This window comes from Dipteris shenzhenensis, chromosome 16, assembly GCF_047967505.1.
Source record: "Dipteris shenzhenensis isolate YYH24624 ecotype China chromosome 16, Dip_SZ_1.0, whole genome shotgun sequence".
NCBI classification, from domain to species: domain Eukaryota; kingdom Viridiplantae; phylum Streptophyta; class Polypodiopsida; order Gleicheniales; family Dipteridaceae; genus Dipteris; species Dipteris shenzhenensis.
Window position 1 is genome coordinate 32437552 of NC_141611.1, and position 144179 is coordinate 32581730.

At 43.6% G+C, this 144179-nt stretch overlaps 1 protein-coding gene and 1 pseudogene across 3 annotated transcripts; one reads left to right on the forward strand and one right to left on the reverse strand.

The window, feature by feature from the left end:
• Positions 1-29297: 29297 nt before the first annotated feature.
• On the reverse strand, positions 29298-112866 carry LOC147892854 (GDP-mannose transporter GONST1-like). Of its 3 annotated transcripts, none has more exons than XM_087386903.1 (9): positions 112709-112866; positions 99312-99528; positions 99030-99169; positions 98715-98844; positions 90411-90509; positions 89965-90119; positions 63792-63908; positions 29794-29891; positions 29298-29590 (listed from the first exon to the last, which is right to left on the reverse strand). In XM_087386903.1, exons 1-9 carry the CDS (start codon positions 112738-112740, stop codon positions 29547-29549), a joined length of 1032 nt encoding a protein of 343 aa, XP_087243029.1. In that variant the 5' UTR covers positions 112741-112866; the 3' UTR covers positions 29298-29546. The 3 variants fall into 3 exon arrangements, with proteins under 3 accessions (XP_087243029.1, XP_087243028.1, XP_087243030.1); XM_087386902.1 differs by lacking the exon at positions 112709-112866 and adding an exon at positions 112263-112698; XM_087386904.1 differs by lacking the exons at positions 63792-63908; positions 112709-112866 and adding an exon at positions 112263-112698.
• On the forward strand, positions 57226-59640 carry LOC147892855 (uncharacterized; annotated as a pseudogene).
• Positions 112867-144179: the final 31313 nt, after the last annotated feature.

Consider the following 144179-nt stretch of genomic DNA (forward strand, 5'->3'; position numbering starts at 1 on the left):
ATATGGTCACCATTACCGTCAGTAATAATGTGTCAGTTTTTCGATGGTACTATTAGCACTACCACGAGTACCTAGATACTATCGGTATTATTAATGTTACCGCCGGTATGTATCTGGTTTCTAGCTCTAGGCTACCTGATAGCTTAAAACTATGATTGTAACTGTGAATGCATGAAATATGTCATCATGACACGTAATCACAAGAAAATTCACATGATTACGTGAATATGCAATCCTTGAGTTTGATGTTTGAGCTCTGCATCTGAATAGGAGAGCTTATCGTCTCCAAGTTCAATCTAGCCAAACCTCCTCAAAACTTTGTAATCATTCCTTCATGTTTTGCACGATTCATCGACCTAAAATGACCGGTTTCATGCGGTGTATACAAACACGGCAAATATTCAAGTGTCCTTTTCTATTCTACCAAAGATGAATGTATGAGGAAATTGCTTTGGCCACTCCAAAGATGAGTACGCAGGGGCGATTTGAGATGTCCACAAAGCCAGGGCTGAAATATCGCTTGTGTAGTGTAAGAAAGCCATAGCAACACAAGAGGAAGGCCCATAAAGATCTTGTAAATCAAGAACCAATAATCCAAAAACAAAACGAGCATCCGGGCATCCGGAAGTACTGAACACTTGGGCATCCAAAAGTATCGAACAACTGGGTAGCCGGAGGTGACGAACATTTGGAAATACAACGACCATAAGCCACACACATATGAGAAGAGGCAAGATGGTGTGGATTAGGCACAGCTTACATAATCATAGCGAGAATGAAATAACAACCTCTTCGCATCTAGAAGTACTAAACAATCAGGAAGATGAGCATCCGAGATTACAAAGAAAATTCAGAAACAACCAAGAAAATGGGCATCCAAGAACACTAGGAGAAAAGAGAAGCAACAATCACGGTGATCACATCCAAATGAGTACTCAATAAGTAATCCATATGTGCCACGTCCAAATGAGTACTTAATAAATATTCCATATGTGCCATGTCCAAACGTTGAATACATGACGAGCAAGTCAAGCAAAATGTAAGCTTATAAGAGAGAAAGAAACATTAGATCCACATTTTCTTTTGCATATCAAGCACACTTACATGATTAACAAGCCATCCTAGGATGACAAGAAAGTATTTAGGATAAGAAACCTCCAAGAAGTAATAAATGAAAAGCTCAAATATCAAATCTTTACTCTAGTCCAGATCAAAATACAATGGATGGTTTATAGGCATGCTTGATTGACGAAAGATGAAGCTTTCAAAATCATAAAATAATCAAAAGTAACTCTCACCTTCAAAATAACACAAAACATTCAAGAAATTAGAAGTAAATGATAAGAAAATCGAAGAAAATCTAGCTTTCAAAACAATACAAAACATTTTGGAAGCTCCTTTGAATCAATCAGCTCATGCTGAAAGTAAAGCTTGATATAGAATACATGGCAAGTTTTTTAAACCAAAATTCATGGAAACTTGAAGCTGTAGCTAAACTTGTTAGCATAACATAATAATACATGAATTATCATCGTGAAATAAAACATCAAGCATATGAATGTAGTGGAATACAAATAACATAACCTTTCAGTAAAATATCAAGGACAAAGCATTGTATGAACTACGATGATATCATGGCTTCCAATCATGTACAACATTAAAGGAAGTTGGTTTATCTCTATAACAAAAGGCAAAGAAAACAAACCTTAAAAAATTATTACAATGATAAAATGTGCTTTTTGACTCTTACAATATTGTAAGTTCATTAAACAACATGATATTTTAAAAAATTCATATATTAAGGTACATAATTTGTGCTATAAGTAATGTGCTATGTGCTTTCATAAAGCATAAAAAGCATGTCACGTAACCATGCTTGGACCCCAAAACCTTGAACCATAATTTGTGATTATATACATTAAGATGATCAATGTGAAAGTCCATATGACACGTTCTCACGAGTTAAAAAGTGCAAGATAAAGAGTCGGAAAAAAGAAAAGAAACATCTAGATGAACATGGAACTTTACGTCCATATATAAAATTTCTATGCCCAAAAACATCGAAATGCACATCATATGGTTTATGGTTTAACCGTGCATCATGGTCTTGTTGAATAACATAGATTCTTGGATGGATTGTGAGTCCTTAAAAAATCAAAATGTTGACGCTCATAATTTAATTTGTGGATGTAGTCAAGGCATTGACGCTCTTCCTTTTTCAAGAATAAATAAGGATTAGGATTTTCTCACATATGTCAAATCATTTGTTAAACATATTAGCTCCATGATACTAGTTAGTCTTAATTTCCATGTGCAAGGCAAAAAACCCTTTGATGTAGAAACTGGGCCCTGGTCGCACGATGTCAGATTTAGGGCTTACAGGGGGGGTTTTACCCTATAAATCATGCACATGGAAATTAGGACCTCAATATCCTCATGGAGTTGATATTTTTAATAGATGATTTTCCCTATGTCAGAAAACCCTAATCCTAACTTTGTCCCCAATTGGTTGAATAAAAACCCTAATCTTGATTTTGTCTCCTATGTGAGAAAACCCTAAACATAACTTTGTCCCCAAGTGGAGTGTCAGGGGCAAGTGGGTGGGGGTGTGGGAGTGGAGAGCTCAATTTATTCAATTTCAACTGGTAGGGAATAAAAAATTCTAATTTGTCAAGGTCAATGAGGCTCGAGTCTGCATCATAGACTGGTACATAGCCTGTGGCAATAAATGGTCGAAGAAGGTTCTCTTTCCACTAGCGGATCTCGTTCGGAGTCATGACTAGTTTATCATCAACTGTGTGATGAGAATAACTCCATGCTGGAGGTGGTCTGGTGCTCTATGCAAGAGGCTTACCTGTGTATCGGTGAGAGTGTCTATCCATGAGAACACTATGTGAGATCTGCCACTATGGGGCTTACGCTAAACGGTCAAAACCAAGTCATGTGAGAATGTATGTGCCAAGGATCAACCCTATAGTAGGATGATGACAATTGTGTGTCGGGTGTAGCCAAGAGGCTGTACAAGGTTGATGTATGTGTGCAGAAACCAATGCCAAAAAATAGTCAACAAGCGTGATTGTACACGGGTGGCATGTGTGCGTGCAAAGGTGCAACAATCTTGAATCCAGGAGGAAGATCACTGCGAAGTGTCACACTAAGTGATGAAGTGCCAAATGTCAAGAGAACTGAACGAGTGTCAGATATGTATGTGCACACGAATTAGAGGCTAAGGTATGGTATAGGAAAGAATCAAAGTAGCCACCCTAGGATGTGGACTACATGATGTGGAGATGTGTATTGAGGATATCCACAAGGAGAGATGTGGATCAAAGGATCCCACAGATGTTGACTATTCAAAGGGCACTCTCTATAAGAGGCCTATCATGTATTGTTGAGAACACACATTGCAAGAGATATATATTTGCTATCTTCCTCTCATGTCTTATTTAGTGTGCTTTGAGCCTTGTGTACACTGATAATAGAACCGCATGGACTGACTGCATGGAGCGAGAGCATCCTTGAAGGCTTATGTAGACATATCGTCTGTGCTGAAGCAGTTGGGTGTGGAGGCCTACACCTTGTGCTATGCCTTGCTGCCGCCACTGTCGTTGATAGCCATTGAAGCCGCCTTGCTTGCTGGCTACTCGCTTGGAAGGTGCCATCCGTGGCTGAGCTACTAGTCGACCGTCAAGGCAATAGTCGATGAGCTGGTCATGGCTATGGCCATTTTGTGCACCCCAGCCCCCACAGTTCTCCAATCAATTGATGATAAATGAAGGTTGGAGCTTGTTGATATAGGAGCTCGTTGTAGGAGGCCGGATAGTTGAAAGTCTAGATCATGGCCTGGCTAGGTGGAAGCATTTCTTCATCATATGGAGTCCTTATCTCATTTTGCTAGTGGAGGAGCTGAGAGGCTAGAGGCGCCTCTACTGATTGCATTGTTTGCAAGTCTGCCTTCATAGAATGGACTCCTTGATGGTGGAGACTATTGGAGTAGGAGCTTTTGGAGTTGGTCTTTTTATGGAACAGTTTGTAAATCTATCTCTCAAGGAAATGAAACCTTACCAAGTCTCTTAGACTACAAGATCTCTCAAAGAAATCTTTGTAGCTTTGGAATAGCATAACTTGACCTCCATAAAGTCGAATGGAGAGATTTTTTATCCGGAACAGAGAGAAGGGGCTCTACAATGAGAGCTAGCCGAGAGATGAAGATGCCTCACGAAAGAGGGCTTGTTGCCTCGACTGAGCAAGGGCTTGCATGCCTTAATGGAATAAGGGTGTGGGCGAGTGTAGCCCAAACAATTTAAGAGCTTAAGATGTATGGAAAACCTTAATGGGAGTTAGTTGTGCAATCTCTCGCGTCTGCCAGTTAGCAAGAAACTACCATATGTAGTTAGTTAGTGTTTGAGACTCGTGGATATGTCATGCAGTATTCCGAATGCAGATAAGATGTTGATCGGACTCTATTTTGTCTAGTTCTATGCCTACTCTATATGCAGCTATTACAGAAGCATTTGCAATACAAGAAATATGCAATTTTTTACTTCAATCAACTATCTCTATTGCACTCATTCTTGAGTTCATGTGTTCTCTTTCAAAAGTTTTGAGTGCATTCATGAAGATACCATATTTCTACTAATAGGTAGATTTTGGGATCTAATCTCTACCTGTTACATTGGCGATCCTGCTAATAAATTGGGCATTTCGACCAAATGCAGCGAAGGAGTTGAAGGAGATAGTCAACATGTTGAAGCCGCAGGCGTTCTACCTACAACAAGGGGATGGACAATCAGAACGACTAAATAGAATCCTAAAATAGTTAATGATTAAAGAGATTAAGTCAACATAATCTGCACCTACAAGCAATTTGACGATGCAAAGCAATTAGCCATTTTGTGATTGTGAACATGAGAAGAGAGAGCATATGGCTCCTTCATGCAAATGCTATGGAAGCGGAGTACATGTGGTAGAACGAGCACACACAATGCCTAGTCTATGAAACGAGAACCTCCAACGCTTGCAAGGGAAAATCAATATTCTCTACCGTGTTCTCCAAACGCTAAGGAACCTCCAACAAACAACTGATGACTGGAAGCAGAAATCATGGATGAAAATGTCGGGGAGCATTGAGGCTGGCGCAGATATTTCAATATGAAGACTGAAGGAAGAAGGAGTCAAGCAATCTCACAGAATGTTCATGGAGAGAGTGGTAGCGGATGTCATGAAGGAAATAGAATCATCTCCTCGGCATATCAATCGTCTCTACTTTACAAGGGGGGGTTGTCTTGATGCAAATGAGGAAGGACCTAGCGAGTCAATCATAACGCAGGAAGAGATAGGAGAACCATCTGAAATCTAGTCAGAAGTAGATGAAACTGCTCAGAGTTCGGAAGATGAAGACTAGGTTCTGGGTAACACTGCGTCCGATGAAGACCCTTCCACTATTCTGGAGGAAGTTCAGAATACCAAGATGCAGTTAATGCCGAAAATCTCACATGGTCTCCATCGAAAACCTTCATTCGAGCAACTTTTGGGTACCACGCAACAGTTGGGCTATATGTAGGAGTGCAATGACAATTGTTTGATCTACTCTTGAGTAAACCCTACCCGAGGAGGAGAGCAAAACCAGTAGTTCCAATCAATCCAGCAAAGTCAACATGCAGAACCCCAGAGTTCACTCTGCTAAATTCAATGGCAAGACAAAACAAGACCTTGATAGTCACATTGGGCAATTTGAGACCCGATGGTTTGCAAGTGGTTTCAAAGGTCAACTTGGTGATATGGTTAAGAAGGAACAATTGGCAGCAACCTTGGTAGGCAAGGCCATGAGTTGGTTCATTCAATATGGTATGAATCACATTCTAGATTATGATGCTTTGAAACAAGCTTTTCTATCAAGATTTCGACAAGAGAAGACACCGGAAGCAATCCTCAAGAAACTTAGACAATTGATATAGAAGGATCTGTTGGTAGAAGACTATGCCCAAAAGTTCCAAATCTAAACCAAAGGCTAGCCACCGCTCAGAGACTGACTGAGGAACAATTGGGGGATTACTTCTGCAAAGGGTTAAATAAGGAATTGCAAAGTGCTGTGGCAGGAAGGGACACGTTGGCAGGAGCCAACAACTTTGACAACATGGTCGCAACTGCACAACGTGCAGAACAAAGATTTGGCATGACCAAAAGCAAATCAAAGAAGGGGAAAAAGAAGGATGCAGAGGATTTAGATTTGGATGAAGACTCTAATACCGATAGTGAAGAGGATGATGCAAAATCCGAGTCCAAGGAAGATGATTCGGATGCTTCATATGATGAGGACATGAAGCCCAAGAGACAAAGGAAAAAGGAATCCAAGAAAGGAAAGTCCAAGGGGAGCTCCAAGTCAAAGAAAAAGGCAAAAGCTTCCTTAGGGGATGAAAAGCTAGAGAAAAATATAAAAAAGCATTTGAAAAGTATGGGGCTATCAGAAGCCGGTTCATCTGAGAAAGCTCAATGTGAGTTTTGCCTCAAACGTAATCATGAAAGTGCCAATTGCTAGTACAATCCGAATTATAGGGGGTAGTTGCCTCCTCACATGGAAGGTACTGTAGCAGCGGCACAACCATCTACAGCCAATCAAGTAAGGGTAAATGAGAACGCTAACCAGATGAGAAGACCAGCATATCAAAATTGGAAAAATAATCCTCAGCAAGGCAATACAAGTAATGATGCACAGAATTGCACATATTGTGGAAAAGCTAGACACAAGCAAGGTCTAGGATGTGAACTCTAGTGCATCGCAATGAGAGGGGCATCCCGATTGTTCAATACCAGACACGATCACAAAATCAAAATCCACCTCATCCACCACCAGCTTGGGCCAATGCCATGATAATACAGTTCGAGCAGAATGGGGTAGAGGAAGGACCGGGAAAATTGAAGCAGACAAAAGCACAAAAGAAGAAGGGTATGGAGCCAGTATTGGCTATTTTATGTGATTGCTCAGGATGTCAGCAGGAGAGTGACATGTTGGAAGGACAAAATGATCCAGCAGCACTGGCTATAACAAGGTCTAAAGGACCAATCCTAAAGGAAGAAAAAGTGCCAGTGGCAGACAAACGCAAACACCCAATTGATTGGGATGAGTAAAAGAAAGTTCGACATGAAGTTCTTAAAGCCTTGGATAAGGTAAATGCAAATAAAAATGTTAAGTGGGCATTGATGGACACCACACAACCTATACCTGCCCAAGTGAAAATGGGTGAATTAGTATGACCAGGAGAGAACAAGTACAATCTCAATGTGCAAAATTAGCAATGAGTGAAGGGGAACCAAAAGAAGATCACGTTGATAGCAAAGGGAGCATAGTACAACCTGAGGTATCTGATATGCAAGATGAAATCCAGAAAGTAGACATTTTGAAAAAGAAAGAGGCTTGCAAAGAGGCTCAATCGAGGATTGGTGTGCTAAAGGTATCAGAAAAGGAGGTTACAGGGGAACAAGAAGAATTGTTTCACAGCTTGCTCAAGGCAAAGATTAATATCACATTGGATCAGCTTCTTAATCTTGTACCAGAATTCAAAACGCAGTTGTTGGCTAAGTTGTCAGTTGACATGAGGAGCCTAACGGATAAGGCGAAAAAGGAAGAGGGAGAGTCTTTCAAAGTTGACCTAGCTGTGAATGCAGCACAGATAGAGGATGTGGATTATACTATACCACTTATTCAGGTGGAATTAAGTCACAGATGATACCAAAAGTCCCACTAGATGGTAGGTCGAGTGTGAACATCTTGTCTGAAGACCTTTACAGGAAAATCTACCTCAATGAATTAGAACTAGCCCCTTTTCAGGTGAAGATGGCGGACCAAAGAAGGGTCTAGCCTCTGGGAATTCTGCGGAATCGTAGATTGGAGTTTGCGGATTGACGTTTATGGTCAGTTTTGTGGTCCTAAGATCGGAGGGAGATGAGCAGTCTTATTTGATGCTACTTGGTAGGCCATGGTTTCGGGTAGCCAAGATCAAGCAGGATTGGGGGGCTAATAGGGTGACTATCAGAAAAGAAAAGAAGATATTTAAGATGGCAATGGTTCCAACAAGGAATGTATCGAAAATGGTTCAGCCCTTGGCATAGCTGAAGGCATTAACATGGTGGCTGAAGTGGAAGATGATGAGGAGGAATGGTTTCTAAAAAGAAATCCATCTCTTGTGCCAATTTTTGAAGTGGATGTGCTGAGTATTCTTAATCAATACAAGAGTCTTTCAAGGCGCAGTTTTCTAGCAATGGAGATGTCCGTAGTTTCAATTTCGGACAGTCTCACTCCGAAGGAAGCCCAAGAAGAAGGCAAAGAAAAGAAGTTAGATGGAGTTTATGCAGACCAGTGGGATGTTGATGAGGAGAAGGAATAAGTTTATGTTAAAACTGACATTCAAGCAATCGTTGAAGCCGAAACAACATTTGAGGATCACTTAAGGAAGTGTGCTAGAGTCCAAGAGGATGATTTAACTAAGATGAACCTTGGAACATAACAAGATCCAAAGTTGGTGCATGTTAGTGCTTTGTTAGATGCAACTTTTTCTGAATCTTCGCATAAATTGTTATTGGAATTCAAGGATGTGTTTGCTTGGAATTACACGGATATGAAAGGAGTTGATCCATCTTTTTGCCAACATAGAATTAACTTGAAGAAAGATGTTGTCCCAGTGGTTTAACAAAGATATAGAATGAATCCAAACTATGCTCAGAGGGTGAAGTAGGAAATTGATAAGCTACTCAAGGTGGGGTTCATCTACCCAGTAGATAAGGTAACTTTGCTTTCACCTATAGTCATAGTACCCAAGAAAAATGGTAAGCTGAGAGTATGTCTTGATTACAGAAAATTAAATGCAACAACAATAACATACCCTTTTCCATTACCTTTTTGTGACACAATGCTTGATGCTGTAGCTAGTCATGAAATGTATAGTTTCTTGGATAGTTTTAGTGGCTAAAATCAGATAAGGATGGCTCCAAAGGATAGAGATAAGACAACTTTCATCACAGAGTGGGGAGTTTTTGCCAGTAATGTTATGACTTTTGATCTTAAGAATGCACCTCCCACATTTTAGAAATGGATCCAGGAAGTCTTTGCTCCTTACTTGACTACTTTCATCAAAGTTTTTCTGGATGATTTTTTGGTGTTCGGAAAAAAGAATGAGCATTTGTAGCATTTGAGGCTATGCCTTGAGAGATGCACAATTGTAAGACATAGTTTAAACCCAGAGAAATGTGCATTTGCTGTAAAAAGGGGTGTCTTGTTGGGACATATAATTTTAGAAGAAGGGATGATCATAGACCTACAAAAAGTGGAAGTCATTCAGAATGCCTGTACACCAAGAACCTTGAAGCAATTATCACACTTTGTTGGGCAAATCAAGTGGCACAGCAGATTTTTATAGTATCTATCTCATGTTTGTGTACCTCTAACAAAGCTTACCAAGAAGGGAGAATTGTTTACATGGGAAGAGCCACAATAGAAGGCTTTTATTCTGTTAAAGAAAATGTTAGTGGTAGCACCCATCCTTAAACCACCTAACTGGAAGTTGCCATTTTATATTTTTGTGGATGCTTCAGATGTGGCTATTGGAGCAGTGTTAATGCAACAATTTGTTAAAGGTTGGTTTCAGCCCATATACTATGCAAGCAGGAGAATGACAAAAGCAAAACAAAATTATAGTGTGACTTAGAGGGAAGCATTGGGGATGGTGTATGCTCTCCAAAAATTTTGACATTATTTGTTGGGAAATAAAGTGGTACTACATGTGGATCATTAGGCGCTTATTTATCTAGTGAATAAACCACAATTGTCTGGATGACTAGCTAGGTGGATACTATTACTTCAAAAATATGATTATGACATTGTGCATACACCAGGAAAACAGCATGTTGTAGATTATTTAAGTAGATTGCTGAGTGGTGAAGAACCTATGGGAATTCAAGATGATCTACCTGATGCTCATTTATTTTTTGTCAGTACTAAGGAAGGGCAGGATTGGTATGATCAGATGATATTGTTTTTGACAGGTGGGGTGGTACCTCAGTCATTGTCCCGAGATCAGAGGAAGAAATTTGTACTATAGAGTAAACCATTTCTGGTCATAGCTAGAGTGTTGTACAGGAGAGGCATTGATCAAGTGATCCAGAGGTGTGTCACAGATTATGAGAGAAAAGCTATGTTGATGGAAGCACATGCTAGAAGTTCGGGAGGGCACTATTCAGGTGACATCACTAGGAAAAAGATACTTCAGGCCGGTTTGTGGTGGCCCACAATCTTGAAGGATGCTCATGAATTTGCCAAGACTTGTTTACCTTGTCAGCAAGATGGAAGACCAACACAGATGCAGACAAAATGCCACACCAACCCATACTACCTCTAGGTCCTTTCCAAAAATGGGGGCTTGATTTTATGGGTCCTATCAAACCACCTGCCAAGTATATTGGAAATAAGTATATCCTAGTGGCTACGTACCACCTGTACAAAATGGGTGGAAGCAATTGCTTTGAGGGATAATATAGCTACAAGCACAGCTAAGTTTCTATATCATAATATCATGACTAGATTTGGCTGTCCAATCGAGATAGTATCTGATCAGGGAGTTCATTTTTTGAACAAAGTAATGAAAAAGCTAACAAGTTTACATATGATTGTGCATAAGAAATCAATGACCTATTATCCCACAAGCCAATGGTCAGGCTAAGAATTCAAATAAAACATTTAAGAAAATCCTCAGGAGAACAGTTTCAGAGAATAGAACTGATTGGGACCAAAAGTTACATTCGGCATTATGGGCATTCCAGACAGCATACAACATAACTATGGGAATGACACCGTTTCACCTGGTATATGGGTGTGAAGCTGTGGTTCCAATGGAGTTCATTGTACCAAGTCTTCGAATAGCGGCTGAATGTAGATTGTCTCCAGAAGAGTCAGTTCATCATAATATCTAGCAATTGCTGAAGTTTGAAGAGGATTGGGTTGTTAGCTCATACATTTCAGATGTGATCCAGAAGCGGAGACAAGCATGGGTCAATAGGAATATCAAATTTAAGGTGTTCCGGAAGGGGGATGTGGTGCTGATATAAACTAAAGTTGAGATATAATGGTCCCTACAAGATTGTTGAGGTCTTAGGAGAGGGAATATTCAAATTGGAGGATATGTATGGGAATGCAATTCCGAAACCATTCAATGGGTATTGATTGAAATCATATCATGCACTGACACTTTTTGTGGAGGTTGTGGTAGAGGTTTTGGTGGTCCAGTGCATGGTGGCAAAGTTATGTCTAGTGACTACTTGCAGGTTCAAAGATTTGAAGTTCCAAAGCGACGCGAGATTTGAATGTGGAGCTGTGATTCAAGATCCGAAGTTTCGAAGCGGTGTGAGATCCAAATGTAGAGCCGTAATTTAGGTTTTGAAGTTTTGCAGTTTGGAATGTGTCAGTAGTACTATCCGTACTATGGGCGATGTTTCATGCATGCCGATGATGATTCTTCATGCCCAAGGCAGGAGATTGATGCAACGGTCCGCATGGTCGGTTTGTCTAGTCCGATTATGACTGGTAATGTTTCGTCATTATAAAAATTCTCTTCAGTTTGAGTTGATGTGTGTGGGGTTCAGCTATTTTTGTCCCTTCTAGTATCAGTTTGCTATGACTTCTGTTCTAAGTTGTGTTCACGATAGTATTTCCTGGAGGTGTGAGTGTGGATATTCATAACAAAGGAGAGCTCCCGAGGTTGTGTCCAGAGCTTGATTTGCTATCAGCCGCAACAAGTTAATAGATGGCCCCAAAATCGAAAGTAGCACCTGTGTGACGTAGCAAGAGGGCAAAAATGGAGGTGAAGCTACTAGAGGAGGATTTGCGCAATGTTTTAGAAGATTCAGAAACAAAGTCAAATGTACCACCAAAAAGGCAAATGTGGAAGAAGCAGTAGCAAATAATTGAGAGTCCATCGATTTTCCAACAATCCAACGTATTTCTCAATTTGACATTGAACAAAGCATGCCTGGAGAAGATTAAGTTGTATGAGTTTGCATGCTTACCATGGGACTATGGTAGGATGACCCCGAAGTTTTGAATTGGTTCTAGACATTGCAATGCATAGTGGGAGAAATTTCTTTGGGAGTTAGAATAACACCAGAGTTGGTAGCTGCAGTTTTTCGTCTGCCATACTATGAAGAAGAGATTCAGCTAGACAAGTGTTCGGATGATGTGATGATGGCAGAGTTTGGGAATCCTTATTCTTCTAAGAATTCCTATATGATAAGCAAGGTAAGGGATCCTATCAGGAAACAACAGTTAGCCTAGTTCATAGAGCGAGTGGTTCTATTAGTTTGCAATGACTATATGGCAACGGAAAATTATGCCTACCTGGTGGCAGCAGAGTAAGGGGAGAAGGTGTCATGGGCTACACTGTTGTGCACAAAGCATTGCAAGAAATTTCTAGAAAGCAAGTTCGCACCCCGAATCAGTTTTCAAGAATTGCTCCTTATGTAACAGCATTATTCAATTATGTTACTCCTAAAAAGGAGAGGACTCTGTCTCACAAGGAGAAGGGCAAGCAGTTGTTTGGCGATGCAGATGATATTATCAGTAATACAATCGATGATTTAGTGCAAGCCAAATACACTTATCACAGCAATCAGATGGTGACTGGTAAATCACTATCTTCAGCTTTATGGAATACACCTATTGTGAGCAAGGAGAAGCTGCTGCATAAAGATCAACCTATTACGAAGTCAAAGATTTTGGTAAGAAAGGGAGCTATGATGGATTTAAAGAAAAGACTAGCCATGTCTCAGGACCAGAGTGTGGAGGATGTAGATGCAATGGATACACCACTCGTTAGTAAGAATTCGATGTCTGGTATTTCATATGAGCAATTCAATCATGCAGTTGAGATTGTACGTAGTTTTGGGAATCAGATGTAGGCAACTCAGCATCAAGCTGCTACTAATATTTTTTATCTACAAGAAGAAAATCGTAAATTGTTACAATAGGTCTAGGAAAGCACTGAGATGTAGAAGATCAAATAAGACTTGGCACACTTATAGAAAAATTTTCAAGTTTATAAAGAGCAGAAGAAAAGTGACCAGCAAAAGCTCATGCAACAGATAGAAAAATAGCAAGCATGTCTTCCTATTGTTACTAAATGGCTAAAGGAGTTTTTAAATGTTTTGGAGGTAGTGTCTAAATGCAATATAGAGCTACAAACCAATAACTTATGGTTGCAAGAAAGATTGGATGCATTGCAAAATTTGGAGCAGTAGCTGAAAGACATTTTAGAGGAGACTGAGTTCGATGGGGTATTTGTGGCAGCGGATGCTGTGGACAATCTTAAAAATTAGTTGGTAGTTATATCTCAGGGAGTGTGGGATAATTTAAAAGAGAGGCTATTTATTTTGGCTCAGAGGCCTTATGAAGCTTTTGCTTTTGAGGAATATACAACAAATATCTTGAAGGATAAGGTTCAAGAACATGAAAAGCAGATTCAAGAAGTACAGCAACAACTGTTACAGTTCCAGCAATAGTCCCAGGTGACATCAGCAACACTTCATGATACTAATTCGGCCGAAAGTTTTTCTCAGCTTTTGTCTGTGCAGGTACTTGAAGATATAGCACCAGGTCCAAGTAATCAAAGTAGCGATCATGTCGAGATGAAGGAAAACTTTCAAGAGGAGTCGATACAACCAGAAGAAATACTTCAAGCTTTTAAAGTTGTTCATGCATTGACTGGAGGAAATCCGGATACATTGATGTTCAATCACCATTCGGAGGATATATTCAATGTAGTGCAAAAGAAAGATGAGGATATGACCACTATTGATCCAAAGAAACAGGTACAGGATGAACAGGAACAGTTTGAATATCAAGTGGAAGACTGGTATGAAAAGCATTTTATGGGAGTTCAGCATGAAGATCATGATGTGGATCATGAATTAATTCCAACTAGTTCAGTCTCAGTAGGCCATTGTACTGGATCCACTATGGCAGGATAAATGAGTGGGTTCGACTCTCAATAATTTTGTGGCACAAAACCGATTGTTCCACCGGCTGTGCCAGTGTGGGCTAGTGTAGCCCAAACACATTTAAGAACTATTTATCTTTAACAATGATATAAGATGTATGGAAAACCTTAATGGGAGTTAGTTGTGCAACCATTGATGAGGCACGTCTGCAAGTTAGCAAGCTAATTACCATATGTAGTTAGTTAGTTATTCGACTAGTGGATCTGTCATGTAGTAGTCTGAATGCATATAAGATGTTGATCGGACTCTCTTTTGTCTAGTTCTATGCCTACTTTATATGCTACTGTTACATAAGAATTTGCAATACAAGAAATGTGTAGTTGTTTGCTTCAATCGACTATCTCTATTGCACTTAATCTTGAGTTGATGTGTTCTCTTTTGAAAGTTCTGAGTGCATTCATGAAGATACCATATTTCTACTAATAGGTAGATTTTGGGATCTAATCTCTGCATGTTACAAAGGACTTACGTTCTCTCTGACAGAAATCTCTCTCAATGGAAGATGCCTCACACAAGGAGGGCTTGACACTCATAAAGTGAGCGGAGCACCATTGGCTCTAATACCATGATAGCAGAAGAGAGAGAGAGGAGTGCACATGATACAGCTACCTATACACTAAGTGTATTGACAATGAACATGAAGATATACATGTGAACCCCTTAGGGTTAGGGTTAGGGTTTGCCCCTATGCCCTATGTGGATAGTGCAATTTACAGTATCCTTAACACAATTTAACATAGTCCATAAGGCCGTTGTCTAAACACAAGTTCTGCCAAAATTTGGACTCAACCCCCCCAGTCCCTTACCTAAATGACATTGGGCTGCATTGAATTAAGTCATATTCCAGTCACCCTCTAGAATCCAATCACTACCAAATATATGTTCATTCAGTTCCTTCTAGCACATCCTACATTTGAGGATCATTAGGGACATACAAGTAAGCTACATTGAATTAGAGTCAGGATACTATGACCAAGATGGCCAACACATGAACTTCAACATCTCTAAACATATCTTTACCTTGAATATGCCATTTGACTAACACTGTAACTCCTCCTCTCCACCTGAATGTGGTGAATTCACAAACACATCATATCCAACCTACAATGTAGCCAACCAAATGCCCTCATCCAAGCCACATCTAACTTCCTACAAAAATAGCACTACCACGTTCCATCTCTATAAGGCCATAATGCATCCCTTCTATTTTCTTTTAACACAACAACCTCTAGATCAGCTCTGCATCTAGCTTGGCCTAGCCATTCTTATTGCTACATAAGCACTTTATAATAAGCATATCATAAAAAGTTGAATTGATTTTGTTTTCCGGCCACCTACCACCCTAGCCATATTTTTAATCCTCTTTGACATACCTTTGTAACTCATCTTACCTTACACAAACGTTTCCTGCACTTGAATAGTTAAATCCCTCTCCTCTATCAAGCACTTCTTGTTGTAAGCATCAAGCAACTTCTCCCTTGTTTCATCCTTTGAACACACCACCATTGGCTCACGTTTATCTGACTCTCCTTGCTTTGGATTTGAACAAATACTAGTAACATGTGGAGACTCCAACAAGCATGCCATTCTCTTGGCCTTCTTTAGGAGGCTTCCCTCTTCTATGGACCAATTTCCAATCTATCTCTTTCATAGAGTCATTATCCTTTCCCCTGATAAGGCGAATCCACCACTATAAGGGAGCCTAATATATTTTGCATTGGCATGCATGCTATCATTCCTGACCTCAGCAACTCCTCCCAAGCCTTTTGTCTAGCCTTCGTCACCGTGCTACTGGTAGTAGCATGTTGCACATCAGTTCCCTTTTCATGATTGTTCTTTTTTCCCTAAGATCCCTTGGAATCTTTTGCATGCTTACTCTAATAGTCCTTCATGCATACCCTCTTCATGTACCAACTTCATCTGGCACGATCATGCCTAATGTCCCATTTTTCACCATAGGTGATAAGCATCTAGGAAAGGCCCAAAGGCAACCTTTTGATTGATACAACATTATTCAACATCTAAATCTCAATAAAGTCAATAATTTCTTAGCTATGATCCCACAGGAGCCAAGCTCTCTTCGGTCCAAAATCCTTCTTTGCATATGATCCCACAAGAGCCAAGCTCTCTTTGGTCCAAAATCCTTCTTTGCATATGGAGGCACCACCAAGGCCCTGCCCAAGGTATTTGCCACACTATCCATAGACTTCCCAAGCCATGCAGGCATACTTGGGAACTCAATCCATATGGGAAAATCCCTATACAAGAACTCATCCATGCTAAACACAGGGCTCGAAGGAATAACCAAGACAATAGCCTTAGCAATGAAAAAGAACTCCCCAAGGTACCATTTTGCATCTCTTCAAAACACAAGGCAAAAAAAATTCCTTTACCCATGAATCCAATAGAATAGCCCTCCTTAGGAATATCCCACTCATAAGAAATAAGCTCCCAAATCTCACCCATCATGGGGACTCTACCTATGAAGAAGAGGTAAATCCATCCACTTTCCAACTTCTCAACTTTAGTCTTGATGGCCTCAAATGCTAATCTATAGACCATGTGCTATTTGCATCTCATTTCTCATAGCCCCTGCATCTCACCAGACCACATCTACCCAAAGGATGCTCCATGCTTCTTCATCAAAAAGAGGTGAAAACCCCCCATACAACTTCTTTGACGTCTTAGCATATATATTGACCACCGGATCAGATCGTGCACCTTATGTGGGAGTAGTGTCACCTCCTTCCCTCACAACAGATGCATGTAATGTCGCATCATCCCTCGCTGCCATTGTATCCCTCTCCACCACCTTGCATACAACCTCACCCTACTCAACCAACCCTCCGTTCATTGAGAGGCCAAGCCCACCTCAGACATGGAGATATTAATACTTCAACGCCTTTTCCTATTCACTTTTGAGCTCTTTCCCCTAAGATCCTCCACACACATGCAAGGTGTACATCAGGTTCAAAGTTCAAGCTCTTCTCTCCCAAGCTCAAGAGACCTTTGTTTGGTCTTTTCCTAGATGTGAAGATTGACTAGCCTTCCCCTCACTCAAACTTACTCCCTCATAAGCCATGTACCTTAAGAATATTGAAAGGCTAGAAGGCATTTTCATGAGGTAGTTGTTCGTAAGTTTCTAGCAATTGTTGTTTCCAAAGAGTTTGTTAGATGTTATGGTGTATCTCTTTAATTTAATTTAAAAGAGAATTCATGCCCTAGATCCTACATTGTCGATAAATATATTCGAATTTTTTGTTGAGAAGGTGCATGATGTAAAGTGCTTGAAATGTACGAGTTCCAAGATCAAAGTGAGCACTAAGCAAACCATTCATGTTGTTCATCAATGAGTTGTATGAATGTCATGAGAGCCTCTCTTTTTAGATGAAATCCATTTGGTTTTATAACTAAATCACACTTGTTAAGATGGGAAAAATGTTGGCCAAGCTATCTTAATTTCGACAAGGTTGTAACTGAATGAGAACACTTCTCCAACCGTGCTCTCACATCCTTGGGGGAAGCCATGAAAGAGTGGACACTTTTTTATTGCCTGCAACTAGCCAAAGTGTGGAACTATGCTATGAGTTCTCGTAGAAATGCCATGAGAATGGCCTTGATGATTGTCAAGATCATTGAGAAGTCGCATTTCATAGGCATGCCCATTTTACCAATGCATTCTTTATGCTTTGGATTATGACCCTCACCATTGGAAATACCCATTTATCAACTAAAAGAGACTTAAATGCTCGAAGACACTGAAAGCAAGCTATGGAAGGTTGAAGCAAGAATGCATGAGAGGGAGATGTAGCTAGATAGATACCTCCACACTCTTCTTCTATTTTCCTATCCATGGCTGAATGCACAAAGAAGCTACAGCTAGCGTGCCTCCACTTGAAGAGCCAAGAGGGTGGAATGCACTGCTAGGGGAATATGCTCTTCATATGATTATGAGCCATGAATGGTAGAGAAGCTGCTGGTGCTAATATGTGGCAGCACGCAAATGGTATAGAAGAGCTTAGATGGTTGAGCCTCTGATGTTCTTGTAGGGATAGCCCTTATCAATATGTATAACAAGTGTGGGAGCTTGGAAGATTCTAAGGTTGTGTTTGCAAGGATCCCACTATGGGATTAAGCCATGATCGGAGTGTCTGTTCAGAATGGGCATGCCAAAGAGGCCCTTCAACTATCTAACCAAATGCATTGTGCAACTCTGATGTGAGAGCCTCATTACAGTTCCACCCCTGATCTGCACTCAAATGTCCCACTTCCCTTCCCTTTCACCTCCATTGTGACACCCTTTTATGCTGGAGCTGCATGCGTGTCATGACTATGAGAGAATAGATCAAGTCTATAGCCCACTGAAGCTCACTCGAGAGCATGTAGGCTGACAGAGATTGAAGGTGTTAAGAGGAGGTAGAAGACAACATTTTGGAGGACACAAGGGTCCACATCAATACATCATCCTAATTTTTACACTAAGATCTCATTTTTATATTAACAGAGACCATTGTTGCAAGGGTACAAACCCTCCAGTTTATTGAAATCAAAGGGATGAGGGCTGCCTTTCCCTCATTTGTATAAAGGGAAGCTTTGGCACCTTGTGGTCCCATTAAGCATCCACAATGATCCAACACTCATCCAAGAGCAAACCTTGTGCAGATACGTTCAAATATGAAATTTGAACTGCCTTACCATTTGTAGCAGGGAGGGCGATAGCTTCAGCCCACTTAGTGACATATTGAGTGGCTACCAAAAGATACTTCTTTTTGTGGGCAGTCATGGGCAGGGGCCTAACAAAATCTATTCTCAAATTTTGAAATGGATGGATGGTCATCACTGGATGATGTTGCCCAAGACGCAAATCCTTCCTACCAAAGAATTGGCATGGTTCACAAGTTTTGCAATACATAATGACATTCTTAAACAAGGTCGGCCAATAGTACCCAGCATGTAAAATCTTCTTAGCTGTATAGTCACCGGCATAATGGCCTCCACAAAATCCATCATGATAATGCTTCAATACCTTAGGTACTTCATCTGCATCAATGGATCGTCTTAGTACCCCATCCATGCCTTGATGGTACAAGACCCCATCAAAGAGAGTATAGCGCCTACTATCTCTATGGATCTTCTTTCTCTCATAGCTATAGTACTTTCTGGAGGAAAGGAGAAAGCGGTCAGAAATATGTAGATACCACCATACCATAGATCCCCAACTTCTATGGCCGCTACAAGGGTTACATCGAGGCACTCCTCTAAATCAATCAAAGCATTCTTCAAGTTGGAACAACCCCCTTTTACAATTTTGAAAGAAAAATCATATTCTTGTAAAACTGCCAACCATTTGGCCAACCGGCCCATGGGATTTGGTGATTGAAGAACCTGCTTTGCAAAACCATTGCTAGAGATTATAATGAAGGACTTTCCAGCCACATAATGCTTAAATTTCTCAATGCAGAACACCAAAGACAAGGCATGCTTGTCAGCCTCAGAGTAGCGTCGTTCAGTTTTGAGCAATTGCCGAGAAGCAAATTGAATAGGATACATGAACCGATTCTCCCCTTGCTGGAGAAGAATACCCGCCAGAGTGTGCTCACCAACAAACGCAGGATTGATATAGGAAGTCTTTGACCAATCAGGATTGCATAGAATGGGTTTTGAAGCCAGAGCACTCTTGATTTGTACAAAGCCATGATCACAATCCTCATCCTAAGAGAAATCAACCCCATCTTTTGATAGCGTAGTCACGGGTCGTGTCAAAGCAACATATTGATCAATGAAGTGGCGATAGTATCCTGCTAGATTGACAAATGAGCATACCTGACGTTTGGTTATTGGCGGGGAGAGCTTGAGGATAGCTTCTACCTTCTCAAGGTCGGGCTTGATGCCCTCGGATGAGACTATATGTCCCAGTAATCTCCCTTGAGTGGCTCCAATGGTGCATTTATCAGGGTTGAGGCTGCCATTTGCATCATTGACCGTTTGGAAGGCCAACCTAACCTTCCTTCCGTGCCGAGAATATACAGAAATCATCTAAAAACACCTCCAAGAAAACCCCCAAATAAGGAGCAAACACCATCTGCATAAATCTTTGAAAGGTAGTAGGAGCATTGGTGAGGCCAAATACCATTACTTTGAATGCAAAAGTCCCCCAAATGTGGTTTTAAGCACATCCTCCTCGGCAATTCTAATTTGATAAAACCTGGAGTAACCATCACAGAAAGTATACATCTCATGACCACTTACCTTCTCAAGAATGAGGTCTTGAAAGGGTAGAGGATGATGGTCCCTCTTGGTGGCCACATTGAGTTTCTTATAATCGATGCAGACCCGCCACTTGTTTTTCTTTGGGGTGACTACCACTGGTGAAATCCATTCAGTATTGTGGACCAAAACAATAAACCCAGCTTCTATAAGCTTTCGCAACTCTGAGCGCAAAGTGTCGGTCTATAAGGGCCCTAACCTCCAATACTTATGAGCCACTGGCTTAGCATCAGGCTTCAGCTCTATCTTGTGTTCTATGGCAGTCACATGGCGAAGGTGGTGGTAGCTAGTTTGCGAAGAGGTCAGGGAAACCTTTGAACATTTCTAGGAACTCGTCTCTCTCGCTCGGAGTGAGGTCTGGAAAGAGCATAGATTCAAGTTGTTGAGGACTAGCTGTTACCTTTTAGCGAGTGGTGGGGTCGGAGACACCCCCATCATGTAAACTTCTTGCTCTGAGAACTCGTCCCCCCCGTCTGAATCTTCCATTGATTCAGACACCAAGGATGAGAGAGTATCACTGCCCTGCTCCTGTTCTTCTTCTAGTTCAGTGGCACCTAGTTGCACTGGGATCTTCTCCTTTGAGGCACCATGATATTACATGCAGCTCCCCCATCAACACACACACTTTTTACACGGCAATTATCTATGATGACATCTACTGTATGCGAGTGCTGATCAACTTCTTCAGAGATGGAAGAAATCTCTCGTACCTCTTTCTTTTTCTTGCTCCTTCTTATTGAGAGCCCTTGCTGCAGCTCACATCTCACCTTAAGGCTTAATGCTATTAGTTGAGGAAGCGTGATGCTCAAAGACCGATGAGCAAGGTCTTAAACGACCAAATAGTGTTCTTGCCCTGAGCCGATAGGAAAATCCGAGGGCGACCACTTACTCCTGTGAGATCTTTTAGTCTTCTCTGTTGATGGGTCTGCCATCTCAGCATCTGAGGGGTCTGAGAAGGACACCTTCTTCCTGGGGTGACCAGGTCCACGGTTTAGAGAGGGGTCCGAGGTGGTACGACTTCTCTTCCCGAGCTTAAGGACCTCTACGTCGAAATCCTTGGTGCATGATCCACTTAGAAGATTCACCCTTAAAATATTGGGACATTCGGTGCGATAATGACCCTTCTGGTGGCACTCGTAGCACACAACATTGGCACGTTCTCTTGGAGGGCGATTGGATTGATTTCTAATGCCTACCACCTCAAGCCAAAGATCGTTCAGGGCCTTGGCTAGGTCATTGACTTTGGGTTCTTTAGCAGGAGGGGCCGAGGGAGTAGGAAGGACGGGGGCTCGTGGGCGAGGCTGGAAAAATCTTCTAGGCGAGGGGTGAGAATATACACCTTGTTGAGGGTCAGCATCTAAGGGGAGACCATACATTTCAGGTGGAGGCAGTGGATACATCCCTGATGGGGGGTGGGGGTATGCCCCTGAGTTGGACCCCCCAGGTTGTTGCAAGAATCGAGGGGGTTGCAGAGGGACAACCGTCTTCTTTGAAGCGGGGTCAGACTGAACTTTATCAAACTTTTGAGCAATCATGTGCTAGCACCATGGTTTCTGGATTCTCCCATTTAAGCTTGAGGCAGAATTCATCACTTGCTCATGCTACGAGGTAGCCCAGCACATGCTGAGTCATTCTAGCTCGAAATCCGGCATTGTCCTCCTGCGTGGCAATTAAACGGTCCAGGAGCATGGTCGCTCGATCCACATATCGACGCGTTGTCTCACCTTCTGTGACTACTTCAGGTTTGCCACTTGTAGGTACACATTCTTCGGCTCCTCTTCTTTGCTGAAATACTCAATCATAGCTATTGTCAACCTCGGCCAACTTTGGCGAATGTCTTTGGCCTGCTTCTCATACCACACTTGAGCCAAACCCTCTAGAAATGTGGGAAGAACCAACAACGATCTTCAGTAAGAAAGTTAAGAGAAACACAACGGCACTTGAAGGCCACAAGATACTCATTTGGATTTTCTTCAACCCGACCACAGAACATGGGAATGTTAGCCATGCTTGGAAAATGAAAAAGAGAGAGGCGAAATGAGACTTATCTATTGGCAAACAATGGAAAGAGGTAACTTGAATTGAAAATTAGGTGAAGATACATTCACAAAGCACACATAGGTAGGATAGGGTGTGACTGGTGTATTGTGAAATGCTATACGGAAAGAATCTTCAGCATAGAATAGCTTATAGACGATCTTAAAAGGACCAACCCTTATTGGTCGAGGCATGATATTGCATCCATCTTACAGGCGAGGGTTAGAGACACGACATTACATAAGGTTGTTTATCAAGGCAAACAAGAATGCCATGACAAATGTTAACAGTTGGAGAGCTTACACATCACCTTCAGCTTCTTCCAGTTCTTATAGTTGCCATGCTATTTCTTCAAGGGGTGTGCGATTTGGCATCCTTCTTTTGAGCAATCCTTAAGGATCTTTCTGATGATGTTCTGAAGTCGGTAAACTCGTATCAAATATGCCCAATACTTAGTTTCATGATGACCATAACCTTTGCATTCTTTACAAATGATCACTCTCATTCATGACTTGCGGCTTTGTTGGAGCAGTGCTTCCACTCGTTTCATATGTGATTGAAGTACAAGCTTCACATGCCAAGAAATCAACAACTAAATTTTGAGCTCGGGGAATATGATGAATTTTTACCTCTTCAAATTGTTTGCAAAGTTCCAATGCTTGTTGATGTTGTGGAACCAAGCCTTCGCTCCACACCTTCCACCTTTTACGAACTTGTTCACACACAAGTTGAGAATCTCCTTGCACCTCAAGTTACTTTATGTGATGTTCTTGTGCCTTTTGTAGCCCAAAAATGAGTGCCGAGTACTCAACTTGGTTGCAAGTACTTGCAAGTACAGACTTGCTATAACAATACACCTCATCCCCCGGTGAAGTGAGCTTCACACCCACACTAGAAGCCTTGGTCGAAGATTTGTATGCTCCATCAAATTGAAGGATCCAAGATGTCATTATATCAAAACTAAAATCCAAACATCCCAGGTTTCTCGGTAGTCCAAGATAGGTAGAAGGAGAGGGTGGGGAGAATTCAATACTTGAGCAAGACGTTCAGCACCTAACAAACTCACTATCCTTTGTTGATAGTTTATCTTTCGACCAAAAAGAATGACAACATGAAGCTCAAAATGTGGCACAAAGAGTTGATTAAGTATAAAGGGATTCCTTGGTCGAAACATCACCAACCATAGCCGAGCCCTAGAAACCTTTGTAGTGAGGTCGAGAAGAAATCATTCAAGACGAGCTTATCCGGGAGCAGATGTCACAGATTGGAAGCGCAAGAACAGAGAACCGCGCGCAGAAGATGCCGTAGAACCGCGCATAGTCATAAAAGCAACAGATGTCGACGGACGACAGTCGTAGAAGTAACAGATGTCGACGGACGGATTGTATGTCACTAGCCGTGGAGACTTTGTATCCCAACAACCATACCACTTCTATTAACTAGAAAAGAAATCAAAGCATGAGGCTTGACGTTAGGCATGGCGATGCTCGAGGGCCATAGAGGAAAAGGGAACGTGAGGGGAGAAGCGCTAACATGGGTGGGGAAAAGGGATTAAGAGGGGTGGGAACGAAGAGAGAGACTATGGCACAAGGGGGAAGGGAGAGGGGGAAGAGAAGCATGTACATGATGGGAGGTGGAATGTAGAGATGGAGATATCAAGGGAAGAGAGTCATGCTTTATTTGAAAGGAAGGATGGGGGAAAATCAAAGTACTAGCTAGGTGGCTTTACAAGAATGAGTGTGTCCCATCAAGGAATAGCCCCCTCCTTTTATAGCCAAGAGAGGGGGTCTCTCCCAATAAATGCATCCTCCCATATGCATGGTGTGTATGGAGGAATCTTCCATGTAGGCTAGGAGGATACACATTCTGAATTGTATGCGATAACCCTTTGCCTCATTTTTCCACATAAATCAAACCCTATATCCTAAGTCTAAGATACTCCCTTGGTCTCTCCTCAATTTTATAATACGTTCAAACATCTAGGAGAACAAGTGGAGGGTTGGCACAAGGAGTCTTGCCACCTCATCCTACTTTCCCCATTATTTAACTTACACTCTTGGACTATCTACACCCCCCCCCCCCCACATGGGCCTATCCTACATGGAGGGAATAATCCAATATAATATCCATCTCCACCTATTTTATATTACTTCTCCCATGGTCCTTGGGCCATGTCTCACTAAATATAAGCGTGGGACTGCCTAGGTGGAGGGATGGCATATGAAGGAACCATGCCACCTTAACATTTTATAATACTACTACCATGGATTATGTACAACACACCTTATGGATCCTCTTATGTGGAAGGGTGGCACATGGTCAAGCCCTGCCACCTCAACCCTGGGCCCTATGCACCATATTGTATTATACTATTGCCACACATACAAGCACACACACATATTTATGCCTTTTACCTTGGTCAAAGTTATCCATTATAGTACCACAAAGTTGCAAAGTAGGATCTACATCAATTTTTCCACAGTTATACATCTTGGTCCACTACAAACCTTAAACATGGTAGCATGATTTTTGTAATTGCATCTGGCAATTTATCTACACAATTCTTTAATAGCTTCGAGCTAACTTGGCTCAAGCCTTGATGCTCTGAACTTTGCATGGGCCTATTGAGTAGCATTAATCGTCAAATAAACCTAAGATCTTGGCAATTTCTTTTCTCAAGGTTCCAAAATTGATGTGACAATAGGTACTTGCATGTTTTGTATGAAATTTCAATCATTATTATTAAGTGGGTGTTGGACATTTGACTTCGGCTTAGTTTTGACATTTAAAGCATTTCTAGGGCAAAACTTTTGCATCTTTTAATCTTATTGCCTTCAATAAAATTTTAAGTTTTGGGCTATTACTGGCTCTGTAGGTTCTAGTCCCTGAAATTTTGTTAGAAGATTCACATGAAAGGCATTGTGAATCCTCCAATGCTCTGGTAGTGCCAACATGTATGCAACCTCGTTAATCTCTTATGCAACCCTGAAAGAGCCATAGTATCTAGGAGATAACTTTGCACACACCTTTTGCTTGCCCTTATGTTGCTACTGGGTATTAAACACAACCTGAATTTTTGGCGTGACACCAGACCTGTACTTTCTTGAAGGGAGTGATTTGCAAAAATGCATCCCAAATTTTTTTTTAATAGGTCTCTATTGTATCTCCTGCATTCATATCCAATCTGTCCCAGGCAATAAGGACATGATCTTTAAACTACTTGGGCATAAACTGTTTGTAGAAGGCTTTCTTGAGCCCTTCCACTTTCTTGGAGGAGTGCCAGCCGTAGTCTGTGTGCTCCACCATGCACTAGCCATTGTTGCCAGGTGCAAACTAACCATGCACAGCTTCAAAGACTCTGAGAATCTCTCCTTGTCAAAAGTTGCATCAAATTATCTAATGAATTGCATGGCTTTTTCTGTTTGGCCATACGAGCCATTAAAGTTGCAAACCTGATAGATTTCCTCCTCTGAACTCCTTGATCTTTGCTCCTTGCCTGGCTTCTTGTTCTTCTTCTTATCCTTTGGCATCGATGATCTAGAAGAAGAAGACGATGATGAGGATGAAGAGGTAGAGCTAGAAGAAGAAGAGGAGCTTGAAGTACTATGATGATGCTTAGCCTTTTTATTCTACTCCCTTCCTGACTACCTGCTTTCCTCTTTTTGATGTCCACCTTTCGAGGTCTCTTGTTCTTCTTGGAAACATCATCCATAGGAAGAACAAGAACTGCATATAGGGATCTCCTTTGGGCTATCAACCTCTGGGTTGCCCCAAAAGAAACTCTTTACTGCTCTTCCTCTGCATGAGGATTTACAAGCTTGTGCAACAATGGCTCCCTTCTGGCCTCCATGAGATTTGCCAGTAAATGTCTGTAACTTGCCTCAGTCCTTTAACTCTGCTCTTGCATAGCTTGATCATTCCGGGCACTCTCCTCATGGGAGGGTATGGCATTCTATTGTGGAGCCATCACTGCACCTTATCTAAAGTTTTGCAAGCTCACACACACTGTATGCAACTAATGCACTCAGCCTTTGCTTTCCAAAAAGAAATACCTCAACAAGAGGTGTAATGCATTGACAACTTAGCCTCAAACTCATGCCAAAAGTGCCTATCAAAATGCAAGCCTTTTCTAGTTATCGCAAATGTTCTTTAGAATGCCCTTTTCTCTACTCAAAAGCATGCATCTCTTTATTTCTACAACCTCTGATTTTTTTTTCCTGATTTTCTGCTATTTTTTGACAAGAAATGTTGTATCTGCTATGTGCCCTTTTCTAGTTATTGCAAATGATCTTTAGAATGCCCTTTTCTAGCTATGTGCCCTTTTCTAACCTCAAGCTATGTGCCCCTTTCTAGTTATTGCAAATTATCTTTAGAATGCCCTTTTCTCTACTCAAAAGCATGCATCTCTTTATTTCTACAACCTTTGATTTTTTTTTTCTGATTTTCTACTATTTTTTGACAAGAAATGTTGTATCTGTTGACAGACAAACACGGAAAGATGATACCTTTTTTTTTTCCACTATAACTGGATGGGTAGCTGTCTGGTTATGCTAACCAGACCAATTGGCTCTGGTTCGGTTAGTCTGTGACTGAGCCTCTAACCAAAGTAACTAGGCTGGTTACAATCTAGTTACATTAACCAGACTGGTCTGGTTCAACACGCTAGTTAGTCTGTGACTAGACATTTAATCAAAGTCTCTAAGTGGTCAGTTTAGCTTAACCACAGGTCAACAGTTTGGCTGGCTACAACATCAGCTGTCTAGGATGCAGGGCCACGTCAGCATGCCATTTGTCTGCCACGTGCGTACCAAACCTGCACACGTCAGCGCCAACGTGCGTCAATGCAACGTCATCACGCGTGTGCGCCATGCCATCATGCAAGTGTAGAATGTTCACGGCGTTGTCGTCGCGGATTCGTCGCATTGCTCATGTTCTTTGTTCTGCGCAATCATCTCAGGAAACGACGATACTTGCCGTATGCATCCATCTACATAGTATCACAGGACACTGCTAATCCTTCCGTCAAATAGCTTCCGGTTAGCTATGCAAGATTAGGCTGATGCGATGATTCGCCCGACGTCTACACCCTCACGTGATCCATGACGCTTTACCATACAAGTGGAACTCGTTTCACTCGTTTCTCCTCTCCAACGCTTATCGCTCTCGTCAATTTCCCAAATTTCTTATTGGCGGACTGCGATAGAGATGTTTGCAGACCTAGATGCTCCCACAAGGTTCACGACGTCAATCCATTGACTACTCATCCCATTCACTGCTCAACGCAAAACTTTTGGCGTCAAGTTCGAATTTTGATCAACGGTGTCACAGACTGCGCCATGGCAACGTGATAACGTATGCGCTTATGCCTCCGTCACCTGCACGCAGCACTTAACTTCAACGCTACCCTCTCAACCCAACTTGCTTCTCCACTTTAATCGTTCTTAATCGTTACAGCTTAAGAAAACTATGAAGCACCAGCTCTGATACTAATGAAACCCTCGTAAAATCGACGTCGTTGAATTCGTTTTCTTGCTAGCTGAACAAAGCTATTGCTGGAAAATCTCTCTCTCTCTCTCTCTCTCTCTCTCTCTCTCTCTCTCTACACAGCACTAAGACCCAAGACAACATCTCGGACTGGACCCCCCCCAAGGTTTTATTATCAACAGAAATTCTGAGTACAAAAAGTTCAACATTCAAGATACTTACAGAAATTCATACGTGAATCCATATGCAAAGGAGCTCTCAGCTCATTTTCTTCGATAACATGCCAAGTGCCATATTTTATTTACTTTCCTAATTACATGCCACCTAAGAGCAACTCTGGAGTCTTTAAAGCACCTGATCACGCGGGCGATCTCCCAATCACTCGCTCAGCTCCATATTGCTTGGGTCTTTAATCCCTCTTAGTACTTGCAAGCATAAATTAAAGCACACAATCATGGCACCCATTAATGGTCAACGCTTTGCACACAAATAATAATCTGCAGACTAATCCTAGTCACTGTAGGTGTCCCCACCAAGCAAACATGTGCACATGACATAAAACAAATTCTCTGGTCGACCGAGGTCAACCCTCTCTCATAATTAAGAGACTTGACCATCAATCGAAGGGCCTTCATTATGACAAAGTCTGTCAAAGTCTCTCCAACCGAGGTTGGCACATCTTGGTTAACTGAAGTTAACCCTCTTAGCATAAGCCAAGTCTCGTTGACCGAAGTCCACACTCTGACCAAAGTCAGCTCTTTGGTTCTTTGGTTAACCATAGTTAACCATCTTGGCCAAAGCCAAGTCTTTCTAATTGAGGTTAAGTATCTTTGACCAAATAAATATATAACCTTCTGAACACAATTAAATAAATAAAGAACTCATTAAATATGATCAATAAATGGTCAACTAGAACTGACTTTAGAGTATTTACAGCTTGGTGACTCTCTCTCTCTCTCTCACACACACACACACACACACAAAGTCTATAACTGGTTTCTATGTCTCAAGAAAAGTTATATATATTGTGCTTGATGGATTTTATAATCCATACCAAACATTTTGTGCTCTTGAAAACTACTTCCCTTCAATGTCTTGCTACATTTTTTCTTTGGGTTTCTTTTGTGTGAGCGCGCGCGTACACACACACACACACAGTGGCAAAAGTTTAGATAGCTTGTTGTCCTAGTTTTCATAGCTTTGACAAAGTATAATACTATTTTCACATATTTTCTTTGAAGTTTTATTAGAAAACATGTAACGTTTAAAATATTAAGATGTTTCAATGAATCTTCTATGTTTAACAACATCAAATTTTCACTTCTTGATGAAACTAAACCAAAAACATGGTCCCCACATCCCTAATGGCAACACTATATATGTAAAGATATGGATCGACTTCCAAAATCTTGCTCTCCACACATCTCAAGTAACATGTTAAATCCAATAGAGTTTATTGGAATCTCTTCTTTGCATTGGGTGCAGTAGGTTTGCAATTGAAATGCATTTCATATTCATTGCCACATGCTACGTCAATTCGGGAGTCACTTCTGAAATTTCTTTATTACTTCCATTTGAATAATTATATTACACAACGAGTTTAAGGAAAATTTGCAAAAGTACATTGAATCAAAATGTTCTGAAATAAGAAAACATGACCACAAAAAGAGCATAGTGATACTATGTCATGCTAGAAAACATGCGCCTTGAAGACATAGTCATGACATTTTTGCTCTGGCAAACATAACACCTGCAAAGAGTCCTGGAATTAACAAATTAGAGAACTCAGTACAAAAAGATTGGAATCATCTAGCTTCAGAGGTCTCAACCATAACCATATGTGAAAAACTTAGACAATCGCAAAAGGCTTCACAAATCCATGCAACAGCACAATGTAAAACCATCAATTCTTCTCACACCATATTAACATTACACCTACTACTAAACAATAAGACCATAGCTTACCAAAAACTATGCTCATTACATTTGTAATACTGGTTGGCACTTTAAAAAGCATGGTGCCAGCAATTGAAATAGGAATTTTGTTTAACGATCCCACCAAGCTGCAAAAAAGCAGAAAACAAAGGATCAGCTTAGGGCCATTAGAAATGTTTCTGGGCTTTACAACAAGAAAAGTAAGAAGTGGTTTATACAAACCCTGCAACACATGGGAGCTATGACTATTTCTTGTCAGCATACAGGACTGCTTGCAAACAATTATTAGTCAATCGCCAAATGTAAGCCACCATCACGAAAAGGAGTCCTTTGGGTAGTCTAGAATTAAATTTTTATTTTCGGAAGTCTCTCTCTCTCTCTCTCAAACACACACACACACACACACACATTTTTTTTAAAGTGAAATCCATCGTCATTATATTACCTAAAACAGTCCCAAAAAAAAGGACAGCAAGCTACAAACATAAGAAGATATCATTATATGACAAGTAGGCTGAATAATCGAGAACCCGCCCATGTAGACAATCATAGAATGATTGCTGTATAGATGCTTGGAAAATTTGTTTCTTAGCCAAGGAGGGATCACCAAAGACCCGATGGTTGCAGTCCTTCCATAAGGTCCATAGTGCCCAATAACGGACCCAATTAAAAACAAGATCATATCCCTCGCTCACCGGATGAAAGCCAAACAGCCAGAATTGCTTGCCAAAGCAAGCACTGGGGAAATGAGCTTGAAGCCGTTCCTCTAGCAAAAGCAAGAAATCATGATATTTAGGGCAGTGCCAAAAGAGATGGGGCATAGACTCCTGCAAGGTTAGACATTGCTGACAATGTGGCAGGAGCAATCTGACGACAAGCAAAGATCTGTTCAAACGGAAGAGCCCCAAGCAAAAAATTACCATTTGCCAAAGAGGGAGCTTTAAAGCCCAACCATGCAGCAATCTTTGGCGCCACCATTGTTAGGTACACGTGGCATAAAACAAAGCACTAAGAGGACACCCTTGCCACACCGAATGAAAAAGGGTCCAGTGATCTGTGATATCACCAGCCAAAATGCCACCAGATTTACTACCTTGATGTAACCAATAAATAACATGCTGCATTTTTTTCCCAAATCCTAGAAATTTCATAGTTTGTGAGATGAATCCCATTGTACTATATCAAAGGCTTTAGCAATATCCACATGTAGCAAGAGAACATCTTGCTTAGTGTACTTTGCATATTCAATTCCCACAAAGGCATTGCAATATTATCTGCAGTATGTCTGCGGGGAATAAAACCATAGTGATTAGGGCACAACCCTTAATTCCAAAAACCCTTGATATGAGCCACAATCATCTTAGCCACCAGCTTATAGATGACAGGCATGAGAGTAATGGGTCTCCAAACTGCAAGAGACTCACATACAAGTTATTTGAGGAATACTTTAACCAATCCTTCCTTCCAACTAGCTGGCATCTGCTGAGTTTCCCACATATGGTTAACATATACAGTAATGCGGGTAAAATCGGCATCCCAATACTGTAGAAAAAATACCATTGTCAGACCATCCCAACCCAGACTTTTCCTTTTCCCACATGCTCACATGGCAACTTTCAATTCTCTCTCCTTGAAAGGAAGTCCAAGTTGCATAGCTTGTTGCAAGACAGAATTGAAGTAACATGCTGAAGAAGCTCCTGTTGAGCTAAACTCATAGCATATGGTGGAGAATCAGCCTGCCTAAAATGCCTAGCAAAGTGAGAAACACATGCCTTAGTGCGCTCTGGAATCGGTCCAACTACCATCCAAATTCTTTACCCGGCAAATATTTGTAGTTTGCTTCTTATAATGCAAGCCCTTAAAAAACTCCATTGAAGAGCAGCCCTTATCTGCGAAAGCCCTTTGCCTAGCTTAGCTTCTACAGAGACCACGGCCTGCGGATTCCAGCAGAGGGCTTCATTGATAGGCTAGGATATACACAAATCCACCTCCCCACTCCTTGAGGATATCAATCCAACAAACTTCCATTTCATCACTGCCTCCGTATTGGTCGAGTGGAGGGCATACCCAAAGAGTCGCATCTGCACTAAGCGATCATCAGGATATGGAGTCAGAGGAGCACTTCGCTTTCACATGCCCCATGTACTACAAGATCATAGGTCGCTATCACTACTTCTGCAAGTCTCTCGCCTACCCAGATCAGAGATGCTTGACACCTTCATTCATGAGAGCCTTCTAACACAGGGAGTTGTTGCTCCGAACACGTAGGTGCGATCAAGATACCTAGCCAGACTCCTCTCAGAGCATGATCACACTAATCACTCTAGAAAAATGAACAGGGGTGACAATGGCACTTGCTCACCGCAAAACCCCGTCTAGGAGACCACAGTGAGCCAAACATGCCGACAACCACCAATGCTCCATCACAAGTTTTATGCCACCACCACAACCTTACACAGCAGCACCCCCTTCTCAAGATTGACACCTTGCCTCAGAGAGCTTTCCTCTCTATGTATTGATGCCGTTATGATCATGATTATGGCCTTTCTCTTTCTTGTACTCATCATGGGTGTTCATGCCTACCTAGTGGCTCGACCCCTCATATCATTGTACTAGGTTTCTTTTAGTATAGAACCTTTGGTCTTCCAAAGACTTTAATAAATTTTCTCTTCTTTCTAGTCTCCCATTTCTCAATCTTTCTGTCATCATTGCATTATAGGATGTGAGTAGCCTGGCACAGGCAAGCAATCTCATCTTGAGATAATTCCCGAAGATGACTAACCTCTATTACTTCTTGAAGAGGTTACTTCTTGACAGAGGTTTTAGCTTTGGCAACATCCTCTCTGAGATTACGCATGAAATTATTGCCATAATCACAAATGACATGCTGCATGCGGGTAACAAAAGTTGTCTATGTGTAATCAACATCTATACGACAGTGTGCCCAAAGAGGAACAATGGCATCCCGCACCATATTTGTGTAAGCCTCATGCTGCAAATAACTATTATTTATCAAAAGCAACCTTTATAGCTGGCAATCTGTCCTATTGAATATCATAAAAAGATAGTTGCAACGAAAGAGGAGCATGATCTGAATTAGGAAAAGTATAATCAGCCCACATATTACAAGTGAAGGCATCATATTGATGCACATCAAACACAAACCAATTACCTGACTGGGCTCGATGGAAAAACTGCACATTATGCTGAAAAGTATAACCAAGAAGCAAAGGTTGTGTCTCTTTCCAGAGGTCAACAAGACCAAACTGAAAGAGCAATTGAGTCCATTGCACTCTCTAAGAGGCCAGCATATGCGTATGACCAGATGAGTCATCTCCTAGCTGTGGCACATTGTTGAAATCCTCACAGACAAAGGCATTTTGCATCCAAGGATATTGCTCCCACTAGATCAAAGCTCTGTGATGCAAAGATTGAGGAACATAGACCGAAGCAAACACAAATATCCCCCCTCGCATGAGGCATTGCATAATAGTCCAATGATCATCCCGCTCACTAAAAGCCACAACTGGCTGAAGAGCATGTTTCACAGGAAGTCATCATATCTTGCGAAATGCCCCATATGAATTGCATAACCATGCTGGTTATGCTCCTGTAAGGCAACTATCTCGCTGCAATCTCTAGAGATATGCCCATATAGTCTTCCATTTGTGCAAATCACACAACCCCTGTACATTATATGTCAAACACTGTAGTTTTGGCAACATCTTTACAGAAGTATGTACATACTACAACACCCCAAATGGAAATCAAGATTGCATATCCACCTCAGGATCCAAGCATGATCATGACAGTCAGGCAATGAGAGGGCGGTCTGGGAAGAGAGTTCTAACATGCAACGGTTATCTGATCGTGTAATCATAGCAAGACCTTCTTTAAACCTTTAGCGAGGAATTATAGTTATGCACCATAGAGAGAGAAAGGAGATGAGGGTAGAGAGAGAATAAAGACGACAACCGATTGGGTCCCCGTCCCCACTGAGGGACCCCTCCCCCAATCAAGGGAGAATTTGCTTTCATACTTAGAGAGCTGAGAGAAAAATAATACGGAAACATGCTTCTGAAGAGTACAATGTGCACATGTATTGCAAACCCAATGACCTAAGAGGCAACTCCTACTAATACCGAGACCTTGGTGCTGTCCACAACACTGATGATGTAGGGCACTTCTGCAAGGCAAGAGACTTGCGCTGTCCACCAGGATGCACAGTTCCTGCGTGAGTGAGAGAGTGAATGCTGGGAGTAATGGAAGCCAAGAGAATGACTCCGTTTGCTGGTCTGCATGTACTTCTCCCACAGATGGCTGAACTGATGGCCAAGAAACTGAGGCTGATCAGGGCCAGAATAGGGGAGGCACAGAGGCTGCTCTGAGGGCTGAAGGATGGCTAGAGGAGTGCTGAAGGCTGGAGGGCAACTGGATGAGGAATGAGGACTGCAGCCCCCCCTTTATATAGGGAGCTGCGGGGTGAGCCAACCAGCCCCAAACTAGTCAGCTGGTTTGGGCCCATAAATGGCAGCCTAGGGAGGGGCACAAGGCAGCCCCTCACCAAGCCCATTCTCCCTTGATGGGAGCTCATTGGCTCAGCCTCGAGGGGGCCCTTCCGGGCTCCTATCCTAGGCTAAGACCTAGACCTACCTAGAACCCTAAGACGGAAACACTAACCTACTTTCTCCAGTGAGTACTAGTGAACAAGGACTAACTATCTGACTTTACCTAACTCGTGCCTTACTGTCCCTACATAAGGGCTCACAATTGGGTCATGGCATACGACAAAATATCCTATCATAGGAACTACTTGCAATTTGTCGATGTAGCTAGTGTGTCACATTGCACCCAAGTGTAGGGGTGCATGTGGCATTCCCTCCTCCTTAACTTGGCAGTAGGTTCATTGCTTCCTAGTCCGCCAAAAAATCTTTCGGAAAAATCTTCGTCCAACCACCTTGCTTCATGGGTACCATGATCATAGAACTTGGTAAAAAACTCTCTCCTTACATTTGTGAAGAAGGATCTACTCTAGCTGCAAAACTTCAGCTTCATCAAGGATTTCACATTGTTGCTCGTCGAAAATCTCGGTAAGAAGAGGTCCATAATACGGCTTTAACCAAGCTACAATGGAAAACATTATGCATTGTCCAACTGTCTGGTAATCGTACCTTCATTAGGACATCATTGATCTCTTTTATAATGGGGAATGGCCCAAAGCTCCTGAAAGACAGCTTAGGGCATCACTTGTCCACCTGCTTCAATCTTTGCTTGATGATTCTTAAATACACCCATTGACCCTCTTTATACAGCACATCTCCTCTGGACTTGTTGGCGTACGATGCTTGAGCTTTGGTGATGCGGGTTTTAACTGACTCCATAATCTCTGCCACAAATTATGTGGTTTTGTTGGCTTTAAGAGATGGAGACACCACCTTGGTGAGGAGTGATGTAAACCGCCTTCCAATACGACTTCGTAAGGTGTGCAACCAATGCTCAAAGAATAGGGATCGTTCAAAATGGCATGCACAAGCGGAAGAAACTGCTCCCACTTTCCTTGATCATCATGACAATATGATTTTAAAATATCAAACGCCATACCATTGTATTTTTCTATGGAACGCACTGGACATCTGCAGCTTAGTACTAAAATTATCAAGCAAGGCTCGCCAAAAATTAGACGTGAATTTGAAATCCTTGTCGGATGTGATGGTCCTTGGCAACCCTCCAATGGGATACCAATACTTTATAAACAAACGAGCTACGTCTTCAATGCTGGCTATCTGCTTGCAGGAAATAAGCATACAAAATTTACTAAAGCAACAAACAATAGTAAGACGTTGAGTATTATGCTTACCTATAGATGCTGGAAGTGGTCCCACGAAGTCCATGCTTATGTCCTGGAAAGGACCGTCTAATACTGGCAATGGCATAAGTAAGCCAACCACCTTTTTGTGGGAAGCCTTGACCTTTTGGCATATTTGACTGTTCTGAACATAGTCATACAGGTCCTTCCGCATCATTGGCCAATAGAAATAGCGCTGCCATTGATACCTCTATGACCCCCTGTAAGAGCATCGTGGGCATCATGAAGAAGTAACTGCCGTTTGTCTTTGAGCACACAACCTTTTCTTATAAAAAGCCAACCGTCCTCTAATAAGTAAAGGCCTGGAGCAAGAGTCGTTGCTATTGGAACTTTGTGCCAAACTCTGCTGAATCCGTGTATTGTACCTTCATACTATCAAGATCTTTTCCTTGTATTTCGAGCACAGTGGCCTTCTCAATGGTCTGGATTGAACCTTTTTGACTTGTGGCATCAGCTACTAGGTTATTTTTGCCGAGAACGTACTCAATCATTCCCCCAAACTGCTGGAATATTTGGCTTCACCGTTGCTGTCGATCACTCCATTGTAAGCTAGGCATTGTCTGAAGCCACTTAAGGGCTTGGTGATCTGTTTTGACTGTGAAAGTCCGTCCGTAGAGGAAAGGCTTCCAATGCTTTAATGCCTGAATGACACCAAGTAAAACTCTATCATAAACTAAATATTTTTTCCCGGCATCATTGAGCTTTCTGCTACAGTACGCCACGGGCCTATCCTCTTGTTGTAAAACTATCCCGATGGCTGCATTGCTTGCATCTGTGATTACTAGAAATGGATCATCCCAAGATGCGATCTTCATGAGTGGTGTTGTTGTAGCCAACCGTTGCAAATCATGGAAGGCTTGCAAAGCTTTGCTAGTGACATGAACCTTTTGTTTGCATGTCTTTACCCCCTTTAGTAAATATGTAAGAGGGGCTGCGTATGTTGATGAGAACCCATCCATATGTGTAGGCTTAACATAAACCCACAAAGGACTGGATCTCTTGAGCCGTCGTGGGGACAACCCAACTGGTTATAGCTTGAATCTTCTCTGGATCTAATTGAATACCTTGAGCACTAATGATGTAGCCCAGATACTGGATTTCCATCAGCCCAAACTCACTCTTTTTTGCGTTGAGATATAGCCTGATTATCGCGCAATAACTCCAAGGCACTTCGCACATCCTGAATATGATGCTTTGCCATAGCTGAAAAGATAAGGATATCATCTAGAAAAATGAATAGGGACTTTCCAATATAATCTGTAAATACCCGAGACATCATCTTTTTTTAAAGTGGGTGGTGCATTCTTCAAACCAAATGGCATGACTACAAACTTGTAATGAGCTCATTCTGTCCGAAAAGTTGTCTTTTGAATATCAACTTCAAAAATCCGGACTTGATGGTAGCCACTCTTGAGATCGATTTTTGAGAAGTACTTTGCACCGTTGAGTCTTTCCAAGATATACTCAATGCAGGCATAGGTAACTTGTTACTTACTGTATGTTTGTTGAGTGCTTTGTAGTCAACACATAATCATGCGGACTAATCCTTCTTCTCAACAAAAAGAATAGGTGCAGTGAATGGCAAAGATGACAGTCTTATAAACCCTGCACGCAATAACTAAGACACCTACTATTCTAACTCCCTCTCCATAGACTTGGAAAGTTGTAAGGACAGTTACTTGAAGGTGTGGAATCCAAAATCAAATCGATGAGATGGTCTTCCGGTCTGGGTGGAGGTAGCTGGGGTGGTAGATCGTCCCGGAGCATAATGTCTTGGAACTCCTGGAGTAGATCAACCATTGCTTGCCCCATCAGAGGAGCGGCTTGTACTAAATTTATCTGACAATGGACATAAACAAGTGCACACACTGCACCCCTGCGGACGGCATGACCTACTTGGATATGAGATATTAAAGGAATCCCTGGTATGCTCCGATCACCGCGTATCACGGCTGGCTTAGGTAAACCTTCCACAATCGTGAAGGTATCATGCTGCCAATCACAAGTCGATACATGCTCACGGAACCACTCAATCCCAAGGATTATGTCGGACCCCATCAAAGGTGTCAGTATAAAGTCCCACATAAAAACGGCCTTCTGAACTAAAAAAGTAAATTTATGGCCTTATGCATAATGTGTGTGTGCAAGCCAAGTGTGAACCCATCCATTGCAAGCTCATGAGGCACCAAAGTGCACCTCACTGTCTTGGCAAGCTGAGGAGAGATGGCATCTTATGCACTCCCCATATCAAACAGTACAATAAACTAATGCCCTTTAGCTATGCCATACGCTCGAATAAGAGCCTTCTTTTGGTCTGAGAGATCGCCCTCCTTCTTACCTTGAAAGACCACCAAGAGAACGACGTTCAAAGCAGGCAAGACTGCATTTGGACCTGAGACTTGTGGCAGGACTGGAAGAGCCAATGCAGTGGTGACAGTTAGAAGTGGACGCTTTCACAACATTTTTGGGAAGCCACTTAGGACAATCCTTCTTGCCATGCCCAGCAATGTGGTGGCAATGAAAGCAACGATGTTCTTGGTGGTACCACTTCTATTTGTCGGGTTGTAAATAGCCTCCCGTAATGCCCGCTTTAGCCTTCTCATCTGAAGTCATCTTGGGCTTGGACTACTTTTGACCAAAAGACTGGCTGTTTTTCTTTTGCTCCTGGTTGTCCTTCTGATCCTTCTCCCCTGGATTGATTGACTGCTGCAGGGCTTTGGAATCCTTCTGGACCTACTTGGGCTTACCCCCGTTCAGCCTCATTTCTTGATTCTAAACTAGCCCGCTCGTAATCAGGCGGATCGAAGTTCCGAATGGGAAAACGAATGTTAGTATCTAATCCCCTAATGGATTGCTTCAACTTATCGCTTTCACACACACCCAATTGCTGCGCCAATGTGATGACCTTGTTACTGTAAGACAACACAGGCAACCCATTTTGGGAGAGACGAGAAAACTCATCCTCCAGGTTAATCATATATTGCGGCGGTAGAAAACGAGATTGAGATCGGTAACAAAGATTGCCCAAACGAAATTCGTCTTATAAGTTGTTGGGTCAGTATGCTTACTGGCCCAACCACCAGGTAGCCACCTCACCAGTAAGATGAGGGGCTGCTAGGTGGACTTTGTCTTGCTCATCTTGAATTCACGCCAACGGAAAGTGAGCGACGAACCGATGACTAACTAGGCGAAAGCATTCTTTTTTGTTGTCTTTCTCCTCTTCATAGTCTTCAAATCTGTCCTTTTTTCCCGAACCTTCCATGGCGCTTAATTGTGTGTCCTTTCCGGATCTCAACACAACCATACACTGGCGGCAGTCAAGCTAGATGTAGACCGAAGCTTTGATACCAATGTAACATGCAACAATTATCTGATCGTGTAATCCCAACAAGACCACCTCTAAACCTTTAGCGAGGAATTATAGTTATGCACCATAGAGAGAGAAAGGAGATGAGGGTAGAGAGAGAATAGAGATGACAACCGATTCGGTCTATGTACCCACTGAGGGCCCCCTCCCCTAATCACGAGAGAATTCGCCTTCATACTTGGAGAAATGAGAGATACAAATAACACTCTTCCAGAGAGCACGAAAATGCGCTTCTGAAGAGTACACTGTGCACACGTATTGCAGACCCAACGACCTGAGAGGCAACTCCATGTACCCACTGATTTGGTCTATGCACCCACTGAGGGCCCCCTCCCCCAATCAGGGGAGAATTCGCTTTCATGCCTAGAGAAATGAGACATACAAATAACACTCTTTGAGAGAGCACGAAAACGCGCTTCCGAAGAGTACACTGTGCACACGTATTGCAGACCCAACGACCTGAGAGGCAACTCCAACCAATACCGAGACCTTGATTATGTCTGTCACGAGGGCATGAATTTTGGCACCTGCATGTTGGCCTGCATGGGGGCAGGACCCTGGGAAAACAAAGAGCGTGGTCAAGGGTTGCTTGATGTGCTAGAACCCCTAGAAATTGTGCCTTGGGGGTGATTTTTGTGGTTTTGGACCAAAAAGGGGGCAAAATACCCTTAGTTTTGAAGTTGGTCTTTGGTGCGGTTTTAAAAAGGCCCCACTAGAGGGGGGGGCTAGGGGCAAATGAAAGCCCTTAGGGGCAACCTAAGGCATGGGCTGCCACGTGGCATGCCCATGCAAGTCCCTTTTGGAAAGGAACTCCATGGAAGGAGCTGGCTAGCGGACCAGTGCACGGAAGACCTTGGAGTAGAGGAAGAAGGGGGAGGAAAAGGAGAGTGCGCAGCCAAATCGTCATGAGGGCGGTGGATCACGGATATAGAAGAAGCTCGGGGGTTGTTGCTATGCACAGGAGCTTCACCTACAGCTCTTGCAACAAGGACGTACGGGCACGTGAGCGAGGACGAAGCGGGCTGTGTACGGGCGCTGGCTGATGTGGCCTTCCCAAGGTCACCCAAACCGTACGAAATCCTTGGTAGAAAGGTACGGAAGGCTTTGGGGCTGCTGCCCGTACGGGACTGTACGGACAACCATACTGTCAATTCTCCTACGCGCAGGTTGTCGCACACAGCAACAGTACCCGTACGGATGCAAAGCTGGCCAAGCAATCTTGATGTTGTACGGTATGGGTACAGGGAGACATTATCACTGGCCACTTGGTGGAGCTTGTGACAAGCTGAGTTTAGTCACCTTTTGCTTGACCATCGACTCTATGCTTACGCTCAAAAGGTCGCTACCCGTGAAGGGCACGCCCATCCCTTCTCGTGATTGCCCATGAGAATTGAGCTGTGCTTTTTGAGGGACTTGCTTGGCAAGTCGATTACAATGATCTTTGAAAAAAAAAAAAAAGTCGATTACAATGAATGCTTGCACAGGTTGTTCGTGCTTCTGAGCACCGTGGGCAATTCAGTTATGCTTACACCCATTGTTTGGGTATTCCAGTGAGTCAGGGGCACTTGTGATTTGTCTGGGGAGCGTGTGGCCTTGTGTGGGCTGCTAGTAAACGCTCTTGGATTAAATGCAGGTGTTTGCACTGAGTATGGATGCTTACGGTCACATGCGTGTGAGAGCAAAGCCCCGCAGGGCTAATGTTTCGAATATTGATGCCTACTGAGAGTGGAAAGAGCATTGAATGCAAGCGGGTTTGAATTCATATTTGCTAGCTTTGGTTGGTAACATGTCCCGTGTGGGAATATGTTTCCGGTTTCTCTACGAGATGGGTCACACGCACGCAGTGGTTGCTAGGCAGATGGCACATCTTGAGTACAGCCTGATTGCTGAGTAGATAGGGGTCGGGAATCCATGCTTGGAATGGAAAGTATCCCTTGAACCTCGAGAGGATGGTACAGGTGTGACTGCCATAGTGTTTCCTGTGTTGTGATGCCAGTTCTCTTATGGGAATCAAGTTGATGTATCAGGGGGAAAAAAAAAGTTGATGTATCAGGATATGTGCAACCCATAATGTGAGAGACTATTGGTCATGGCAGTCCTGATCAGAGGAGAAAGCTTGTGTATTCTTTCCCTTTCTGCTTTGAGCAGATAGAAGGCTAATTTGGCATTGGTAACAGCTATGGGGAACTGTATGGCCCAGTGTGGTTACTAGTGACTGTTCCGGGCTGTGTGCAAGCTTCCTAGACTAGGGATGGAGACCTACTTCTAGGAGTAGTGAGAGCAGAGAACAGTAAAGGCTTTGCAGGGTATGTGGATGCCCACTAGGATGCGGAATGCCCCAGCTGTTAAGAAGGAATGTATCCTTTATGTAGCCTGGAATTTTGGGCCTCCCTCTCACTTAAGTAAAGAAATATCGAAAGAGGCGCCAAGGTTTGGGGCCAAGCTTTGTCTTTGTCTTGGTGCAGGGGCACTCTAGCTCCCAATGTGCTGGTAATACGTAATACTTTTGCTGAATTGTAAATGTGACAGTGTTGACTGGTTACTTGTTAGCTTTACTGCCCTTTAATTTATTGAACGCCGGTTTCATGGTTCCGTTGCCGGGACATCACCATCTTCTTGAAGGAGGTGAGCCTGTGGTTGTCTCTGCTGCAAGTATTGCTTGCTGTAATTGTATTGCAGCAAGGAGAATTCAGCGAGTATGTCACATAGTGACGAGCATTGGGATAGGGAACAGGAGTCCTCCCAAGATGGGCAATCTTTGTTTGAGGGAGCTTCTATTGAAGATGATCAGAATGCTGATAGGCAGCCTTATGGACCTATGCCATTGAATGGACAGCCAATAGCTATGCCAAATGGACAGGATGCTTTTATTGCAACAATTTATTCGTAGTCCTAGTGTTGATTTGTATGGCCAAGGCAATGGTTTTCAACATGAAAATTAGGGACAGCAAGTCATTCTGCATCCCTTAGTGCATCCATGATATTTTCATGGTGGTTCTGTGTTTCAAGCAGTGGCTGGCCAATTTGGGAATGGTCAAAGAATGTTTGGAAATCACCCTGTTGGTTTTCAGCCTGGAATGCAAGGTATGCAAGGCACTACGCGGTTGGAATGCGGAGAGTTGTGAATGGAAACACTGGCGTGCAGCCAGGAATGCAAAGTGGAATGTATGGCATTATGGGAGCTCCTATAGGCATGCTTGGTATGCAGGGCACTGGGGCTGGTATAGCAAACCCTGCTATAGGTAATGGCAATGTTGGTCAGGCTTTTTCTGTCCACTATGATGTATGTGGAAACAGCATTGGTGCAATCCTCCTGCAGAATGGACGGGTTGTTGCCTTTGAGAGTAGAATGTTGTAGGATGCTGAAAGAAATTTGCAAGTATATGAGAAAGAGTTGTTGGCTGTGGCTCTTGCTCTCTCTACGTGGAAGCATTACTTGCTAGGGGCTGATTTCACTGTACAGACAGATCATTAGACCTTGAGATATTTTCCTCACTCATACTAGGTTGTCTGAGAAGCATATGCGTTGAGTCCTGAGTTGGATGCAATGAAGGAATAGTATGTAGAGGATGGCAAGCCTGCAAGGCTCTAGGATCACTTGTCTGATGGACAGCAGCATTCGCATTATACTTTCAGAGATGGATTCCTTCAGATGCATGGTCGTCTTTGGTGTTACAAGCAGGTTGGGCCTAGCGTGCAGGGCATCGACCTACTGATGCTTTATTGAAAGCAATTGAGACTTTCTTTGGCCAACTTTGTGACAAGAAATGGATGTTTTTGTAAGGATTTGCATCGTATGTTAGCAGATCGATGATGTAGCTTACTCCTTGAAGCTACCGGATGTTTGGAGGATTTAAAATGCTCAGAATGTGAATCTTCTCAAACCTTTTCAGGAGATGTGCCAGAGGATATGCCTTCTGTGTGTAGCCAGAAGTTGGGATATCTTAGTTCCAGAGCAAGTATTGGCACATACGGGAAGGAAAGTAAGAGGTAAAGTTTCTTTGGTTTGTATGCAAAGTGGCTGAAGATACACCTCAATTGTTTCAGCTTTACTTGGAAGCTTTTTAGCTTGAGCCAACTTTGGTTGTGGCTCTTTCAGGCTCAATAGAGCATAGGTCTGGAGCATTGCCTGATGCTCAAGAGAGGGGTAGTACCTCTGTCTCTTTGTTACAGACAGGCACAGATATCTGGAGGTCACTTGGTGACATTGTATGTTTCCCCGAGGTACTGCTTGCTCATAGTATATCTGCCTTGGGACTTCTATGATCAATGTACTAGTTACTATGAGGTTTTTGTAGTGTATATGGATTGCTACCCTAGGCTCTAAACAATCATATATGATGTGCTAGTTTGTCATACATGCTCTAATGATGGTATATTCACATGTATTTCCGAATGCAATCGAGGACGCTTGAAATGTTTCAAGAGGGGTATGTCACAAGGGCGTGATTTCTGGCGCCTGCATATGGGCAAGACCCTTGGAAAACAAAGAGCGCAGTCAAGGGTTGCTTGATGTGCTAGAACCCCTAGAAATTGTGCCTTGGGGGTGATTTTTGTGGTTGGGACCAGAAAGGGGGCAAAATACCCTTAGATTTGAAGTTGGTCTTTGCTGGGGTTTTAAAAAGGCCCCACTAGGAGGGGGGGGGGGGATTCGGGGCAAATGAAATCCCTTAGCGGCAACCTAAGGCATGGGCTGCCACATGGCATGCCCATGCAAGTCCCTTTTGGAAAGAATCCCCATGGAAGGAGCTAGCTGGCCAACGGGCGCATGGAAGACCTTGGAGCAAAGGAAGAAGGGAGAGGAAAAGGAGAGTGCGCAGCCAAATCGTTATGAGGGTGGTGGATCACAGGTATAGAAGAAGGTCGGGGGTTGTGGCTATGCACAGGACCTTCATGTGCAGCTCTTGCAACAAGGACGTACGGGCACGTGAGCCGGGACAAAGCAGGCTGTGTACAGGCGCGCGTTGGTTGATGTGGCCTTCTCAAGGTCACCCAAACCATACGAAATCCTTGGTACAAAGGTACGGAAGGCTTTGGGCTGCTGCCCATACGGGACTGTACGGACGGCCGTATTGTCAATTCTCCTACGTTCAGGTTGTCGTACACAGCAGTAGTACCCGTACGGATGCAAAGTTGGCCGGGCAATCTTGATGTTGTACGGTCTGGGTATGGGGAGACATTATCGCTGGCCACTTGTTGGAGCTTCTGACAAGCTGAGTCTAGTCACCTTTTGCTTGACCATCGACTCTATGCTTATGCTCAAAAGGTCACTACCCGTGAAAGGCATGCCCAACCCTTCTCGTGATTACCCATGAGAAATGGGCTGTGTTTTTAAGGGACTTGTTTGGTAGGACGATTACAATGGATGCTTGCAGAGGTTGTTCATGCTTCAAAGCACCGTGGGCAGTTCAGTTATGCTTACACCCGTTGTTTGGGTACTCCAATGAGTCAGGGGCACTTGTGATTTGTAAGGGGAGTGAGTGGCCTTGTGTGGGCTGCTAGTAAATGCTCTCGGGTTAAATGCAGGTGTTTACACTGTGCCAGTTCTCTTATGGGAATCAAGTTGATGTATCGAGATATGTGGGACCCGTAGGGTGAGAGATTATTGGTCATGGCAGTCCTGGTCAGAAAAGAAATCTTGTATATGCTTTCCCTTTCTGCTTTGCGCAAATAGATGGCTAATTGGGCACTGGTAATAGCTAAGGGGCACTGGTAATAGTGTGGTTACTAGTGACTGTTCCGGCCTGTGTGCAAGCTTCCTAGACTAGGGATGGAGACCTACTTCCAAGAGTAGTGAGAGCAAAGAACAGTAAAGGCTTTGCAAGGTATGTGGATGCCCACTGGTATGTGGAATACACCAGTTGTTAAGAAGGAATGTATCCTTTATGTAGCCTGGAATTCTGGGCCTCTCCCTTAAGTAAAGAAATACCAAAACGGGTACCAAGGTTTGGGGCCAATCTGTGTCTTTGTCTTGGTGCAGGGGCACTCTAGCTCCCACTCTGCTGGTAATACTTTTGCTGAATTGCAAATGTGACAGTGTTGACTGGTTACTTGTTAGCTTTACTTCCCTTAAATTTATTGAAGGCCGGTTTCAATCTACACTGATGATGTAGGGCACTTCTGCAAAGCAAGGAAGAGACTTGTGCTGTCCACCATAGTTGGCCCGAAACGTGTTTCGGGCCTCGCACTTGAAACGAACGTTTCGAGGACCCCTAAAAACCCCCCAATGTTGAAAAGCCCCAAAAATGCCCGTTTTTTCGTATGTTTGCCTCTGTGTCGATTTCTGCGCTCCGTGTCAATCCATCGTCGCCTACACCGTACACGCAGTACAAATCACCCAAGATCCGTACGCCCTCAACCCATCCACGCCCATACATCCGTATAGGACGTACGTCAAGCTTCGACGCTGCTGCACGCAGCAGCTGCTTGCTCAACTCAGCTCTACCTATCAGGTCCAATATCTCAAGTAAGTTAACGTGCATGAATCTTCTTGTTTGCAGGATGTTCATGTTAGAATTATTGTTATAATTTAGCAGTGACCAATGTAATGTAATAAGTAGGTTAGGGGCACTTTTCCCTCATTTTAGAGGTTTTTCCCCCTAACCACAGTTAGTTCACTAACTACGGTTAGTGAAGGATAAGGTTTTGTCATTTAGACAAAACCTATCCCACTCTTCAGTTGTATCACACTCTTCTATTGCAACTATTGCTTTCAGTTCTCACTCTCCTACTCTATTGCTCTCTTGCTCACACACTCTGCTCTCTCTTCCTTAGTACTCACATTTGGTATTAGAGCAGCAAGATCCTGCTCTTAACTTCCTTGCCCGCAAGCTGACTACCCAACTACCCTGCTCCCTGCTCGTCGTCCATACAGTCCGTCTGTACAATCTGTACGGACTGATTCGGTACATTCCCGTATAGCACCTGCTCTCCGTACATTTGCTTCAGCTCTTGAGTTGCGGTACAACGCCGTCAGGTCCGTACAGCCGTACAAGCTCACGGAGCTCCCACTGTCCGTACATCTGCGCCAGCCCGTCGCCGTACTGTCGTACAATTCCACCGTACACCAGCTATTCGTACCATCTGCGCCAGCCCGTACAGCTCGTCATCATCTGTACTTGCTATTTTGCGCTGCTGTCCGTACAACTCGTACGGACTGTTTCGTACAGTCGTACCTGTTTCATACAGCCGCCGTACAGATATGCGTCGACTGTTCCGTACGAAAATCCGTACAATCCGTACAGGAATCCGTACAGTCCGTGCATTGTACGGATTTCGTACTGACAGTTCCGTACGGTCAGTTCCACACAATCTGAAGAGGCTGTGCTTTCTGCATATTTTTTCTTTGTAGGTGGACTCTGGAAAGTGTTTCGTGATAGGCATTTGCGCAGAGAGCCATTGTTTGGCTAAGATTTTGCAATCACACTGCAATTTTGCAGTGAAATTTGGGGCTTTTACAAGCAAAGTGCAATTTGTGCAACAGTTGGGGCTTTTAGAGCATTTGCCCCTTTCTGGTTGCAATTTCAAGCCACAAATTGGGGCTTTTGTGTTGGGAGAGCAATTTTGCAGGTTTCAGTTCACACTGCCTTTTTGTAAGTGTTTTGAAGCACTTTTGGCAGGTTTTGGGAGAGATTGGATGCTCTAGCAAATTTCTGACAGAGACATTACAGAGATTTGAGTTGCATTTTCAGCCAGTGTTTGGCTGTATTTTTTTGGGAATTGTGCACTCCATTCCCAGCAAGGGAATTCAGATTTGCATTTGCTGTATTTTCTTTCTCAGACATGGCCCAGCAAAATCAGAATGATTTCCAGTTCAATGGTCTCTCACAAGAGGATAAGCTGGATGGTACCAACTACTCCCTCTGGAGTTTTATGGTACGCAACATTCTGATTTCCCATAATTTGTGGGACTATGTAAATGGGGATGAGATCCGGCCAGCAAATGTGGCACCTAATACCCCTCCCCAGCAAGGAGGGGGCAGAGGTCGTGCACAGGGTACAGCTGCAGGACAAGTTATTGGTGCATCTATAGCTACTACTCCAGAGCAAAAAAGATGGGATTCATGTGATGCTTTAGCTTTATCGTGTATTTCTCTTTCAGTGAAAAGATTCATCATTCCGCATATCCGGTCGTGTAAGACCTCAAAGGCAGCATGGGATATTTTGGAGAGCATGTATGCAGCTCGGAATGATGCCATGGTGTCTTTTTTTAAAAGAGAATTGTCTACATACACATATGGAAGAGGGTGACTCCATGTCAGTGCACCTCACAAAGCTACAGGATTTATGAGAGAAATTGCTGAATATTGATGAGATCATTCCTGATTCAGAGATGATTACCACTACTCTGAATTCTCTTCCTGAGTCTTATCTCAGCTTTCATACGTCACTAAATTTGTCATTAAGGGGGGGGGCAAATCCTCTCAATTTTCACGAGTTGATAGGACTTATGTTGCAGGAAGAGCAGACCAAGAAAAACATGGCTTCACGAGCAGGTGAACATGCCATGCTTTTAAAATTCAAGCCTAAAGGAAAGGGACAAGCAAAGACATCAGCAAATCAGCCTTCCAATGGTTCAGGACAGCCTTCTCAAAAGGCTAAGGATGATGCAGGTAAGCCCAAGAAGAAGGGTATATGTCATTACTGCAAAAAGCCAAGTCATTACATTGGAGAATGCAAGAAGAGGCTTGCAAAAGAAAAGAAAAACAGCTCCAGTATGGCTGTTTCAGATTCAGCTCCTCATGCATCTGACAATGAGCAAGCTACAACCAACTTTGTGGAACACGACTATGCCTTCTTGTCTTGCATTTCAGACTCTAGGTTGGCTGCTCCGGATATTACAGCCACTTGTTATGATGACTCTTATGCTTTTCTGACAACCAGTTATGATTCTTCCAAGGATGCATCAGCTTTCAGTGTCAATGAGACACTAAATACATGGTATTTTGATAGCGGTGCCTGAAAGCATATCACTTCCAGGAGGTATCTTTTCACATCTCTGCATCCACCTCCCGTTGGTAAAAAGGTCACATGTGCCAACAACTCCTCCTATTCAGTTCGTGGTACAGGAGAAGTTGAACTTACAGCCATTGATGGCTCAACATTCAAAATTTCTGATGTCTTGTATGTGCTTGGTATCACAAAAAATCTACTTTCAGTGTCCACTCTTAACAGAGCTGGATTTCAGGTCATTTTTGAAGATGACAAGTGTGCAGTCCATGACAGAGAGAATGACTGCCTTGAGATTGTCTGGCACTTTGTTACGTGGTCTTTTTCAGCTTGACATGTATGAGAAAAGACCAGCACATGCTCTTGCAGTTTCCACTCCTACTACTGCTATGCAGAATGCGGAGTTATGGCATGCCAGATATGGACACATGCATTATGGCAGCTTGATGACACTTCAAAAACATGCTATGGTTGATGCATTGCCTCCTCTTGAAACACCTCCTCCACATGCCTGTGAAGGGTGCATTCTTGGTAAAATGCACAGATTTCCTTTCAAGAAGGATGGATCAGTAAAAGCTGTTAAAAAATTACAGCTTATTCATAGTGATGTTTGTGGTCCCATGAGAACTCCATCATTGGGTGGTCATCTTTACTTTGCAGTTTCTCAGGTCAGCAAGTATAAGCACAGCCCAAAGACTATGCATTGGCAGGCTGTAAAACACATCTTCCGTTACTTGCAAGGTATAAAGTCTTTTGGCTTGATGTTTCCCAGGGGGGGTGACTTGCAGATGCATGCCTACAGTGACTCAAATTGGGCTGGAGACTATGACACTAGGCAGTCCACAAGTGGCAATTGTTTTTTTTTGGGCAAAGCTTGTATTTCTTGGTTGAGCAAGAAACAATCTACAGTGGCTACCTCCTCATGTGAAGCTGAGTACAGGGCAGCTTTCACAGCTACAGTTGAATGTGTTTGGCTGCGTCGCTTATTTGCTGATCTTCATCTTTCATTGGAGGGTCCTTCTCCAATTCTCACTGATAGTCAGAGTGCTATTGCAGTGGCAAAGAATCCTGTGCTTCATGCTCGCACGAAGCACATTGAGGTTTACTATCACTATGTCAAAGAGAAGTTGCATTCAGGAGAGATCAACATGATCTATGTGTCAACACATGACAATGTTGCAGACATTTTCACCAAAGCACTTTTCACGTGGAAGTGCTTTGGTGAAAATGTCTGCAACATTGTACATTTTCACCAAAGCACTTTTCACGTGGAAGTGCTTTGGTGAAAATGTCGCCTGCATACATTTTCACCAAAGCACTTTTCACGTGGAGTGCTTTGGTGAAAATGTCGCCCTGAACTTATCTCCTTTTGGTGATTGATCATTTCCTTGTACATGGCATTGGCACTGCAAGGGGGTGTTAGAATTATTGTTATAATTTAGCAGTGACCAATGTAATGTAATAAGTAGGTTAGGGGCACTTTTCCCTCATTTTAGAGGTTTTTCCCCCTAACCACAGTTAGTTCACTAACTACGGTTAGTGAAGGATAAGGTTTTGTCACTTAGACAAAACCTATCCCACTCTTCAATTGTATCACACTCTTCTATTGCAACTATTGCTTTCAGCTCTCACTCTCCTACTCTCTTGCTCTCTTGCTCACACCCTTCTCTCTCCCTTAGTACTCATAGTTCGAATTGCGGTGTTTTGTGACTTGGAAGTTTCTGCTTCCGCATTGTATTTTGTAGCTACAAACAGTGTAGCAAAGAAAGAAAGAAAGATAGAAAGATAGATAGATAGATTTTTTTTTTTGGCTGAAAAAACAGTGCTAATTATATTACTTCGAGAACAAGATACAAAAGGTCAGCTTGTAGCTGACGGGCTGCGTTCACAAATCGGACACAGCCCTAAAAGGTAACACAATAAATCACTCTCTCACGTCGGGATAAGGCGAGTGTGAATGAACAGCCATCGGGGTGGTGAGTAGCACCACCGAAGGCCCTGCGAGGTCTGCTCGAAGAAGAGGCCCTGAGTGTTCCAAGCCCGAAGGAAGCGTCTCCGCTTCTCTTGACCGGACCGGGAATCTCCCTGAATCTGGTCCCACTGGCCTCTGAGGGTATGAATAATCTCGCACCAAATATCAGTCATGACCTGGGCAGTCGATAAGGAGGTGCCACCGAGGATCTGCGCGCAACGCGAGGTCCAAATGTGCCACCCTGCTATGCTGCTGATAATCTCCCAGACTGGCTGCCTCTCCTGAACTCCTGTATCCGCCTCTACTAGGTGCTGCGGGATACCCTCGAGCAGCCCCCATGTACCCTGCGTGATAAGGAAAGTGGGGTCCTGCTGGCATGCCTCGAATAAGTGATGTAGACCAGGTGCGGTGCTGCGCCCCACGTGATCAAGCCTAGCTCTGGTGCTGCGCGAGTGAGAATCCCGAAAGTCCACCTCCACACTTCCTGGGCGCGAGTGCAGCTCCACAGGCAATGCTTTGGTGACTCCTCAACCACATGGCAGATCTGACAGCGTCCGTCCTGGCCTATCTGTCTCAACTAGCTCCCCACTGGAAGACCTTTGTGGGCGAGAAGCCACAGGAAGTAGGAGATCTTCCGCGGCCGCCAGCTCTCCCACAAGGCCTTCCAGAAGGCCTGCAAAAAGAATCTGGAAATACCCTCTGCATACCAACTGGGCCGCTGGGTGGGGGGGCGACTCTGCATCCTCCCAAGAACTCGCCTGCCCAAAGTCGTGCTGTAGGCGAAGAAGGATGTCGGCCCCTGTCCTGTCACAACCTCTGGCCAGCTCCACTCTCCTGGGTCCCACTCAAGCTCTGACAAGGCCCGCCCCTCCCAGAGCCAGAGTCGCCAAAGCTGCAGCTGATCTTGCTCAATGCTAGGGTCGGTACGCCAGACCTTCCCCAAAAGGCCTGCGATCCGAACCCTCTGCCATGGGAGTAGGGGGTCGATGAGTGCATCCTCTCTCCTGAGTCGTCCATCCCCCATAACCGCGAAGAAAGAAATAGAGGAGTCGACCATACGTCCTGCGACCACCAGTGGGATGCCACGGGGGGTGAACTGTCCCAGCCAACGGTCGTCACCAGGCATGAGGATCTGAGGCTCCGGTGGAACCAACCAATCAGCTGGGATCGCGCCGTCGATCTCCGTGCGTCTCGCCTGGGCTCCACGAACACCTCCAGCGGCGTCTGCGAGATCAGCCGTCTCCAAATATCTGTACGTGTCCCTCCAAACTCGAAGGGACCGGGCTAGCCCCCTCATCCAACCATCCCACCTGATGTGTGATCTCTCCCCCAACTGAAGGCCCTCGGCATCTCTGACCTGATCGTTCCAGATAAGCGGCTGGTGATCAATCTCCTCCTGACAGCGGGGAGGGGACTGAATGAGATTGAGGCGGAGCCGCCTCCAAACCATGAGGAGGCTACGAACGAGTGGGGAACGGGGTTGAGTAAGTGGGGCGGAAGTGAAGATCCACCTGAGGGACGGGAGCTACTCTCCACCTCGTCGCGGGACACAAGAACCGACCCCCTGCTGAAGTAGCATCTTCCACGTCTGCCCCCCCCAGGTCAAACCGCGGATGACTAACTTGCCTAGCAAGGCCTGACTCTACAGCTCTGGATCAATGACTCCCAGGCCTCCCTCAGCCTGCGGAAGAATAACTGTCTGCCAAGCAACCCTGGCTCTGGTATCTCTGAGGCCATCCTCCCCGGACCAAAGGAAGTTCCGAACCAGCCTCCTAAGCTGTGCCACACTGGATCTCGAGAAACACCAACAGGAAGCCACATACCAAGCCGTGGCAAGGAGGACTTGGTTGACTACCAAGGCACGACCTGCAAGGGAAAGCTTAGCAGTGCTCCAAAAAGCCAGCTTCCGTCGGATGGAATCTAGCACCGGGAGAAACTGCTGAGCTGGCGTGATGTCCAGGCCGACCTGAAAACCCAAGTATCTAGCTGTCTGTCCCCGCGGGATCCACCTGAAACCCAAAAACCTCCCCCACTGAGAACGCGCCCCGGGGTCTGTGAGGAAACCAACTGATTTGTTCCAGTTGATTTTCGCACCTGCAGCCGAATAGAAGACCTCCAGGGCCAACCTCACCCTCTCCAGCATCAACTCATCGTCCTGGACATACAGGGCTGTGTCATCCGCGTACTCCGAGTCCAAGAGCTCCGTGTCCTCCCGGAGGGGGAGGCGAACACCCCTGATCCCTGTAGACCTCGCCCAGAGATAGTAAGTCATAGCCTCGGCGAAGAAGAGAAACAGGTAAGGGGCAAGGGGGCAGCCCTGACGCACTGATCTCTCCAAGCTAAAACGCTCTCCCATCCTGCCTCCAATGATGACTCTGCTAGAGGCTGTCCTGTACAAAGCTGAAATGCCCTGAATCCAACCTGCTGGGAAACCTAGCCGCTCCAGAGTCCTCTCCAGAAAGGACCAGTCCACCCGATCGTAGGCCTTCTCAAAGTCGAGAAGTAGGATGGCAAGGTGTGATCCGCTGTGCTGAGCCCACTCTGCCGCCTCTGAAAAGGTGAAGACATTGTCCAGGATACTGCGATCCTGAACAAAGCCTGTCTGAGTGTCGTGAATGATGTCTGGAAGTAGAGGCCGAACTCTGGCGCTGATCATCTTGGCTGGGATTTTGTAGGCAGTGGTAAGGAGAGTGATCGGGCGCCACTGACGGATCTCCTGTCTATCTCCTCCCTTCGGGATGAGGCAAATCAATCCCGAGGAGAGGCTCTCTGGCATATAACCGCTGCTGAAAATCCACTGAAAAGCTGCTAAGAGGGGTTGATGGATCTGGTCCCAGAAGGAGGTGAAGAATGCCCGGGATAGCCCATCCTCACCTGGGCATTTCTGTCCATCGATGGCCATCAAGGCCTCCAGCATCTCATCCGTGGTAAACGGTGCCAAGGCGTCGCCTGCATGCTAGGCTGGACCAAGGAAGGAGTGTGTCTCCACACCTCCTCGCGGGCACGACGAGTGCGAGGAGCAAGTGGCTCCTGCTGAAAAAGGGTCCTGTAGAAGTCGGTGGCCAATCCCAAGACCTCTCCCGGATCCGTGACAATGTGTCCCGACGCTGTCCTGAGACTCCGAAGCTGATCACCTGCAGCTCTCTGGCCATGTGTCCTGAAGAACTCCCTGCACATCCGGTCACCCTTCCGAGCCCAGAAGGAGAGAGAGGCGTGATAGGAAAACTCTGAGCGACGCTGGAGTGTCTCCTCAAGAAGGGCTCTGGCTCGAAGGGCCTGGATCCGAAGCTCCTCCGAGCCCGGGGATGCCTGCTGGAGCCGCTGAATGGAGGCGAGGTCTCTCCGAAGGGCTCTCTCTCTACCCCACCACTCCTGTCGAACCTGTAGGGCTGCGAGCTGGCAGATCTGGCTGGACTCCTGCAACGCCTGCGCCACCGAATCAACCAAGTCCTCGCACTCACCCCAATCTCTGTCCCAAAGATCGCAAATACTGCTGCGCACATCCTCCCTCGAGAAAATGGAATCGGGAATCCGGCATGAGCGGGGGGGAAGGGTCTGAGCTGCCGAATCTAATGATAAGAGCACCGGCGCATGGTCGGAGAGTGTCGTCCCTGGAACTATACCGACCTGACCGCCTCTGCTGATGGCCCAATCACTAACATAGAATCTATCCAGCCTCTCCAAGAGTCTGCCTCCTTCCCTGCGGAAACCCCACGAGAAGTCCAAGCTCCCGTGCCAACGCCGGAAGGACGGGTCTCGCCAACAGTCCCTTCCTCCTGTCGCAAAGATAAAAGAGCCCCAAGCGGACTGCTCTGCCTGAGCCATACCTGTAAACTCCGGTCCTCTGCCCTGCTGGTCCTCCAAGGTCTCCAAATTGTTGAAGTCACCTCCAACAATCCAGGAATCCATGTCTGGGAGAATCCCTGTAAGTGTCCTCCAGAAGGTGGCTCTACAACGGAGATCTGTGGGGGCATAAATGTTGAGGATTCCAACTCTGGAGCCCTCTAAATCCAGGCCTACCCAAAGGGCACGACCTGGAATCAACGTGCCATGATCGAAAACTCCCTGGGCTAGCTGCTCTCCCACGGAAGTACAGACACCACCACTCCTCCCCAGTGCGCCGATCGAGGGCTCCCAATAAGTGTGAGAGCGACCAGTGAGGATCTTCCCACATCTACGGGAGTGAGCCGCCGAAAGCTTGTGTTCCTGTAGCAGCAGTACATCCACACGTCCTATCACTGCTGGCTGAAGTTCCTGTCTCAAAATGAGCTTCCTGGGACCACGGGTGCCAGAAGAGTGAAACCCGTTCACATTCCAAGATACGAGGTGTAGGCTCATGGTGAGGACTGGGAGGCAGCGAACAACTGTCTGCTCGCGGTCGAGGTCGAAGAAGAAGCTCACATTTCGGAGGAGAGGCGTTGGCGCTTATGGGAAGGTTTGGAGGGGGAGGCGGGGTCGTCCTACCCGTCCTTCAACACCTTCAGCAAAGGCGAGAGGCCTTTGGTACCATGAACGAATGCTTTCTCGAGCCAGCTCGAGATCTCTGAGATGGACATCCCGTAGAAGGCACAGAGTTTCTGAGGCGTCCAGTCTCTGACATCTTGGGGGAGGGGCCAAGACAAGGGGGCCTGAGGATCACAATCAGTCTGAATCGTTTGGCGGCGCAACGCCACCGCAGGCGCACATCACCCTCGGACCACTGAGTCTCGAGAAGCTGCCCACTGGACGGGCCTATCCAGGAACAAATCTGAGCATGCGTCTGCTCCCTGAGAGCCTCCCAAACCGAGTCGTCTGTCCAGGTCTCGGTGCCGTCATTGAGGAACGTGAAAGCAAAGCTAGGGCCATCCCTAGGGGCCAAGGCGGCTATCTTCCCATCCGCCCCTTTGCGGAGCAGGAAGATACTGATGTCGAGGCAAGCAGGGAAGGTCCCGAGGTCGGCCACATCCAAGTAGTCCCAGGGGCCAGATCTGTAAAAGTCGCGGGGGAGCTCTCTCTCCTGAGGCTGAGGCCCATCAGAGTCTGCCACTGAGGGGCTAGCGGACGGAGAAGCCTGCACCGGTGGTGGTGGAGACTCCGGGTGTCCTATCAGCAGAGGGGGAGGGGGAGGGGGAGGAGGCTGGGGAATAGGCAGCTCAGACTCCTCAGGGGCGACTAGCGGAGGAGAAGGAGGAGGGGGAGTGGGAGCTGCCCTCGGCTGGGGAACCGACGGAGCAGCTAGCTCTGCGGGAGAACTGAAAGAGGCGGGGGGGGGGAGGGATGGGGCTGCAACTGGAACTGGGGCTGAAAAGGAGGGGAAGAAGACTGAGGAGGACGCGGGGGCTGAAGCTGCGGGTCGGGAGGCAAGGGGTGCCGTTGGGGGACGAGCTGGGGCTGGAGGGGGGGAGGCTGGGGAGAGGGAGAGAGGGGGACCTGAGGCTGTGGAGGGCGGGCTACCGTCGAGGAAGATGCTCTCCCAAGTCCCTGGGGCGGCTGCCTATCGGGTCTCTGGGGTGCAGCTACAGGCGGGGTAACCTCTGCCTCCTTGCCTTTATCAGAAATCTTCTTGTTCTTTCCCTTTTTTCTTCTAACCTCAGTCCAGCCGCCAGCTAGCTCTGGTCCGGGCTCCGGCTGCCTCTGCTCCTCCTGGCGTGGCTGTCCGGAGGGGGGAGGAGGGGGCGGAGCGGGGGGAGGCGGGGAGGGCCGAGAAGAGCTGGCGAAACGTGGGCAGGCAGCAGCCGCCAGGTGTCCAAAGCCGTGACACCTCAGACACTGTCCTGGCTGTCCGGTGACTACCATGCTCTGGGTGATGCTGCCGGCACCTGTCACGATCTCGATCACTGCCGGGAGAGTCGCAGGATCCGCCACAGCCACACGGACTCGGGAGGCTCCTGCCGTAGTCACCGCATCGGCGAAGGTATCGTGCATAACCCAGCCGAAGTGGGAACCAAGGTCCCTAACAATCGGCCGCAGCTCAGCAGCAAGACCAGGAAAAACCAGCGTCACTGGATGGCGAGGTATACGGAATCGGGCATCAAAATCTGCTGCGTTGAATCCACGGTACCACGGGACTATCATGATAATCTTCCCGTCCACTGACGTGGGGGAGCCAGCAATCAGGTTGCTCGCAGCTTTCGCACTGGAGAGTTTGAGCCAGAAGATGCCCCTTCCCATAAGGGCCACCTCCACAATATGGCCGTCCTCTAACATGAGAGTGGACTGGAGCCAGTCCCTGATGGCTGATCTGGAGGGGGAATGTCCAATGACTCTGCCGTAGACTGATGTAAGAGCAAAGTCATTGGCCAACTCCTGAACCCGAGATGACTGCTGCTCAGTCAGGATGACGCGGTAGGCATCTGGAGAGGGAGGGACCGTCTGGGCCTCCGGTTCCGGGCAGGGAGCCGCCATACCGCCAAGACAAACTGCGAGGCTTTCGATGAGGAAGAGGATATCACCCAAAAACGGGGGGGGTAGAAGCGGGAGGGTGGAGCCTGGGTGTGGCGGGAACGGAGGTGGTGCACGAGGTGGCGGATGGGGGGTGGGGAGGAATGGAGAGGCGGAGGGGGCGGGGTGGGGCGAGTGAGCGGGGGGGGGGGGCGGGGGTGAGGGCGGGAGGGGAAGGCAGAGGTGAAAAAAAAAAAAAAAAAAAAAGACGACGGGGCGGGAGGCGAGGGGTGAGTGGACGGGCTGGCGGCGGGGGTGAGCGGAGTGGAGCGAGGGGGTGGCGGGCTGGGGTGGGGTGGGGCGGTAGTGGGGCGGGGGTAGCGGGGCGGGATGGGGCGGTAGCGGGCTAGGGCGGTAGGGCGGTAGCGGGGCGGGGGGTAGCGGACTAGGGCGGTAGGGCGTAGCGGGGCGGGGGGTAGCGGGTTGGGGCGGAGGGGGGTAGCGGGGCGGGGGTGAGCGGAGGGGGTAGCGGGGCGGGGTAGCGGGGCGGGATAGTGGGCGGGATAGCGGGGGTAGCGGGGCGGGATAGCGGGGGTGAACGGAGGGGGTAGCGGGGCGGGATAGCGGGGCGGGGGTGAGCGGAGGGGGTAGCGGGGGCGGGGGTGAGCGGAAGGAGTAACGGGCGGAGGGGGAGGTAGAGGTACGGCGGGGGAGGAAGGGAAGCTCACAGGAGCAGGAGCAGCTCGGCCAAAAAGGACAATGCTTTTGCTATGATAGATAGATAGATAGATAGATAGATTTGGTCATATGTTGCATGCATAAGAGTGATAAGACTCTTCTAAGGCTGAGGCTTGCGGCGTACAACAGTACGGCACAAGCCAAGACTTCTTGCAGCGCAATGTAAGGCTGAGGCTTTTTCTTTTTTTGGATAATTTTGCAAGCAGCAAGATGACTCGTGATTCACTATGGGATAATGTTTCTTTTGAGGCCAAGTATGGTGGCTCGGGTGCTCAAAAGTGGAAGTGCAAGTTATGTGGCCTTTCAAAAATTGGTAGTGGGACCAGGCTAAAGGCACATTTCTCTCACACCTCAGGTTTTGGTGTTGGTTCGTGTAAGCAGGTGCCTGAAGACATTTTCAACCAACCCAAAAGGTGGAAGTCCAAGGTAACAGGAATACCCATCAAATATCTCCCAAATTGGGAAGCCATTCGAGAAGATGTGGGTAATGCAGTTTCCAAGAGATCTCGCGCTGCAGAGGACTTGGAGGGGGAAGATGCTTGTGATGTTGATGTTGTCGGTGGTGGTTCTAGCTCAACACCTCGAGCGAAAAGAACTAGTTTGCATATGTATAAGCAAGGGCATTTGAAGACAAGGATGCAAAAGGCTACAATGAAGGAGGCAACTAGTCAGTTGATAAAGTTGTTCGTCTAGTGTGGGATGTCTTTCAGCATTGCGCACACACCTGCTTGGAAAAGTGCCATAAGATCCATCTCACGCATAGGTTGTGAGTGGGATGGTCCCTCTTATACAACCTTGCGCACGTCACACCTTTGCAAGGAGAAGGAGTCTTTGGAGAGGGAGCTGAAACCATTAAAGGCCACTTGGGAGAAGTATGGATGCACCTTGTTGTGTGATGGTTGGTCAGATGTGAGGAGGAGAAGTGTATATAATATACTCGTGTCGTAATGCAAAGGCACTATGTTCCTTCATGCCATTGATGCATCCATGGCAGGAACCGTGGTTATAGGACTATTTATTTGGTCTCATATCCGCCAAGATATCATTGAAATTGGACCTAAAAACGTTGTGCAGGTCATTACAGATAATGGCTACAATTGTGTGTCTATGGGACACATGCTTGAGGAGGAATTTCCTAAGATTGTTTGGTCACCTTGTGCAGCCCACAGCCTTGATCTCTTGATGGAAGACATAGGGAAGCTTGATTGGGTGAGCCATTTTTTCTCTACGGTGAAATTTGTCACCAAGAGGCCAAAGGTTTTGAGCATGTTCAGGGCAAATAGTAATTTGGAGCTCCTTAAGCCCGCCACCACATGCTTTTCATACATGTTTATTGTGTTGGAGAGGTTGTTAAGAGTGCGACTTGGCCTGTCACACATTCTGGTGTGTCGTGAGTGGTGTACCTAGAATGATAGGGATGAACCCAAGTCTATTGCATTTGCTCGGGCAGTTTTGCAAGACAGTTGGTGGCGAGATGTAGAGGCCTTGGTGAAGGCCCTAAACCCTCTATATACTCCATTTTGCTGTGATGTATGTGGCGGGGGTTTCTGCCTCTTGATCCCGTGACTTTTGCAGAAAGTGTCTTGAAACTCAAATATGGAGGGTAGCACAATTGGGCTTCTATATGAGTTCATGGACAAGATTGGGGAATCCTCGGATGCTTGCACTGTTCTAGAGCCCGAGAGGTTCTTCTCTGACTAGGAACCAAGCATATTTTGCCTTGCTGCCTGCATAATATTTATTTATTTTCCATTACACAAATTGCATTTCTTGCTAAGCTCGTGTTGCATCCTTAACCTTTGAACTCTTATCATTTATGTAGGGTTCAAGACATTAAGCAGATATGGAACACGCATTGGGATTGGTTTCATAGGCCAATCCACGCGGTCGCACATATATTGCATCCTCTATGGAGGAGTGAGAGCCAGGCATTGTGTGTGGAGCTTGAGGAGGGTTGGACAAAGTGCATTACTGCATTGGTGGATGGTAATCTAAATCTTGTGAGGAAGCTTCGAGGATCAGCATCTCATGTTCCGCAATAGTATCTCCATGTTTGGAAAACCGACTGCTTTGCTTCGTGACACACAGTTGCAGCCAGTTTCCTGGTGGGAGAAGTATGGCATTTCTACCCCAGAATTGGTAGGGCTGTTATCTCTTTTTGTAACATATTTTGTTGTTTGTATTATACTCTTTCTATGTCTCGTTCATCGAATATTTGCACGTCTTTGTAAATTGCAGACACATTGCCATGAACGTTTTGTCACAAGACTGTAGTTCTGGCCCATGTGAGAGAAATTGGAGTACTTGTGCTCTCTTTCACACAAAAAAGAGAAATAGGCTCTCCACTGCACAGTTGGAGAGACTTGTTTTTTGTCATTGCAATTGAGATTGCTGGAGCAAAAGGGGAATCCCATTGAGCCACAACAAGTCAATCCAGATAGAATTGACATCAACAAAACCAAGGACGTTCCAGACATTCCTGAGGAACAGAGAGACATTTACTCCATGCTGTATGAGGAGATTTCAGCTCCATCTCATGCGACACGATCTTCTGAGATGGCTCACCTTGCACAGTCCGAGACGCTGAAGCTTCGATCTCCTCCCTGGTTGCAGCTTCTTCCCTAGATCCAACAGTGCCAGATGCTCTTCTTGAGGCAGTAGAGGTCTCCGCGGCTGGGCAGACACAGGATAGAGAGCATTCCTCACTTCCTCCCTTGGATAGGGGGAAGGGGATGGTTTACACTATTGATCCTCTTTCCTCAAAAGGGATCCTTCGCACTCCGGTGTCTGGCTTGCTCCACAGGAACTCGTTTTCAGCCCTGGCAGATGGTTCAGATTTCCCAGAGGAGGAGTTTGTGCCCGCTACTTTTGGGGAGCCAGTGATTGGGTTTCCTATTGACAGGGCTTCTTCTTCAGGTGGCAGGGTTCTTTCCCCTGTTGATTTTCTGCCACTTGGTTCCATCCCTCCCTCCTCGAGCAAGAGGTCTTCCCCTCTTGAGGGGTTTGTTTCCGCCACTAGGTCGGGTAAGGTGTTCCACTCTACATCCTCCCGTCGATGAGGATTATTAGTTGGAACATACAGGGCCTAGGTGGCGTCCCACATCGCCGCTGTAGACAATTGATCCGGGATCAGCTTCATCCAGGTGTTACTAGGGGTTCCATTGATATCTTATTTATTCAAGAGCACAAGCTGGATTCTAGAGATTGTGCCAAGTCAGGCAAGTTGCTTTCTCGCCATACTTTTTGGTCGCCTGCCTTGGGCACCAGGGGGGGCACTTCTATTTCAGTTTCGCAGTCGGTTCTCCCCTTAGTTGTTGGACACGGAGTCATTATTCCCTCTAGAGCTCAGTGGATTATTCTTTTGATTGGAGGGCGTAAGGTTGGTTTCCTTAACCTGTATGCCTCCAACATTAGAGGGGAACGTGTCCTTATGTGGAAGACTTTGTGGATTCATGGGTGATTGGAGGTGACTTTAACATGGTCGAGTTACCATCAGACAAAAAAGAGGGTAGAGAAGGCGGACTTCACTCTTTGGAGAGAGCAGCTTGGGATGCCTTCCTTTTTCACTCCTGTGGCAGAGATACTTGGTGTGATGATGCCTTTCTTATTTAGCCACAGTCCCTCCTGTTCTCTTGGTCGAACAGGAGGCAGCAGATGCCTATTCATGCACGCATTGACAGATTCTATGTAGATGACTGGGCACTAGACAGAGGTGGATAGGTATGCATTGCTGCTGGGGTTTCCACTTCAGACCACTTTCCTGTTGTGCTGGCTATCTCAGAACCTCACTTGAGAGGCCGGTCTGCCAGCATCAGAATTCTAGATGCCTTTTACACAGAGGAGGACCTTACAGAGGCAGCCCTGCAGATATGGGTTGCTCATGTCCAAGGTGGGCAGCCATATCCATCACATGTAGCCGCTGCCCTTTCTGGTATTAGCAACTTCTACCGCTCAGTTGCTTGTACCAGGAGACGAGATATTCTCAGATGTGAGATTGGTGTTCGCCAGCAGTTGGCAGCTTTGCAGAGGAAAGAGCAAAAACGGCCTTCAGATGGTTGGATTCAGTAGCGCCTTGCTGCAGCAAGGGCTCATCTGCAGTTATTGCTTGATCAGAGAGCAGAGTATGCCTTTCATGCACGGGAGTCCTTCTGGATTCAGATGGGTGGTAGAGTCAATAAACACTTTTTCTCTACTCTTGGCCCTAGACATAGTAGAGAGAGTGTATCCCAGCTTATTGACTCGCATGGGGTTTTACAGACAGAGCCTGATGATGTCTTACGCATAGCTTTGTGGTCCAGGTGGGAGAGGGGACTTGCATCTTCTATGGGGTCTTGGAAAGCTTTCCGTAGGCTTCCAAAGGAGACCAAATCAAGGTTGACAGGACATCTCAGAGAGAGTGCAGGGAGGATCTTGCAGATTGAGGCAGCCCTTCCAGAGGTTTGGGTAGACACAGATGATATGCCACTCACTTCCTCCACTTGGACAGGTACTTTTTCGAGAGGCAGTGTTCCGCTTCAGGTTTTGGCCTTTCGAGATGCACAGGAGGATGCTTTGGTTTTTAGTGTCCAAGATGGTGGCAGATTGCTCAGGTCCACAGAGGACATCTTGCTTGAGTCTGCTTTTCAGCCTATCAGGGTTGTAGGTCTTTTGGTGCAAGGATCAGATTCAGAGTGGTTCCTAGACCCAGACCCCCGGCTACTCTCCACCGGGTCTTGGAGGCTCTGGCTCTATGGGGGAGTTTCCATCACGTATTTGCAGTGGGACCCCGGAGAGTGGGAGTGGATTGAGACAGGGCATCGAGAGAAGAGCATCCCCTTCTTTCGTTACACGGTTAGTAATGCCAGGAGATATCAGCTCAGTAGTAGAGGTTGGAGACCTTCCAGAGTTCCTCATTGGGAGACTTTTGATATCACTGCGGATCTGCAGAGGTGCTTCTGGAGGAGACTCTGGAAATCCCACAGGAATAGAAAGATCACTATCTTCTTTTGGCTTTCTATCCATGGTGGGATTGCAGTGAACCTTTGGAGGTCCAGCCGACCCTACATGCCCTCGACGCCTCTCTGCTTCGGAGTCTATTCAGCATTGCTTATAGGATTGCAGACAGGCGAGGATGATTTGGATGGGGGTAGCCAGGATTTTCACTCACTTTGCCCACTCCCCATTTTTTATGACATGGGGCTCAGTGGCTTAGCTTTCTCTTGCAGGACCTCAGGTTTTCTATGAGAGAGTTGACTCCTCTCAGGCCATTTCGGTTCGACGTCATTGGATTGAGTCCTGTTCGTTGGATGTGGTATCACACCTTTCTTTTACAGTTGTATATGCCTCTGTGGATACTTCTTGGGAGATTCTAGCGAGCATAGCATCCTGGCATATCTAGAGAGCCAGATGCACAGAGGCTTTGGAGGGTACTCAGGTTCATCCCTCGCACACATTGGCTAGTATCTGGACAAACACTGTACATACTTTGATGGCCGTATGGACGGGTATGCAGGGAGACTCCCGTGCAGCCTCAGCTAGGAGGGCTTCTTTCTTCAAGGAATGGAAGGATTCTCCTTTCTTCTCTAAGACTACTACAGGGTTGAGGTGGCACTTTCAGCCTCAGCGTTGGTTGTTTTCCACCTCACTTTGAGGGGGTTTTTTATTTATCCTTATGATTTCATGATGTATTCCACTTTGAGCTTGCTCTCGCGGGTTTTTTCTCTTACTTAATAGAAGTCTTTTTCTTGAAAAAAAAAAAACATACACGCAAAGAGACCCCATTTGAGGTTATAGAAAACCACCTGAGGAGGAGGCTTTCCGGTGTCTTCAAACCCCTCATCATACAAGACATGAGCAGAGTCATCCTCACCCATTGCATGCTTTTGCTTTTTCTTTTGAATCTATCTTTCTTCATTATAAATCTTATCAAACTGAGGATCAGCCTTTTGAACACAAGAAAATCCCCACAAGCTGACCTGAGAGCTGAAAACAGAGAAATAGGGCAACAGAAAGGGAGCTGGTGAAGTCGCACAGCAAGAGAAGCTGCTGTACAGGTTGTATGGGCTGTTGACAGTCTGCACACGGACCAAGAACAGGTCCTGGAGGGAGTACTGAACTATTCCCAGTGCTGCACGCAAACCAATAACAGGGGCAAGGGAGGGAATATGGCTGCACTGGAGCTGTAAACGGGGTAATCCCACAGAAGTGGTCGTACAGGATGCAGCAGCAGATGCGAACCAGCAGGGGGGCTTCACAGATGCAGAGAAAGGTCCTGACAAGGGTTAGGATCAGTGGGAGAACACCAGGAGGGGGTTGGAAGGCCGACCTACAGGCAGGGTAGAGCGAGCTCGCTCCTCTCACACACACACCACACATACACCACACCACACACACACATCTGCACCCATATTCAAAAGGCTACAGACCAGAATAGGAGTTATAACAGTCGGCAACAAACCAGCTTTTAAGAATTGAAGAGAGTAGATAGATTATGTTGGGTGCTCTCACTAGGCTTTGCTCCATGCAAATATTCCATGTACTAGGGCAGTAACCCTTATCAACACCTTATGAACAAGATAGATATTAGAACCAAATTAAATGGAATATTTCAATTTAAAGTGTAACTTAAAGCATTGAAGTTCAAGCGAAACCCCGAGTCCTGTAAAATCAAGTTTTCAGTCACTCATAGTCATGTGCATATTTTGCTTGAAAATTGTTTCCCGTGCTATTCTAAAGACTAAATGGGTTGACTCAAGTGCATTCTAAAATTAAAGTAGAAATCACCTTGATCGACCTACCTGTATGTCGTTGGACCTGTCTGATGTAAAAACCACATGGATGTGAAGCTGATGGCAAGCCCAACAAATCCACTGAGAGTTGACACCAACCAAAACATGGGAAGTCTGATAATGGGACTGCTTTTACATATCAAAATCCAGCAGTTAGACTCCTGTAATTCAAAGCTTCAACATAACAGATGCATCTTATTAGATCTTCTCCTTCACAGCAACAAGGAAGATTGGATCAAATGAGGAAACTTGTATCTCAGATTGGGCTGCATTCAGAGAGGAGGGAGGTCAAGCTTCCATAGCAAGCATTGCCTTATGAAGGGCTGTCCAGGAGGATCAGTCAAAAGATGTGATTGCGGGCCACGCTGATAAGGAAAAAAAGGAAAGACAACCAGGAATTATGTACTTCACCACGTCAGATAGCTGAGACTTCATAGGGATAAGCTGCAATGTGGGCTCGTACATGATGAGCTTATGAACCAGATTCCAGAGTATGTGTCTTTGTAATAGGCACCGAGACAAACCCCCATAAAAACTGACTGAACATAGATCACATAGACTCAGAGAGAACCAAAAGACTACACAGTCCGAAACAGAGAAACTTAAAACTGAACTTCCCCCCAAAACTCAGAGAACAGTCAGCCTCAGAATACTATGAACCCACAGCCCACACTCCTAAGCTTCCATCAAGGACAACAGCACGTAACTCTCCGCAAAGTTGCAGTCAACGACCCAAGAGTGAAAGGGACTGGCAAATCAGGTCGCATCAACCATCTCTGCATTACAAATCCACTTCCATCGTATGTGTTCTTCTCCTACCCACAGAGTACTCCACGCTCATACTTCACGTCGCCAACAGTCCTTCAGATGATTTAAACCAGCCCATACATTCCTCGTATCAGCTCACGTGCAAACGACAATGGTCCTGCTTGTAAGGTAGCCTTGCTCAGCCAACTACGAATAGATCGCTATCTCTGGAGATCTTCAGCGCCAAGGTCTCCTCAGCATCACTGGGCACTTCATAGCTTCACCTCGTCGTGAATCCTTCACACCATCAGCAGTACCTCTGACCAGCAGGCTCCTCCACGACTCTCCAACTTCCTTGTAGAGATCCCCCAGCCAGGTCCTGAAGCTCCCAGTCCGTGAGCTTCATGCCATCTCTCTCCACGCAGCCGCCCCCACCATCCCGAGCTCACTGTTGTGCCTGCCTTCACCAAGCTCCTTTGAGGATTACCACACTGTCGCGTACCCCCAGCCAAAGGCCTCTCCTTCTCTATCATCCAGAGCGTAGTAGTGACGACGTTTCTCTCCTACACAAAAGAGTTCCCCCACGCCTGCAATCGAGTCGCCACCCCTGCTCCTCCCAGAAGCCACCATCACGTTTTTTTCTTCCGATAACCACCGCGTTTCCCAGCTCCTAGCCGCCACCTCGCCTTCAGAAGCTTCTCCACATGCTTCTTTGATATATGCCACGTCGCCTTTGCCTTTTTTTACCACTCTCCCATTAAAAAAATGCAAATATCTCCCCAAGGCACATTAAATGCACATTTTGGACCTTTAGTCACACAATTCCCACACATTAGCATGCACATTAAAGCTTGCATGCACCCCTGTACACACACATGAAAAGCCCCTTGACATGGACACCTGAACATATCAAATTTCTGTAACATGCAAGTGCACATTGACTCAGGAAAATATTAAAAAACCCTTCATGACTTAACTTTACATGACCCCAAAAACATTTCACTTGACCACACACTGGACACCCTTGCTCTAGAAGTCTGGTACAACCACATTGCATTTCATCATTTCCCATGAAGGCAAAACATACTTTATTATCTACAAAAACTATACATCAGTCCATTATGCTTGTGAAAGAAAAATCCACAAATGCCAACAGCCCACACCTACCCTAGATGTGTACAACTATGTGCCTACCCACATCTATATACAGTGCTCAAAAACTTGATACAGATTTTGTCCTATCATTTTGCCCATCCCCAAGTCTGCAGACATTTATGTCTTGCAGATAGGTGTATATAAGATTTGCATTTCTTCAGAGATATCCTCATCCATGAGGTCTTCCAGCTTGTCTGGTTTCATCACAGTAGGTCCACAGCTGCCTATACTCATGATTCTATGAAAGTATTTCTTTAGTCTGAAGCCATTGACTCTATTCTTATGCTGCTGACCATCCAAATCCTCAAGTTGATATGATCCATTTTTGAATTTCTTCGTCACATGAAAAGGTCCATCCCATTTGGTCACAAATTTCTTCTTAAAGGTAGAATCCAGACTATTGCTGTATCTCAAAACTAAATCACTCTCCTTGATTTTCTTATCCCTGAATTTCCTATTTGCTCTCTTCTGATTCTCCTCTTGAATTAAAGCATAATGTTCCACCGCCTTTTGTCTCTCTAGTTGTGCTTCCTGCAAATCCAATAACCGGTTCTGGAAAGTAGAATTTGAATCCTCGTTTGTCTTCATTAACATCTATAATGCAGGAATTTCTACTTCCAAGGGTAATAGAGCTTCTTTCCCGTAAACAAGATGAAATGGTGAAAACTGGGTGCCTTCTTTTATTGCAACTCTGTAAGCCCATAAAGCGTAGTGCAAAGCAAGATCCCACTCCTTCTCATAGGTTCTCATGATCTTTCCCATGATATTAGTACACACCATTATATTTTTCATTCACCCCATTACATTGAGGGTAATAGGGACTTGCATATATGTGTTTAATCTTCAGCTTTCCACATAATAAATCCATCAATTCACTCCTAAAACCTGGACCTCTATCAGAAAGCAACTCCAATGGTACACCAAATCTACAGCAAATATCCTCATACACAAATTTACATACATATTTTGCATTGACAGCCCGTACTGCTCGTGCTTCAGCCCATCTCGTCAAATAATCCACAGCTGTCAGCATATAACAATTTCCCTTGGCTGTCATGGGTAGAGGACCGATGGCATCTATTCCCCATTTCTCGAAAATTTATAAGCAAGCATGATATTTCTGAGTTCTGGATATAAAATCCTCTTACTCATCTGCTAACACTGTAGGCATGACCTGCACCAATGTCTTATGTCTCTCTGGAGGGATGGCCACACATATCCTTCTGTAAGTATTTTCCTCAGCATGATTTTGAAAGCAAAATGTCCTCCACATACTCCCTCATGATTAGCTTGTAGGATGTGAAAAACTTCCTCATGCCAGGGAATTCTTCTGAGCACCAAATCAGCCCCTTTCATGTAAAGAACATCATCTATCAGACAATAATAAGTACAGCTTTTAATAAATGTGTATTTTCTTTGTTTCCGAACTTCTTCAGACACTTTACCAGTTAACAGGAAGCTTTCCCCACAAGCCAATGTCTCCCTTCCTTTGTATAAGGGCTCCTGCACTCCTATTGCATCAACATAAGCTGCTCTAATTTCCTGCGCAGCATCATGTGCATTTACATTCCTACCTCTTTCAATATGTTGCAGTGTCCAAGCATCCAATCGATTTGACAGTTTCTTCACTGTGCTTATCCATCTCTTCAAATGAACATGCTTAACCTTCCAAACACCTAAAATTTGCTTCACAACCAACAGAGCATCTCCCTTAATCATTAGTCTCTTTATACCCAGACTAATGCATACTTTCAAACCTTCGAAGAGGGCTGCATATTCAGCTTCATTATTACTGTTGGCTTCGAGCTGAATTCCCATTTTCCGAATCTCCTTTCCTCCAGGATCATAAATGACAATTTCTCCTGTACTTTTATTTAAACTTTTTTTGTAAGATCCATCAAAGTGTAAAACAAATGCATCCTCTAGTACTTTTTCTTCATTCATGTCACTGTTCTTCTCCACATCTTCAACTAAAATAGGTCCTTCCTTATAGGTGAGGAGATCAGCCAAGGAAGCTCTGGTAGAGTTCTCAACCAAGAAGGTAAAAGAGTACTCCTGTAACTCTACTATCCATTTAATCATGCTCCTGGAGATATTTGTACTATTCAACATATGAGGCAGTAGTGAACATGAGGTGAGAACCACAAAAGGCCTGGACAATAGATAAGACCGAAATCTCCTACAGGCATACAAGAGGCTAGCCAAGACCAATTCAGCCACTGAATACTTCCTTTCCACTTCACTCTTCACCCTGCTGGCATAACAGACTGGCCTCATATATCTGGAACCCTCTCCCTATTGCAAAAGAATAGCACCAATAGCATCTGGTCCCACAGACGGATTCACATAAAAAATCCTGGAATAATCTGGTGGCTTTACACTTGAAATATGAGTCAAGGATTCCTTAACTGCCTCAAACACCCCTTCACTCTCTGTCGTCCATTTCAGAGGCTCAGATTTTACCACCTGCTGAAGAGGATACAAAATCTGAGATAACATATGAATAAATCTCGACAGATACTTCACCTTCTAGAGAAAGGTATGCAACTGCTTGGTATTCTCAAGAGAGGACAGCATAACTAAAGCTTTTACTTTACCTGGATCTGGCTCAATCCCATTCTCAAATAGAATATGCCCAATATTTTAATGCTGGTCCGAGCTAACTGAGTCTTCTTAGGATTTAATTGACCACCATTATTATCAATCTCATAGAATACCTGATCCCAGCTTTCCACAGTGCTCCCTTCTTCCACTATACACACAGATGTCATCAATAAACACTTTACAAAATTTATCCAGCAAAGGTGAAAAAATCAGATCTGAATTCTCCTGATAGTGCGAGGGGTCGTTGGTAACTCCAAAAGGCATTTTCCTATAACAAAAACAGCCCCAAGGGGTAATGAAAGTAGTCTTGATTTGATCTTCCTGTTAGAATTATAGATATAATTCAGCAGTGACCAATGTCATATAATAAGCTAGTTAAGGGCACTTTTCCCTCTTTAAGAGGTTTTTCCCCCTAACCGCAGTTAGTTCACTAACTATGGTTAGTGACTACTAAGGTTTTGTCACTAGGACAAAACCTTATCTTTCATTCATTGTGTTGTACTCTCACACTCTTCTATTGCAACTAAGCTTTCAGCTTCCAAGCTTCCAGCTCTCACACTCTCTCTTGCTCTCTCTCACTCACTCTCTACTCACACTTCCTGGGCTATGGCTATCTGGAAGTACCCTGAATATCCGTCACACAAGCTGTACATTTCATGACCCGCCACTTTATCAAGAATATCATCCAGAAAAGGCAGAGGATAGTGGTTTCTCTTTGTCACTGCATTCAGAGGTTTGTAATCAACACAGACTCTCCATTTGTCTACACCTTTTAGCACTATGACCACGGGACTTATCCAATCAGAGTGAACTACAGGATAAATTATTCCTGCCTTGAGAAGCTTGTCTACCTCTTCCTTCAGCACATTCCTCTGTTCCGGGCTTAATCTCCTTATTTCTGAAAAATAGGTTTGGCACCTTCCTTCAGCTCACCTCAGAGGCTTCCCTTTAAATCCCCTGATCTCCTCATAAGAGGTGATAAACAAATTGGGGTATTTCTGCAGCATCTTCAAATATTCTTCTTTCTCCTCAACATTGAGATCAGGATTCAATGATTGTTCAATCAACACCTGGGTTGATTCTTGAGAACATTTGGGCTGCATCAAATCCTCGATAACCTCAAACCTATCCACCTCTTCCTCACTGAACCCTGCTGCCCCCACAAAATCTACCTGTGAATCATCATCTACCAAATTCACCAATGCTATTGTTCCTTCATCACTTTCTGAAGTCACCAAACTCTCATCCTCACTGCTGGTTTCACTTCTCTCTTCCTCTTCACTTATTGAATCTGCAACTTCAGCCCTGCTTACCATATCGAAATTCAATTTCTTCCCATTCGTATGTACAGAAAAGATTCCTTTCTGCCAATTCTGAATTGCACCTACCTTCCTCAACCACGGCCTTCCAAGAATCAAAGGATAGGCTCCCAACCCCGCAGGCATCACATGACAACCCACTCGACATGAAACACTGAATGCCTCAACCTCCAGACCAGGTACTATCCCTAAAGTCTTCACCTTGGAGTGGTTTGCCATTCTGATGTGATAACTAGAGGAGCGGGATATCTTCAATCCTAATCTTTCCACACAAGCCTAGGTAATCACACAAATCTGTGCACCTCCATCTATATAGGCCTCTCCAAAACCCTTTCCTTTATGCCAGGCTTCTACAGCAGGTAAAAGATCCGGCAACTCTGAGACAGACATAAGCTTAATTGTACCTTTATGAGAGTTCTTCTTTGCTGGATTTACAGCCCATCTCCATTCTTTTTTCAGCTTTGGGCATAGACCAATCATTTGAGCAAATGTAATGTCTGGTTTCCTCGCTGAAAGATCTTCCACCGAATCATAATCTCCCTACTCCTTCCCCATGGGATAATCTGCAGTTCTGTACTTCCTTATGGGCTTCCTGCTCTTCTTCTTTTGGTAGGTCATCATCTCCTCAGACTGCTTCCCCTTCTTTGCACTCGGACCAACCTCCTCTTCTCTATCTCTCTTCCCTAATGGCATAACATCTTTAACTTCCTCCAACTCCAACAAGCCAAATGTCACTGCCTTACCTTTCCCTTTCTCTCCTGTAGTGGCTTTACACATTCCATAGGTACTAGGCTGACCTGCATCTTTTACTTCTACACTATGATCATTCACCCTATTATTTAACCCTGTTGGCAATGGATAAACATCACCTCCAGCACGAGAAGGCTTATCACAGTGTGTGCTGTAATGTCCCCACTCTCCACAATTAAAGCACTGGACACAAGGTGCAAATGACCCTTGACCTCGTCCTACCTGCCACGGGCCTGAATTATTTGAAGAAGGCATTCTGCCTCTGCCATAACCACTCGATGATCTACCTCTTCCCCTACCGTTCATCCAGTTCAAACTCAAACTCTTCATAAGCTCTGACATTTCATGAATTTCTTCTTTTATATTCTCCTCCTTCTTGACTTCAGGCTTCTGTATTTCCGGCTTCACATGAGAGAATTTCAGGCACATGTTGAACCATTGGCATCTCTTGCATCATTTGTGACAATCTTATCTGCTTCCTCTCCTTCTCTTTTGCTACCCTGAGAGCATCCTCATAAGTGACCAGCTCTTTACATTCAATCTTTATCCTAATCTCTGGCTTCAGACCAGCAACAAACCTATCCTTTTTTATGACTATGGGAGGAACTTCAGGTAATAAGGCCACCTGCCATTTATTCCACAACACAGTGAACTTACCAACATACTCATCCACTAATTGAGTCAGCTGTTGCTGCAATAAACATAGCTCTCTCCCAATGCCATCACGATCTCTAACACACATAAACCTGTCCAAGAAAGCTATCCTCACCTCTGGATAAGTCGGGTTTTTGTGAGCACCCTGATCATCACGCATCCTTGTAGAGAAAGTCTGCAACCAAGTTCCCGCTTCTCCCAACAAACAAAAGGATAGAATCTGAAGAAGGACTTCTGGAGCATTCCTGTCTTTAATAAGAGATGTGAACTCCAAACACTCTAAAAAACTCTCTGGATCTTCATTGGGCAATCCGTGAAATCGAGGAAATTCATGAGCCATCTCTCCTCTTAACTAACTTATCTCAAACACACTTCCAACCAGAAATATCACCCAACCTCTTCTGGGAAGAAAACAAAAATAATCACTCTACTGAAGAAAACTTACCCTGCATCTGACTGGCATTCTTCTTCCTAAGACCAATCACTTTCAAAGCCTTTTGAACCTTAGCACGGAGACGTATCACCCGAAGTTCAACATCAAGGCATCTATCTCTCCTGTGTCCACATTCCCCACATAACTCACAATGAATCACTCTCATGCGAGGCTTTGTCTTCATAGTTTCAATCCCTAACCACACCAAAATTCAAGCAACATTTCCCAGCCAATTCTTCTGGGCCGTTTTGTCTTGAGTACCCAATCTCAATTCAAAACTCCTCCTGTCCCCAGCAGGATCGCCAAAAAGATAATAAGGAAAAAAAGGAAAGACAACCAGGAATTATGTACTTCACCACGTCAGATAGCTGAGACTTCATAGGGATCAGCTGCAATCTGGGCTCGTACATGATGAGCTTATGAACCAGATTCTAGAGTATGTGTCTTTGTAATAGGCACCGAGACAAACCCCCATAAAAACTGACTGAACATAGATCACACAGACTCAGAGAGAACCAAAAGACTACACAGTCCGAAACAGATAAACTTAAAACTGAACTTCCCCCCAAAACTCAGAGAACAGTTACCCTCAAAATACTATGAACCCACAGCCCACACTCCTAAGCTTCCATCAAGGACAACAGCACGTAACTCTCCCCAAAGCTGCAGTCAACGACCCAAGAGTGAAAGGGACTGGCAAATCAGGTCGCATCAACCATCTCTGCATTACAAATCCACTTCCAGCATATGTATTCTTCTCCTGCCCACAGAGTACTCCACGCTCATACTTCACATCACCAATAGTCCTTCAGATGATTTAAACCAGCCCATACATTCCTCATATCAGCTCACGTGCAAACGACGATGGTCCTGCCGGTAAGGTAGCCTTGCTCAGCCAACTACGAACAGATCGCTATCTCTGGAGATCTTCAGCGCCAAGGTCTCCTCAGCACCACCGGGCACTTCATAGCTTCACCTCGTCGTGAATCCTTCACACCATCAGCAGTACCTCTGACCAGCAGGCTCCTTCACGACTCTCCAACTTCCTTGTAGAGATCCCCTAGCCAGGTCCTGAAGCTCCCAGTCCGTGAGCTTCATGCCATCTCTCTCCACGCAGCCGCCCCCACCATCCCGAGCTCACGTCTTCCCTACGAGCTCACTGTTGCGCCCGCCTTCACCAAGCTCCTTTGAGAATTACCACACTATCGCGTACCCCCAGCCAAAGGCCTCTCCTTCTCTATCATCCAGAGCGTAGTAGTGACGACATTTCTCTCCTACACAAAAGAGTTCCCCCACGCCTGCAATCGAGTCACCTCCCCTACTCCTCCCAGAAGCCACCATCACGTTTTTTTCTTCCGATAACCACCACATTTCCCAGCTCCTAGCCGCCACCTCGCCTTTAAAAGCTTCTTCGTCATCCTCATGTAGCCACGTACATGCATGCTTCTTTGATATATGCCACGTCACCTTTGCCTTTTTTCACCACTCTCCCATTAAAAAAATGCAAATATCCCCCCAAGGCACATTAAATGCACATTTTGAACGTTTAGTCACACAATTCCCACACACATTAGCATGCACATTAAAGCTTGCACGCACCCCTATACACACACATGAAAAACCCCTTGACATGGACACCAGAACAAATCAAATTCCTGTAACATGCAAGTGCACATTGACTCAGGAAAATATATAAAAACCCTTCATGACTTAACTTTACATGACCCCAAAAACATTTCACTTGACCACACACTGGACACCCTTGCTCTGGAAGTCTGGTACAACCACATTGCATTTCATCATTTCCCATGAAGTCCCTACAAAACATACTTTATTATCTCAAAAAACTATACATCAGTCCATCTGCTTGTGAAAGACAAATCCACAAATGCCAACAACCCACACCTACCCTAGATGTGTACAGCTATGTGCCTACCCACAGCTATATACAATGCTCAGAAACTTGATACAGATTTTGTCCTATCAACGCTTACAAGGCCAACTCAAACTGGGCGTTTTGGAAGTACCACGGAGGTAGGAGAGCAGCCTTTTGTGTGTTAAGGGGTCCACATCTAGTCACCACTCAGTTGATAGAGGGAGGCAAACTGAACATAGCTTTTTGTGTTGTGTCCACATTGGACGGAAATATACATTGCTAGTTCTTGGGTAATCTTACTTGTGAAATACAGCAAAGCTACTCTCATTTACTCTCCCTCTCTCAACAAAGACACTAGGGCCCAAGACAACAGTCGGGCTGGACCCCCCCGAAGGATTTTATTCATCAGAGAGAAATCACCTACATAGTTCAACATGGAAGCTGTTCATGAGTTCAGCGTAGAAGCTGTCATGCCAAATTCAAACGTGAATAATTTCATTACATGAGCTCTCAGGCTCCCCTTCTTGGCAACAAGCCACTTGTCAATTTCTACTTTACTTTCCTAATTACATGCCACTAAGGGCAACTCTAGAGTCTTCAAAGCACTTGGTCGCGCAAACCGCCTCCGAGACTCTTGTTAGGCTCCCGTAGCGCTTAGGAAAATCACTCTTCCTAGTACCTGCAACAATTAATTAAAGCGCACCACCATGGCACCCATTAATTGTTAGCGCTTTGCATGCAAACAACACACTGTGGACTAATTCTAGTCACGGTGGGCATCCCCACTCAACACATGTGCACACATAACAATAAATTTTTTCTCTGGTTGACCGAAGTCAACGCTCTTGATCATAATTAAGGGGCTTTGACCAAGGGTCGAGGGGCCTTGATTATAGTCAAGTCTCTCCAACCAAAGTTGGCACAACTCTCCGACCGTAGTTAACCCTCTTGGCGCATGCCAAGTCTCGTTGATCGAAGTCAACACTCTCTGACCGTAGTCAGCTCTGTGGTTCTCTGGTTAACCATAGTTAGGTCTTCCTAACTGAAGTCAAGCTTACTTGACCAGAGTCAAGTATCTTTGACCGTAGTCAATTCTCTAACCATTAAAAGAACTCTTTGACCATAATTAATACATATGAAAACTCTTTAATTATGATCAAATAAATGGTCAACTGTACTTTGACTTAGGATATTTACATGATGGTGACATCCCCTCGGCTTCTATTCAATCGACCTCAACTGAAAAGCTTCCTTGTAAACATCCAAAAGCTATGGATGATCGGACAACATGTCTTCATCCATCCACTTGGCATCTAATGCCGTATAATTCTTGAATTTTACAAGATATCTGTAAAACTCCTTGCCTTGAGAGCCTTTGCGTACAGTATGGTACACAATTTGCTCTGGCTGAAGGACCTCCTCCAGCTCATCCACTTCTAGTGGATCCTCTGATACGGGCTCTATAGGTTCCGGCCCCTCGAATTTCTTCAGAAGACTCACATGGAATGCATTGTGAATCTTCCAATGCTCTGGCAATACCAACTTGTATGCAACCTCATTTATTCTTTCTGTAACCCTGAAAGGGCCATAGTACCTGGGAGATAACTTTGCATACACTTTCTGTTTGCCTTCAAACTTACGGAGCCTAGCTTTCTCGAACTTTAAAAGTACCCAATCCCCTTCCTTGAGATCTAGTTGTCTCCTATGCTTATCTGCAGCTCTTTTATGCTTCTCTTGAGACCTTTCAATTGCTGTCCCGGACTTGGCTGTAAGCTGTCTGGAGGTCTCTCACAAACTGATCAGCTGCAAATATTTCATCCTTGGTTCTGGCAAATCAAAAATGAAGTCCATTGTAATACTTTCCCACAATGCCTGAGGCACGGGAAGAGGCATAAGTAGGCCAGGTGCCTTCCGTCTATCATATTTCACTTTCTGACACGTAAGGCATTGAGTAACAAACTGATGTATATCTTTCTGCATCCCTGGCCAAAAGAAATACCCCTCTAGTGCTAGGGTTGTTGCTGTAATTCCTCTACGTCCAGCATAGGGAGGTACATGGCATTCCTCCAAAATCTTTTTCCTCATCTTCTGGGTGATGCATAGGCAGTCATCTTTCATTAAATACTTATCTTTCAGGAAATAGTGACTGGTGGACTGCCCCTCTTGCATTTGCTGTAAAATCTCACCAAAATCTGCATCATTAGCATATTGCTCCCTCATATCTTCCAGGTCCTGATGATAAACAATAGTCACATTATTGACCTAGGGTCTTGGGGACAATGCCACTCTGTTCTGAATTCCTCAGGTATGGACAATCTGAAAATGATACATTGACAGCATATTTGCCCATTTCATATGCTTCTCGGAAAGTTTTGTCTGAGTTAGAAAATATCTAAGACTTTGGTGATCTGTTTTAACAGTAAAATCTGCACCCAAAAGATGGTGCTTCCATGTATTCACAGCATGAACTACAGCCAATAACTCTTTCTCATAGATTCCTAGATATCTCTCTACATCCTGGAGTCTCCTGCTCTCATAGGCTACTACATGACTATTCTAATGCAATGCAGCCCCAACACACTCTCCACAGGCATCGCAATCAACATCAAAAGGTTGATAAAGATCCGGGACTACAAGAATAGGCTCTGTAGTCAACTTCTCCTTGAGTGTATTGAATGCTTTCTTCTGAGGAATTCCCCATCTGAAAGCTGCATTTTTCTTAGTAAGATCGTGGAGTGGAGCGGGTATATCCGCAAAATGCCTAATAAATCTTCTGTAGTAAGAACACAGGCCTAGGAAACTTCGAACTTCATGGATAGTTTTCAGCTTTGGCCATTTGTGAATGGCACGGATCTTTGTCGGATCCATCCGTATCCCATCTTTGGATATTATATGCCCCAAGTAATGGATTTCTTCCAGAAAGAATTCACTTTTCTTACTGTTTGCATAGAGCTGATGATTTCTCAACTCTTGAAACACTATAGCAAGATGTTCCTGCTCTTCTTCAGACTTAGAAAAGACAATTATGTCATCGAAGAAGGTACCAGTGAACTGTCTGTAGGGTCGGAAGATACGATCTATCATCCTATTGAAAGTAGCTGGGACATTTGTCAATCCAAAAGGCATCGCCAAATATTCATACAACCTAAAAGTAGTGCAGAACGCTGTCTTGTGCATCCTGAGGCTGTATCCTCACTTGATGATAGCCACTCTTTAAGTCTATCTTACTGAAAACTGAAGAATCGACGCACATACGGAATGAGCCATCTTTCTTCTATACTAGCAGTACAGGGGAACAAAAAGGAGAAGAACTCGGCTGAATCAACCCCTTGACAACAAGTCCTGCACTTGAGTCATAATCTCTTATCGCTGAGTTGTACTAACTCTGTATGGGGGCCTATTGGGTGGCTCGCTGCTAGGAATGAGTTCTATGCCATGATCCTCAGGTCTCTCAGGAGGTAGCTCCCCTGGCAAAGTGTCAGAAAAGCAATCTTTAAAATTTTCAAGGAATTGAAATTTATTCTAATGTGCCTCACTTATTTCAGCATGCATTTCCACATCTCTCTCTTTTACAAAAATCATGTAAGCTGAAACTGCAGACTTTATTTCTTTTCCAACACAACTATTTGATACAATGGGAATAGTTTTCCCTCTATTCCTTGCAACCACACAATGTACTTTGCCCCTATGTACAAACTCCAGCACTCTTTCAGGAAGAGTCAACTTCACTGCCTTGCGATGGAACCAAGGCATACCCAAGACTACATCATGATGTTTCAGTGGAGGAATGAAGAAGTCTTCCTGATCCACATAACTCTGTACATGAAGACGGAGCTTCCCTATCAAGGGAGTGACTGGCACAGGGTTTCCACAGAACATCTGATCAGCATCCAAAGCCCTGCCCAACTCCTCCGTCTTTATTCCCAGTCTCAGGGCTAGGTCCTCTGATATGAAATTATCAATAGCCCCTGGATCAAATAAAATCAACATTTGCTGGTCTCTAACTTTGCCCCATGATAGCAGCAATTCTCGTTCTTATGGGTTTGAAACATGACCCAGTATGTCAGGAATTCCTCCTGCCATTGGCTTTTGCGGTCCTCGTGACTTCTCTGCCTCTTTTCCCTTCGAAGTTGAAGGCTTTTCTGGGCACTAGGCAGCCACATGCCCCTCTTTCCCACACTTAAAGCATTTCCCATCTCTAAGGAATTCAGCTATTTGTTCAGGAGTGAATGGGGATTTGCCTTTATATGTCTTTGAAAACTGAGTACCCCTCGGCTTCTGAGGCTGAAACCCTTTCTTTTCAACCTTGGGATACTCTTTCTTTTCTGATTTTGAAAAATCAGTTTTCTTTCTTTCAGCACGTCTTGCATGCAAGGATAGTACTGTGGATGGATCTTGTAACGGCACAAGACTAGCTATTGAAGCTGAATGCATAAGGTCTTGAATGTTCTTTGCCCCCAAAGCATTCACTACTGCCTGGATTCTTGGACTGAGACCTGCTCTATACTTTCTCATTTGGGTTCCTTGAATTGACTATTCCATTTCTTATGTCATATAGAGTAGTAAACTTCTGAGTCAGAGGGAATTAGGCATAAACTATTGGTAGAAGGCTTTCTTGAGTCCTTCCACCTCTTTGGGGCTGACCCATCTGTGGTCTGTGCACTCCACCATGCACTAGCTGTAGCTGTCAAGTGCAAACTAACCATTCTTAACTTGGAGGATTCTAAAAACTTTTCTGTACCAAATGCAGCATCAAACTGCCTGATGAACTGCAATGCTTTGTCTGTATGACCATATTGTCCATTATAGGTCATAAACTTGACAGATTTGCCTCCCTCTTTAAATTCTTTGGTCTCTCTGGAAGACTTACTTTTCCTAGACTTCTTGTGTTTCCTTCTTTTCCTAGATGGTTTATCTGATAAAGAAGAAGATATGGAAGTCGAGCTCGAGGTAGACGGTGAAGGACTGGGAGATCGGTGATGATGTCTCGATCTCTTCCTGCTATGAGACCGTCCCTTATGAGATCTCTCTCTTTCTGGCTGTACACGAGAGTGTGCCTCTAGCATTGGCACATCATATGCTGCATTAGGCATAGCTTCTGCTTGGAACAAATGCTGAGCTCTTGGATCCCTTCTGAGATTTTCCATCTCTTGCATACGAGTGCGTACCATCTGCTCAAATTCTTGCTGAGTTTGTTGCACACTTCTCTGTCTTGGATGTGCATCCCTATCTTGTGAATCCCTCTGGATAGGTGATTGAGCCATTTTCCTTCAACTTGTCTAAAATCTGCAAGTTTCTCACACACACTGTGTATGCAACTGATGCACACTGCCTTTGCTTTTCAAGAGAAAAATTACCTCAACAAGAGGTGTCTTGCATTCACAATCTATGCCAGTACCAGGCTGTCAACTCAAGACATAAACTTAAAGCTGTATGCCCCTTTTCTGGCTACGGCAAATGACTTCAAAAAGTATCTGTTTTTCCCTCTTTTCACTGCTCAAAGGCATGCATACTCTTTTTCTGCAAATCTCTGATTTTTTTCTCTGTTTTCTGCTTTTTCTGACAGTAAATACTTTCTCAGATAGGTAAAAACTGCTAGTAGAAACAGTCTCTGCAACTTCTTTTCTTTTTTTGACAGTAACTGGATGGGTAACCAGCTGGTTACTCTAACCAGATCAATCCTGTTCTGGTCTGGTTAGATTGATAGACTAGTTGGTCTGTAACTAGGCCACCGACTGAATTGAACTAGGCATAGTCTGGTTACAATGACCAGACTAGTCTAGTTGAGTCAAGCTAACTAGACCTCTAACCAGTTCACTAACCAAGGTTAGGTTAGATGAACTCATGGTCTGCCACATCAGCAAATGTGTCCACCTCAACTGTCTGCCATGTCAGCATGTGCTCCCACTGCCACGTCAGCATCCACACGTGTCTGCCACGTCAGTTGGACCTGTCAAGACCTCTGCCACGTGGGCGCCACATCAGCTCACACGTGTGGCCGCCACGTCACCTGTGTGCCACGTGTGAGCACCACGTCAGCTCTGTGCATACCTGCCACGTCACCTACCTGCTGCTCACCTCCCTGAACCTTCACAACGTCGAGCGTGCGCCATGTCAAGGCCACGTATAAGCGCCATGTGTCAGCGTATCTGTCACCCGCGCCTTTGTGAAGATTTCAACCTTAGAAAGAAATTAGATGACAGACGAAATTGTCTGCTCACACGGCGGAATCCCTTCGCGTTTGAATTCCAGCTGAGTCTTCGTATCTAACATACAGATCTGCGTAAGAGTACCATAGCATCGCCAATCCAACCCTTGGTATTACGCTTCCGTCCGACGGCCTTACGCTACCAATGAAATCTATCTCTGTCAGCCCGACCGTTTCTAACAGTTCTTAGCAACGAAACCGCCTCAAGAACGTCTATACATTTCTTGTGTTGCCTCACCGACTGTACTTGCCTTCGCACTTCAAGCAAGCACCAACGTGAAAGCTTCAACGCACAAGAAGGCGCCTATTAGCAAGGAAATCACCGACTATGTCCTCCGTGGAATTGCTCTTCTACGCAAATGTCCCATGAAGCTTTTCATTTCTTTCAGCAACGAAGGACGAAAGCACCCATTCAGCACAAGCGCCTCTCAAACATAGCTTTGAGCGTCAATTTGGCGATGCAAACCTCCACCCGTGCACGCCCGTCTGCGACCTTTTGCATTAGACATTTGGTCGCTCATCCATTAGCATCTCGTCGATGACAACATTCCCTCTAAGCCTATTCCCCGTCAGGCATTCTTTCGTTGTTGCGTTAGAGATCCCAAGCCTACCAATCAATTCCTCTCCTTGGCTAGAATCGTCACAGCCTTAAAAGACTATGAGCCTAGGCTCTGATACCAATGTAATCTTACTCGTGAAATACAGCAAAGCTACTCTCATTTCAAAGCTACTCTCATTTACTCTCCCTCTCTCAACAGAGACACTAGGGCCCAGGACAACAGTCGGGCTGCACCCCCCCAAAGGATTTTATTCATCAGAGAGAAATCAAGTACATAGTTCAGCGTGGAAGCTGTTCATGAGTTCAGCGTAGAAGCTATCATGCCAAATTCAAATGTGAATAATTTCATTACATGAGCTCTCAGGCTCCCCTTCTTGGCAACAAGCCACTTGTCAATTTCTACTTTACTTTCCTAATTACATGCCACTAAGGGCAACTCTGGAGTCTTCAAAGCACTTGGTCACGCGAACTGCCTCCTAGACTCTTGTTAGGCTCCCGTAGCGCTTAGGAAAATCACTCTTCCTAGTACCTGCAACAATTAATTAAAGCGCACCACCATGGCACCCATTAATTGTTAGCGCTTTGCATGCAAACAACACACTATGGACTAATTCTAGTCACAGTGGGCATCCCCACTCAACACATGTGCACACATAACAAATATAACAAATATATTTATTCTCTGGTTGACCGAAGTCAACGCTCTTGATCATAATTAAGGAGCTTTGACCAAGGGTTGAGGCGCCTTAAATATAGTCAAGTCTCTCCAACCGAAGTTGGCACAGCTTGGTTAACGGTAGTTAACCCTCTTGGCACATGCCAAGTCTTGTTGACCGAAGTCAACACTTTCTGACCGTAGTCAGCTCTGTGGTTCTCTGGTTAACCGTAGTTAACCCTCTTGGTAATAAACCAAGTCTTCCTGACCGAAGTCAAGCTTACTTGACTAGAGTCAAGTATCTTTGACCGTAGTCAATTCTCTAACCATTAAAAGAACTCTTTGACCATAATTAATACATATGAAAACTCTTTAATTATGATCAAATAAATGGTCAACTGTACTTTGACTTAGGATATTTACATGATGGTGACATCTTGTGTGCATTTACTTCCTGCACATCGATGCACAGTACTCATTAATGTAAGAAGTTTTGGATTTGAATATTCCACTGTGTGAATTCGTGGGCTCCATTACCATAACTATGGGGTTAGCCTCTACTGTGCATATTCTTTGTTGTATTCTCTAACAATAGACAGATTCCCTGGATCTACTTCTATTTGTAAACCTTATTATAGACTTAGTCAAACCAAGGAACGTGAGGTAAGAAGAGAGGTAGCTGGGGTCAAATTCAACGAAGTAGCTCACCTCGGTCTTCACCAGTTTTACTGGTGAACAAAAATGATGATACTATGTGCTTATGCATAAATTATGAGCTTTAAATAAAATCACAACAAAAAATAAATATCCTATGTTGCACATTGAGGAGCTCTTTGATCGACTGTAAGAGACTAAATATTTTACCACAATTCAATTAAGATCTAGATATCACGTACAATTTAGAGAAAAAGATGTATCCAAAATATCTTTTCGTACTATATATGGACATTATCAATTGAAAGTAATGCCATTTGGTGCAACTAATGCTCCAACAATGTTTTCGCAGGTATTAATAGTGTCTTACGGTCATATCTAGAAATATCTATTGTATTATTCCTCATTATCTATAGAAAAACAAGAAAGAAGGATATGGAACATTTGAGAAAAAAGTGTTCTAATGGCTTAGCGATAACTCTCTTTTTGCTAAGGAATCAAAAATGTCAATTCTTTGTAAAAGTACAGTACTTTGGACATCTTATATCTCGAGAAAGGATTAGTATGGTTCCTTAGAAGGTAAGAGCCACATTAGAATGGCCATACCAGATAAACGTAGAGGGATTACAAACTTAGAGGAATTACAAATAATGTTAGGTGTATCTATATTTATAAAGACTCATTCAAGAATATATGAACATAGTTGTTCCAATGGCAGATAGCTTAAGGGAACTTAATCTGGGATGAACCTCAAAGAAAGAGTTTGCAGAACCAAAAATAGCTATATGTGCAGCTCCTATCTTAAAGGTAGTTGACCCCAACGATTGAAACGGATGCTAGGGATTTTATTGTTGGGGTAGTACTTCTACAAGAGATCTACTAGGAGCTTTTGAAAGTAAGATGTTCAGGCGCGCTTAAAGAAATTACTCAACATATGAGAAGGAATTGTATGCTATAGTCTATGTGCTCTTTATTTTGAAATATGGCAATTATTGAGAGAGATCTAGTAGGTCTAGAAGCTTTCATTGAGGAGTCACATGGTAATGGTGACACCATGGTAAGTAGTAGGAAAGCAATTATTTTGAAATATGAAAAGCAATTATTTTGAAATATGGAAAGCAATTATTGAGAGAGGTCTAATAGGTCTAGGAGCTTTCATTGAGGAGTTACATGGTAATGGTGACACACCACAATTTTGTGATATTGAAAATGGTTTCAAAGATAGACTGTGTGCGCCACATAATGACATAAGGTGTCAAATTCTTTTGAAGAGTCATGATAGTCCTTGTGCTAGACACCTAGGAATTCAAAAGACGTATACACTTCTAAAATGGCCGTTTTTTGGGCATGGAATAAATAAGGACATCCAAGATTATGTATTGAAGTGCCAAAAATGCATTCAATAAAGCTAAACATCTTAAGGTAGGCAGTCTATTGCATCCTTTGAAGGTCCCATTCCGCAAATGGGTAAGCATGTCCATGGCTTTTATTGTTGAATTACCTAATACACAGAGGGAGCATGCCTCTATGTGAATTATTATGGATTGCAATTGACTACGATGGTCAATTTATTCGACCAAAGAATAGGTTAGGACTCTTGAATTGAGTCCTGCAGTCAGCCACCCCCCTTTGCTCCACCAGATGCTCCTCTTGAGGCAAGCTGCCTGCTCCACAAATTGCACAACAAATGGATATGGAATGAGCCCAATAGGCCTCCTTTTATAAACCCCCAAGGGGCCCCAAAAAACAGCCGACCCAGCCAGTCTATAAACCACTGAGTCAGCTGTCTTTTGCAGACCTGCTAGCTTGCCAATGGCCCAGGCCCATCCGGCCTAGATCTTGGGTGATTCCATCCTTTTTCTAGGCCAGAAGTCCAAGCAAAACAGCCACCTGCCTGCTCCTACTGTTCCGCCTACTTCCTCCACATGCCATAGCTTTGCTCCATGGATCGATACTGATCCGTACAGATGTGCCACCTGGAAGTACATCCCCACAGCCTTACCAGCTCCCGTCGCACCTGCTAAAGGTCCTTCCAGGCCCACACAAGTGCTCCAGCAGCTGCAACAGGTCCACATGTCATCTGTGACTTTATGATGCGCATGGTTGCAGGGTGTTCCAGCTCAGCTTTGACCTCCAGATCAGCTCCAATGGACTCTGTTGTCTGTGCAACTCTTGATATTGATGGCAACCTTCAGTACAATCCAGTACCCTCTTGGATGCTGCCCACATGGCAGCGCCTATGTGCTGTCCCAAAGCTGCCTCTTGTCTATCCTCCTCCTCCCCACTCAAAGCCTACCTCTTGTCTTTCCACCTCCTCCCCATGTGGCAGCCTTGCTTTCTTAATTAGATCCGCCCATGTGGCAGTCTCTTCTCCTGCCCACATGACTACCCTGATCCACCTCACCCATGCTCTCCTCGTAACAAACGGGAAGGTGACCATCTATACTCCAACATATGTTTTAATATCTACTACTCTCTCTCCTCAAAAGAGAAACCATTCAGGTAAATCAAATGAAACAAATCTTTAAATTCAACTATTGAATCATTAAAAGAAACTTTATGCTTTTCAACAACATCAAATAAAGTTCATTTTCAAGTGAAAAAATAAATTAAATCAACAACAATAAAATCTCAAATATATATCTCGCGCTCTTAATGATGCAAGAGTCATTTATTGTTCCATCAAGCAAATAACTATAGAATTACACACTTCGTATCCCCCCTAAATCTAGAAATCCTGCCATGCTTTTCAAGTAAAATGGAATACTTTAAATAATGTTGTTGCAAGCTTTGCCCAAGACAATAAACCATTCTCGACCTAGAACATCAGCTGTTTTGCCAAGATGAATAATTAGAAATACCAAGGCATCTTTGTAGCCTTGAATGTCCATTTGTACACCATGTATCATGGGGTCCCAAACTCTCCTATCACTTCTCTTTGCAAGAGAGACTACATATTTGTGGGCACTAGGACTCCCAAGAAGCTTCAATTTCTTCACTAACAAGTAGTTGAAGTGTAGTGCGGTCATCAACCAATATCCTTACTTTTTCCCCCTTAATATTTCGATGCATACTTTCTATACCTTTCAGCAGGAATAATCAGATTGTGACATGGAGATGGAGGAAAGCCCCAAAGCCAACCAGATGTACATTCAGCTAGCGGGATCTTCTCAGAGGTCAATACCTGTTTTTTGTGTACATGATAATATCCTATCTAAGCCCACAACAACGGGATATACAGCTTTTAGCGATACGGAGTTAATTAAGATGAAAGGGCAAGTGGACAATCATGACATCAATGTGTTGTTTGACTCCGCTTCAACACACAATATAATTAACTCCAAGCTCGTAAAGAGGTTGAAAATAAAGACTAGTCCATCTGACTATGCATATACGGTCAGGATGGCAGATGGAAGTTCGACTAAAGTATGGGACCAACGGCTTACCCAGTTGGAACTTCGGATTCAAGACTATTCGGAGAAGCTGGATATGAGCCGAGGATGTGCATAAAACAACGTTTAGAAGCAAGTTGTAATGCCGTTGGGACTTACCAATGCTCCAACCACATTCGTCATGCTTTATGAACAATTTACTACGCCCGTATATCGGAAAGGTTGTTTACATTTTATTGATGATATCCTTGTTTTCAGCAAAAGTATTGCTGAGCATCATGAACACTTAAGATAGTGTTCGGTCCTTTGAGGAAAGCCAATCTATATGTAAATAAAAAGAAAATTGTGTTGTGCATGGTAAGACTTGAATATTTGGGATTCATTATTACTCCTAATGGGGTGAAAATGGATCCAAAGAAAGTGGTTGTGATACTAATTTGGCCTATTACTCAAAGTTTGACCGCTTTGCGATCATTCTTGGGATTTGTCCAATTTTTTCGAAGACATATTAAAGGATATTCTGAGATAGTATCGCCTTTGACTAACTTGATCTCAGATAAAGTACCTTTTGTATGGGAAAAAAATCAACAAGAAAGTTTTAATGCCATAACACAAGCTGTGGTCTCAGAGCCAATTTAAAAATTGTTGACCCACAGAAACCGTTTTTCATCGAAACTGATACAAGTAGAATTGCGGTATGAACAGTTCTCCTCCAAGAGAAAAGACTAGTAGCCTTTGAAAGCAAGAAGCTTTCTCCCTCTCAATGAAATTGGTCAACTCACGAATTAGAGTTGTATGCTGTTATCTATGCTTTGAAAACATATAGGCATTATTTATATGGTTCAGAGTTCTATGTAGATATAGATCATGATACATTGGAATATTTTGTAAACAACTTGACTTTGTCATGACAAGAGGAATGATTATTTAATTACTTAATAGTCATTAGAACCTTATTATTGTTAGGTGCCAATTTGATGGTGCAGTTATATGTTTGTGTTTATGATCGATCAAGCGGTGTAAATAGTACCGCTAAACTATGTAACATTGGCCACTGATTCGTGATAAAGATGTGCACACACGTGTTTAGGTCCTAGAGGCAATAGGATAGGGAAGGGTGCATTAGAGTGCATTAAGTGGTAGCTGCAAGAGTCATAGGCTAAGGGTAGGTCTAAATGAGAAGATGGAACTTGAGTGATCTCAAGGGGCATTAATGAAGGGGTACTTCCCTTCATTGTGATCATTCGTAGCATTCTCTCTACCACATTGCATTCATCTGCCTTCTCTCTCCCACCTTGCATGTAGGTCGAAAGAGAAACAAGTACTCTCACAAGGACACTCTTCCCCATTGGAGAGCCAATCGGCATTCAAATTCTGCATGCATTGCACACATTCACATTCTCGAGAAGGCTGGTTTTTCACTGACTTGAGAGGCCACCAAGCTAAGTGGGCAGAACTCATGCAGGAGTTTAACAAGACGATTCCATACCAAAGAGGGAAGGAAATTAAAGCTGTTGATCCGTCGTCACACATTAAGCATAATATGAGTTTCACAGTATTCGAGAGTGCTCTAACGAACGAGATTAGAGAAACTCAGAAAGTGGACGAGTCTGTCAAGAGCCTTTGGCTCAAGGCTTATGTGATTAAACCCGAGGAAAAGGATGACCTGGCATCCAAAAAAGGCCAAACCTATGCAAGATATACCATAGCGAATGGTATGCTGAAAGGAAATGGCAAGGTAGTAGCATCTAATCAGAATGATCTCAAGCAGAGGGTCATTCAACAGTGCCATAGCCCGTGTATTGGACATCCAGGTGTCGAGAAGACATATAATCTCGTGACGCCAGATTTCTTTTGGCAAAAAATGAAAAATCGTATTCATGAATATGTGACACGTCGTTTTTCGTGTCAAGTGAGTAAGGCAGAGCGAGGGAAGTCACCTGGCCTTTTACAGCCCTTGGAAATACCATTAGGTAGATGAGAGAAAATTTCCATGGACTTTATAGTTGGTCTACCTATGACACAAGGTCGATAAGATTCTATCTTCATGGTGGCTGATCGTCTTACCAAGATGGCTCACTTCATTCTAACTAGGGAGTCTGTTAGTGCCCCGCAAGTGGCAAATTTGTTTATTAAACATATATTTCGTCTGTATGAACTACCCAGATCCATAGTGTCAGACATTGATGTTAGATTTACCAATCATTTTTGGACTGCAGTGTTTGAGGCCCTAAGGACTCAGTTAGGAATGTGTAGTGGGATCATTTGGAACGGATGGTCAGACGAAAATAGTCAACCAGACTTTTATGTATATGCTTAGAGCATATTATTCATTGAGGCAACATACATGGGACAAGTGTTGCCACTATTGGACGTTGCCTACAATGATAGAAGACACTCATCTACATGAATGAGTCCATTCATAGTTGGTTCCGTACGCGTATGGTTAGCTGAACCATACACGTATGAAATAATCATTCCGTACGCGTATGGTACGGCCAATCATATTTGCTTTTTTTGGGGGGAGGGAAACAGGGCTCCCAGACCTTTATGAAAACATTTTTTAATCAATTTTTTCACTTTAAAATTAATACAAGTTTGAAGCTTGAAGTTTGAAGTTGAAATTTTTGTAGCTCTCTATCAATTAAATGTGTACAATGTATATTTTCCTTTTTTTTTTTTTTTGAAAATTAGTCACATATGATTCAGCCCCAGGGGTTGATTCATACTTCCGTACCCGTATGCCGTATGCATATGGTAACGTATGAAAAAAACTATGAGTCCATTTGAGCTGAACTATGGTCATTGACCAGCAAATCCAACTACAGTTGGAAAAGGTGCCTAGTGCCATGAACTATGTTGTTCAGACGCGGGAGATGCTAGCACTTGCAAATCCGCCAAGCTTTGGATAGAGCTCAAACCTATGCGAATGATTATAGATCTTTTAGAGAATTCAAGGAAGGAGAAAAAGTTTTTCTTAGAGTTCTTTCACACTCCAAGTCTTTGATTACAAGACAGTGTGCTATATTATCACACTGATATTGTGGGCCAAGGTTAATTCTTACAAGAATAGGCAAGGTAGCCTATAAATTAGAATTACCACAGGGTTGTAAGGTGCACCTAGTGTTTCATGTTTCTCGTTAAAGAAGTTTTTGTACCCAAGTGACTCACTAATCGAGGGTGTTGTTTTGTTTCAGGAGATCAGAGGATAATGCAAGACGCAAACCAACAAAAATGATGGATCGAGAAACAATGCAAGTATGCAATCATGCACGGTGTTGGTTGCATGGCATGATTTACCTCTATCTGAGGCTACCTCGGAATCCATATACCAAATGCGAAGAGCATTCCCAGATTTTATCATCGAGGACGTTGATGCCTAAAGAATGAAGGAATGTTATGCTCAAGCCGAGATAACATGACCTCGAAAGGATCAATGGACATTTTCCTTTAGAGGACCAACTTTCGTATTATATTTCAATGTGCTTCAGTATGTGGTTAAAGGAATCAATGTCAAGGTCCTCGGTGAGGGAGAATCGGCACTAACTAGATGGTTCTAAAGGTCAGAGGTCTAGGTGCACCAAATGTGTAATTGCCAAGGGGCAAATGCAATTAAATTGTACTCCAAGAGAGGGGTAAATGGTGCATTAAAGAATGGTCCTAGAAATGTAACATGTGGTAAGTAGAACCATCTAGGGAACTGAGGGCTCTGGAAAAGCATGCAGGATGCAAAATGAACGTAATGTCTATTGAGCTTGCTTCTAAAGGTTGGCTGGGTGGATAGTGAGAGTGCAATCGCCCGTGATAGTTTGTGGTTTGTCGATCGGTTCGTTTCAGTAGTATTGTATTGTAGTGCTAGAGCATTGTATTGCTACAGCAGTATATAGTATTGTATTGCTACAGCAGTATATAGTAGGACAAAAGTCCCTAAATAGGGCTTGTTGGTTCTTTTCAACTTAAAGACCAATCAGAAATCCAATCAAATAATAAAATAATTACGCTTTTTAGTTACTAGGGGTTGTAACTTAGTACTCTTCTAGATGAATACCTGTTCTTCACTTTAAGTACTAAACATGATAAGTTATTGGTGGAAGGGTAAACCCCTTCAACAAAGATGGGTAGCTCAAAATTGGGACGTGCACAAGTTGTACACAATCGTTATTCTTCTTCTTGCCTTAAAATATAAATACAAGGAGAGAAGGAAGCACATGCATAAGACAGAAGGAGCTGAAGGTTTGCTCTAACATGAGAGTTCAAGTGGTTTAGAGAGTTTTCTTCTGATCCTCATCTGTATTTAACAGATCATGTGTGCATGCAGCATAGACCTAGGACGGGTGCCCCTCGATAGGGCCAAAAAATGTGGCTGAGTGGCTGTGTGAGTTTTATTTTGTTTGGTAATATGGGCGGAACCTCTTAATACAACCAGCATAGAGCGAATCCTAATTTGAAGACATTTTTACCCAATCGTTCTTATAGGTATAATAATCTTTAGTGAGAAGGCTAACTATCAAGGAAAGACATATCACGGACCTATCATTTTATGGTTATTTGAAAAAGCAAGGGCCTTCATCGAAGTCCAAATGAGGGACCAAGATATCAAATGCATCAAGCTGACTGAAAATTGAAAAGAATCAAATTGGTAACATTACCTCAAAAGGTAGATTTCGAAATTGCCATTTATCATTCCTTTCTGTTTTTCAACTTTTGCACAGAACATTTACTTCGGCTTCTGTGGAATGATACAACCCAACATCATGTGTAGAACCATTGAAATAAACATTGATCCCCTACACAAATATGGAAAGTTTGAGAAGTGTGGTCAGGTCCCCTTTGCCCCGTCCTACTTTCCTTGCTAAAGGTGAAATTTATCTGAGTCTCTCCAGGACACCACCAACCTCAAGTTGATGATCTTTGAGATCATAATTGCACATGTGGGCCTCTTTCGGACAGATTTCTAAGCCAGCTACTACAAATCCAATTCATTGACCCCCATTGAATATTTCCCACGTGGGCCTCTTGCAGACACATTCCTAAGCCAGATACTAGAAACCTAACTCACTGGTCCATTGTATCTCTCTTTGTAACATGAAGGTGGCAAACATAAAGTAATCCTATACTGCATTGAAACACTTGTTTAATAACACACAAAAGCAGCAAATTCGGATGAGATACATACGAATGAGAAAGGTATTCTGTCTCATTGAACATAAAGGCTAGTAAAAGGCCAAGTGGTAATGATAGTGAATTGTTTAGAAGAACCATAGAGTACTCGTTTAGGTCACCCGACTTGGTTGCCTGCTTTGCAATGTCCATCACTCTTCGCAAAGTCAACTGCAGACATAAAGTAGCAATGACAAAGAGAAGCTCACATTGTAAAAAACAGATACAAATTGTCCCACAAGATCTATACACAAAATCATAACAACCGTCTTTAGAGGTAAATGAGTCAAATCCCTTGATATCCAAAGCACGTCCTATGCCACAAGTGGAAAACCAAACCTTGCCAAAAATAGCACCAATTGTGAAGTGGATAATACTGTATGTGACTCAACAACTTGCACGTGCACGTGCACATGCCCACCCATGACTGGAACCATGCATGCAGGAAGTAGAGAACCTTACAGAGTATGCTGCTGTTAGTAGACAATTCAAACTTTGCCATGCATAGCCAGTGCTGTCAAATGACAGATCACTTAATCCTCCACATATAGCAGATACCACCTACACAACAATACATGTATGTTAACGAGAGCCTGCATCCACATACCTTATCTTCCCTGCACTACTACACAAAGTGAGAATTTTGTAATTTTGAGGATGACACAAGTTTTATTCCTCTTATATTGTCTCCTAATGAATCTGCTGATTTAAATTTTTTTAAGGTACCCTTCTTATTTCATAAAAAAATTGGAAGGAAAAGATTCTCCCTGCTCCTCTGACTTCCTGCTAGCAGCCTGCCACCCCTCCTCCTCCTGTCTCCCATTGCCCCTTCCTATTTGCCCTTCCCTGCCTCTACTCTCCATCTGCCCCATCTGGGCTTCCTGTGAAGCCTATTTGGGGCTATCGCCAACCCTTTCGGGGCTGCCCCAGTCTGCCGCTGTTCGTCGCCCATCTGTCCCCTTTCCACCCTTTCTATTGCCTGATGCCCAACCATCCCCTCCCTTCGCAGCCCCTTTGCAACCCACCTGGAGCCACCACCAGTTCATTTTAGGGGTCTGGCCTCAGTGCCCGCCATTTCACCTTGCCACCTTGCAAAGATCTTCTTTGACTCTTCGGGGGCCCTCGAAGGGACCCCAGTAGCACCTTGCCATTTCCCCCCCTAGTTGAGCTTGGAGGCTGTCTTAGACAGCCTTGATGGGGTGCAAATTCCATGGGTCTCCAAATTCTGAAGTGCGCACATACATGCGAATTCCTTGAAGTATGCAAATTCCTTGCATGTATGTGCGCACATACTTTAGCACCGAGCATGCATACTACAATTTGCAAATTCCTTGAAGTATGCATGTGCGCACGGCAGAAAGGCAGACAATTTTCACCGAATACACGACAATAAAAAGAAACCACAAACTGTGAAGAAAACACGGAACTAGAGCAGCAAAGAAGCTTCCAAAATATACTCAGCTTAGATCACCATGAAAGCGGCTGAACTGCTTCAAATGGTTATCCCTTAAGCGATATCCGGATCAAGGCAAAAGAAGCAGAAGCAAGTCGTTCCCGAGCAAGTTACAAGAAGAAGACTCTTGTGAAAGAAAAGAGATTACCTCGGTGATACATGAAAACCGTGGAAGACTCTAAGGGCTAAAGCAAGTTTAGATGTTGAGAGAAGGTCTCGGAGGAAGCAAAAAGCTCTCATAGTGAACTACACCTTGATGCCTCAAACCAAGTTGATTCATGAGCCAAAGACTGCTGAGGAGGCGAAGGACATCCTTGAGTGGCAGAAAGCAATGGAGGCATGGCTGAGAAGGACTGCACATGGGTCTTGGTACCAAGGCCAACCAAACGGAAGGTGGTTGGAACCAAGTGGATCTACAAAGCCAAGGACAAGTCAAACAGTACATTCGACAAGTACAAGGCGAGGTTGGTGGCCAAAGGTTACTCCCACACTGAAGGTATAGATTATGACGAGACCTTTGCACCAATGACCCGGATGGAGACAATTCCGACATTGATAGCACTAGCTGCCCATCACAATTGGCCCATCTACCAGATGAATGTGAAGTCTGCCTTCCTCAATGGAGACTAGGAGGAGGAAATCCAGGTGGAGGAGTCACAAGGATTTGAGACCAAGAGAACCATGGTGTGAAGACCAAAGGTGCTCTGGGGTGAAACAGGCTCCCCAAGCATGGTACCAACGCATTGACAATTACTTCTCACAAATTGGTCCTCCTCAAAGTTCATCGGATGCAAGCCTATATCTCCATTCATAGGCGGATAGGAGAATGATGGTGATACTCTACATCGATGATCTTATCTTGACGGGGGATCATAGCAACTAGACAAGGAAGTAAAGACTCTTGCACGAAGAGTTCAACCACGTTCATGGTGACCTAAACTGAGCATATTTTGGAAGCTCCTTTGCTGCTCTAGTTTTGTTATTTACAATTTGTGGTTTCAGTTTACCATTGTGTATTGGGGGAGAGTTTCCCGCAATTCCGCCATGCACATGTGCATACTTCAGCATCTGAAATTCTAACAGACCCATGGATTTTGCAATTAGGGGGGTTGTGGCGCATGACTAGGCGGGAACAAGTCCTACCTCCCCTACCCTCCTGCTGATTGTTTAGAGGGATTTAGGGGTGGCTTGCAAAACTTGTGCAAGCCTTGGCCAAGTGGCCCACCTTTGTCTGCAGCATAGGCACTACCCTTGTAGACCTAAAACCACGACCTGTTGCTTGACTGCACCTCCAACCAGGGATCACAGCAACTAGACAAGGAAGTAAAGACTCTTGCACGAAGAGTTCAGCCACGTTCATGGTGACCTAAACTGAGCATATTTTGGAAGCTCCTTTGCTGCTCTAGTTTTGTTATTTACAATTTGTGGTTTCAGTTTACCATTGTGTATTGGGGGAGAGTTTCCCGCAATTCCACCATGCACATGTGCATACTTCAGCATCTGAAATTCTGACAGACCCATGGATTTTGCAATTAGGGGGGTTGTGGCGCATGACTAGGCGGGAACAAGTCCTACCTCCCCTACCCTCCTGCTGATTGTTTAGAGGGATTTAGGGGCAGCTTGCAAAACTTGTGCAAGCCTTGGCCAAGTGGCCCACCTTTGTCTGCAGCATAGGCACTACCCTTGTAGACCTAAAACCACGACCTGTTGCTTGAATGCACCTCCAACCAGGGTTGAGAGAAGTACCTCCTCTAGTGCGGTATCTAAGTCATTTGCAATCAAGCGCAACTTCAGGATTCCATTGTCAGAGAGTATTGAGACTATTGGTATCAATACTCGAGTACAATGCTGGGAGGCCTAGGAAGGGGGGCGTAATGGGATACTTGTCATCCACTATAAAACCATGGTACCAAGGGAGAAAGAAGACTAGATGGGGCCCAAGGTAAAATAGGCTTTGCTCCACCAGTGCCTGAGTGGTGGTGGAAAATCAGGCTGAGCACGAGCAACGGGAGGGGATTGGAGCTGGTAGAAGTATGTGGCATGGTGCTCTGCACTGTGGCATCTATATTTGTGAAAGGCAGAATAGAATCAAACACATCACAGGCTTCCAGTGAAGGCTGTGTTTTACAGTCCAGTCAAGGTAAAGGGGCATGCTCAGCAAAAACCATGTTCCTACTGACAATCACCTTGCCTGTGCTAGGCTAAAACAACTTGTAACCTTTGCTTTGAGAGCTGTAGCCAATGAAGATGCATTTGACAGCCTTATCATCAAGCCTATGCCTCAACTGAGAGGGTACATGCACATACGCAAGAGACCCAAACCTTACGACCTGTCCATGCTTCATAGGGAGTTATGGTCTTCATGTCTTCAATGCCCGAGTGGGCACTCGGTTGAGCACATAGTTGGCCACATAATTGCATCCAACTAGAATGTATTGGGCAAAGACTCTCCCTTAAGCATGCACCTGCCCATTTCCATTTCTGTTCTATTCTTGCGCTTGGCAAGTCCAATTTGTTGCAAAGTATAGGCCAAAGCAGAAATTCCCAGGACAAGTACTCACCCCACCTGTCAACACGGAAGGTCAATAGTTTCTCCCTACTATCGTTCTCTACCAAGGCAATCCAATGGTTGAAGCAAGAGAAGACATCTAACTTCAGCTTCAAGGGATATATCCAAGTGAATCTGGTAAAGTCGTCTATTAAAGTAACAAAGTAATAGTACCCCCCACGTGATGCTGTCCGCATCGGTCCGCACACATCACTATGTATGAGATGCAACTTCCTGGATGCACCAAGGGTCCCGTCCTTGGGGAATGGAATCCTATGCGTTTTGCCCAACAAGCAGCCCTCGCACACATGTTTTTTAAGTGCATGCATGGGTGAAAGATCTATGACCATGTCATGTGAATGCATCTTCACCAAACTGCTGAAGTTGAGATGTCCCAATCTCTCATGCCATAGATGTGTATCAGAAATGACAGATTCAGCCACAGCATTAGCTTCTATAGCAGCCTGTTGTGCATATACGTCAAGATGATATAGCCCTCTATCAAGTGTTCCTAGAAGTACAATATAGTTGTCGTGCCGACTATCATAATCAGGACAGCGATAACCATCAAAAAGAACTCTGAAGCCATGTGTGGAGATGGCTGAGATAGAAATCAGATTCTTTTTTATACCTCGAATTCCACAATGGAATGGTGTCACCTAACACTATAGTAACAAGCACTTGACCAATCCCTTTCATGAGATATGCTACATTATTTGCACAAGTGACAGTGCCCCCTTTGGAACACCACTCAATGTGTGAAAAAGATTTTTGCAGGCTTGGAAGCACCACTATCAAAGTACCAGTTTGAGGCAGAATCTGAGGCTGCAAAAGCTGAATCATGCAAAGTAGGATGATAATGACACTCCACAATAAATGCCCGCTCATCATGAGCAAGATTGGCTGCCTCTGTATTTGTGACATTAGCAGCAGCTGAAGTATTTGTGACAACAAGACCTTGCTCTTGTGGCTGTCCCTGCTTCTTCTTCTTGGAAGGAATACACTTCCTGCAATAATTTCAGCATTTCTTCTTCTTCCCATCAGCAAGAGAGGAAGAGGATGAGGTACCACATGTAGGTTTGGGCTTGCTGTAATTTTTCCCCCCCTTTTCCTTTGCCCCTATGATCAGTAGCAAAGGCTTAATCTGCATGAGTAGAAGCAGCCCTGTTTTGACGACTCTGCTCTTCCTACAGAAGTAGGGAAACAAGCTAATCAAAAGAATAGTGGTTGGGGTTACCCATGGCCACTAGTCTAAGCGTTGTAGCAAATCCTTGATATGAGTGCAACGAGGCCAGAGTTGCTTATTTGCGCAGGTAGCTTGACACTGTTAAGATGAATGAAGGGGGCAGCATGGATGCCTATTTGACACTTCAGAGAGCAGCTCGTCAATGTTGATGAGATTGTACCAGACTCACAGGTTGTGTCCACCACACTCAATGGACTCCCCCGCCATCCTTCATCCACCCCCTCGCGACCCCTCAGCTACTCCAACTCCTCCCTCAAGGCCATACCCTATCGAATGTCAAGCATAGTAGATATTGGAGGTCCCTAGAAGAGAGGTCATGAGGGACCCAATGGCTGGTGAGGCTATGGTGGTATAAGATCAAAGATAGAACGTTGGCGGCTATCTTTTGGTGTGGACCGGTCTGGCTGTGGCCCTGCCCCTAACAAGGGCCACCGTAACTCCTGTAGGTCACACCCCGGGCCTGAACATAGAAGGGGTGTCTCCAAGCATGACCTGTGCGTCCTCCCTCTATTGGGTGTGTACTGTCGTTGGCTTTGGATCTCTACCTCGCCGCCTACCCATGGAACGGTGGTCTGTGCGATCTGGGCAGAAGAACTATGTTATCATGCTCTAAGATGAGTCTACCTGCGTGCCACTTTCCTATCTCTGTAATCTGAGTAAGCGAAAGCAATGCTAACCGCCTCATGGAGGAAGGTGACTAAGCATCCCTAATCTAGATAAGAAAGGAAGAGAGCTAGTCACCTGGCATGTTCCTATATTTCAATAATGCTGGTTTTCTAATACAATAGTATTCCACAATCCTAGACGGGGCCAAAATGGACCCTAGAAGACAAATTGACTATTTTATCTCTCCTTTAACAATTAGGAGGTACCTTTCTATAAAATAACCAAGTACAAGTGATCCAAAACGGTCAATAATAGTCAAAACATACGTAGAAATCCCGAAAACCATTGAATGTGCCAAACTCAGCCAAAAGAATGGGCTAAGTGTGTAGAGCTCAAGGCTTTGCCACTGAATCTTCCACATAGACACTTAAACATACACTTCCCACGTCAATCTCGTCAATAACTTAATATCACAATCAAGAGCTGGTAGCAGAACATTGTAGAAGCATCAAGGCAGAGAAACTCCGAACAGGTGCCCAAACAATAAAATCGTCAAGTAGGAAGTGATGGATAGTTGTAGCAAAGGTACAACAAGGAAGAAGAAAAGCTAGGAAGACAACTGCAGATGTGTATTACAGCAACAATCAAGTTCAAGAAGGTGCAACTGAAGTGACATTACATGACTATGAAGTCTCTTACTTAAACCTTAGCCTAGTCAACTCATGGGTCAACTTTATGTTAGAAGATTTAACTTATTAAAATGAAATAATAGTACTGGCACACTCACTAGAAGCCATACCACGAGTTAACCTGTCAAAGCCCCCTCGATCATATGGGTGAAGTACTCTGGGAACATCTTAGAGATAGGGAAATAATGCCATGGTTCCACATGTTCATCGAAAAGGATATAGCAACCTATGAAAGTACAAGGATGGAAAAATCACGTAACAAATAGAATTAAGTGTAAAAAGCTTGCCGAGAAGCTTCAAACTTGAGTTGTGGAAGCGCCTTGGTGAAAATATTTGCCAGATTTCATTGTGTCGGTACATAAGACAAGTAAATATCCCATATTGACAATCCCTCTCTCACATAGTGATAATGAACCTTAAGGTGTTCCTTAAGGAAATCCGTTTACATGTCAAGCTGGTGCAATTGCCGATGATGATGGGCCGCTATGGCAACGATGCAACAGATTGTACCTCAAAATCAATGCCCTGCTGCTGAGCATAGACCTTTGCAACAAGGGGGGCTTGATGGCAGTCAACACTACCATCATCCTTCCTCTTGAGTTTGTATACCCAATTTGTGCCTACAGCAAATTGCCTTTAGGCAAGTCACACTACCATCATCCTTCCTAGAGTTTGTATACCCAATTTGTGCCTATAGCAAATTGACTTTAGGCAAGTCACACAACTCCCACCTGATGAACTGAATCTAGCTCAGATATCATAGCATCCATCCAATCTTTGCTCTATGTGACTTTTAAGCTTAGTGTGTCTTAACCTAGGATTTTAGGGCTTGTTGACACCGCTTTATAATCTCATTCTTGCAACTTCATTTCAATGTTTTTTCTCCCTCCACCATCTCCACCTCTCACAATATAAAACAGTTCGCAATAAGGGCTTGCACTGAGTCCATGTGTGCTTATGTTGATGTGGTTGATTTTTAAGAAAGATCTTAGATTTTCAGTCTTGCCTTGGCTATAAGCGAGAGCTTGTGGAGACAAGATAAACTTATGCACTCTTTTGCAGAAGTTCAAAGCTGGTGGCAAGCTTAGTAAATGTGAACATAAACAAGGGCTACAATGTCCTATAGGTTCCAATCAAAGTGTGGAATGTTTCATCCCTGAACAAATGCTCTTTCATGAGATAGCAGTTCTCTAGGGTGTTCTCTCATACTGTGGTTAAAATCTGTATTGTGTACAGCATGGGTTATTTCAAATTTAATTTCTCTGAAATTCTCTAAGACCTTAAAAAGGTTCTTGATAGGATGACCTATAGTAACACTATCAGCAGGTTGAAATATCAACTAAAACTTCATGCCTGAGCTCTTAATGGAAAAGCGAAACCAGTAAATATCGAACACATGATAGTCACCACAAGATAAATCCATCAAGTGCACTACACATATACTAGGGATAGCTACTATGGCATCCCCATCAATGTCAAAGCAGGTGCAGACAGTTGATAGAGCTATTTTTTTTGAAATAAACAAGAAGCAAGTAGGAATATGAGTAGTAATGGAACAAATGAACCTAAACGGCACAATGACACCAGGCACCTTGAAAAGAGTAAGGATGAAAGAAGAAAAAAGATGCTGAAACAATGGCAACCTTGGAGGAGATGCATATATAGTACTCAAAACACTTCTAGAGAAGCCAAAATTGAGCTTTATATGGCTTGCCTGGAAATGCAGGTCAGACTCAAGCATGAAGGTAGCCTGCTGACCTATCAAACAATTTCAGATACCACACCTTTAAAAGGTAACCAGCTGGGCCTATGCACTGCTACCAAGCACAAACCAATAGAACAACAACCGTGCTTGCACCAAATTTCTCAACGTCACTTCACATGCCATTTGGCTCTTGAGGCTTATCAAATGCTCTGCAGTCATGGCTCTATCTCTAACCAATAAGTGGATCACACGGAGAAATGAGGAAGTCCAAATTCCTTGAAAGTGGAGAGACTGACAATCCCAAGATCCTGGTTATAAGATTCAAATAAGAATGACAAGTTCTTACTTTTTTGCACTATCAGAAAAATAGTTGTTCGACCATATCGAAATGATACTAATACTATCATCTCATTGTTATATCTTTGCAGATATCTACTGCAGAAAAATCAAGGGTAAGATTCCCTTCAATAATGTTTTCAGAAGATGAATTGATCATGTGTTGTTGAAAAAAGGTCTTACCATTAGCAAGAGAGAAATCCACACATGAATACCATGTTGCTTTCTAAATATGTAGACTTCTCCCACCGCAGTTATGATATTTGTTGTGTTCTTCAATATGGTGACCATAGCAATATTCATGTGCTTTAAGCTGCCAAGAAAGACTTAAATTAATGCTTGAGTAATTATGATCTTGAAACAAAACTTAATGTATCAATCCCTTGTTAAATACCCAATCAATTTATTAACACTAAAAATCCTTAAAACATGCTTGTCCTCATCAGGCTCCTGAAGTCAGGGAAAGAAGATTGTCATTATATAATGATGATATATTACCTGAATATGCTGGAAAGTAGCATTCCAACAAAAATCAGATTTACTGGGAACCATATGCCCACAAGTTTCCAGCTAAATGGTTCAGTTGCAACAATACCACATGCACTCAAGGTGTAGACAGTTAAAACGCTCACTAGATTCTGCACAGAACCAAATTAAAAATCTTAGTCTAGGAGATGGCTGCATAAGCACATAAATTTCAGTATTGATTTTACATTGTTGGTTCCCTAGGTAGACAGAGCAAAGGTGAAAAAGACACTTGGCCGCTAATGGAGAAAGAACCTGATAGAACATAAAAGATATTCCAGCTTCCAGATTGTATCCAGATAGCACGACTTTGTTAAGCAGAACCATACTGCATGAGCAGAGACAATATGCCGCCCCTGAAATGACTGCCTTCCTTTGTACCATAGAGACATAATTACGTTTGGATACAAGTTGTACAGCACCCTCTTCCACATCCTTTGGCAATTCTTCAGTTTTATGTCCTGATAGAGTACTGCAAAGAAGACAAGGTATGCACAGTCAAACGTTATACAACACATTTAGGATATGCACCACCACCCTGCAAACTGTCCACAATTTCCAGCTTAAACCATAAATCACCCATCCACACTCTCGCATACACATCCATTAAGCTGCTTACAAGGCTCATATAAGGATTGCACATTCAATCATACTCTCTCCTTTAAAACACGACTTATTAATCCATGTCCGTTGCTCTTTCTCTAATGGGCCTCAAACCTGCACAGCTCTTCCTATTGGTAGTCCCTTCTAGCAAGACAATCCAAGAAAGTAGTAATGAGCACTTCCAAGCAACCAACGAGCTCCACAAACAAAACCTGTAACAACAACATGCAAAGGTCTTTGTACTATTATGTGCCATTATCCATATGGAGTGTTAAGTAAGTTTTAGTGAGGTTTTTTGTAAAGCCTCCTCTTCTATGGAGTCGAGCGGGACGTGGGGGAGCACAAGGGCTTCCCGGCATGACTCCTTTCACGCCCATTGGGTCATCAGAGCCCAAAGCTATGTATTTAAATGTGTTGACCAGGGGGTTATGTTCCCATGGTAGGAGGGAGTGGTGTTAGGTATAGTCCCGTGGTATGGCCTTGTAAGCTAGTACTAGTTAGTTCTGGCCCTATTAGTTCATCTTCAGTCAACTCTTATAACAAGTTGACGAGACTAGGGTTTAGGGTTAGCCTTCAAAGGTTACACTTTCACTTCAATTGTACTGTTGTGTGGCAATAGACTGTCAGTTCGACTTCAACTCTTGCTTCCTTGCACTCACATTTCTGCTCCCTTGCTCCCACACAACATAGGGGGAGCAGAGCAAATTTCTAGCCTTACGTTGTGCTCCCCCAAGCTGTGTGGAGCATTTTTGTCACAAGAAAGTCTCAGCCACTAGTCAACTTGTTGAGCAAGCTTCCTGCTCAGACTCCTGCTTTCTGGTACTCTAGGAGCAACCTCTCTGCTGTCACTCCTACTAAAGCATTTCTGAGCTGCCTCTCTACTATGCGACTCCTTTCAGAGCTGCCAGGAATCACTCTTTTGGAGATGTCTACTAGCCAATTCTTGTTCCTGCTGTGTTTCAAAGCTCTCTTGCAGCATTTTGGAGCTGTTTTGCTCCATTCCAGGCTGAAGAGTGCACCAACGGTAGTGTTTTGCGGCTGAGAAAAGGCTAGGATTGGCTCGGAGGCGTTAGCAGTCATTTGGAGCTGTTTTGACTACTGGTTGTCTCAGTTTTTGAGCTCTTGCCTCTGTTCTATTGATTCAATCATGTTCGATCCGTCTAGGCCGGAACAGCACAAAACACAGATGCAGCAGCACCAAAACATCCCTGAGGTGACATGGAGATGTTACCATTACAGCTATTTTGCCTACTGATTGCCTCGGTTTTTGAGCTCTTGCCTCTGCTTTGAGGTCGATTTCAGCTATGTTTTACACTCGGGGCAGTTCAGCACTGTTTTCTAGGGTTTGCAGCCTGGCTATCACCTCTCATAGCTGTTTTGGTGCTGTTGCATCACTTTTCCAGCCTGGACTGCTCTGTTGCACCAGCTGTGAACAGATGGAGCTTAGTTTTGCTGAACGAAAACTGCAGCTGTTGATGGTTGACTGCTATCAACTCTACCGCCTTTCTTTATGGTCTGTACACCCAGTTGCCGTCTTGTGTACACATCCGATTTGGGCACTCAATCTATGCAAGCTATTGACCTGTGTGGTCAGAATCAGCCATTTGTATTTGCCTTAGTGCAATCATTTGATTACTCTGTTTACTTTCGGTTCCTTGCAGTGGCGCCTCGGCTGCAATGGCAAACAATGACCTCTTTGGCATGCTTGCTCCTGAAGACAAGCTTGATGGCACCAACTACCCCTTATGGCCATACATGATTCGTCATGTGTTGATGGTCAAGAATTTGTGGAATATCATTGTAGGGTTTGAAGTGAGACCTCCGTCATAGATATGCCACTGCACCTGTCACTATAGTGGTGGTAATGTTGTTGACTCTTTGTCTTCCGTGACTACTGCTCCATTGCCTCCAACTCAAGGACAATCAGATGAGATGGCAGGGATGCTCAAGCTCATGCTTTGATTGCATTGTCAGCTAAAAGGGTGATAATCCCTCACACCAGGGCTTGCCGAACTGCAAGAGATGCTTTAGATAACTAGCCTCTTTGTATAAGATACACAATGAAACAAGGGTTGTATATTTGCAGAAGCAGTTGGACTCCTTGAAGATAGATGAGAGATAGGCAGATTTGTCCACCATACTTGGTGGACTTCTTGACTCGTATCAAGGGTCTGCAACCACATTGAGGTTGGTAGCCATGGGCAATCCCAACCATTGCAGCTTTGACCAGCTAGTCGCTTTAGTGTTGCAGGAAGAGCAAAGCTGTGCTAGCTAGAATAACTCTATTTCAAAAATTCAGGCATTTCCTACACATCATAAGGGTATTGCAAAAACAGCAAAGCCTTGGGGGAAACCCAAGCATAATTGGGGCAATACTTCGAATGCCAACAAGAATGCAGATAAGAAAAAGATAGCAACTATTGCAGAAAAAAAAATCATGATATTTACAAATGCCGAAAGTGCGTAGAAACAAAGAAGAGAAAAGCAATCTAGCCTCACGGTTACTGATGCTTCATCTTCCCATGAGAAGGATGTTGCTCATCATGATTAGGCTTTTGTTGTTACATGCCAACACAAACCTTCTATTCATGATTCATGCATGGCTGTTTCTGGTGCATTGAGCACTTGGTATTTTGACAGTGATACTTCTAAGCACACTACTTCATTGCAAGCAATTGTTTCTTTCTTTGCATGATTCACTGAAGGGGGGCACTGTGACTTGTGCCAATAATGCATCCTATGCCGTGAAGGGCATTGGCCTAGTTGAGTTCATTGTAGCATCAAGTGATCATATCTCTCGTCAGGATGTTTTGTATATTCCAACAATAAAAAAGAACCTCATAAATATACCTTTGTCAAACTAGAGTATATCCAATCATACAAAAATTCATATTTTTGTTGTTCTAAAGTAATTTTAAGCTGTTCAAGCTTCTGCACCCGCGTAACCTAATTCGACATAATTGAACAACTGATCACTGTTGGAAAGGTCACCTCCCCATCTGTAAGCCCCCATATGAGGAGAGCATGGGGGAGGGAGACCTAGGGCAGTACCCAACAGGAAAAGAGAGAAAGGGGCTACCACATAGACAGCATCATGGCTGGCATGAGGGCAGCACATCTAGAACTGTTAAGGGCCAGGAAAGTACGGAGCAGAAGCAAGACAGTCTGGGACAGATTGCGGAGGATCTAGGACATGGAGGCGCACTGTTTGCAGAGGCGCAGACATGGCAGGGAGTGCAGGCTCAGATCTGCAGCAAGGAATGTGACTGTCAGTGGGCAGGTGGCAGGCCTTTTATAGGCTGCATATTTGCATTGAATGGAGGGCCAAAAGCCCTGGAAGTTTGGGCCATAAAAGGCCTGACTTGTGAGCCCTTTAAGGGCGGTTTTTACAGACTGAGTCGGTTTTTTAGTGCAGGCCTTGGGGCCTATATAAGGAGGCCATTCAGGCCTCATTTCCACATCATCTGGAGCAGCAATTCCATCAGCAGAAAGAGCAGCAGCAGGGCTACCTTTGGGCCTACAGTCAGGAGGAGAAAGAAGTGCCTTGTGCTGCAGACTTAGCTTGCAGGAAGCTGCCCACCTAGACTGGTTTCCAGACAGCAAGGTGGAGAAGATCATTCTATACGGAAAGTCTACTCACGCTCGAGGTGGAGCACGTGGACTCTAGTCTAGAGATAGCCAGCAGATAGGAGAAGGACTTTGTGGTAAGATCAGAGGACCACACCATTGGTGGGACTCTGGATCTGTCTCTCTTGTATTGTGTCCATAGTTGTGGATGGAAATATATTATATGGTGGTTTCTCTATCTAGTTTGGTTCATTGTCTATTGATGAGTCTGCACACCTATTGAATGCACATAAGTAAAGAAGTTTGTGATTCCACACCCACACCGCACACTGTGTGAGCTCCTGGGCATTATTTCCGCTGCGTGTACCCTCTGTTGGGTATTTTCTAACATGGTATCAGAGCCCAAGTAGGAGGCTCACAGGTGTGGGAGCCTGAAGGCAGGGACCTTGCTGAAGGACGACCCTGATTCAGAAGCTCTAGGGAATCGACTTCCACGACTGGAGGATTGTGCCCTTGCGAGAAGGAGGGTGACTCAGGTTCAGTCAGGTGCGTTCAGAGTTCTGGTTTACTGCAATTGAGTTTGGTTGACTTTGCTGAGTGGTATATACAGCAGAGATGTCGACAGCTACAGCCTCTTCAGCCCCTGCTATCCCTTCCTCCTCCTCCAGTTTTCTCTCTTTCACTATCCCTAACTTTGGAGAGTCTGGGAACCTGGACGGGACTAATTACCCGATCTGGAAAGTGAAGATCCGGAGTCATTTAGTGGCTCGGAAGTTGTGGAAGCTGACCACGGGAGAGAAGTCGAAGCCGGAAGACATGGTGGACAGTAAAGGGAAGGTACTCATGGCAATAGACAGAGAAGAGCTTGAAGCTTGGGAAGAAAGAGATGCCCATGCCCTGGCAATAATCATAGGGACTACGGCGGACTCTGTTCTTCCGCATATCCAGCTGGCCGAGACGTCAGTAGAGGCGTGGGCCACCCTGAAGGATCTGTACGAGATAGATAATACCTCCCGGATCGTGCTTCTTCAGCATCAACTCTACAATCTTGATATGGAAGAAGGCGATACGGTGCATGATCATCTGACGAAGGTGAAAGTGGTGCGGGATCAGTTAGCAGCGATTGGTCAGAAGACAGACTCATGCCATCTGGCCTTGATGGTACTGAGGAGATTGCCTCAGAGTTTCAAGAGCTTTGTTACAGCTGTGACAGCAGGCCAGAGGACCAAACCTCTGACATTTGAGGAGTTGTGTCCATTACTGCTTCAGGAGGAAGCTCGGGAGAAGCTCTACAATGAGGACAAAGACGACAAGGCGATGCTGGTGAAGGATTCCGCAGGTAAGGGAAAGGGCAAGCCTAACAGTGGCAAGTCCAATAGAGATGACTCTGATGACGAGGGAACTTCGAAGAGGAAGCACAAGAAGAAGTGTTTCTATTGTGATACGCCCGGACATTTTGCAAAGGACTACAGAAAGAAAAAGGCGGATTTGAAAAACAAACAGGAGTCTGACCCAGATTCAGAGGGAAAGGCCAAAGCTAATGTGGTAATCGAAGAATTGTTCCTGGTGACATCACCGAGTGTTACCGAGGTCAGGTATGTTGATCCCGAAATCATAGTAAGGATGTCTGACATAGAGATTTGGGTCGACGAGGAGTCAGATGCCTTTGTGAAGGTGAAGGACAGTATGGAGTGCTTGGTACCTTCCAGGTGTGTAGCTGTTGACACTGACACGAGGGTGAATTCCATGGAAAGCCCTAGGGTCTCATGGTCAGATGGATGCTGAACTTCAGAAGGGGACAGTACAGGATTACACAGGATCTTGGCGGGTGCCTCATTAAGGTACAGGGTTTGCTTTCAGAGCGAACATTCAGGCAGTACAACAGTCTGGTATGTATTTGATATTCTGCATTTGAGCCTTTATAGCATGCTGTGGGGAGATTCTGCTCTTCATTTGTCTCAGGTAATAAGAGATTGGAAGGAATTGGCCTTCTTCGAAGGCAGAAGGGGAAGTATTTGTGCTTCTTCAAATCTCGGACGCAGATTGCTAGAAGGTGGTGGACAAAGAGTACTGAAGCCAGAAGAGTACCTGCTTGAGAACTCAGCGAGAGTTCATGGTCCAGATTATCTGGAAATATTCATTGGTTGCAGACCTTGCCAAAGGAAGGACGGGTTGAAACAGACCCTCAGAGCATGGTGCCTGGAAGACTCCAGGTTGTTCACTCATTATGAGGGGGACGACTGGAAGATCGTGACGGCTGGGTTGCTCAAGTTCAGAGGCGGGAATGCGACTGAAGGAGGTGGTGCCAGGAGGTGCTACCAAAGATGGACCTGTGTACCAGGATGGTGTGCGGAAGCGGAACCGGACCTGGTGGAGCAGGAGCCACTGGATGAAAAGCCAGGAAAAGATTTCGACACCGAAAGGTTCCAGAGGACTACGACCAGGGAGTTACTGGAGCATCTTCATCGACATGTTGGCATTGGGGTGAGATGTGTCGGTGAGAGGGGGTGTTGGAAAGGTCACCTCCCCATCTGTAAGCCCCCATATGAGGAGAGCATGGGGGAGGGAGACCTAGGGCAGTACCCAACAGGAAAAGAGAGAAAGGGGCTACCACATAGACAGCATCATGGCTGGCATGAGGGCAGCACATCTAGAACTGTTAAGGGCCAGGAAAGTACGGAGCAGAAGCAAGATAGTCTGGGACAGATTGCGGAGGATCTAGGACATGGAGGCGCACTGTTTGTAGAGGCGCAGACATGGCAGGGAGTGCAGGCTCAGATCTGCAGCAAGGAATGTGACTGTCAGTGGGCAGGTGGCAGGCCTTTTATAGGCTGCATATTTGCCTTGAATGGAGGGCCAAAAGCCCTGGAAGTTTGGGCCATAAAAGGCCTGACTTGTGAGCCCTTTAAGGGCGGTTTTTACAGACTGAGTCGGTTTTTTAGTGCAGGCCTTGGGGCCTATATAAGGAGGCCATTCAGGCCTCATTTCCACATCATCTGGAGCAGCAATTCCATCAGCAGAAAGAGCAGCAGCAGGGCTACCTTTGGGCCTACAGTCAGGAGGAGAAAGAAGTGCCTTGTGCTGCAGACTTAGCTTGCAGGAAGCTGCCCACCTAGACTGGTTTCCAGACAGCAAGGTGGAGAAGATCATTCTAGACGGAAAGTCTACTCACGCTCGAGGTGGAGCACGCGGACTCTAGTCTAGAGATAGCCAGCAGATAGGAGGACTTTGTGGTAAGATCAGAGGACCACACCATTGGTGGGACTCTGGATCTGTCTCTCTTGTATTGTGTCCATAGTTGTGGACGGAAATATATTATATGGTGGTTTCTCTATCTAGTTTGGTTCATTGTCTATTGATGAGTCTGCACACCTATTGAATGCACATCAGTAAAGAAGTTTGTGATTCCACACCCACACCGCACACTGTGTGAGCTCCTGGGCATTATTTCCGCTGCGTGTACCCTCTGTTGGGTATTTTCTAACAATCACCACTTGGACAAAAATTCAAAGAACTGCAAGGTGATAGAAAAATACACCTTTGTAAGACTAGAATATATCCAATCGTACAAATTCATATTTTTGTTGTTCTTAGTAATTTTTACCTGTTGGGGCTTCTGCACCCACGTATACAGTTGAACAGCTGATCACCACTTGGACGAACATTCAAAGAATTTGCATGTCCGCTAAGGTGATAGAATAATATACCTTTGTAAGACTAGAATTTATCCAATCGTACTTTTTGTTGTTCTAAAGTAATTAGCTGTTGGGGCTTCTACACCCGCGTAAAATATTTCGATATAATTGAACAGATGATCACCACTTGGACGAACATTCAAAGAACTTGCATGTCCGCTAAGGTGATAGAAAAATATAGGTTTGTAAGACTAGAATATACCCAATCGTACAAATTCATATTTTTGTTGTTCTAAAGTAATTGTTACCTGTTGGGGCTTCTGCACCCGCGTAAGATATTTCGATATAATTGATCAGATGATCACCACTTGGACGAAAATTTAAAGAATTTGCATGTCCACCAAGGTGATAGAAAAATATACCTTTGTAAGACTAGAATATATCCAACAGTACAAAGAACCTCATATCCATTCCAGCCAATGCTACATCTGGATATAGAGTTATCTTTGATGGTTACCGCTGTGCCATCTAGGATTTTAGAAATGGCAACACCATTGTCATTACTAGAACATTGTCTAGGGATCTATATAGACTTGATGCCTATGACGGAGAGACAGACCCTGCAGTACTTATAGGGGAGGACTTGCAAACACTCTTTGATGGCATGAGCATTTTGGGCATCTAAATTATTATTACGCTCAACTAACGTACAACAAATTCGCATATATATGATCACTGTCAATCACAGGTGCAAGCACACATATTATCCTCCAAGCCGATTCTCGGTGGTAGCAAGCTCTCAGAATCCCAATCATACGTGAAAGCTCCTGCTTGCAAAATCCACCAAGCCCCAATTCCCTAGATGAATCTAGTATGCCACATGTCTTCATTACCTCTTAAATGCATCTTTTCTATCCCTCTCCTCTTGGGATACCATTATTCACTTGCCCCTAGGCACATTACACATTTAATGCATTTAAGACCCATAGCCTTAGACCCATCTAGTCAGTGCCTTATCACCCTCTTTAGACATCAGCGTCCTCGATGATAAAGTCTGGGAACAGTCTCTGTAACTGGTATACGGATTCCCAGGTAGGTTTTGATAGAGGTAAACCATGCCATGCAATCAACACCGTGGGTATCTTTCGATTGCGTACTTGCATTGTTCCTCGGTCCAGGATTCTTGTTGATTTGCGTTCTGCATTATCCTCTATCTCCTGAAACAAAACAACACCCTTGATTAGTGAGTCACTTGCATGCAAAAATTTCTTTAAACGAGAAACATGAAACACTGGGTGCACCTTACAACCTTGTGGTAATTCTAATTTATAGGCCACCTTGCCTATTCTTACGGGCCACAATATCTGGGTGAGAACTTGGCACACTCTCCTACAATCAAAGACTTAGAGTGCGAAGGAACTCTGAGAAAAACTTTTTCTCCTCCCTTAAATTCTCTAACGAATCTGTTTTCATCCGCATACGCCTTAGCTCTATCCATAGCTTGGCGGATGTTAGCTCTCGCAAGTGCTAGCATCTCCCGCATCTAAACCACAAAGTTCGCGGCACTAGACACTTTTTGAGGTACTCCAAATATAGTTGGATTTGCTGGTCTATAACCATAATTCAGCTCAAACGGATTGAACCATGTAGAGGAATGTTTTCTATCATTGTAAGCAAATTCTAACATTGGACTTGTCCCATGTATGTTGCCTCAATGGCACATATGCTCTAAGCATATCCTCTAAAATTTAGTTGATTCTCTCCATTTGACCATCCGTTTCTGGATGATCCCCACTACTCATTCCCAACTCAAGTCCTTAGTGTCTCAAATACTGCAGTCCAAAAATGACTGGATGTTTAATAAACAAATCCGACACTTGCGAGGCACTAACAAACTCTCTAGTTGGAATAAAGTGAGCCATCTTGGTAAGACGATCAACTACGACAAGGATAGAATCATATCCACCTTGTGTCATAGGCAGACCTACAATAAAGTCCAACAAAAGATTTGAGTATAAGTCCTGCGAATTTGTTGATTTTTGGCATCTCGTAGTATCATGTATCAGTATATTGTGCCATACACACCAAACAAAATGGTGCTACAGAATGCAAGAATAGCCTGAATTGCCTCACATTGATCAGACTACCACGGATCAAGCAGTAACTGAAGAGAGGGCTGTCATAAGACAACACGACACAATCCCTACATGGCTGTTAGACACATTGAGGACAGCAAACAACCGGAGCCTTTGTCTGGCCGCTCAAAGGCAGCCTCTCGTCACATGCAAGGACACTTAGTAGAGGTTGAATTGATTGCTACTGCTTGCAATAAAGACCCGCCGTGTCACAAAAGATGCTTTTGTTAGTGAAGATTGCGTGGATGTTATGAAATCTGAGGTAGACTCAATTCATCGGAAATGGCACTTCGGAGTTGTGTGATTTGCCTGAAGGCATGCGCTAAGACACCAAGTGGTATATAAAATCAAAAGGAAGGCTCATGGCAGTATTGACCGCTACAAAGCCCACAAAAGGCTATGCTCAGCAACAGGGCATTGATTCTGAGGAGACCTTTGCACCCACTTCATGCATTACTACCGTCAAGTGAGTCATTGCTATAGCAGCCCATCATCATTGGCAAGTGCATCAACTAGGCATTAAAACTGCTTTCCTTCAAGGAGATTTGAAGGAGTCAACGCAACATACTTGGTGGCCGTTTACTAACCAAGCAATGTCCATCAACCCTCAACTACCTACACACTATGACCAACCGATGTACATCTCATACCATGGGACACCCAATTGCATTAAAAAGTCCTCTCGTGGATGGCCAAAACAGAGACCAAAGATCCAAACAACAAACCCTTTTTGGGCATTTTCGACTATCTTCAACGAATCTCCCAACCTCCAATTTCCTCTTCATTTGCCACTTGTTCCCATCATTCTCCTGTGGAATTGTATTCTCCCCCAATCAACTACTCAAGAGCCTTTAACCCATAATCTCCTCCCCATGGAAAATTCCTTCCAAACTCTCCCCTTTGCATGACACCTTCCTACACGTCGTTAACTTCCTCCTCCTGTCACATATCAATGTGCTTAGTCTTGCCTCAACGTTGTATTGGCATCCACTTAGCCTTATCAGCGTTTCTTCTGGATTGTCTTGAGGTGTTGCTTCTTTCTTAGGCTTTGCCTATCAATCCTAATCAACCAGCCACCTATCTGATGTCACTCCCGCATAGCAGCCTATCGTTTCTCATATGAAGTATTTCTATCCATTATTTAGCTCTCACAGACAGCATACAAAGGTCTAATCACTCGCACGGATAGCTGACTGATTGGTAGATGACGAAGGGCTTCCCCTTGTTGTTCCCTTTATTTGGGTTTTCTCAATCTCACAGCAACCGCGCCATGTATTTATTTTTCTCCTTACCCAACATCAGCCTTGGGTATGGGTGCCCTTTTAGTGGCCCCACCCTCAGCTTTCATTTTTTTCAATCTCATAGGCCCTTCGGTCTTTCATAGACATTGATAAACTTTCTTTCTTTCTTTCTTCCTCAACCACATGCACATCAGGAAAAATGACAATGTATGCTTCTCTTCCAGTATGCTCTCATGCAATCAATCTGATTCGCGCTTAATCTTCTCTGAAATTAAACCTTCATGTTTGTCATACTGTGCAAGTTACTAGCTTCATACTATGGCCTTTCTTTTTGACTCCAACATTGCCTGTCAACCATTGCAATGCTCTTCCTCTCATCACCCGTTAGATATTGATACAAGATTTCCACAAGGCATTTTCCCAACTCCTAGCATCACTTCACATCAGTTACTGCTTCTAGATCCATTGCACCTATACTCATATTGCCTTCCCTGCCTTCCCACAAATCCATTATGGCTATGTGAATTGTTAGCTTCTCTCATGAATTCACTCGTGAAATCATTGGCATCAACCAAACTTCTACATCGTCATTGACAACCTCATTCCCGCGACAATTCTCAAGCTGCCTGCAAAACCCTTAAAGTCACGCCTTCATGCTGAGCCATGAGGTTTCCAATTTCCTTCCATGACCGATCTGCTGTCCTAACGAAGCCACCAAAAATGAAATGGGAATAAAATATTAACAATGTGGGATGCCAGAGGGAGAGTGAACAAACAAGTCCATTTTTTTATTGCAAGCTGCCTCATCCAACTATACACGGCGTTCCTTCTGTTCCCCTTGCTGATGTCACCCAACATCGTCCCCTTTTCTCCACCGTTCCTTCTCTCTCTGGGACGCTCCCCCAACCACCTTATCCACTAGACCCTTACTTCTTGCAACATGACCCTTACTTCTTTATTTATATCACACCTTAGCTTTTTACATTCTAACCACTCTAGGAACATGACCACCCGCCATGTTTGGTTCCAAATCTACGTGGAATGGGGCACATGCCCAAAAGACTCTACCTCCCTCTGGACTCCATAGCGAAGGTGCGTTTACAAAACCATGTTACAGCCTCCCGCAGCAGTGACACTCAAACTCCGCAAACAACCCCAAAAGCCATGAAATGAAATTTTCACATAACACTACATGTATCTAGGAGCGGTTCAACAGAAACCTGGTACTTGGGCGTGATTGACTAGAGGGCACGCTTCACTACCATGATTGGAAAGAGAATGTTTTCAGGCTCACTTTCAGCACGTGCATTCGAGGACCCTCCTTTTTTACTCTTTGGTAATACTGACGGCGCTTCAGCTTTCTAGGGTGCTAACCTCATAGGAGCATAGTGGGCAAGCTTAGAGAGACTGCAAATCATGATGCTCTCACATATGATTAATGGAAATAGACGCATCCCACACGATCAGAGGTGCCAACGCAACCCCCACACACAGAAGTGCCATTTCAGATTATCACATATCTGGATAGGGTCAGGGAGTATGGCATGATGTAGGCAGGAAAACAGACACTGCCATGGCAGGCCCTTTCAGTATCCATGCATGCCAGGACCAGGACAAGACTTGCAACTTGCCTCAAAGCAACAATCCTTCCTCATTTCACCTGCCCTTCACAGCGCTTCAGCACTGCTCCTGCTCTTAGCTCTCTTTCTAAGCAGGGCTCCATATGTGTGAGTTGATTGTCTCCGATTAGACAGCCCCTCGCCGTAATGCCTGCCTATCGTCTTATGCGAAGTTTAAGATACTACGCAAACGTGGTCATTCTCCCACTTTCTTATAGCGCGGCTGATTGCTGTACGCAAGCTCTTCTCCCCCTCCACTTGCCTCCCTCCCCGTCCCCAGATAACGAACCCAAACGCTCCCTTTTTTGCAAACCATTACAATCTCACGAGACAACGCACTGGACATATGTTTCGCTCAGGGGATTTTAAGCGTACTTTATAATTATCGACCCTGAGTTACACTCACGTTTGTCCGCGTCCCTTTTGCAAACCATAAAGAAGTTGACTCCGGTATGCTCCCATGAATCCCGCCGTGAAAGACTCCTTCTCGTCACCCTTCATTGTGGCAGCTCGTTGTCAAGGCATGCCAGCCCCCTTCCTCCGGTTTTCTTCGCCTCCGTCTCGTCGACTGCAGCGCGGCCCTTCCCAGCTTTGCATGCTCGTCATTTTCCAGACAAGAGGGCGGAAGGGTTGAGGCAATGAGGCGGGCTTGTACAACGAAGGAGAACTGGGTCGATTGTCTACAACACAAAGACGAGCATGGGCGGACAGATGGAAGCTTTTCCGCAAGCAAGGTCAGCTGGCTGCTCCCCACATGACGTTAGAGCATGCAAGCAAATACTAGCTACAAGGCTAGGCTGTAGGAATTGATTGAAAGTTTTGTTTTGGGGAAGCAGAGACTGTACAACGTACACTGAAGGACAGTTTGTCTGTCCCTGAGACATGCTACCGGATCCAGAGCCATTTTGCAAGCTCACAGCATTCGTACAGCATCTCGTGAATCATGATTCATCAGCATCTCCATCATCTTTGCTCATTGGATAACTCCTCCTCCAGCTTGGCCTTGGCCTTTGCTCTTGGTAGTATATTCACCTTGTAAGGCTTAGAGCCACTCCACACAAGCATGTAATGCTCAATTTGTGCATTAGTTCAAACTCTCTTAACAGCTCGAATAAGTTTGCTGCATTTATTACAGGTCTCAATGTTAGAACTTAGGCCCGCTGCACGCTCTGTTCATTATGCGCAACCACGAGTGATGGTTCGCGCAAACATCGAGCAAAACTGGTGGCGCTCAGTGCTCAAAAGTGGCGCTTGATTTTTGAAGGTGCCAAAACCAGCACCCGATCCGTGATTTCTGCAAGCTCCAATGCAAGCTTGCCATCTGGCTCTTGCCTAAGGCTCCAGAGCTTTAAATGTGGTTGCAGCATCTGCCCAACCAATAAGAAATGGACACTGAGAACTCTGCAATAGAGATAGAGCTCACTGCAGGGTCATCAATGGCGAGCAACGCATACTACAAAGTAGTAAAGGAACTGAACCCATGACCTGAGGGTTGGCAGCCCAACACTCAAACCACTCGGCCAAAGCCTTGGAGGCAATCCCATGTAGTTTTTTTAACGCAAGCTTGGCCTTTGCGCTTGGTAGTGAGGTACCACCTTGGCAAACACCTCCAACTTAGAAGATGTCCCCCCGCACACACTTGGTGGACAACTCGAACATGCAAGCAGGTGCATAAACAAATCGGCCTATCGGATTGACCATCGATACTCAAACGGCAGGAATCCGCCCCTCCGCATGTGCAAATAGCTTCATAGTAGTTCGACAGTGACCACCAACGTAGTGTGGCTTGCCATCTCAAACTTTGCCAATACCACTTGTAAGGTCACAAATTGACAACATTATCATCATCGTTAGGGAATTTCTTTTTCATTTACCAAGACAATATCATCGTCATTGGGTGTTTTCTTTTTCATTTACCAATGCTCCAAGAAAAAAGTCTGCCAAATGAAAAAGGCAAATGTGTGTGTGTGTGTGTGTGGATGCATGCATGCATGCATGTATGGATGGCTAGATGGATGGATGGATGTATGTATGGATGGATGGATGGATGGATGGATGGATGGATGGATGCTTGCATGCATGCATGCATGCATGTATGTATGTATGTATGTATGTATGTATGTATGTACATACGTATGCATGCATGTGGATTATATAGGACTTTTGGGCCATTGACAAGCTAATGACCAAGATTGATTTTCATTAGGTGACGTTGAATTTCTATTCTTATATTAGTGGATATTGTAAAAACTTCCCAAGCAAGCACGCCCCACCACACACCCTCTCTCATTTTGGGGAGGCAAAAGATTACCTCAAGAAGGGATATAATTGTTGCACTCATTCTCCCCACACAATCTTCTAAGTGTCTTTGTGCTCCTCAACAAACACAAGTGGAGTTCACCATCTGCATGAAGACACATTGATTCTAAGCAAGCATGGGCTTCCCATGTGGACACTAATGTTTCCCTTAGATAACATCCACTATTGCCTACTTTTCCTTCATGATGGAAGTATGGATATACAACTCTTAAAGCTTGTTTGAGACAACATTCTTGGAGCTAGATATTTCCATTGTGTAAATTTGTTTTGGTATATTGACCTTTTTAAGGAAAGCTACATAGCCCAGAGGTGGACTAAGCATGTGCATTCATTAGAAGGGGTTTTTTAGTATCATTTTTTTATAGAAGTATACTTATAGAAGGGGGTTTTAAATGGGATTTTAGGAGGGGGAAATTTATGAAGGATCATGATAAAATATATATGTAATATAAGACTATTCATATTTATACGAGGGAACATGGGTGCTAAATAGAATTTATACATAATGAAGGGCTATCAACCCTATAAAAAAAGGAATCCACACAATCACAAGGTTGCAATAAGCTAAAGAAATAAGATGGGCATCAATCCTCTAAAAGAGGGGCTTTGATTACGTTTAGACATGTCCTCTTGCTATTTCAAAAGTTAGGTTCTTGAGGTTGTCCAAAAGGGAGTCAAAACATCGATTTCTTGATGATCTCAGAATAGCATACATAACCTTGTTACAAGTGCCTCATAGATGCAAGCCAGTAGCATGTTCTCAATTGACCTCTTTTACCTTAAACCACGTGTATCAAGATTTGTCATACATTTTGAACCTTGAAAGGTACTATTATTGTTCTAATAAGAGTTCATCAATACTCACACACTAATGAGCATACTTCCTCAAGGTCTTAGGAAAGATTGGCTTATCTCTCCTAGGATTTCTCTTTATTGAGCACATGGGGCTTGCATGGGCACTTGATATAGGTCTATTTCTTGCACTTGAGAGAGAGAAAGAGAGAGAGTAGCACTAGGTCTATTTCTTGCAGTACTACTAGTGGTAGTAGGCCTATTATTAACAGTAAAAGGCTTGCTATTGATGGTAGTAGAACCATAGTCAACGGTAATATGGCCACTAGCGGCTGTAATATTTCTTATTTCCCACTCATTTTTTACATATAAAAGGCTTGCAATAATGCTCCAATAATGCATGTAGACGCACACACATGCAAACACACACACACACACACATTAATTTTGCTTAGTAATTTATCTCACTTTCATACACACATGCATACACACACACACACACACACACACATTTATCTTGGACACATGGAGTACTTTTTGGTTTACTCTCTCTCTCTCTCTCTCTCTCTCTCTCTCTCTCTCTCTCTCAGCCCCCCCTTTGTTTTCCACACACAAATTTACACATGGTTTTCCAAAGAGTAATGGTGAGGCAAATTCGGCTCTATAGCCCACCATAGAAGGTTTTAATAAAAATTTCCCCCCCTTTGATTTTTGTGCTGTACTACTTTGTCTTGGCCTTTAACCTTATGAGCACTATGTGTCTTTTAAGTGCTTAATGCCCCCAGTGTCCCTTAATCTTGATGGTCTAAAAGCTTTAATTTTATTTTTATTTTTGGAGTTAACGTAATTCCCCCCGCTCGCTAGTACCCTCTTTTAGCAAACCAATTTTGACTAATTGTCCTATGCTCTTTTTGTCCCTTGTCTAACTAATTCTCATACCTAACCATCTCCCTAGCTAACTAAAGCCCCTTGTCTTACTTTATACCTAGGTAATTTATCCTTTACTTCCACCCACCTGTTTAAGTATTTAACCCGTACCTTACCCCTCTTTTATTAAACTAACCAACTTACCAACCTTGGCTCTACCCATACCTCTTGGATCCCCCTTGTTTTCCGACTTCATCTTAGTGTTTAGTTCTATATATACTAGGTTGTTCAAACCCCCCCCACTAGTTTTGACATTTATGACTAACACAAACCACCCTTTCATAATCCTTTATTATGTGTAATATTAGATCTACTAATAATTGCACTTTGTATTTTTTAGCACACAATCTTTTAATAAATGGTAATATACTAAGAAATGCTAATTTTTTAATCTTGTAATTTATAAGTTTTATTAAATCCCCCCTAACACTTTGGGTATAAAACATAGTATGTACTATCAAATACCTAACCGCCCTCCAACACCCAACTGACCCCCTCCCTTGCTTGATTAAAGGACTTGCTTTCTTGGTTATCCTAACATTTTCTTTGGCATGGTCTTTAATAGTATAACTTGGCATCTCTTTTTTCCCACTTTGCTGCTAACCTTCTAGCCCTCTGATTTTTTGGACTCGCACATCTTCTTCACTCCAAACTTGCTACCATGCTGTCAATCCTTATGACCACTCTTCAAGTCAGCTCGCTTAGGCTCATTGTCTCCTACTCTTCTGCTCACTCAGGTGCATCACCAACTATTGGTCCCCATGGGCCTTTGCGATTGGCACTATTAGGCTTTCAGAGCTATTGGAAGCTCTCGCGCTGCTTCATAGGATTCTCGTGCTCAAGCTCTGTCTCTACTCATTATTGCTAGACACATTCTCATATCTGCAGTTTCGTGATTATAATGTGACACCTACAACACCGATCATTGAACTAAGCACATGTTGTTTGGAGCCTATTGCTAGTTTGCATCAGGTTCTTGTCTTGAGTACCGACACACTCTGGGAACCTTTTCATTCATCTCATGGTAATCTTGTAGTATTTTTAATTTTCCTTTTGGTAAATCTATCATTTAAGTATTTAAGATTAAATCTAAATAGTACTTAATATTGGCATCCATGCACTCCATGAAATACCTTTTTGTACATCTCAGCATTTATTCAAATTTATTTCCTACATCCATATCCACCTTTTGAGCCATATGAGTCCCATTATCCCTCTTCTTCTTTTTCTTCAATTCTCTTGTAGTAGCTAGTTTGCTCCATTCCTTTCTGAGTTTTGAAGAGATTGCCAATAGTTGGCCAATTGTGATCTTTGCAGCTTTCTCCCTAGGATCTGCCAAGAGGTCATCCTCATCCAAGGGGAAAATCTGACTGTTCAATCTTCCTTCTAGAAGATTTCTTCTTCTTCCTATGTTTCTCTACTTCCTCTTGTTCTTGCTCCTCTTCTTCCTCTTCTTCTTGACTCTTAGTTTATTACCTCTCTTTTTCATCAATGGCATCAAGGTTTCTTCTTCTCTCTCTGAACATGTTTCCCCTAGAAGGGCTATACTTTTGTGCTCTCTTTTTTTCAATTTTGGACACTCAGGACGATAGTGTCCCTTCTCTTGACATTCATATAATGTGATATTACCTTTGTCCCTAGCCTTATCATAATCCCTTGGAACCCTGGGTGGCCTTGCGTTGACTAAGTGCAACTTTAAATTAGCAAATTATGCCATAAGTTGTGAAATGTTGTGATCCAAGGATGGGGCTGGTGCCTGAGATGTTGAAGCTACGTCTATGCGAGGAGGTGGAATCATCACACTTGGAGAAGGTTGGAATACAAACTCAATTTGTAGGGTAGTCTCTTTCTTCTCAAAGAAATATGGTGAGCCTACCAAGATTCTTGCTAAGAACTTTTCCATGCAAGCTAGGGTCCAAAGCCATGACAAACTTGCTCATATTAAGGTGATCCATTGCCAAATAATTCTTAGAGTCCCCCATGGAAGAAGAAGAAGAAGATGCAACATGTAAAGTAGCCTATTGATACTAAAGAAACAAAGCCTCCTACCTCACTGAGAAGGCAGAAACTGACTCTCCTTCCTTTTGGGAAATTTGATCCAATTGAATTAGTATGGCATGTCCCAAACCTCTCCTTCATTGCTCCAATCAGCTTTTCCAATCGCCCTTGGGCTCTTCTAGCAAAGCCTTATGCCAAGTTAAGGCCACACCCTCCAAGAAATTTGGAAGTATTTCAATCCGCTTCTTCATAAATCAACTTGCCAAGCGGCATGCTTGATTAAACTCATGGAGATAACCCTCGGATCTTCTCCTTTCAAACCATGGAACACTGGAATGTTGAACATTTTGCACCAAAAGATGAGTAAAAACAAATGTTCTTTTTTTTTTGCTCTTCCATAGATGGTCTTCTTCCTTTGATCTAGCAAGGCCATGTGGTTCTGATAGAAACTTTCAAATCTAAACCAGGGGTGTTTGGCCACGTCTTAAACACACATGTTAAAGAAGAGAAAGTAGGTTTTGGCATTAAGTGAAACGAGAAACTTGCTCACATTCTATCCTCTTAGATCAAAACAAAGATATAAACATCAAAGGTGAGATTTTACTCTAGCATAGGAAATAAGAAGGGCAATGGGGAAGCAATGACTTGAGCCAGCCGGTCCGCTCTAAAAGTAAGGGCAAGCCACTACTAAAAGAACATATTATGACTCAATAGTATGTGACCTAATGTAAGGAGTGAACTGATTAAGCTGATTTGGTTGTAAGTATTTTTAGATCTCGATCATTGAATGACCCACCTTACAGAGGACTAGTTGTGTGACTCACACCAAAAGTGATTCGACTAGGGAAAAGAAAACTAGCAATGCATAGAGATCAATTAATACATCATGAAAATATATATAAAAGGATTTATAGAGCTATAAGATAGCTTCACATCCATATAAGAAGAGTTGGAATTACACATCTGAGCAAAGAGCTATCACAACTTCCATGTTGACTAGTAAAACTATCTCTAATAGCAGACTTGACTACTCATATAGCAATATCTTCTTCTCCTCTACTCAGAACAAAGTTCTAAATACATTAGTGGCAGATATAACTTGAAAAGACAAATATTATAATATAAGTTTCATAAAAAATCCAGGTTGGAGCAAAAAGGTATGACAATTCTATGGAAAGCTTTCGAAATTGTGTATACTCGACTGCAACAATTATAGGGAAATGTACTGATTTCCCTCACTGGAGTTGTGCCTTCCAAGATGTATAGTGGATTGAGGTTGCCCAAGGAAGTAGAGCATCCTACCATAACAGATCTAGAAACAACTCACTGATGTAGACACACTCAACGTTGAAGTGAACAAGGAAAAGAAGGGACAAATAGCTAAAAGAAGCAAAAGCTTGATTTATAAAGGAAAAGAGACTTGCCAATTGAGGAGGATTTCATGACTAATAGATACTAGTGCTCAAGAGAGAGGAGGCTCCTTTTATAGAGCATTCTCACCCTTCTTTACCTTGTTACATTTCCATCCAGTATATATTTTTATCCCTTGGTGACGTAAGGGCATAGATCACCATCCATATTGCTTTTGGGCACATTTTGACAAGTGTCCCATCTCAAAATGCACATCTCTCTTTGAAAATCAAAATTCTTCCTTTGTGGAGCCCATAGGGACCCTCTCTTTTCCAAATGTCCACGTCCTCCCTATTCCACATAGGTATTAAACAAGGATTCCTTCATGACCCACCCTCCACACACTTGGCATGTGATCTCTCTTATTTTATTAAGCACTTATGGACATAAGACCAACGTCTTCATATGACTCACTCTTATTATTTCTAAAACCCCATAATATCTCACTCACAAAGAACTCTCATCGCATACCAAGGTATTATCATTTCATACACATGGTATTTACAATGATTCATCTCACTCATCCTCTCAATCCCTTATAATATCTTGGAAAATAAAATAAAGTGATAGCTAGAAGGCTGTCGCTTGATCCTCACAATCCTACCAAGCTGATACTAATGTCAAATTTTTGTGTCACAATACTCAGTGAAAAAATACCAAATTCCTACAGACATTGGTCAAATCCAAAGACCCTAATTTTAGTGTTTTTCTTTTGCTCCAAAGTGTTCCCCAACTTTATTGCATGCATCTAATGAAAATTAGATCAAGTAGTGCCCTATAGCTAGGAAATCAAACACGGTACAACTTGGGCCTTTGCAAAAAGTAGGCCCAGGTCACACCCTTTGGTGTTTCCTAGCTTTAGGGCACTTTTAAATTTGGATTTCCATCACATGTATTATGTTACTTATAGAAACACATTGGTGCAAAATAAAAACACAAAAGAAAATCATCAAGTCCAAAATTACGACTTTTAGATTGACTAAGTATTTGAAGGAATTTGGTGTATTTTGTCACTTGAGTATGCTATAAGGTGAGTTAATATTTTGGATGAAATTCAAGACCTAAAGGAAGGTTCTAACCCTTATTTTTTATACGGTACTTTTTGTAGGCCTCATTCAATTAAATTTGTAGAGATAGTATAAACTCTCCTCAAAGCGTCAGATTCATAAATCTAAATTCTTCACACAATTATTCAAATCTAAAAACTCTAAGTTTGGACTTGAGAAGTTACTCCACTTGATTTCATGCATTTGATGAAAATTGAGATAAAAAGGGCCTAGAAACTAGGAAATTTGAAACGGTGCAACTTGGGCTTTCTTTTTGCAAAAGTAGGTCTGGTTCACATGGCTCCATATTCCATGGTTTCTGGGGTCTTTTTAACTTGGGATGTCATGAAATGCATGAAATCAAGTGGAGGAACATTTTGGTGCAAAATTTGGTGCTTTACTAGGGCATTTGTTTATATCTTCAACCTTATGTTTTGGTTTGATGATTTCAATACTAGTTGTTTATATCTTTAACCCTATGTTTTAGTTTGATGATTTTGATATTGGTTGTACAGATATCAAGGACATTTTTGTATAAATTTTACCTACAATAGTATAGAGTATACAAATCATAAATTGAATCAAATAATGGGAAAGCGTGATTTAAAACCTAAACCCTAAGGTGATTTAAATAATGGGAAAATGTGATTTAAACCCTAAGCCCTAAATGCTAAGGTGGGAAACATACATACATGTTATGCTTCATCGTAAAGGACAACATAGGTTGTGATGTCTAATTGAAATCCCTTCATTGTTGGGTCTTGAGGTTCATGTTGACTTGATGTGCTAGGTTCTTCATTATTCTCACCAAACAATGACCTTTGCACCTCTAGGAATCTTGCTCAAACATCTTGCACTCTACTTTAGCATTTTTGATGGCCCTTTGGGTGGCACTGATTACCTCCAAGTTGGTGCTGCTAGTGTCATCAAAGTGTGTGATCTCATTGATTGTTGGATCAATGGGAGCTCCATAGTCAATGACATCATCACAGTTATCATTTGAGAGTTGGTATAGTGCCTCATCCTCTTGTAGAATGATTTTTTCCAACACATCATTTAGCGTATGATATCCCTCACCCTAAATAATGACTTGATCTGGCAATGTAAGGTGTGTATTCCTTCATGCATGATCTGGATCATAGGTGCATGATAGATAGGCACCACTTGGATAGGCATCGAGGATGACCTAGATCTTAAGCTCTTCCTCGTGTAGGCTTAGGGTATGATCCTTAGCCTTCTAGGTTGATCTTGTTTGCTCGACCACTCGTGGATGTGGATGGACCCTCTGGCTATTCTTCAACATCTCTCACTACTATCAAATCAATAGGGGAAGTGGAACAATCCCTGAGGAGAACAAAGAATACTGAGAGAGAGAGAGAGAGAGAGAGAGAGAGAGAGAGAGAGAGAGAGAGATGTATTAACAGCCTATGGGACAAAGTACACAGAAAAGCAAACTCATACAAGCTTCATTGAGTTGAAGCAAGAGGCATACCAGGGCCCTTGCTGAGTACTAATCTATGCTAACAAAATCATAATCACGAATAGAAATAGTCAATTGCAACTGCATTAGTGGACCAAATTAATCTATCCAGTATTAGGTACAAATTAAAAAACAAATCAGTGTTGTAATTGGGACTCAAAAATAGAATCAGAAACTAAAGCATAGCACAGCGATGGCTGTCTGGTGAGCAGAGAGAAAGAGAGAGAGAGAGAGAGAGGGACATTGTCCATGGGCCCTACCTAGATTTTTCTTGAAGTGTGGGCTTAGGCCAAAAGAGCTCAAAAGGTCCAAGGATTTTCAGCTAGTATTTTGGTATTAATTGGCAACTTTTGACGATTGAGAGAGTGTCCTTGTTGTTCCTCCACTATGCTTCCCTTCTTGAATCCCTTATGCTAGTCTTACTACTATAGTCACTGGGGGCATATCATATTCCCTTTTCTGTCTAAATTCATCATGGATATGGCTTTTAGCAACTACCCTATGTAGAGCCCATGTTATAGGGTCCTTGTTTTCCAAACTTTATGTGTGAGAATTGATGAAGTAATAGGTCAAATTTAGGGAAAAGTTATTGACTCAATGTAGGTATAGTAGATTGAAAGGAGATTAAGAGCATCACAAGGGTGCACAATGCACACATAGAAATGAATACAATAGGAAAAAACCTATTACAAGCCATGGACCAAGCTAAATAGATTGTTGTCCTTGCATTTGATAGAGATCCGTGACAATAGCATGTACAAGATAGGGACTCAAGGGATCTTAACATGTGGAACAAGAAGGCCAATATAGGTGGCATGGTGGGTGCTTGAGAAATTGTGTAGGGTCTCAACTAACACAAGAATACACTATGACCACCATAGTATATAGTGCTCAATTGAGCCACTACTTCCCTCTTCCCCCTTTCTGTGACTACCATAGTCCCTCTCCCCTCCTCCCTAATGGTCTCACACAACCATCCTATCATTAATGAAGCCCCCACACCCCTCTTCCTAAATAAAAAAAGATGCAGATTGGGAACAAAAAAGGGGGAGGTCAAAGAACCCCTCCTTCCATGTGCAATCTTTCTTGATAATATCATTGTTGAGATTGCACATGGGAGGGAGGGGAGGTATCTATTTCATCCCCCTTCTTTTCCTTTTTTGGCTAAAATTGCCTTTTGGTGGTCCCTTGAACCTTTATAATTTTCAAGGGGCCATTAACAAGAGGACGCATTCCTTAATGCCCCCTTAAAAGTAAATCCCTCCTATCATTTCCTCAAATACATAGATGTGAGAAAAATCAAGGTATATATATACATACATACATACATACATACATACATACATACATACATATATATATATATATGGCAAAATTTCCCAAAGATGCGACAATAGATGAATGGTGAAGTATTGCACTTAGATCTTAGAAGTAAATGCTGATAGGTGGCCATTTGTATCAAAAGGGGGGAACATCGTCCTCTAACAATGCATCTTTTGGTACAACAGAGCAATTTAAAAAAAGGACTTCAAGGTGTGGCTGGTGACCATTTATTCATTGAATTTATATCAAAAAAGATTCTAAGTAAAGGGCTAGGGTGGAGAATACAAAACAATACAAGAAGTGTGATGTATGCCAATGGGTAAGGACACCTACCTTTGAAGATAAGTTTCTAATGGATGACCTAACCATGGAAACCTCCAAAAGTAGGGATTGAATTTCTTCAACCCATTCAAATTTTCCATGTACACAAGCAAAAACAAGTATATCGTGGTGGGGACTGATTATACAACCAAATAGAATGAAGCAAAAGCCTTGTAAGACAAAACATTTCAAAGCACATCAAAGTTATATATATATATATATATATATATAAAGAGAGAGAGAGAGAGAGAGAGAGAGAGACACACACACACACACACACATATTGCATGATCTCTTAATGCTTATCCTTATATAGCACAAATAGTATGGCATCTAGAAGAGTATCATCTTTCCATTTGCTAGGTTTCTTGTCCTTGGTGAAAGGCAAGTAATTGGCACCATAAGTAGCATCCATCTAACCAATCATGGCTTCATGATTGGTTTGTCAATCAAGTGAAGAATACTCACATAGCAAGCAAATGGGCTGCCCAAAATATAGTACCAAAAATTTCTAACACTCTTCACCATCTCAAGGACTTTCCTTTTGACTATTGTATAGTTCATCTCCATTATTGAGAACATTTGGCTCATCTAGTAGACGGGAAAATATAGACTCCCGTCTAGCTGCTCTTGATAAAGTCCATCTAGTAGATGGGAAAATCCAAGTTCCCATTTAGCTACTCTTGATCAAGGTCATCTTTTTTTGGTCTTCTTGTGCTTATCGGCCAAAGTGGACCTAGCTACCAAGTTTTCTCATGTAGGAGATGAAGGTTGTCTTCTCTTAATCTTCTTCGGCTAGAATGATTTGATTGTACCCACTGTGTCCATCCATGAATGAATACATATCATGCTCGCTACTTTACCCCAAATTCCATCCATCAATGGTAACAAAAATGGGTCTTTGATTGTCTATTCGTCAAGCTACTGAGAGTCTACATAGGCTCTCAACTTGACTTTTTTAAAAGCACAATCACGATTAGCCAATCGCTTTAGTGAACTTGATAAATGAAGCCTTCCTTTAGTAGTTGATTGATTTTGGCCTTTATCCACTTGGTATAGAGAGGTCCAATGGTACCTTTGCTATTAGATTGGCTTAGTAACTAGAATGAGGGGAATTTGGTGTTGAATTAAATTTGCTAGAGCCTAGCACCCCCTTTAAGTCCATCTATTCCAATGCAAACACATTTTTATACTTTAAAAAGAGCATTAGAGCTCTCTTAAGTCATTCGTCAAGTATGTATTCTTTCTTGATTTGGATCAAGTTTGGTTCTTTTTGCAAACCCACAGTGATTTCTTTGATGGCTTGCCCTTTTGTAATCTAGACACGTTGATGCCTCATTGACTTGCCATTTTGTACTCAAGCCACTATTGTTGATTCGTCTAATTATGTATAGGCTAGCTCTTTATGAACTACTTTAGGTTCCTCTTGGTCTTTTTGGGAAGGCCATATTGGGCTCTTAGTCTTCCACTAACATCTTAGTGACTACTCGCATTGCAATTTGCTTAATGTTGAGGGAAAGTAACTTTATCTTTAATGTCAAAAGTGTATGCATGTTCCACCTTCAAGCATTTGGGACTGTATCACTTTTGGATTGTGCTTTTTCCCATTGGTATTTGCAGATCATCATGTGTGATTATCAGGGTGTCACCTCCCCACTTGCATAGTACCTTATTATCTTTAAACCATGGTCATCCCCATAGCATTGGGTATCCTTGCCCAATCTCCATCTTGACCACGATGAATGTCACCATATGTGATGATGAAGTATGAACCACTAATTTTGATGCATGTTTCATAAGCATACCTATCAACATCACAAAATTCTAACCTACATATGAATTTTCAATGGGAAAGGCTTCAAATTTTTCATTTGAAGACTTCCTTAGAGATGATGTTTATTCTAGAGACTCCACCAATGAGCACTCCCTTCATTATATAGTTCCAAAATTTGAAATTGATCATGGAAACTTCTTTGTCCCGAATTGCCATTACGGTAACCTCCACCCTTTAGATCATTGCCTCTATGTGATAGGTCATTGATTGATTATTGGGCTTTGGAAGAACTTTGAACAATGGTGGGTAGAGACTTCCAGTGGTTGGCTATTATCATCACATTCATTAGAAATTTTGATTTGGTTCTACACTAGTAGCCCTTTTTGCTTTGTCTTTCCTTCTTCATTCATTTGCATCATTTCTTTTGCCATTTTCTAGCTTGTGCCTTTGGTGATTCATTGCTTGATTGCCCGAGTCTCCCTTATCTTGATGAAGGATTATATTTGTTTGAGGGTGTATCTTATCTCCTTTCCCCATTTTTTCTCAGTGAAGCCTATGCTCATTTAGATTCTTTAGGCTTGACCTTATGATCTTGTAATAACTTGGGCATCCACCCTTGCTACCACAACATAGTCAATGTTGGTCACATGCCCTTTGTCGAATGTCCAGTTGCTTCTTTCACAAGCAGCATTTATAGTTGTGATGGCCTTGCTTGCTATAGAGAAGTAGAATGATATCTTTGCACTCTTTGGTCTTTTTCCTTGGCAGGTCCTTATGGGATTCCTTTTCTCTTGATGGGATTTTTGCAATTCTTTTGTGCTCGTTGAACCAACACTCTTTAGTTGTGTGGCTTGAGTGATTGGATATATTGCAATACTCACTCAACCGATGCTTGTACACTGTATGGCCATCCACCTTGCACTAGTGGCACCATACTTTGCCCTTTTTTGGGGTGCCTATGTTCATGATTTCTTTCAAAATATTTTCAACTCCTCTTGGTGTCTTTCTAGATCACTAGTTTGGCTTTGTCTTATTCTTTTCTATCCACTTCTCAAAGTAGGACCTCTTCCTTCTTTTGTATTCACCTCCTTTTTTAAGAGCAATTGCTTTGTGGAGCAATTCATTCTATGTCTTCATTGGGTAGCAGCTGATTAGGTAGCACCCTCATGCATGCCACAAAGTCATACACTAATTCATTTGCCCATTGGTTGACTTGGTCAGCATGATGTCCTCCTTATTGAAGTCATGCTAGAATCTTTTAAAAAGGCCACTTTTCAACTCAACACATCTAGAAAATGGCATAACTTTTGGTGGCTTTGTCCACACTACATAAACATGGTAAGAAAGTACATAAGGTACTTTTCATCGATATTGACTTGCAATATCACCGCCATTCATAGAAATCTTTGCAGATGGGATTGAGGATTCTCTCCTACTTGTCCCTTGTATTTTTGGAGTGTCATCCATATGTTTGGTCCTCTTGGTGCTTTTGTTTCTCTACATAAGCTTGGTGGGAGAATTACCACAAACATGTCCATTGTAGCTTGTACTCATGAACTCAAAACTCCCCCTTGTGAGGTTTTTAAAATCCACGTTTTCATTCTTACTAGAACTTGCTTGAAGCTACTTGAGGGGCATGATCTCACCTATTTGGTCTAATATGTCATCTCTGGTAAACTAGCCTACTCACTTCCTTTGATCTGGGTCTCTGCTTCAATCACCATTAGAATCCTCTTTCTTGAGCTTCCATTTTGGCTATCCATTCATCTCTTTGCTATAAATATTATTGCTGGCATCATGTCCTTGCATCCATCTTTTTTGTCATTCATTGCAAGTTAATTTGCAGTATTCCCATCTTTAGGTTCTTCATTGTCACAAACCACTTCATCCCTAGTAGAATCACCAAAATATTATGCCTGAATTGTGGTATGGCATGCAAGTTCTTCAGTTTGTCCATGCTGCAACTTTTTAATTGTTCTTGGTATGCAGGGAAAATAGCCGATTTCGGATGGCTAGGTGATGGTGCACTTCATGCCCAATTAGTGTTGGTCATGTGCACTATGGGATGAAACATAGGGGACAAGGGGGGGCCCGCGTTCCTTGGAAACAAATTGGGTAGGCATAGAGAAAGAATGCACAACAAATTGGTATGAAACTTTGTTGCATTACTTGACCCAAGTTGGGAAAAAAAGAGGTATATAATCGACACTTTGGCTTTACTCTATGTACACAAGTCTCTTGAGTCTCTCTTCAACAAGGTCACCCTAAACCTATGGACTTTATAACCTTCTATACAAGACCTTTTGACTATGTGTACTGGGAACTACCCACCTATAACAACCTTTTATTCAAGACCTTCTAATTATGTATGGTGGGAACTACCCATCCACATTTACAATCTTCTCATCTACATGTCAAAATGGTATTTGCCATTACGTAGCAGTGGAAACATCCCTGACACTCCTAGTGCAACTATCAGATCTTTTGATAGTTTTGGCCCTCATGGGATGTTATTGCCCCTTATCTAAGTAGAAAAATTCGAATTCGTGATTTGAAAAAATCAAGAAAATTGCTCGAATGATTCGAATGGAAGAAAAAATCGATTTACAAAACGGTGACATGTCATGTTTTTATATAAATTGCCACATCATCACCACATATTCGTACGAATAACTTTTATTCGTACGAATAAGTATTTGTACGAATAAAGTATTCGTACAAATAAACTTGTATTAGGATGAATACATTCCTTCTATTTTGCATATAATCTCATTGTTTGCCAATTTTTCTTATCTCACACTTGGTTCCTCAGCCGAGTATAAGAGATCTAAAAAGGAAAAGGAGAACGATCTTTAAGGTTGTGAAAGCAATCTAGAAGGTCCAAAATAAGACAGATTTTTGTTAGGGAGCTTTAGGATCTCATTCTGAGTTCCTGAGATCTCTTATTTGAATTTTGGTTTTGGTCTTTTCTTTTGTTTGTTGGAGTTCTAGGTTCTCTTTATTGAGTACCTTTGATCTCTTATGATAAAAATATTTTAGATATTTATGTGTTTAAAATTTGTTTGTGGGAGTTGTAGGTTCTCCTTATTGAGTTCCTTCGATTTCTTATGATAAAAATAATTTAGATATTTATGTGTTGAAATTTGTTTGTGGGAGTTCTAGGATCTCCTTGTTGAGTTCCTTAGATCTCTTGTGAGAGAAGAGGATCTCCTTGTTCAGTTCCTTAGATCTCTTGTGAGAAATATGTTTGTTTTTGTGTTTATAAAATTTTTTTGTGGGAGTTCTAAGATCTCCTTGTTGAGTTTCTTAGATCTCATGTGAATAGATTTTTGTACGTGGGAGTTCTAGATCTCTTTGGTGAGTTCCTTAGATCTCTTGTGATAAATGAGCTTGTTTTTGTGTCTATGAAATTTGTTTGTAGGAGTTCTAAGATCTCCTTGTTGAGTTTCTTAGATCTCATGTGAATAGATTTTTGTACATGGGAGTTCTAGGATCTCTTTGGTTGTGCCTATTCTTCTGGTCCCTGCATCGAAGTCTAAGCTTTTTGATCTCCTTCATGTGAAGATCCTTGAATATGAGGAGCATATTGTGCATCCTGACAGTACTCAAACATTATCTTTGCATGCATCCTTTTTGCCACCACACTAGGAAATTGCTCCCAAGTATATGAAAGAGTCTCCAATGCACTTGCAGCTCTGGAAACTTTGATGGTTGAGGAGGAGGCATCACAAAGGTCTTTGAGTCTCTCCTTGACACAACAATATGAATACCACCAACTTCAGGATCTGAACTCTTCTGTTTCAACTACAAAAAGTTTTGTGCCCATCAAATATCCTTTGCATGGTCGATCGAGCATTAAATACTATTTTTGCTCTAGTGTCATGCACATCCGTAAAAAAACACACTGCTAGGTATGTTATCTGATCAAGCACTTATGGGATGGGTGTGCCACTTTGCATGTAAGTCAATTCCACCTAGTTGAAGGTGTGTGCAAAGTATTGTGCCCATCAGATATGCTTTGCATTGTCGATTAAGCATAAAACACCGTTTTTGCCTTAGTGTCATGCACAACCATGAAAAAAGACGGTCCTAGGTGTGTTATTCAAACAATTACTTATCGGATGGGGGCTCCACTTTGCACGCAAGTCCATTTCATCTAGGTTGAGGTGCGTGCAAAGTATTGTCACCATTGGATATGCTTTGCATCGTCGATCACGCCTTATACACCATTTTTTCTCTAGTGATATGCACATCCACAAAAAAACACGCCCTTAGGTGTGTTATCTGACCAAGTACTTATCAGATGGGTGTGCCTCTTTGAGAACATTTCAATACCACCTAGGCTGAGGCGTACAAAAAGTGTTGTGCCCATCAGATATCCTTTGCATGATCGATCGAGCAATAAATACTATTTTTGCGCTAGTGTCATGCACATCCATAAAAAAACATGCTGCTAGGTATGTTATCTGATCAAGCACTTATGGGATGGGAGTGCCACTTTGCATGTAACTCAATTCCACCTATTTTAAGGTGTGTGCAAAGTATTGTGCCCATCGGATATGCTTTGCATTGTCGATCAAGCATAAAACACCGTTTTTGCCTTAGTGTCATGCACAACCATGAAAAAACACGGTCCTAGGTGTGTTAATCAAACAAGTACTTATCGGATGGGGGCTCCAATTTGCACACAAGTATGTTTCAACTAGGTTGAGATGCGTGCAAAGTATTGTTACCATCAGATATGCTCTGCATGGTCGATTACGCATTATAAAACGTTTTTCCTGTAGTGATATGCACATCCTCAAAAAAACATGCCCTTAGGTATGTTATCTGACCAAGTACTTATCGGATGGGTGTGCCTCTTTGAGAACATTTCAATACCACCTAGGTTAAGGTGTAGGAAAAGTATTGTGCCCATCGGATATGCTTTGCATGGTCGATCGAGCATTAAATACCATTTTTACCTTAGTGTCATGCACATCTGTACAAAAACACGCTGCTAGGTCTGTTATCCGATTGAGTACTTATGCGATGGGAATGCGACTTTGCATGTAAATCAATTACACCTAGTTGAAGGTGTGTGCAAAGTATTGTGCCCATCGGATATGCTTTGCATTGTCGATCAAGCATAAAACACCGTTTTTGCATTTGTGTCATGCACAACCATATAAAAACACGGCCGTAGGTGTGTTATTCAAATAAGTACTTATCGGATGGGGGCTCCACTTTGCATGCAAGTCCGTTTCAACTATGTTGAGGTGCGTGCAAAGTATTGTCATCATCGGATATGCTTTGCATGGTCGATCATGCATTATACACCATTTTTTTCCCAGTGATATGCACATCCGCAAAAAAACAAGCCCTTAGGTGTGTTACCTGACCAAGTACTTATCGGATGGGTGTGCCTCTTTGAGAACATTTCAATATCCCCTAGGTTGAGGTGTACGAAAAGTATTGTGTCCATCGGATATCCTTTGCATGGTCGATCGAGCATTAAATAACTATTTTTGCTCTAGTGTCATGCACATCCGTAAAAGACACGCTGCTAGGTATGTGATCCGATCAAGCACTTATGGGATGGGTGTGCCACTTTGCATGTAAGTCATTTTCACCTAGTTGAAGGTGTGTGCAAAGTATTGTGCCCATAGGATATGCTTTGCATTGTCGATCAAGCATAAAACACCATTTTCGCCTTAGTGTCATGCACAACCATGAAAAAACACGGTCCTTGGTGTGTTATTCAAACAAGTACTTATCGGATGGGGGCTACACTTTGCACACAAGTCTATTTCAACTAGGTTGAGGTGTGTGCAAAGTATTTCCACCATTGGATGTGCTTTGCATGGTCGATCACGCCTTACACACCATTTTTTCTCTAGTGATATGCACATCCGCAAAAAAACACGCCCTTAGGTGTGTGATCTGACCAAGTACTTATCGGATGGGTGTGCCTCTTTGAGAACATTTCAATACCACCTAGGTTGAGGTGTAGGAAAATTGTTGTGCCCATCGGATATCCTTTGCATGATCGATCGAGCAATAAATACTATTTTTGCTCTAGAGTAATGAACATCCGTAAAAAAACACGCTGCTAGGTATGTTATCCGATCAAGCACTTATGGGATGGGAGTGCCACTTTGCATGTAACTCAATTTCACCTAGTTGAAGGTGTGTGCAAAGTATTGTGCCCATCGGATATGCTTTGCATTGTCGATCAAGCATAAAACACCGTCTTTGCCTTAGTGTCATGCACAACCATGAAAAAACACGGTCCTAGGTGTGTTAATCAAACAAGTACTTATCGGATGGGGGCTCCAATTTGCACACAAGTATGTTTCAACTAGGTTGAGATGCGTGCAAAGTATTGTTACCATCAGATATGCTCTGCATGGTCGATTACGCATTATACAACGTTTTTCCTGTAGTGATATGCACATCCTCAAAAAAACATGCCCTTAGGTATGTTATCTGACCAAGTACTTATCGGATGGGTGTGCCTCTTTGAGAAAATTTCAATACCACCTAGGTTAAGGTGTAGGAAAAGTATTGTGCCCATCGGATATGCTTTGCATGGTCGATCGAGCATTAAATACCATTTTTGCCTTAGTGTCATGCACATTCGTAAAAAAACATGCTGCTAGGTATGTTATCCCATGAAGCACTTATGCGATGGGAATGCCACTTTGCATGTAAGTCAATTGCACCTAGTTGAAGGTGTTTGCAAAGTATTGTGCCCATCAGATATGCTTTGCATTGTCAATCAAGCATAAAACACCATTTTTGCCTTTGTGTCATGCACAACCATATAAAAACATGGCCGTAGGTGTGTTATTCAAATAAGTACTTATCGGATGGGGGCTCCACTATGCACGCAAGTCCGTTTCAGCTATGTTGAGGTGCATGCAAAGTATTGTCACCATCAGATATGCTTTGCATTGTCGATCATGCATTATACACCATTTTTTCCCAAGTGATATGAACATCCACAAAAAAACACGCCATTAGATGTGTTATCTGACCAAGTACTTATCGGATGGGTGTGCCTCATTGAGAACATTTCAATACCACCTAGGTGCCATCAGATATCCTTTGCATGGTCGATCGAGCATTAAATACTATTTTTGCTCTAGTGTCATGCACATCCGTAAAAAAACACGCTGCTAGGTATGTTATCTGATCAAGCACTTATGGGATGGGCATGCCACTTTGCATGTAAGTCAATTCCACATAGTTGAAGATGTGTGCAAAGTATTGTGCCCATCGGATATGCTTTGCATTGTTGATCAAGCATAAAACACCGTTTTTGCCTTAGTGTCATGCACAACTATGAAAAAACACGGTCCTAGGTGTGTTATTCAAACAAGTACTTATCGGATGGGGGCTCCACTTTGCACGCAAGTTTGTTTCAACTACATTGAGGTGTGTGCAAAGTATTGTCACCATCGGATATGATTTGCATGATCGATCATGCATTATACACCGTTTTTTCCCTAGTGGTATGCACATCCGTAAAAAAACACGCCCTTAGGTGTGTTATCTGACCAAGTACTCATCGGATGGGTGTGCCTCTTTGAGAACATTTCAATACCACCTAGGTTGCAGTGTAGGAAAAGTATTGTGCCCATTAGACATCCTTTGCATGGTCGATCGAGCATTAAATACTATTTTTACTCTACTGTCATGCACGTCCGTAAAAAAAACACGTTGCTAGGTATGTTACCCGATCAAGGACTTATAAGATGGGTGTGCCACTTTGCATGTAAGTCAATTCCACCTATTTGAAGGTGTGTGCAAAGTATTGTGCCCATCAGATATGCTTTGCATTGTCGATCAAGCATAAAACACCGTTTTTGCCTTAGTGTCATGCACAACCATGAAAAAACACGGTCCTAAGTGTGTTAATCAAACAAGTACTTATCGGATGGGGGCTCCAATTTGCACGCAAGTTTGTTTCAAATAGTTGAAATGCATGCAAAGTATTGTCACCATCGGATATGCTCTACATGGTCGATTACGCATTATACAATGTTTTTCCCGTAGTGATATGCACATCTGGAAAAAAACATGCCCTTATGTTATCTAACCAAGTACTTATCGGATGGGTGTGCCTCTTTGAGAACATTTCAATACCACCTAGCTTAAGGTGTAGGAAAAGTATTGTGCCCATCGGATATGCTTTGCATGGTCGATCGAGCATTAAATACCATTTTTGCCTTACTGTCATGCACATCCCTAAAAAAACACGCTGCTAGGTGTGTTATCCGATCAAGTACTTATGTGATGGGAAGGACACTTTGCATGTAAGTCAATTCCACCTAGTTGAAGGTGTGTGCAAAGTATTGTGCCCATTGGATATGCTTTGCATTGTGATCAAGCATAAAACACCATTTTTGCCTTTGTGTCATGCACAACCATATAAAAACATGGCCGTAGGTGTGTTATTGAAATAAGTACTTATTGGATGGGAGCTCCACTTTGCACGCAAGTCTGTTTCAACTACATTGAGGTGCGTGCAAAGTATTGTCACCATCGGATATGCTTTGCATGGTCTATCACGCATTATACACCATTTTTTCCCTAGTGATATGGACATCTGCAAAAAAACATGCCATTAGGTGTGTTATTTGGCCAAGTACTTATCGGATGGGTGTGCCTCATTGAGAACATTTCAACACCACCAAGGTTGAGGCATACGAAAAGTGTTGTGCCCATCGAATATCCTTTGCATGGTCAATTGAGCATTAGATACTATTTTTGCTCTAGTGTCATGCACATCCGTAAAAAAACACGCTGCTAGGTATGTTATCCGATCAAGCACTTATGGGATGGGCGTGCCACTTTGCATGTAAGTCAATTCCACCTAGTTGAAGGTGTGTGCAAAGTATTGTGCCCATCGAATATGCTTTGCATTGTCGATCAAGCATAAAACACCGTTTTTGCCTTAGTGTCATGCACAACCATGAAAAAACACGGTCCTAGGTGTGTTATTTAAACAAGTACTTATCAGATGGGGGCTCCACTTTGCACACAAGTCCGTTTCAACTATGTTGAGGTTCATGCAAAGTATTTTCACCATCGGATATGCTTTGCATTGTCGATCATGCATTATACACCATTTTTTCCCGAGTGATATGCACATCTGCAAAAAAACACGGCCTTAGGTGTGTTATCTGACCAAGTACTTATCGGATGGGTGTGTCTCTTTGAGAACATTCCAATACCACCTAGGTTGAGGCATACAAAAAGTGTTGTGCCCATCACATATCCTTTGCGTGATCGATCGAGCAATAAATACTATTTTTACTCTAGTGTCATGCACATCCGTAAAAAAACATGCTGCTAGGTATGTTATCCAATCAACCACTTATGGGATGGGAGTGCCACTTTGTATGTAAGTCAATTCCACCTAGTTGAAGGTGTGTGCAAAGTATTGTGCCCATCGGATATGCTTTGCATTGTTGATCAAGCATAAAACACCGTTTTTGCCTTAGTGTCATGCACAACCATGAAAAAACACGGTCCTAAGTGTGTTAATTAAATAAGTACTTATCGGATGGGGGCTCCACTTTGCACACAAGTCCGTTTCAACTATGTTGAGGTGCACGCAAAGTATTGTCACCATCGGATATGATTTGCATGGTCGATCACGCATTATACACCGTTTTTTCTCTAGTGATATGCACATCCGCAAAAAAACACGCCCTTAGGTGTCTTATCTAACCAAGTACTTATCAGATGGGTGTGGCCTCTTTGAGAACATTTCAATACCACCTAGCTTCCAGTGTAGGGAAAGTGTTGTGCCCATGGGATATCCTTTGCATGGTCGATCGAGCATTAAATTCTATTTTTGCTCTAGTGTCATGCACATCCGTAAAAAAAACACGCTGCTAGGTATGTTATCCGATCAAGCACTTATGGGATGGGTGTGCCACTTTGCATGTAAGTCAATTCCACCTATTTTAAGGTGTGTGCAAAGTATTGTGCCCATCGGACATGCTTTGCATTGTCGATCAAGCATAAAACACCGTTTTTGCCTTAGTGTCATGCACAACCATGAAAAAACACGGTCCTAAGTGTGTTAATCAAACAAGTACTTATCGGATGGGGGCTCCAGTTTGCACTCAAGTATGTTTCAACTAGGTTGAGATGCGTGCAAAGTATTGTCACCATCGGATATGCTCTGGATGGTTGATTACACATTATACAACGTTTTTCCTGTAGTGATATGCACATCCACAAAAAAACATGCCCTTAGGTATGTTATCTGACCAAGTACTTATCGGATGGGTATGCCTATTTGAGAACATTTCAATACCACCTAGGTTAAGGTATAAGAAAAGTATTGTACCCATAGGATATGCTTTGCATGGTCGATCGAGCATTAAATACCATTTTTACCTTAGTGTCATGCACATTCGTAAAAAAACACGCTGCTAGGTGTGTTATCCGATCAAGTACTTATGCGATGGGAATACCACTTTGCATGTAAGTCAATTTCATCTAGTTGAAGGTGTGTGCAAAGTATTGTGCCCATCGGATATGCTTTGCATTGTCGATCAAGCATAAAACACCGTTTTTGCCTTTGTGTCATGCACAACCATATAAAAACACAACCATAGGCGTGTTATTCAAATAAGTACTTATCGGATGGGGGCTCCACTTTGGATGCAAGTCGGTTTCAACTACATTGAGGTGCGTGCAAATTATTGTCACCATCGGATATGCTTTGCATGGTCGATCACGCATTATACACCATTTTTCCCTAGTGATATGGACATCCGTAAAAAAGCACGCCCTTAGGTGTGTTATCTGACCAAGTACTTATCGGATGGGTGTGCCTCTTTGAGAACATTTCAATACCACCTAGGTTGAGGCGTACGAAAAGTGTTGTGCCCATCGGATATCCTTTGCATGGTCGATCGAGCATTAAATGCTATTTTTGCTCTAGTGTCATGCACATCCGTAAAAAAACACGCTGCTAGGTATGTTATCCGATCAAGCACTTATGGGATGGGCGTGCCACTTTTAATGTAAGTCAATTCCACCTAGGTGAAGGTTTGTGCAAAGTACTGTGCCCATCGGATATGCTTGGCATTGTCGAACAAGCATTAAACACTGTTTTGGCCTTAGTGTCATGCACAATCGTCAAAAAACGCGGTCCAAGATGTGTTATTTAACTAAGTACTTATGGGATGGGCATGCCACTTTGCATGTAAGTAAATAATAGCTAGGTTGAGATGTGTGCAAAGTATTGTGATGATCGCATATGCGTTGAATTGTCGATTAAGCATAAATCAACGTTTTTGCCTTAGTGTCATGGACAACCAATAAAAACTAGATTGCTTGGCCAGCTGGGCTCTTGATGAATACTTCTCTCTTTTGCTATCTTGTTGAGGTTCACATGAGTCACGTTGTCAGAAATGATGCAGAAGATTGATGTTCAATTGCATGCAACCTTTTCTAGAGATTTCGTTATCATCCAGTCCTGCTTGCACTTGATGTTGTTCATGTCGACAGTAAAACGTAGTTTTTCTTTTTTTCGGAGGAAGACAAATTCCTAGTCTTTGCACTGTAAGCAAATCTATTGTCATTCCACTTCGAGCGAACGACGGGGAGATGTATTTCAGAAATGTATAAATAATAAATGAAAACCAAATTGAGACAGAAGCATGCAACTGTGACAGGAATAATCCAAACCCAAAGCTGCATTGCATGTACGACAAAAGTTCTAGCACCATTTGCAAATTCATTGGATCCCTTTTTTCGAAGGCACAAATGTTTATTTTTTGGGTCAAATGATGTTCCTACGCTTTAGAAAATAGTACTTCCGCGCTCTAGCCGAATGGCCCTCGAGCGTGTTGTAACCTAATGGACCTACTGTGTTGTGGCTCCTTATGTAGTACTGCTCTAAAGTTCGTGCTTTGTCTACAGTGTCTGTTGTTTCCAAAACTTTGATTTCGAAATTTTCTTTGAAGGGCTTGTAATGCTCGAAGTCCTCTTTCATTTTCGCCGGTGGTTTTTTATTGTGCTGTTTGATCCTCTGCGGCAGGTCCGTCGTGCTCCCTATGTATTTTCTGTTGTTGGGCTTGCACATGATGCAGTAGACGACGAGGCTCGCACGATTCCCTTGCACGGGCGCTTCAGTGGAGGCTCCTCCTTCATCTCGAGGATCGCGTCTTTCAATGTCGTACCTGCGTAAACATTGACAATTACGTTAGTCATCGAGGTTTTCGGTCTTTTTTTTTTCGTTTGAGGTCCATAATAGAATGCATTTATTTACTTGCCCTGGTTTTTCTCTGTTGGCGTGAAAGGATCGTTTCCAATACCAAAGCGCTCCTCGTATAAGTCCCTGTCGAAAATATATGTAAGCTTCTCCATTGTCATCATCGGGTGCGTCGTGTCGTGCATCCCTCCAAATTGTTCCATGAATTGTTCGAGTATAGCCGTTCCTTGATCGCGCGTCGTGTCGCTCAGCAACTCCAAGGATACGCTGTACCTGTAATGCAGCAGCTCGCACGCATACGCAGTGATCCCTTTCGTCTTCGTGTCTAGTAGCTTCTGCCCCTCCAAACTTTCCATCATCCTATCGGTCTCATCGAACTCAATGTGAAGCTCGACAAGGATCTCTTTGAGGAGTCCTGTAGGAGAAGTGCAATCCATGATGAGTTTGTTGTTCTTGCAACTCGTTAATTCTTTTTCTCAATTGTTGCGGTTTTTTTTAATTTTCGGAAGCTTTACATACCATTTGCAAATCTCAAGCCTCCCGGCTCTCTTTTAGCTAGCAAACGCCTATTGCAGTTGTCAATGAAGTCGCGTAGTTCCGCATACATGTTGAAGCCGTTGATGTAAGCTCCCAGACGTTCTCCTGCATTGTTTGCTAGCCGGAATTGCTTTGTGGTTAGGAAGAACCTCCTCTTTGCTGGTGGAGGTTTTGTTGCCTTTGCATTGCTTTTGTATAGCTCAAATAGCTGCTTGCAGGCACAACTTATTACACCGTCTTTTCAAATGAGCTGTCTTTTTAAATCTTGAAGAAAAAAAGATTCTTTCATGCTGGTGGAATTTACCTTGTCTGCGTCCATGTCTTATGCTGCAATGTCCTGAGCTTTCTGATTCTTTGCACCTGTTCTCGACAACAGACAAGATATTAAAACCATTTTCCTTGCACGCATGTTTGATGTAACATATTCATGACTTGTCTCTGCCTTTTTCAATCTCTGGTAGTGAATACCTTTATGCGCGTGGTTGTGTTGTCGGCTGTGAGAACTCTCGTGGAATTGGTCTGAATATGTCTGGATGTGGGCAATGTAGTATGCGCAACCTCGTTCTCTCAGTCACTCTGGACAACATCACATATGCTAGGCCAGGGGCAAAGGCCAGGGGCAAACACTCCTCAAAATATGAGCAGCGCTTTGTTGGATATGGTTGCGCCTTGGGATTTGTGTCCCGTGATAGCGTATGCTAGGGTTAGTGGAAATGTGGACTTGTGGAACCATTTTCCATTTATTGCCTTTCGCTGATGCTTCGAGCATCGTAATGTGAGCACGACCGCTATTGTGTCCACGACGACAGTGATACCATTGATTTCTCCCCTGCTAGTTGCATTGATGCTCTTGATTTTGCACATTGCTCCATTTGCGGCACCTATTGCGGGGTCGATGTTTTCCGTTATCATTGCCTTCGCCCCCACGCAAATTTTTCCTATCTCGTTGAAGCTTTTGTCCTCCAACCATTCTTTGAGAGCTGGTTCGCTTGCGGCGTTACTGTGTATTTGAACATGCACAATCATCTCGGGAGTGTTGAATTTCTCCACAAGCTCATCATTGAAGGTAGCGACATCGACTCTGTGCGTGCAAATGATGGTTGTTTCGGCATCGATGAAGTGGCATGCACCTTCCTTGTCGACAATGCACTGCCCCAAACAGTCGGAAATCTTGTCAGTTGTGGGCGTCCTGAGTCTTATGGTATGCAAGAATGCCAGGAACGGCATGTCTCGTGCATGTCGCACCGAGAATTGCATGCGGTACATTTTCGCTTGAGCCCAGTGTGCAGAGGATGTGATGTGGCACGGCTCGTAGAGATCCTCGCGGTGTTTGCAGACTGGCGGTAATTGCACCAAGTCACCAAAAATTATGAGCATTTTGTGTCTGAATGGCTCATGCAATGTGCCATTAGTCACATTGATGATTTGTCTTACCACGAGATCGAAAGTCATCCTTGTTAGCATGGACATCTCATCAATGATGATCGCGTTGGCTTCCTTGATTGCGAGATATCGCTCATCCGTCTCATGGATGTTCAGTGGGTACTGACTGTTGCGCACAAGGATCTTGAATTGGTAGTGTACAGTGGTTGCAATCCCGCTCAACCGCGTCGCAGCCGCCCCTGTTGATGCACAGAGTATTGCCATTTTGTTTTGCGCTACCAGATGCGAAACATAGTATCGTATCAAGAAGCTTTTGCCGCTACCTGGTGTTCCACAGACAACGTGCAACCCCGAGCTTGTTGAAGCTAGGCTTTCGAAGACTCTTTGTTGTTCTACTGTCAATGCGGCATTGGCGACGGTGCGAAACTCGGCCATTTTTTCCAACATCCTCGCGCATGTTGGCCCTTCGACGGTTTGCTGGTCGATGTTAGGCGCTTCCATCGGGCAGTCTCGGATGATCACAACCTTTTGCAATATCATATTGATCAACTGGTCCATGTGGTCAGTCACTAGCAAGTTCCTTTGCGTGTATTCGGTCACATACATCTCGAGGTCCTCGTTGCTCAATATGAGGCCGCGCATTTGGCATTCGACAAAGTAGGATCCAGCTGTGTTGGCAGGTGATATGAGCTCCGTTTCATTCCTGAAGCTGAGTTTTCGCAAGAGCACGTTGTAGAAGTACCCCTCTGGTTGATGTCCAGGGTGGTAGTCAGTGAATTTGACTACTCGCTCACATTTTGCGATTCTGTTGCCTAAGAGGTCAAGACCGACTGTTCCACGTTGCGTTTCCTTGGGCTTTCGGATCACATATTGCCTATGGTAATCATAGAACATGCTATCCTCGATGACGCTCGGTCTCCCGTAGTACATGTCGACCGGGTGCAGGGTGACATTGTTGTTTCGCGAGATGATGCGTTGTCTTAGAGATGGTGGCGAGGAGTCGACATAGTGAACGGTCTCGCTCCTTGTGATTGTTGGTATCTGCACGCAGTTTAGCACGGCCTCTGTTGGAGAGGTTGGTTTTGATAGGAGGCTTGCGGCGATGAGTTTCAGCTTTACTTCGTCGAGATGTTGCAACCACAAATGCGAGGCGTCTTCTGAACGGATGTTCAGTTTGCCCATTGGTTCAGATTTCATCATGTACTTGAGGAGGTAGTGAGAGATTGAAGAGTTTGTCACCCGCTGTATGTTCATGTGTGCACCCCACAATAGTAACACGGAAGGGTGGTAAGGGACGACGTTTCGGTGCTCATGTCCTGGCCAGTAATACAACCAACATTGCGTCAGAGCATCGAGGATGGGTTCATATTCTGGCTGTGTTGCGAAAGGGAAGCCGTGCTTGCAACTGTGGTGTGACGGTCCAACGTAGCACGCTTTCTTGCATACGTGCAACTGCTTCCTGAGAACTAGTTCTCGCAGCCTTGTGTTTCGAGGATCCAGGGCCTCGTCCCTGGGGATGTAAGCCGCAATCTCATTTCCAATTCGCTGACGGTCATCATGGTGGACCCACAATATGACATGGGTGTGTAGGGAGCCCCTGTTTTGTATCTCATAACGAACGACATGGTGTTGTATTCGGCCAAGCAAACCGTCGGATGAAAGCAAATGCTTGCGCATGAACATGTGGAAGCGTGCGTGGAAAAGTGCCATGCATTCAACAGGACAGTCCTTCCAAGTGAATTGCGCATTATAATGTGTTGCGATGCTCTCGATCACATTAATTTCTTGCCACCGTGTATTGGTGACCTCGTCTGCAGTGAATGTCAGAAAGAAATCTGGGAGGCCCCAAGCATCGACCATCGTTATGAGGTCCTTCAATTGCCGTCGATGCCATGATGGGGACCCCGGCATTGTTGATGGCATGCTGTAGTGAAGCACGTGTCTCATTGCGTCTTCATCGGTCGTGGCAGGGTTGGCTTTCCTATATTGGTCGATGTCTCGTTGCAAGCATGTAGAGTTGCTTGAATTGGCAATCATCACTGCCTGTTTTAACTGGAACATGATCAACAAGTATGGCTTGTAGAGCGTGTAGATAGAGAATAAGGTGCATATTCTCATTTTCACATAGTTGCTGAACTATATGCAGCCATCATAGTAGCCCCATCCGAGAGGGAACAGGAAGGGGAACACTGTTGACTCCATGGTTACGTCAACGCACGCACTGCCAGCTACTGCTACTCCGTCGACGTGGAATGAAGCGACCCTCTCTGAAAGCATTTCTGTACCCCGTAGCTGTATGGAGGCAAACTCATGCTTGTCCCTTGCATCAAAGGCGCGACGGTTCGCGGGGTCCACCATGTTTTGCAAAAGCAGGAGCTCAGGCTGAGATTCTGCTATTGACATTAACTCGAAGGGAGCTGTCTCATCGTGTAGTTCCAAGATACCTGCAATGGTTTGAGGACTCAAGATGCACATACCCATCTTGATGTCCGCACGCTCTGCTAAAGAATTGTACTTGTGCAATATTGGATTGTTCTCGATGTTGTATGCGAGCACACCTGACAGCTCGTTCGTCACGATTTCTTGAGCTGAGCTTAGTGGGACGTTTCGCCAAGATATCAGAGGATTGTCTAGAAGTGACCTTCGATCGAGTGTGCCACGAGCAATCGCATTTGCAGTCGTGGTAACTGAAATGGATATATCTATGATGCTTAGCAGTTGCATGTGGAGGTGGTTTGTTTTAAGCAACTGCCGAGAGTACTATAGCATCAACCGCACAATGTATCTACTCCGCTGGGCATCTCGTGTGCAGCTTTGGCATTTCCAGTAAGTCACTTGCATGCCCATATTCTCGCAGGCATCCAAAAGTATCATGTTTTCGAGTGCGGCGCTGTGGCTCGAGATGCCTATGCCTTGCGAAGAAATGATTCTTTGGTTTGCAGACAGTAGCGTGGTTATGCCACACACACCGCAGATTTGAAGGCTAGAGAAAATAGCCGCGCAATTACTAACCCATTGCTTGTATCTATCTGCGATGGTCAACCACGATGACGTAGCTGGCCTCAAGGACATCTTTCTTGATGTTATATCAAGTTGAATAGCTCGACCTCTGGCTGCTCTGAGCATTGATGAATGGTCATGTTCGAAGGAGTTTCCGGTGGTCATTTCTACATCGTGACATGAATCGATGTCTTATGTTCGGGTTTAAACACCTACAGGGATTAATAATAAACACCATCCGAAACTTTGCTACAATTTCACTCACGTGGTCTTGTCTAAACGCAACAGGAAAAACAAAATAAACTGAACCTCTATCTTTAGAAGGTGAAAGAATTGATAAAATAACTTGAATCAAGCAAATACATTTTGTTGTGCGTACCTTTAGGAGAAGACACTCGTTTGGAGGCTGCAAACATCTCGAAAACAGAAGTGTTGCAGACATGATTAGTATGTTGGTCGAACCAAGCAAATGTAATGTTCCCTTGCGGAAACAGAATGTGCGAAGAAGTGTGCATGCTCAAGATGAGGTGTAAAAAAAAAAAAACCATACGTAATGTATGGTGGAGAGCCGGCACATGTCTCTCCAAAAATTATATATCATAGGGGAACGTGCCATCCCCCCGTTTCGAATAGTCACCTCCAGTGTTGGAGGTGTAGCGCATTAATGCGGACCAGAGCAACAGACGGTGCAGAAACATTTCAGAATTGAAATGACCATACATTCTACTTACGTGGAGTATCCTTTGTGACGTCCACAGCTCGACGAGAAGTTGCCTATTTCTTTGCTAGAATGTTGGAATCTGAAAAACAATCATGATTAGTCAATATGCATTCCTCATGTTCTGCATGTTTGGATATGTTGGTTAGCATATGTGCAATTTCCTAAAGATGATAAATTCAAGCACAAAAGCTACACACAATCCAACGATCAAAGATGTTCAAACCATCAAGGTAATCATCTTCACACATCTTCGAGCAGTTGTAGTTACAATTTTTGCCTTTGCAAGATTCCAAAGAATTACGACTATGGAAATATAAAAGTGCGTATAAATAACATCTTATTATATCTAAAATGATTCACTATGTCCATGATCTTATGAGTTGGCAATAGTTATCATTGACACTTTTGCAAACTTTGATCAGATCGCAACAATTATTGATGTTTGCAACTATTCATAAAGATTACACGGATATAATCAGAGAAGGAGATACTTTAATAACATTACTATATGACAGATTGAGATCTGGGGATATCATTCAAGGTCTTCCGAAAGTTGAGCAGTTGTTGGAATCTCGTTCGATCACTTCTGTTTCAGCGGGAATCGAAGATATTTCTAGAAAATGGAATAGGAATGTTATACGACTAATTGGGAATCTTCGGAGTCATTTTCTGAGTGCTAGAATAAGTGTGGAACAGCGTCAATTGGTTCTGATTGACTAAATCTGAAAGATTTATGGATCTCAAGGAGTATAAATATCTGATAAACATATACAAATTATCATTCGACAACTGACATCGAGAGTAGTAACTTCGGAAGACGGAATAACTAATGTTTTTCCACCTGGAGAGCTTATTGAATCATCACAAGTGCAGCGAATGAATCGTGCATTAAAGAAGTCGATGTTTTATGAACCCATCGTGGTGGGAATGACGAAAGCATCTCTCAATACTATTAGTTTTAAATCGGAGGCGAGTTTTCAGGAGGCTACTCGAGTACCGTCTAAAGCTGCTCTTAGAGGTCGAATCGACTGGTTAAAGGGATTAAAAGAAAATGTTATTCTTGGCGATC

Coding starts and splice junctions, on each gene's coding strand:
- LOC147892854 (XM_087386902.1), bottom strand. CDS start 112,357: ATGAAGGGTGACGAGAAGGAGTCTTTCACGGCGGGATTCATGGGAGCA. Junction 99,529..112,262: donor CAAAAGGGACGCGGACAAAC/GTGAGTGTAACT, acceptor TCTTCTTTGCAG/TACTCTATCAGGACATAAAA. Junction 90,510..98,714: donor GGATTTCTCTCTTGCTAATG/GTAAGACCTTTT, acceptor ATTGTTGTGTAG/GTGGTATCTGCTATATGTGG.